At 33.7% G+C, this 144,179-nt stretch overlaps 3 protein-coding genes across 4 annotated transcripts in view; 1 reads left to right on the forward strand and 2 right to left on the reverse strand.

The window, feature by feature from the left end:
• Positions 1-50,936: 50,936 nt before the first annotated feature.
• Positions 50,937-94,352, reverse strand: LOC145291290 (sperm-associated antigen 7-like). 2 transcript variants are annotated; one of them, XM_080136954.1, is made up of 7 exons: positions 93,716-94,047; positions 76,563-76,630; positions 70,597-70,685; positions 64,643-64,727; positions 58,665-58,757; positions 53,281-53,437; positions 50,937-51,592 (listed from the first exon to the last, which is right to left on the reverse strand). In XM_080136954.1, the coding sequence occupies exons 1-7, from the start codon at positions 93,795-93,797 to the stop codon at positions 51,438-51,440; spliced, it is 729 nt and encodes a 242-aa protein (XP_079993080.1). In that variant the 5' UTR covers positions 93,798-94,047; the 3' UTR covers positions 50,937-51,437. The 2 variants fall into 2 exon arrangements, with proteins under 2 accessions (XP_079993080.1, XP_079993090.1); XM_080136964.1 differs by lacking the exon at positions 93,716-94,047 and adding an exon at positions 94,201-94,352 and having other exon boundaries at positions 51,116-51,592.
• Positions 94,056-104,874, forward strand: LOC145291295 (quercetin 2,3-dioxygenase-like). Its single transcript, XM_080136977.1, has 2 exons — positions 94,056-94,255; positions 104,353-104,874. Exon 2 carries the CDS (start codon positions 104,353-104,355, stop codon positions 104,680-104,682), a length of 330 nt encoding a protein of 109 aa, XP_079993103.1. The 5' UTR covers positions 94,056-94,255; the 3' UTR covers positions 104,683-104,874.
• A 27,588-nt stretch (positions 104,875-132,462) lies between these two features.
• LOC145291301 (flotillin-2-like) overlaps positions 132,463-144,179 on the reverse strand; it is a 113,807-nt gene continuing 102,090 nt past the window's right edge. The window contains exons 8-9 of the mRNA XM_080136992.1: positions 142,743-142,886; positions 132,463-134,569 (exon numbers count right to left, since the gene is read on the reverse strand). Of these exons, the coding sequence (XP_079993118.1) occupies positions 134,528-134,569; positions 142,743-142,886 (186 nt within the window). The 3' untranslated portion in view covers positions 132,463-134,527. The remainder of the gene's footprint in view (positions 134,570-142,742; positions 142,887-144,179) is intronic.

A 144,179-nucleotide genomic window follows, 5' to 3' on the forward strand; every position in this document is an offset into this window, starting at 1 on the left:
TTGAAACGAAAGTGGAATGTTAGCCGATATCACAAATGACTATGACTGAGTATGTGTGGAGAATGTGATGGAGGAGGGGGCATTAATAGCTTTCCTATACGGTGTGACGAAGGGCAGATAACACTTGTCGCTTTTCAAGGGAGAAAAAAGTGAAATACATTGCAAGTGACAGGCGAAGATTCTTAACACTTTATAAACGCCATCAACCAAATTCTTCATCTGTGATATTCCAATGATCTCTTGAAAAGTGTACGAATCAAAGCGAAAATTAAATTTAAAAAAATCATTCAATGAAGAAAAGTCAATACTTTACGTATTTCTTTGGTGTTAGCTTAGCCACCAGCTGACTAGTCTTGTTAATTTAAGATTTTAATTCAAATGCATGCTATGCAGTCCTCCTGGGCGGGTTCAACTAACTTCCTCGGATATAGGTAATATAAACTACCTATTTTTATTATTTTTTAGTAGAAACTACCTATACCTGAGGAAGCTAGTTGAACCTGCCCAGGAGGACTGGGTAGCACGCGTTTGAATTAAAATCTTGAATTAACAAGATTAGTCAGTTAGAGAAGATACAATTCACAAACGACTTTTCGATCGATACCTCCGTCCGGTCTCGAAAGACAAAGGATATCCCTGTAGGGGCAGTTGCGCGTGTAATTGTGAGACAAGGGTCGCGCAATCCCTAACCACACCTCTCCTGAATTGACACTGTTTTGGTCCAGTGGTAAGGAGAAGACCAGGACGACTGGAAATAATGTCAAGATAAGCGGAGAGCACATACAGCACCTGGAAATCCCAAATGGTCACCCATTTAGTACTGACCAGGTTCAACGTTGCTTAACTTCGGTGATCCAGCAGGAACCGGTGTGTCAATGTGATTATGCCATATAAACGACTTTTAAAAACTGCAAAAATCAACGTCGTTAAAATTATCTCCTCTAAGCGGAATACATTAGCGAAACGACTTTTAGTCGCTAATGTATTCCGCTTAGAGGAAATAATTTTAACGACGTTGATTTTTGCAGTTTTTATTTTATTAAGTATCGCAGTCCTTCTATTAGCAATTTGGTATTGACCAGGCTTCAGTGATCGAACGAAAACTGCTGGATCAATGTGAATATTCCATTGTACTCAGAGTAGACTGGGAATCGAATTAAAACTGAGAAAATATCAGAAATCAGTTTATTATTTTATTCTAGAGTTCTGGCTTCGTTTCGTTTGATTTGGCTTTGGTTATGGCAAATCAACCCTTTTTATTCCAGTCTTGTCATATCGATCTTTCTATTCTAGCTGATGTAGAAGCAGAATACGGTTAATTGTATGCAATTAATTGAACACAAGTTTGTATTGTACTCGTAGGTAGAGGGAAATTGAGGGTTCATATCTTTCCAAAATGGCATTACTGTGTAGATGACATCAATAGATGGATATGTGTGTAATTGGTCAAATGTATACAGTCGTGGACTTTGGTATCGACAATACCGAATTCAAATCTCATCAAAGATAATGTAGTCTTTTACACACTAAGAGTGCTGGTAAAGGCAAAAACACTCATTCCCGCTCAACTTTAGATAAAATAATTTCTATTTACAATGAATCATTTAAGTAGATTTTGCGTTTCGACATTAAATAATCTTAAACGGTTGATTTATTGTAAAACAAAACAAACCGCGATCATTTTCCTCCGCTATACCTTATATATACAACTAAGGATTTACTGTACGTTAATCTTAATTCCTTCTAAAAAAAAAAGCATTGAACAAGTATATTTGTAAATGTCTATGATCTGAAAATGTTAGTCCTATGTGATATTAATAATAATAATAAGAAGAAGAATAAGAAGAAGAAGAAGAATGTATTATTAATAAATGATTAATTTACTTTAATTTTCTGAAATCGCAACGTGTATGTCTGAATTAATAAGAAATAATTTAAAATTGCACAAACATATATGCAATATTATTTAAACAAAACTTATACATGTATAAATTTATATATTTTAATTAAATTTAAATAAATAAAAAATATACAATATTATAAAATAAATAATTATGTAAATACGTATAAATAAATAAAAATAATCAAACGAGTGATACGTAGTATAATGGATTCGTCCGAATTCTATAAAATACATTAGTTTTGTAAATACTTTTTTCTTGGGCAAATACAAACAACCTAGGTAAAGAAAACATTTTTTAATAAAATGAATAGCAAAAATATTAATCTGTAGCAAACAAAAAACTAGATCCAATAACCGGAACGTTTTGTTCTTTATATATATATATATATATATATATATATATATATATATATATATATATATATATATATATATATATATATATATTAAGTAATGTGATCTATAATTTAAAAGTTTTAAAAAATTTTTAAATTTAAAAATCAAAATTTAATTAAATTAAAAATCAGTTTCATAAGAAGGAACAACAACAAAGTCAATTATCTGTACGATCGTTTCGGAAATCCGTGCTTTTTATTTGTGGTATACATGAAGTCACGTAGAACAATTATACATAGTTTTTTTGGTAAGCACGGTCTCCTCATCAGCAAATTTAGGAGGATTTCTATTGAATTGAAAAGACACCAAAAATAAACCTAGCATTAACAGTAAGGCAGATGAATCTGAAAAATTGAAGTAAAAGGTTTGGATTTAAAATTTATAAGAAAATTAATAAGAAAATTGGTATAGGTTAGAGATAGAAATGAGTAGAAAAAATATATATATTTTGAATTTACATAATAAATTTGATTTAAAAATATATAGATATATAATTACATATATATATATAAAAAAAAATATATAGATATATAATTACATATTTATATATAAAAATATATAGATATATAATTACCTTTTGGTTTTTCTTTTTTTGAAATCAGGAACTGTATTTATATATATATATATATATATATATATATATATATATATATATATATATATATATATATATATATATATATATATATTTGTTATTGTTGTTGTTTTGTCTTTTTTTAGGGAGGTGGTTTTTGATCAACACTGCTGTAGAGCTATGAGATAAAATACTGTTTTTGTTTTGACTTTTTTCTTAATCTCTAAAATAGTTTTTCATCGTAAACAACTGATAATCCCTACGATATTATTAAGATTAAATTATTGCAAACAAACTAATTGTCTTACAAGCAAAAGAGTTTTCCGATGGGAATTGGAGATAAAAAAAATTGAGGGGGGGGGTCTGATAATCATAAACACAACTTTAGTGGCATGTCATACTTTACCGGCATCTGAGCCAAGGTAACTATTGTATCAGTAAGCGCTGAGTTCCTTCCACTAATCCTGTGATACGTCCCTATAACATCAAGCACGTGTATTTTAAGAAACTGTTAATATCATAAAAAATAACTGTTAGATTGTGGGATTTGAGTTTTAGAAACATGAAGGCATTAGATAGAGCAAATTCCGATTAGTGATTCGAAGTTACAGTTGCTATTTTTCTTGCTGCTCGACACAAAAAGATGTGACACAAGGCTGGAAGGTGAAGAAAAAAATGCTCTTCAAGTGGAGTCCTATACTCGGAAACAAAAATCTATCCTGTCGATATTCCTCGGTAGAAACGAATCAAGCGGTTGACAATAAACTTCCACCTCTTAAAGGAGGGGTAATGTCTGGTAGTGTGCAGAGCCGGACTACACTTTATTCTGATAAATAAATGTCTGACGGTCCAAGCCATCTACTACGTTGCCAAAATGATGTGAGGGCCGAACGCGGCCGACATGACAACTATCTGGAATCAGTTGGCTGCCTCGGCAACTACAGGAGTCGCCAATAGCTATATAATTTTATTGCAGCGTAATATAACATGGACATGTAACGTGTGCACATAATGTAATAATCGTAAATAAAAATTGAAGTGAAATTAAGAAGCCAATAAAACGCAGAATTTTTTAAATAAATATTTATTTTAAAATTTATTTCGGTTTCGACGAAAAATTTGTCTCGGTTTCGACGATATACGACTTCATCGGGCGTAGAATCAGTTTGCGTTTTGTTTTTTGTTTTGTCCCCCCCCTTGAGCAGGTCGTCACTAGAAAAGCAAAGTCTGTATGATTTAAAACGGTGATTTTTTTTTTCAAATGTTCAAATCAAGAGGATCGCATGTGACTCGCGTAAAATAAATTAGAGATATTTTATGCAAAAAAAAATTAAAAACATTCTGTATTGTATAGGTTTCCTAATTCAAATTTACAGTGCGCTCGCATCGATGAAAAAATTTCTAATTTATATTAAAATGTTTATGAAATGAAAATATATGAATTTCTGTTTTCGAAGAATACATGTAATAGAAGAAACACTTAAGTATCAACAAACTTATAGAAAGAAAATAAATACTACTTACGGTAGACCTTGTATTTAAATCAGAGAATTATACTTTGGTGCACAGCTTCAACGGCACTTGAGCAATGGCAGCTCAGATTTTTTCTTTAAGATCATTGGTGTATAAAAATATACGATTTCCGCTTTCAAATGACGTATAAAATAGGAAGAAATACTTAAGAACAAAGTTACGAAAATATATAGTGAGTTATCGCAGAATCATGTACAATTTGAACAATGTACACGGACATGTTATGCTAGAGAAATTCAAAACGTGCCCCGACTTCTTTCTGTGTTTTGACTTGATTGTTTGTTTTTTTTAATATTAATGCATAATAATACGGGTTAATAGTTGTTTTCCCAATTCTAGATTATCTATCATTCATGGTTACATCATTGTTACGTCTTTAGAATTCCTCCACACCTTCATCTTGTCAACAGATGCTGCTTGTTTGAAATTATTTGGAGTTAAGAGAACAAAACCCGTTTCCACTGGTTAATTTGAATCTTTGATTCCTGTTTGAAGTGACGGACCCATGTTTTATCTTGATTTACTCATCTGTTGTACAGATTCTTAGTATTAGTCTGAAATTAAACATGTCGTGGGAGTGTCAACCATTTTTAGCTTGTGTTCTGGCGTAATTGGTCTGTTTTTATACGGCAGTGTCGATTCAGGAGAGGTGTTGTGATTGCTCAACTCTTGCTTCACAATTATACTCAAAGACACCTTCATAGGGGATATCCATCGTCTTTCGAGACGGAACGGAGGCCATGAATGGTGTGTTCTTTAATCTTCATCGTGCGTACACTTCAATGACAAAACTCTCAGGTCGTATTTCTGTAGTCAAAATGATGTGGCATGCGATGCCTCCATCTTTCTTGTCTGATAACTGAAATTATGTTAAATATAATAAAAGAAAACTAAACAGTCCTACACTTAGTTATATTTCAGGCAGTTTACACATCTAAAAAAAACTGTTAAATCTCCCTTTTTAGCCTAATGGAAACCAGTATATTCAGACTATTTAAACATTGAACTCGTTTATTTCTGATAGATTTGCATTTAAATTTCTAAATGTCATATTAGGTCTTATATGTTTAAGGCCAAATATTTTAATTGCCAAAAAAATAGTAAATCGTATACGCAAATAGCTTAATATTTTTAATTTCCAAAACATGCCACATCTGTATAAGGTTAAATCGTTTTAATTGTCAATATATTAGGCCTTATCTGTATGAAGCCTAAGATTTATTAATTTATAAAATATTAGCTCTCATACGTATGTCTTAGTATTTTAATTGCAAAAATACATTAGAACTTACTTGTGTAAGACTTAATCTTTACTTTCATATAAAAGGCTATATGAATGTGTGTGTGGGTGTGTAAGTTCGTTTCCTATAAAAAAAAACGGCTGGGCTGATATTTTTGTAAATTTCACACAAATGTAGGTTTTGTATTGGAATACCTCCGATAAGTATCGATAATAGAAAAATACTATTAAAGAAAGAACAATCCATATTGGATCAAAGTTAACATCCTTATACAGCCTAAGATTACAAAAGGCTGGCATGGATGCCATCAGAAATCACATCAGAGATAGCCCATGTGGAAATATATTTTCTCTTTCTACTGAACAGTGCGCAAATGCGACCACTGAATGACTCAAAGTGGCAATTGAAGCACATGTTCTCACATGGATTTCTATAGAAAACCCCACTCTCCTTAATGGTTTACTTCTACTTGTGCAACTGACATTACTCAAAGGCAACATGCTTACTGCAGATTTATCCGACATAAGTCCAGTACAAACAGACAAAAGTTTACAGACGCTAGAAGTAATTGCAAGAAAGAAATAGCGACAGCTAAAAAAAGAATATACCGAAATCACAAGAAAACGCACCGGAGCGCAGAAATTAGCAATTCTTTATTTCTGAAAAATCTACAACAGTGTAGTAAATAATAAGCAATCAACAATTCCCCCACTATCCAACAACCACGAGATTGTTTGCACGGCAATCGAGAAAGCTAACATGCTTGACCGTCGGTTTGCCTCAAACTCTACATTGGACCCAGCAAACCACCCCCTCCCTGATTTTCCCTTGCGAACAGAAACCACACTAGATGATCTAAAAATCACTCCTTCTCAAGTTCATGATATCATTAAAAAAAAAAAAAAAAACCTAGACACCGAAAAAACATGTGGGCGATCTCATTCCCGTTGTACTATTAAAAAATTCTCCGCTGAAGTTGCTCCAGTTCTCTCCAAACTTTTCAACAAATTTCTTAACGAATCTTGCTTCCCTGACTGTTCTAAAACTGTTTCTGTGGTACCAGTTTACAAGAATTCTGGCGAAAGGACTGAACCACTAAATTATCGCTCTGTTAGCCTACTCTCTTTCTTCGCCAAGATATTTGAGTCCATAATTAATCAAGCTTTAGTTCACCGCCTTACAGTTGCTCAACTTCTGTCAGACCATCAATATGGATTTAGGCAATTGGGGAAGTTTACTGCAGATATTCTAACTGTAATCTCTGAACGTATATGCACTGGATAAAGCAGGTGGAAGTAGTAGCCCTAGATACATCTAAGGCTTTTGGCAGGATATAGCACGATGGTCTTCTCATGAAAATCAGATCATATGTTATTAATGAACGAATACTTAATTAAATCCTTATTTAATAAGAGAATAATCCATGTTATCCTATAGAGTCGTACGTCACAACAATATGATATAAATGCGGGTGTACCTTAGGGGTCGACCCTTGGACCTTTATTATTCCTGATATTCATAAATGACCTCTCTGATAAAATTCTCTCTAAGATGGGCATATTTGCTGACGACACCACGCTCTATGAGGAAAACGAATGAGCACATATCCAAGGCAATGGCGGAAACCCTAGAGGAAAACCTCCAGTCTGTAGTGGAATAGAAACAAAAATGGATAGTAATGTTCAATGCTGCCAAGACTAAGTTTCCTTTAATAATTACAAGAAACCTTCTCAACCACCAATAGCTATGGCTAAAGTTACATTACCTGAAAGTACTTCGATCAAACTCCTCGGCTTAACGTTCACAGAGAACATGAGTTGGAACTAATATAGCGAGAGCATTGCCGTGGCTGCTAAGAGGAAGGTGGGATTTCTACCGTGCAAGAAAATTACTTACATCTGAACGTATCCAGTACCTCTACAAGGCCACCATTCGCCCATGGATGAAGTATTGTTGTCACATTTTGGCTGGTGCATTTGCTACTAGTCTCTCACTCCTGGACAGGGTTCAAAAGAGAGTCGCCAACCTAATAGATCCCGAACTGTCAACCAGGCGCCAGCCTCTCTCCCATCGATGAAATGTTGCATCCTTCTGCCTGTTTTACAAGTATTTTAATGGTAGATTCTTCGATGAACTACAAGCTCTTATAAATACCCTCGACAAACCCAACAAGCAGCAAAGTCCCGCCCTTACGCAGTAGAGATCTCCAGATGTTAGAAACCCTTCTACTCTAATGGTTTCTTCCACAAAACTGCTAAACTTTGGAATTCCATTCCGGGTTCCTGCTTACCCAAATGTGCTGACATGCAGAAGTTCAAGTGTAATGTAAACAGACATCTTGCTGCTCAACTCCCTACATAGTATATTTGCAACTTATGTCCCAGAAAGTAGCCACCTATATCGAAGTGGCACTGTATCTTGTTTGGGGTGAAAATGTAATAAAAAGGTAGATTTGATAAATTTTATCAACGGACAAGCAGAAAGGCTCAGGTGTAGAATCTTTTATTAGACAGGGCCGTGTTCGAAATGAATGTTTCTTTTTAGAGCACAACTGAACCATAATATTTAACTTTTCCACGTTTTAAACTTTAATTCAAGCCATTATATAAAATTATTTTATAAAATTAACTTGAAATTTTCTACATTGCAATGTATTGTTGACTAAATCACTGCGGAAATGTATGTGAAGCTTCTTCTTGGTGCACCATGGCGAGTCCCTGACTAGAGTAGGAAATCACTCAATTTTATTGAAAAATGGGTAATTTCACAGATTTCGATGACAAAAGTATTATAAGTGTGGAACATACGTTTATCCTAATTCAATTCCGGGTAACGTCGGGTTTCTCTGGTAGTACTTTATAACTGCCAAATCGCATGAATTACAAAAGCACTCAGTGGTTAATGACACAGACTGACAACCTGGATGTGCCCAGTTCGAATCCAGGTCGTTTTACAGAAACACTTTTACTTAGGGATGTTGGCAATCTTCACGTTTTTCTTTCCATAAGTTCCTGATATTCTTCTAGAAAGAATGTTTGATTGAAAAATATCGGGGAAACAAATGCCAACAACAATCATCATGCTTTACAAAAGAAGTAGACAATGTAAATCTTACGTAATGTATTCAAATACAATTTATTTTAATAAACAAAAATTATTTTCTCTATTTTTAATGGCATTGCTTATGCTATATGTCATTGAAGTTTAATGCAGGAATCTTTTAATTGTTCAATAAGTGCGACATTAGAAAAGAAATTAAAGCTTTCGAAACGACGCTTCAAAATAATTTGGCTTGAAATTACGTATAAGTTTAAAGGCAAAAGTCGAGTTCTTATATCTAGTGCAGTATTTTCCGACCGCGCCACTATTGTAAAATTGAACCAACCAGTGGTACTCGTGTGAAACAGACAAGTGCCTTAGGCGGAAACTATTCGCTCTCTCTTGACCTGTTCGCACTTCTCTTGCTCTCCAGCTGTTATTTATTGAACAGCTGAACATTCTAGAAAATAAAAAAAAGCTGGCATGGATGAAGAGTGGGTGAATAGGAGTGACGGGGGAGGGGGCAGACGGTTCGGCTTGAACGATTGTGACGATTTCCAATGGAACAAAAATGCCTTTCCAAAGCAGCAAAAAAAAGGGGAAGCACGTTTCAGTTTGAGGAGGGGAAGGCAGGGGCTTATTGGAAAGTCAAGCAGAAATTTTGGCCAAGATTTCTCTTCACTATTCATAGACATGATCCTCGGCATCATCATCATAATAATCATCAACAATAACAACAGCATCATCAGCATCAATATCATCAGTAGTATGTAAGTAAAGGAGATCATAGAAGTACTGGCTCAGATTAGTTCGAATGAATTGAACAAAATGTATAAGTAAAAAGGAAATAACAAATAAGAGATGGAATGAGGAGATGCGAATAAAAATAACCAGCATCCTTAAGAAGCGCCCGTTTAATTAGTGAGTTTAGCGATGAAAGTGTAATTTTAAACTTAAGCGTTACAGGCCGAGAAAAAACCGTTATGGACCAAAAAAAAAAGATAGAAAAGCGTTACAGATCAATAAAAAATGTGTTACAGAAACACTTTTGATTGGTGTGGAACTAAATATTTTTTGTTTGTATTATTGGTTATTCGGACTACTGTACGGGGCGTTTTTTCACAACGTTTCGATCGTTGTAACCTCCGATCTTCTTCAGATGTATCTTATTGAACTTTGGAATCTTTCTATCAAACACGGTAATCTGCACAGAATTTCGAACGGAACCCTTTATTTAATCTACACGGGTAGCATGCTCTCGTTCTGTCAGTCATGACTGGGTAGAGGTCTAATTAATTCGCAATTGTATTTTGAGTGCTGTCCGCACTGAGGATTGAACCTTAATCCCCCAGAAAAGATTTACCAAGTACTTTAACCACTACGCCACGGGTCCGCAAGTTGTTGTAGTAGATAAAAAAGGTTACATCGACCAAAATGTTACGAAAATAACATGAGAACCATAGTCAAAACAATCCAAACAATACAAATAAGCAATCCTTATCTCAAACCTTAGAAACAAAAAAACCTTGTGTAACGTTTCTGAATTTTTTCAGATTATGATTAGTTTTTCGTATTATTTGGATTAATCAAACTACTGTTCTTATCTTGAGTGTCATTTTCATAAATGTTTCGGTCGATATAACCTCCGACCTCCTTCGTGTGTATCTTGTGAAACTCGAGAATTTGGACGGAATTTTGAGCAGACCCCTTTATTTACTTCACGTGGGTAGCGTTCTCTTGTTCCGTCAGCCATGTCTAGATAGAGATCCTAAGTAATTGGCAATTGTATTTTTCGGTCGCCCACACTTCAACCTTCGGGAGAATATCACTTCTTACAATTGATTTTATCAAGTACACTAACCACTGCGGCACAGGTCTTTGCGGACAATTCTAGTACGAATTTTAACAGTCTTAAAGCTATTTTATTTTTAGTTGTAAATATCACTATTTATTGCTAATATCACTATTTATTACTAATTACACTGTGCAACACTAAAAAAAAAAGTACAGGATATCTGCAGCAATTTTTGTATACCTAGTAACGTGGAAATTTTATTTCTGGCTTTCTTTTTGTTGAATTAGGTATAATTTGTGCAAAATTGCCACAGTCATAAATTTCAGTAAAAACGTCAAAAATGGGTTACTGACGACTTTGCAGTCACATATTATGTGTATTAAATTATAAATCTTAAGAGAAAAACACAGTTTAATATACACATATTATGTACATTATTTGTTAAATCATTTATTTGAATCATTTATTTGCTAAAGTCAGCCGAAATGAGCTATTTTTCCAGATTTAAGAGAGCTAGATGACAGAACTAGCTTGGTTAGCATAATATTTTCTAGACCAAGGGCTAATTTTCTCAAAAGTAAAAACATAATGCTGTAGCACATGGTTTGATGTTCACCACCTTCCGAAAAGCCATGGTATTCGTCAAGAAAGGCATTTTTTAATGTAGGCTAAAAAAATCAAGGAAAAGAAGCTAAAACCTGCCTCAGAACCTTATTTGTAGGGCACGGGAAAAATCTGAGGGTTAAAAATAGATATCCATTTAATAAAGTATTTTTTAACTAAAAACTACAATAAAGATTATTGTGTATTTTAATGTTTTAAACATAAAGGGGCATTTTATACATTCTTTTCTGAAAGTTTACTAAATTAAATGCAAAAAATAGGAATGAAATTTTATCAACCCCTTATTTTATGTACGAAAGAATCTAATACCTTGCTAGTGGGCGTTTATAATGGCTTAACATGTTCACATTATGGAATCCTTATTTTTCTTTATAAAACAATTTACTTTTCTTCTTGTCTTTATTCTTTAGAAGCAGTATAGGCTTTGACGATGACTTCAAGACAGTGCAAAAATGATCCAAGCAAATTCTGCTACATATGTGGCGAATTAACATTTGCTAAAGAAAGGCGCAGCATTACCAGCCATATCAAGAAATTGTACAGGGCGTACTTTCATTTTGATATAGGAGATCAAGACAAGTCAGGGGCTCCTCATGCCTGTTGCCTTACATGTGTGAAAACATTGAGCGCATGGTATGCAAAAAAGAATGTTCACATGAAGTTTGGTGTGCCAATGATTTGGCGAAAGCAGAAAGATCATTCTAATGATTGCTATTTTTGTCAGCAAGACTATACGGGCTGTACAACAGCAAAAAAAAAAAGAAACACATTATTTACCCAAATTTGCAATCAGCAATGCGCCCAGTTGAGCACTCAAAAGAATTACCTGTACCAAAACCCCCTGATCAGGAAATGTGGAGTTCAAGCAGTGGGGATGAACATTACAGTGATGAAACAGTAGAATTTTCTAATTCAGAAAGCAATAATAAACCAATACTATTTTCTTAAGATGCTCTAAATGACTTATGCAGAGATCTTTATTTAACCAAAGACAAAAGTGAACTTCTTGCATCAAGGCTTAAAGAACGAAATCTTCTTAGAAAAGGGGTGAAAATAACATTGTACAGAAAACGTGCACAAAACTTGCATGTTTTGTTCACTTTGACAGATGATTTATGCTTCTGCAATGACATTGTTGGATTTTTTGAACAGCTGGAAATACAATATGATAACACCAACTGGCGACTTTTCTTAGATGCATCCAAGGAAAGCATAAAAGCTGTTTTGCTTCACAATGGGAACACCCTGCCATCTGTTCCTATAGCTTACAGCACAACCATGAAAGAATCATATGAAAATTTAAAAACAATTTTAGTAAGCATGCATTATGAAGTCCATAAATGGCATGTTTGTGCAGATTGAGGTTATAGCCATGCTCACTGGCCTTCAGCCAGGCTATACTAAATTTTGTTGCTTCTTGTGCTTATGGGACTCTAGAGCAAGAGCTGAACACTATGTACGCAAGCACTGGCCTGCTAGAGATGAAATTGAGCAAGGAAAACATAACATCAAACACAAACCACTTCTGCAAAGTGATAGAATCCATTTACCACCTTTGCATATTAAACTCGGTTTGTTCAAGCAGTTTGTGAAAGCACTAGACAAGGATTCCTTGGCATTTGCATATCTTGCAGAAAAGTTCCCTTCATTAAGTTGAGCTAAAATAAAAGAAGGTATCTTCATAGGTCCCCAAATTCGAAAAATTGTTCTTGATGAAACTTTTAACACACATCTCACGAGAAAAGAAAAATGTGCCTTTGAGTCATTCAAGAAAGTTTGTGATAACTTCCTGGGAAAACATCGTTCAGAAGACTATGTGCAAGTTGTGAATGATCTATTGCATCATTTTCATGATATGGGATGTAACATGTCTCTAAAAGTTCATGTGCTCCACTGTCATTTGGATTTTTTTGCTGAGAATCTTGGCCATGTGAGTGATGAACATGGCGAAAGGTTCCATCAAGATATTTCATTAATAGAAAAACGTTTTAAAGGAAAATGGAACACTGGTATGTTGGCAGACTACTGCTGGAATTTAAAAAAGGATGATGACACTCTACACAAGAGAGTTAAGAGGACAAATGTTGTTTAAACTGGTGAATTCGGTGGGGTTTTTTTTTTTCAAAATAATTAATAATAAAGTACATGAAAACTTACACCGAAACAGGTCTTATATGTCTTGTACTTTTTTTTCAATTCAAATTTGTTGCACAGTGTTATTACTATATATACACACACACACACACACACACACACACATATATATATATATATATATATATATATATATATATATATATATATATATATAGAGAGAGAGAGAGAGAGAGAGAGAGAGAGAGAGAGAGAGAATCCCACGTAAATGTGGAAAACTATACAAAGGTAAAACGTGTCGTCGACTGAAAGTACGGTTAGAATAACATCAAAAAGCCGTAGTATGTGGAGAGACTGAAAAGTCGGGTATAGCTGACCATATCTGGAAGAAAAAGGGAAACCACTATCGGGCGAAGTAAAGATTATAGACAGAGAGGAACGGTAGAGAGTAAGACGACTGAAAGCAGCACATATACTGGTGGAATAACCAATTACTAAGTCGACCTATATAGAATTTAATACGATATGGGAACTAGTAATTAGAAACAATAGATAATATATACAAGTAATAAGTAAAAACATTTATATATGCATATGCATACATATATTCTAGTTGTAAATTTCACTATTTATTACTAATTATTACTATATATATATATATATATATATATATATATATATATATATATATAATTAGTAATAAATAGTGATATTTACAACTAGAAATAAAATAGGTTTAAGGCTCCTAAAATTCGTACTAGAATTGTCCGCAAGGACCCGTGGCGCTTTGGTTAGAGTACTTGGAAAATCAATTGTAAGAAGTGATATTCTCCTGAAGCTTGAATTACTTAGGACCTCTATACAGTCATGGCTAACAAGAGCACGCTACCCCAGTGAAGTAAATAAAGCGTTCCGCTCAAAATTCCGTCCAAATTCCCGAGTCCGACAGAAACATTCCCGAGTTCGGCAAGATACACCTAAAGAAGGTCGGGGGTTATATCGACCGAAACGTTGTGAAAATCACACTCAAGATGAGAACAGTAGTCCGATAATTCAAATAACACGAAAAATATTTTTTGTATTTATTGGTTTTACCTGAAAGCCAATTTCATAGATATCAATTTAAACCACAATGTTTTTTAAAAAAAACTGGAAAAACCAACAAAGCCATTCGCGGATAAAACAATTGTTTAAGCAACGCTTGAATTGTTTTGTAAAGATATAATAAAGTTTTGATAGCAGATTTATATGGACAATGACTGGAATGTTTTCAGGACCAGTTGCCTTACTGACATATATTCTTTATAAGTTTGGAAACGTCCTGGACAGATTTATGTATAGCAGATGTTTAGAATTGAAAGTTCTGCTCAGCAACTCTAGATGCAACAGGTTTAGACTCTTTCGCATTTTCAGTAGATAGAAATTGAAATTCAGCAGAAACAAATAACAGCTCGCTGTTTAGTCTCTGTTGGGATTTTAGAGAGTATAATACTCTCCATACCAACGATTTACCAATTGGATATATCAAAGGAGATACGGGATACATTCATTTATGACAATGGAATACAAAGGAATTTTATAAATAAAAGCGTTAATTCTATCTATCTATCTATCTCGAGTATCGATACACTCGCTATAGAATAGGACATTGGATGTAACTTAAATTTTTATTTTATTTTAATGGAGACGACCGAGTGATCGAAACGTACTAAACGAGATAGAACAGTAGACATGCGCTATTTAGGAAAAGTCTAGAGGGCTTACAAAATGCCTCTCAGCGTCAGTGTGCTAGTGGATTTATTAAACATCGAAGTCAGCTCATAGACAAGAGAATTCATGACAAAATCTTCCTTCGTTATCAGTCTTGTTGAACTAAACTAACCATTTTATATCGCTAACATTAAATCCGCCCACGATATGAATATTAGTAAAATAATAAACAAACTAGATTTTGTAAAATTTTATAGATTCCTTGAATGATAGTAACTCCATCGTTGTAAGAATAATAAAGAGAAAAGCGCAACACATGAAGTTCAACTCAGGGTCTTGATTTGAGACATTCCTGTCATATGGAAAACCGTCCTTGGAATAAACACAAATTTCATGCTCATGGCGATCGTGTATAGAGGTCATATTAGAATGATTTGAAATCTTGTTGAATTTATCGCTGGAAAAATACAAGAAAATGCTAGTTTCAGACAAAATTTACAAATTTTTGTTTGTTTTATTTCTTTGGGTTTTGTGTTGGGGTTTTTTGTGTTTTTTTTTTTTAGTTTTTTTGTTTTTTGTTGCATTTTCACCCCAGACAAGGCACACTGCCACTTTGATGTAGAGAGCTACTATTTGGAACATAATTGCAGAGATACTATGAGTTTCGCAGAACGATGTCTGTTTACATTACACTTGAACTTCTGCATGTCAGTACAGTCGGGAAACGAGGAAACCGGAAGGGAATTCCAAAGTTTAGCAGTTCTGGGGAAACTATTAGAACAGAAGGCTTTCTGGTATCTGGGGATCTCTTCTGTATAGGGGTGGGATTTTTTGTTTGTCAGGTTTGTCGGAGACATTTACATCGAGAGGATACCAGGGCTTGTAGTTCATCGGAGCATCTACCATTAAAATGCTTGTAAAACGGGCAGAGGGATGCAACATTCCGTCGATGGGAGAGAGGCTGATGCCTGGCTGACAGTTCGGGATCTATTAGATTGGCGACTCTCTTTTGAACCCTGTCCAGGAGTGAGAGACTAGTAGCAAATGCACCAGCCAAAATGTGACAACAACACTTCATCCATGGTCGAATAGTGGCCTTGTAGAGGTACAGGATACTTTCACATGTAAGAGAAATCCCACCTCCCTCGTAGCAGCCTTGGCAATGCCCTCGATGTATCTGCTTCAATTCATGTTCCCTGTGAATGTTAAGCTGAGGAGTTTGAACGAAGTACTTTCAGGTAAAGTATCTTTAGTCATAGCTATGAGTGGTCTAGGTTTTTTTGTAATTATTAAAGGACGCAAGCTTAGTCTTGAGAGTATTCAATGTCACCATCCATTTTTGTCCCATTCAAATATTGACTGGAAGTATTCCTCTAGGTTTTCCGCCATTGCCTTAGATATGTGTTCATTCGTTTTCCACGCGTGTCTGTTATAGAGCGTGGTTTCGTCAGCAAATATACGCATTTTAGAGACAATTTTATCAGGGAGGTCATTTATGAATATCAGGAATAATAGAGGTCCAAGGATCGACCCCTAAAGTACACCCGCATTTATATCATGTTGTTTTGATCTACGATCATCGAGGACAACCTGGATTCTTCTCTTATTTAAGAAGGATTTAATTGTTAATATTCCTCCATTAATACCATATTATCTGATTTTCCTGGGAATATCATCGTGCTATACCTTGACAAAAGCCTAATATATATCTAGGGCCACTGCCCTACTTCTATCTGCTTTACCCAGTGCATTGTATATACGTCCAGACATTACAGTTAGGATATCTGCAGTAAAACGGGCTTGCCTAAGTCCATATTGATGGTCGGACAAAAGTTGAGCAATTTTAGGGCAATGGACTAGAGCTTGATTAATTATGGACTCAAATATCTTAGCGAAGAAAGAGAGTAGGCTAACTGGGTGATAATTTAGTGGGTCAGTCTTTCGCCAGAATTCTTATAAACCGGTACCACAGAAGAAGTTTTACAACAGTTAGGGAAGCAAGATTCGTTAAGGCATTTGTTGAAAAGTTTGGAGAGAACTGGAGCAACTTCAGCGGAGAATTTTTAATAGTACATCGGGAATGAGATCAAGTCCACATGCTTTTGAGGTGTTTAGGTTTTTTATGATATCATGAACTTGAGAAGGGGTGATTTTTAGATTATCTAGTGTGGTTTCTGTCCGGAAGGGAAAGTCAGGGAGGTAGTGGTTTGCTGGGTCCAATGTCGAGTTTGAGGCAAATCGACGGTCAAGCATGTTAGCTTTCTCGATTGCCGTGCAAACAATCTCGTGGTTGTTGGATAGTGGGGGAATTGTTGATTGCCCATTATTTACTATACTGTTGTAGATTTTCCAGAAATCAGGATTTCCTAATTTCTGCGCTCCAGTGCGTTTTCTTGTGGTTTCCATAAATTCTCGCTTAGCTGCCACTATTTCTTCCTTACAGTTACTTCTAACTTCTAAATACTTCAGTTTGGTTGTTCTGGACTTATGTCGGATAAATCTGCAGTATGCATGCTGCCTTGGAGTAATGACAGCTGCACAAGTAGAAGTAAACCATTGAGGAGAGTGGGATTTTCTAAAGAACTTCCATGTGGGAACATGTGCTTCAATTGCCGCTATGGTCTAGTTTGCACACAGTTCTGCAGGAAGGGGCATCTCTGATGAGGTCCCTGGTGGTTTCCTAGTCAGCCTTCTTATAGTAGCCTTGTCGTATTGGACAATGGCTCTTCAGTTTTGGGTCGCGAGTTTAAAGTGATTTCTATCATTATCACAGCGTGATCAGTATTTCCGAGTGGGCTACGGGTATTCGTTACACAATCATCGGGAACTGTGCTCAGAAATAGATTTAGAAGTAAGGTTTGTTGTTCTTGTCGATCTGCTAGACAGGCTGGAAACGTAACTCTCCGTAATAGGGAATGAGATATAAAGAAGCTATGTGTTATGCTGCCAGCTGCGTCTGTGTAAGTAGAGAAACCAAGCCAGTTACTGTGGTGGACATTAAAGTCACCAAATGCATGTACTTGCGCGCTAGTATCAATGTAGAGTGCTATATCTATGCTGTCAGAGACTTTGTTGATTAGGGTACAGTCCTAGGTCGAGGGAGATCTGTAGAGAAAATAGTTAACGCTATGTTTATACTAAATATCTCTGCATTTTTCAGTCATTTCGTTTGACACGAGAAGAGGACCACTGATGATCTTAACTGGATTAATATTACCATTCTTTACCTGTGATTCTTTACGATTTAACACTTTTAATGATTGGATTGATCTTGCCAATTTTCGCTTGGGACAACTACATTTTATATTCGCGATTGGATTTTTCTTTTCTACAATAGTTATTTATTTTTCTATTATTATCTATCCTTTTTCTTTTCTTTTGTTTTTTTATCATTTTTATTTTAATTAAAACGATGTCTCTAGTATATTCAAGAGGTGATGCGCCCATAAATCGCCTTTACTTTGGTGGATATGAAGCAAAATTCGAATTGTGGCAGATGAAATTGTTAAGATATTTAAGAGTACAGAAACGACACAAAATTATCTAGTCGCCACGCGAGAATATTTGAAAAATCTCAGGAGAGAACTTAAAAGTAGAACACATAGAGAATGATTAAACACACTATCTTTGTAAACTATTGAAGAAAGAAATGTTGTAAAAGTTTCTGTTAATACGGTATCAACAGGCCCCACAGGAAAGTACTGCATGGTCGAGAGTATGTTTAACAAATGACAATATAACAGCCCTGGAATTATATGTCCGCTGATAGGACAGCCTGTTTGGGAGTTATTTCACAGTGCGAGTTCATGAACTATCAGACGGATAATGTCAATCGAAGTAATATATTTATCTCCAGCACCCTGATTAGTGATACGTTAATGGGGAAAGAAACATAATCAAAGAATCTTCACAAACTGCTCATGAGTAATCAATAGTTAATCGAATTTCAATTTCGTTTTGCCATAAAAATGGTCCATGAAGTGTGAAAACTAAAGGATAAAGTAGAGGAACTGAATTACGAGACTGCCGGAAGTACAGCTATTCCATGAAATGCTATTTCAAGTGTAAACCTTATAGGCTAAGACAAGATAGCATTTTCCAAATAATTTAAAACCTCTTCGGTCAACACAAACTGCTGTTCAGGCGCATATTCACGACTGTGGTCAAAATTGACTTACAATTAATTAACAGGCCAAAACAAGCCTCGTTAAGAAATGCGATGACGAATGTCAAAGTATAACAGTAAAAGGAAACTAGTAAAGAACATATGGTTTGGGATAGATCTAATAAGCAAATAGACAAAAACAAGGAAAGCGTTATATCGTATAAAGTACGTAGAAAGAAAGAAATGAGTTATTTTAGGAAATATAAAAGTGCAAAAAGAATGCATCCAATTTATAAAATTAAGTCGTCGATTTCTCAATCAATTTTTATTTGCATCTAACAAATCGATATTTGATTCTGCCTAACCAGTTCTTTGCCTTCTTCCATTAAGTTCTTTGTAAGAAAATAATGCATTTCGATTAACTTTCTTAATATACTTTTCCAGTTAGGAAAATTGTTAAAATTGAGATTTTAGGTAATTTTTTTTTTAAATCAACATTATTCTGTCTTTCACATATTTCGAATAAATGATTTCATCCGCTCGGGTTAAACATTAAATTATTATTTCTTAATATGACTTACATATCATGATAAATGGTACAATATTTGGAATGTTGTCAATTTATAAAAATGAAACATTTATTATAACTAGGAAGATTGTTACAGTAGAGACTTTTAGCTGGTGATAAGTAACTAAGTCATTAATTTTTTTTTTAATCGACATATTTTCATATTTGACATATTTCTGGGCTCAAAAGAGAGTCGCCAACCTGATAAGTTTCTTCCCTAGAACTGCTAGACTTTGGAATTCTTTTCTCGATTCCTGCTTTCTCAACTGTAATGACAGTTCAAGTATAATGCTGCTCAACTCCCTACATAGTATCCCCGAAAGTGGCCCCCTACATCAAAGTGGTGCTGTACCTTGTTTGGGGTGAAAATGGAATTTAAAAAAGTCTTGTATATCATAAAACGTTGTACAATAACTAACTTTTGAGATATTTAGAATGTTATTGTTACATTATTATTAATATAAAGGCAAAATCTACATTGCTCTCTTATTATTATGACTAGGAAGATTGTACCAGTAGAGACTTTGCGCATGTTTTAGATAAATGATTACACTTCTTACTTAAATATTAAAGTATTTTACTCTTGCTTCTTGGCATATTATAATAGACACTATGATACGGAGAAAAAGAAAATAAGTAAGCGATAAAGAAGAAGAACAGCAACAATAACAAGACGAAGATGAAGATGAAGTTGACTATTCGCATGCAACATCGAACATGCAACACTAAACATGCAGTCTAGTGCATGTTTACAAAAATTATATTTTATTTATATGGATGGATATGTGGACATTGGAATAGAGAGAAAAAGAGAGAGACAGGGGGAGGAAGGAAGAGAGAGAGAGAATACCGACTAAATTGTTTCAAATAACAAGCGCCTTCGGGACAAGATCAAAGTGTAGTATCTGTTCTTTAGATGCTGCACTTCAATTTCTTGTTCTCTGTCAGTGGAGGAGAAATCCTTCACGACTGAGACAATTTTTATTTTTGTTCCTTTTCTCCACGTTAAAACACGACCCTGGTGTCTAATTCTGTTCCGTGGGGAGGAATTGTAAATAGGAACAAGCATAATGAAGTTATGTTTCCTTTTTATTTTGAATTGGAATACGGTTCTTGTGTTTTATCAATATACATTTTTTTCGTTATGTGTTGAGATTTTAGTTATTTTTATTTCTCGTTATGAGTTGCGAAACGCGCGTAAAACTGTAAAGAAAATATAGGTATTCGCCGAAATAAAAAATAAACAAAAATTATGATTGTTACGTGATTCTTCTCTTTGGTTACTGTGATGCAACTAACCCGTACATTTATATAATACTAGCAGATGTATCTGGCGTTGCTCGGTATTAAACGTAACGTTAAATTTCTTTAAAAAAATGAAGTAAAAACGGAAAGAAACTGAGACATTTGCATGCGAGTATTATGTTCTTTTTCTAAACTGTTCACTTCTTGTAAGTAAAAATAAATACTCGAGTTGAGATCGAAACTAAAACCTTAAGATAGTTAGTCACGTATGATAACCATTAGACCAGCTTGCCGCGATATTTAAAAAGTGTTTTCAAACCTACTTATTCTTAACATAAAGAAGCTGTCATGTGAACGCTTTGCGCTTGCGAAGTCGTGAAACAGTTGACAAACAGATAAAAATCCGATGACACCCCAATTTTTCAGTTTTTACCCCTTAGCACCACTTTTTTCAGATTAAAAATCTTCCATATAACTGAATACCTATTATACCAAATTTCAAGTCTGTGGATCAAAAATTCGTTGAATATATAAGTTGAGAGTTGTTCTCACACACACACACACACACACACACACACACACATTTTCATTTTTATAGATATACTAGAAGATATACCCAGCGTTGCTCGGTATTAAACCTAACGTAAAACTTTTTTTTTAAATGAAAAAAAAAAAATTGAAACATGGTCATGCAAGTATTTTGTTTTCTACACAGTTCACTTTTTGTAAGTAAAATAATACTCGAGCGAGTGAGCTCGAAACCGAAACCTAAAGACAGTGAATCAAGTGCGATAACCATTACGCCAGCTTGACACGATCTTTAGAAAAATTTTCAAAATTACTTATTCTTAACATAATGCAAAGGATTCGCGCATGCGCAGTCGTGAAACAGTAACCAGGTAAAAATCCGATAACTCCCCAAGTACTAATTTTTTTCAACTTTGACCCCTTAGCAGTCATTTTTTTTCGGATGAAAATCGACTAAAAAGTTTTCCACGTTACTGAATACCCTATATATCAAATTTCAAATCTGTAGATCAAAAATTTGTTGAGTATATAGGTTGAGAGTTGTCCTCACTCACACGCACACATTCTCACTTTTATAGATATATGGATAGATTTTGTTAAAAAACTAAATATAAAGAAGATACGAAATAATATATAAGAAAAAACGAACGATTTCGCCGTTGTCTATAAACTATGTATCATTCGGAAGTAAATATGCGGTAAACATTTCGTAAAGAGAAAAGTATTTTAATTCTTTTTAGAAAAACACAAGATAAAATTATGTCCAAAACTAAACTGCAGTTTTCACTTTTGTGGATTTTGTGTGTTTGGTTTATTTTTTTTTTTTTTTTTTGGTGGGGGGGGTAGCTGCAAATGCCTGATGTATTTCTGTCTACGATAATTAAGTCAGACAAATGTTCACTGTTTTGTAGAAACAATATGATTACCGTAACAGGTGGCATGTCACGCTCGATTGATAGTCGGCTGTCTGCGTTAAGCCTTCCATTTTGATCCTCGAAACAGAACAGGCCATTTGCTAACGCACATAGAAATGAAAGCATGCAAGCAGAAATGGGCGCAAACATTATCGTAAATTGGCTGGATATCCTAAAAGGAATTATGGATAGAACACTTGTTGGTTTCGTTTACGATTAGAACAGCAGATATGCCAAAAAAAAAAAACAACTGGAAAAAGGAACCATTTTCAAACAATTCCTAAAGATAAGGTGCTATCATGTGACGGAATCAAAAAAGGGAAGCTGTCATATATATATATATATATATATATATATATATATATATATATATATATATATATATATATATATATATATATATATATTAATAAAAATTACAATAAGTTTACCAAGGTAATCAAAATGGTAAACTTAAAATATATTATAAATATTAAAGAGTTAATATTTACAAGTAAAATAAACTCAGCCAGATGTAAAAGCTCAATAAAACCGAAAAGGAAATAGAGCTTATAATATGAACAAATGATTAGTAAAACATGTTAAAAGACATCTTGAAAAAGAGTTAAAAACATATTTAATTTTAAAAAAGGAAGCACAAGATAAGTGGATAGTCCTTAATCCGCGGAGTTTCGAAGAAATATATATATATAATTCAAATTATATATAATTCAATTTAGGCAAACAAAATTACCATAGGTCGCTCCAATAAATCTATTGTTTCAGTCTAAAAAGACATCGCCAGGCAACGATAAACCTTTGGTCTTATTCGAGACCAATCATTTAATGAAAGTGAAAGCCAAGTGAGCTGTGGGCATTCGTTATACAATCATCAGAACTGTGGTCAGAAACAGATCTAGAAGTAATGCATGTTGTTCTTGCTGGTCTGGGAAACGGGTTGGAAACGTAATCATCGGTGATAGGGAATGAGATATAGAGAAGCTATGTGTTTTACTACCATCTGCGTCTGTGTAAGTCTAAAGCACATAAAGGCCTGGTCGTCTGAGTCTAGTTTTGTTTCTCTAGTCAAGAGGAGAGTGTTTCGAATATATACTCCAAGTCCGTGCATATATCTGTCAGAGTCCTTATGGCAGAGTGGGAGATATCCAGGCATGTTAAAGTAGTTATAGGGGATGGGGGAATGTAGGTTAGTCTCACTTAGTGCTAAGATATCCGGGGTGTTTACTTGAAGAAATGATTCAACATCATCTAAATTAGTTCTAAGCCTCAAGGGAGAAGGCAAGTTGGTTTTGTTTGAGTTTAAGCCTGGTTTAATCGTAATTTTTTATTGTAGTCATTTTGCTTTCTTTTTCTTTTCTTCTTTTTTTTTTTGAGTTTCAGTTTAGGTAAGAGGGGTTTAACAAGCGGTTATGCAGTAGACCATCAGTTGACCTTTCAACTACTAGGATTGTGGCCTCAGGAAAGCCCACTGAGGATGAGTGCAGGGTCCCTTTCCATGCGCGACATAGCCTTACAAACATCTCGATATATATATATTATTTTAATTTTAATTAATTATTGAGATGAGTATTATTCATATTAATTTATTTATTGCGGACTATTATTCTCATCTTTATTAGTTGTTGCTTCACAACGTTTCGACCAACTATTCCTCTGGCTTTTGGTAACCACGGCGGATAGGAACTTTGAATCTCCTAACTGCATTAGAAACGTAGTGAGACAACAACAACTACGAATGGCAGTGATTGCTGAGAATGCAGTTAGGAGATTCAAAGTTCCTACCCATCGCGGTTACCACTTGACGAAGGCCAGAGGAATAGTTGGGCGAAACGTCGTGAAATAACAACTAATAAAGATGAGAATAATAGTCCACAATAAATTAATTAATATAAACATCTCGATATTATACAACTGTTGATGGAGCAGCCGCTCTAAGCGTTACCAAAAAGTTAGGGTACTGTACTACCAGTCGGAAAATCTGATTTTATTTTTCTAATTTTTTTATGGCTTCTGTGTTACAAGAAAAGGTTCTCCTTTTCTTGTAAGTAAGAAAAACATTAGATAAGTGAAAATGAGATTAGGATAGACCGAGATTTGAATTTTGTAAGCAAGGTTCAGAAATGGAATTTCGCATTGTTCAGTGTCACATAAAATAGTTTAGATATGTTTGTTTGCAAAAAATGAATTTAATTGTTCAATTGTTTTTATAAAAACTGAATTAAAATAAGGTCAGCTAGAGAAGAACGAACAACAGCAATTTAAAAACATATTGAAAAATAAGTTAGATCGAAAAATAGGTTAGTGAAAATTCTTTGTCTGCAGAAATGGTTTGGAAACCACGTATGTTTAGGCCACATGGGTCGATCACGTTTACCGACACACTTATGACGTCATGGCAGAAATGAGTTCTCGATATAGGAGCTAGAGTCGAAGATCTGTTAGACAGAGGGAGACGAAGATCAGGGGCAGTAGAGTCCGGATCGAAGTCAGCACAGTCAGCCGGACAGAGTTGACATGAGGAGGGCCCCCTTTTAGAAGCGAAGGGTTAGAACATTAAACATCTAGAAACGACTTTGAATTTCTGGATGCCATGATCATTTCGACCGGTCAAATAGAATAAAAGAACATCAACATATTTTTGTAACTGTCGTCTTCGTGTCGTCATTCCGCAAATTAAAGGTAATGTGTAATCATCTTATATGAACATTGTTCCCACTCATCGTTATTAATGAACTTTGTATAACCCTTCCAAGTAATGTGTCCCCCCTCTCTATCATAAGTAATGTCTCTCTCCATCATAAGTAATAATTGTCCCCCACTCTTGTGTTATAAGAATTGATCACTCCTCCCCTCTCTCTCTCTCTCTCTCTCTCTCTCTCTCTCTCTCTCTCTCTCTCTCTCTCTCTCTCTCTCTCTCTCTCTCCTCCTACGATATATGTTATAAGAAACCACAGATTGTAAAATGTATAAATGTCTCTCTCTCTCTCATCACCATCGTATGAATGTCCCTATCCTATCTCTTTAAAAGACCCCCACCCCTATGCAACACCAGTTTGGAAAATCCGATTTTATCGAAAAATGGATAAAATTTGTTAACCGAAATAATTTAGTTCTTCGCATCAAACACGTTGAGGATAAACATATTTTGAAAGGAAAAGGAAACAAAATGAATTGAAATAAACAACCAATCCCAACAATACATTCATAACAAATAATAAAACCATCTCTTTTGCTGACTGAAAAAGATTTTAGAAACCCCCCAAAGTAACGACGGATTGATAAAGATGAATTAAAGATTTTCTTTCAACTGACATTATAACGGATTTTTACCCAATTTACTGTGAAATGTTGTCTATCTGGTTTTGAATTTCCAAAACATGAAGATTATATTCCAATTTATAGAATAGTCTTTGACCTTGAAACACATTTTCCGGTAGTATCACTTAACATAATATTGAGTTGATTGCGAGAAAAAATATGTGTAAGCATCAAAAATGTTTTTATGCCAACTACTAGCAGGACACCCGGCGTTGCCCAGTCGTCAAATACGCATAAATATTATATTTTAATTCATACAGAAATTGAGATATATGTATGCGAGTATTATATTTTTCTAAACATGTTACTTCTTGTAAGTAAAAAAAATAAATACTTGAGAATGAAACCAAAACCTAAACTGAGTCGAGTACGATAACCATTAGGCCAGCTTGACACGGAAAATGTTTTACAAACCTACTTATTCTAAGCATGAGGTATTTGTCATGTGAACCATTCACGCATGCGCATTCATGAAACAGTTAACAAATGGATAAAAATCCTATGACCCCCCCCCCCATGTACCGATTTTTCAATTTTGACCTATCAGGAGCCCTTTCTCCGGATGAAAACTGATTAAAAAAATTCCACATGTCTGAATACCTTATATACCAAATTTCAAGTCTGTAGATCAAGAATTCGTTGAGTATATAGGTTAAGAGTTGTCCTCACATACACACACACACATTATCACTTTTATAGATATATAGATTATTATTAATGATGAGTAATTTCGAGTTAATATTTATTTTATTTTAAACATCTAAACACAAGAAATACACAGTTTGAATGTGTAAACATTGTTTAAAAACTTACATGGCCGTCTTTTAAACACTTCATATCGGCCATATTAGTTTTTAAGCAATGTTGACATGAAAATATTATTTTATGCCGATACGGATTTTTTTCTCAAAATCAACTCAATGTTAGATTAAGTGACATTACCCACTTTTCATCTAGAAGGAATGTATTCGTATTGATCGAAACTTTCATGTCCAGCTCCAAGGCAATGGAAACCCTAAACTATTACCAAAATGGTTTATATATGGAATTTCTTTCTTTTTTTATTTTTTACATGGAGTTTACCACTTATCAATGGCCACTCAGGGATAAGGGTTATTGTGTGTACAGTAATCAAAGGGATAGTGTAGCAATAGTATTGAAGAATTGGTAAGGTGTCATTACTTAAGGGTGGGCGGTTCATCAGGAATTTGTTTTGGTTAGACTTGAAGACATCCAGTCGGGAGGGAACCAGGCAAGTGGAACAGAGTTCCACAGGCATGCAGTTCTAAGAAAGAAGCTTTGTTCATGGTATCTACGTTTTGATTTAGGCACAGATAGGGAGTGGGGAAAATTATTGACGTTGGTTTCAGCTAGTCGGGTGTTTTTTGAGAAAGATTGGTGAGGGGGGACCAGAGAATGAAGCTCAGACGAGCACCTGCCATGGAAATAATGATAGAACAATAACAGGCTCGCTACATCTCTGCTGTGGGAAAGAGGTTGCAGGGTAGAGAAAAGGGCATCCCCCACCAAGCCACGGAGTCTAATTTGTGCTCCGTCAAGGCAGGATAGGCTGTTTTTGCAGCCCCCGCCCAGATGTGGCAGCAGTTCTCCATCTTTGGACGTATTTGGCTCTTATATAGATAGAGAATTGCATCATTAGTGAGATATCTTCTGGAGCGGTAGAAAGATCCCACCATTTTCCCAGCGACCTTGGCCACAGACTTGATGTATGTGTTCCATTTAAGATCAGGTGTAAAGGTCAAACCCAGGAGCTTATCAAATCCTGGGGCCTCCCTTAGACGAAAGCCATCAATTTCAATTGATGCCAGATGGGGGATCAGAGCGTTTAAGATGTAGAGATAGGGGCTTGGTCTTAGATGCATTAAAGGTAACCAGCCACCTCTTCCCCCACTGTACCACGCGCTCAAGATCAGAGGAGAAAGAATAAGAGAGAACATCATCATTTACGGTCTTTGATATGTTGCCATAGATGGTCGTGTCATCAGCATAGATGCCAACGAAAGATTTTAGTATATGTTTTGGGAGATCATTGATGTAGATCAGGAAGAGAGTTGGGCTCAGTATGGACCCCTGAGGGACTCCAGCATTAATACTGTGGGCCTCTGATTTCTGCCCATCAACAACTACTCTTATGAGCCTATCTGAGAGAAATGACTTAATGATAGAGAAAACATTTCCAGTTATACCGTAGCTGGAAATCTTGTGTAGTAGGCCTTTATGCCAAACCTTATCAAAGGCCTTTGATATGTCGAGAGCAATTGCCCTAGAAATTAAGCCTTTGTCGAGAGATTCGCTAATCCTATGAGGTATGACCGTTAGCACATCTTGCGTGTCACTAAGAAGGTTATTTCTGCTGAGGTGGTTGACTACTTCTCTATTTATTGTGGATTCCAGCAAAATACTCATGACACACAGGAGACTTATTGGTCTGTACTGAGAGGGGGATGACTTATCACCTGAATTCTTAAATACAAGGCATACTGATGAGGTTTTCCAGGGTGTTGAAAAGCACTTCTCCTTAAGGCAACACTTAAACAGTTTGGAAAGTATGGGGGCAAGTTCTGGTTGTAATTTTTTTAACACTATAATTGGAATATCGTCGGGACCAGTTGCTTTACTGGAATCTAGGTTCTTTATTAGCTTGGCTACCTCATGCACAGATATTTGTATGTTGCATAGCATGTTGTCTGTTATAGGAGGGAATATGGGGAGTTGATGGCCTTCGTCACACAGGGTAGAATTTGCCGCAAAGTTCTTGGCAAATAGTTTGGCCTTGTTGGATGCTGTCGAGATGACACTTGTCCATTAATAATGGTTGGGATAGAGCGCTCGTTTCTGTTCAAGATCCTATTTGCTATTTGCCAGAACTGGTGGGAACCAAGCCGCTGCTCAGCTACTTTGGACTTAACGGATTGCGCATATAGTTCTCTTGCATTTTTTATTACTCTTTTACAGTGGTTGCTGGCGGTTCTGAAAGCAGCTTCAGTTTCAGTGCATCTATTACGTTGGTAGCTATGGAAAAAGTGATTTCTGTGTGAGATGGCAGCAGCACATTCGGGGGAGAACCATGGCTGGCTGTTAGGTTTTTGTTGGAATTTTTTGGATGGCATGAATTGGTCTATGCCTACAAGTAACCATTCGGTCAGGTCTAATACTATAGAGGACACATCCTTTTTAAACATGGAATGGAGAGGGAGATCAGATATGAATGTACGGAAGCTATCCCAGTCTGCCATAGAGTATCGGTATACAGTACGGTGGAGAGGTACGTCTGTAGATTTATTATATTTCATTTTTATCTTAACTGATACGACACAGTGGTCAGAGGATCCCAGAGGAGATAGAACGGAACATGAGCATAGTTCAGGGGAAGTGGATAGAAAAAGGTCTAGGAGGCTTGTGAACTGACCAGTACTATCGAGCTCACGGGTGGGCTCGCGGACAATCTGAGTGTGGTCATAGGCAATGGCAAAATCATGACAGAACCTCCCCTCTTCATCAGTCTTATTTGAGTGGGTCAGCCATTCCACATTATGGACATTGAAGTCACCGCAAATGTGAATGTTAGCCGAGGGATGAGCAGACAGGATGTTTTTTTTTTTTTTTTTACATTTTCACCCCAAACAAGGCAAATTACCACTTTGGTGTAGGAGGCTACTATCAGGGGCAATAATTACTGGGGTACTATGTAGGGATTTGGGCAGCAAGGTGTCAGTTCACGTTACACTTGAACTTCTGCACATCAGTACTGTTGGGAAAGCAGGGACCTGGAATGGAATTCCAGAGTCTAGCGGTTCTGGGGAAGAAACTATTGGAGTAAAAAGATCTTTTACATCTAGGGATCTCTACAGTGTGGGGGTGGGATTTAGCAGCCTGTCGGGTTTGTCAAGGGTGCTCACGTCGTGGGGGCACAAGTGATTGCAGTTCATCAGAGCATTCACCACTAAAATACTTGTAGAAAAGGCAGAGGGATGCAACATTTCGTCGATGGGACAGAGGCTGAAGCTTAGATGCCAGTTCAGGGCCCATCAGGTTTGCGACTCTCTTTTGAACCTTGTCAAGGAGCGAGAGACTAGTAGCAGATGCACCAGCCCAGATGTGGCAGCAATACTCCATACATGGGCGAATGGTGGCCTTATAGAGGTACAGGATACTTTCGGGTATTAGCAGTTTTCTAGCACGGTAGAGAGTCCACCTTTCTTGCAGCGGCCCTGGCAATGCCTTCAATGTAATTGTTCCAACTCATGTTTCCTGTGAACGTTAGGCCAAGGAGTTTGAAAGATGGACTCTCAGATAAAGAGTCGTTGGCCATTGCTATGGGTGGTAGAGAGGGTTTCTTGTAATTATTGAATGAAACTAGTTTAGTCTTGGCAGCATTGAACGCGACCAACCACTTTTGACCCCATTCCACTACAGATTGGAGGTCTTCCTCTAGTGTTTCTGCCATTTCTTTAGAAATGTGATCATTCGTCTTCCTATCGTGCCTGCCATAGAGTGTAGTGTCATCAGCATATATACCCATCTCAGAGGCAATGTTGTCGGGGAGGTCATTTATGAATATCAGGAACAATAGAGGTCCAAGGATAGAACCCTGGGGCACCCCCGCATTTATATCATATTGTTTAGATGTACGACCGTCGAGGACAACCTGGATTTTTCTCTTATTTAAGAAGGATTTAATGATGTTAAGTATTCTACCAGTGATACCGTATGATCTGATTTTACTGAGGAGACCCTCATGCCATACCCTGTCAAAAGCCTTAGATATATCTAGAGCTACCTCTCTGCCCTCCCCCGCTTTGTCCAGTGAATGGTATATACGTTCAGAGATCACAGTTAGGATGTCTGCTGTGGAACGGGCTTGTCTAAATCCATATTGTTTGTCAGTCAGTAGTTTAGCATCTGTAAGATGATGGACTAGAGCATGGTTAATTATGGTCTCAAATATTTTGGCAAAAAGTGGGAGGAGGCTAATAGGGCGATAATTTGATGGGTCTGTCCTTTCGCCAGAATTCTTAAATACTGGTACAACAGAAGCAGTTTTCCAACAGCCCGGAAAGCAAGCTTCATTAAGGCATTTGTTGTAGAGTTTGGAGAGAACTGGAGCTACTTCAGCTGAGCACTTTTTTAATAGCACATGGGATAAGATCGGGTCCACATGCTTTTGAGGTGTCAAGGTTTTTTATGATAGCATGCACCTGAGCAGGGGTGGTTTTCAGATCGTCTAGTGTGGCGTCTGTCCGCATAGGAAAGTCAGGTAGGGGGTGGTTGGAGGGGTCCAGTGTGGAGTTTCAGGCAAACCGACTGGCAAGCATGTTAGCCTTGTCGGTTGCTGAGGAGACAACCTCGTGATCAATTTTTTCTGATATACTCTTAAAGACAGTAACTCCACTGTTGTGGGGGCGATAGAGGGCAAATATAAATGCGGTGGTATAAGCAAGTGCAACCCGGAAGCACATATAAGGTAGATTAGGGTCTTCTCTGGAGATATCCCTGCCACATGGGAAGCCATCTTTAATGTAGGCACATATTCCATGCCCGTGGCGATCTTGGGGGTCAGATTTAGATGTTAGGTTAGAGTATCCTTTAATTATGAACTCATCTAGGGAGGTGGTCGGCCCTATTCCAGTTTCGCTTAGAAAGAATATGTCAGGTTTCGTCTCCTGTAATTAGGTTTCAACCTCTGGAAGGTTAGAACGTAGACCCATGATGTTGGAGAAGGAGATATGGTAGTAGCGGTCTACGTAGGAGGATGGGGTTCTAGGATTATTCGTGTTTTCTTTTTTGAGATATTTCATGTTGAGGATTTTGGGGTTTGTGGAACAGGTCAGCATACTTGGTTAGAGCAGAACAGAGAGGGAAAGTAAGAGAGGAAAGACAGGAATTTTTTTTTTTTGTAGCACATGATAAGGTAAAGCCGTAACAATTACTTATTAGTATGGCATCGAGAGGCCCCACCAGAGACTACTACATGGTCCAGAATCCATTCACCAAATGGAAATACAGCACCCCCAGTACTTTGCACCTGCTGATAGGACAGCCTCCTTAGTGGTTATTCCAAGGTTCGGGTCCCTGACTATCAGGCGGTTAACGTCAGCCCAGATGAAAACGTTTACCTCCAGCACCCTTAAGAGTGACATGGCCGCAAGGACAGACAAGGACAGACATAAAGACAGAAAATTTCCGACATCTCAGACTACTGTTTACGAAGTACTACCAACCTGGGAAGCAGCTTTTTCTTCACCCTCTGTCAGAAACATCACTCATTAGAAATGAGGACTGAGGGACAAAAAAGGAGAAGCGAGAGTTACTGGAGCTGCCGATAACACATCTACTGCATTATCTACTCTCCATTAAAAAAAAAAAAAAGAGAAACGGTAAGAGGGACTTATTTATATCTACTTAGTATAAGTCCTTTGCCCATTCCCAGTTTAGAATAGAATTTGAGGATAATCTCCCCTGCCATATTAATCAGTGGAGGTTTTTTTTTTTTTGCTTTTGGTTCCTAGCGATAGAACCTTCGAGATTAAACTTATAATTACGTTTCAATAATGCAACTTGTGAGGTCAGCTTATGTTTTTGATTGGGGGCATCTTATTTAAAGGCTAGTTTAATTTATTTATAATTTATAAACTTATAAAATGTAGCATGTAAGAAAATTTTCCAACCTACATCAAAGAAAAGCCATACTTGATCTTAAACAAAAGTCGTCCTCAATTTTCTGCAAACCTAATATGTTATGCCTTACTAGTGCACAATACATCAAGGCAAACTCATAAATTACTTCTGGAGAAATTTCGATTACCATCTTTTTTCTTTATTTGAAAAAATTCAAAGAGGTGGTGTGGTAAAATCATGCTTGGAAAAGGTAATCTTTCTAAGGACTGTGTTTTATTAGTTGATGAAATGTACTTTCAAAAAAGAACACACTTCTATGGTTGGAAGTATATTGGTGCAAATAAAAATGGCAATCTTTATAAAGTAATATTAGTATTCATGATTACTTATCTAAAAAATTGTTACCAATTGTTAAAGTATGTCCTGAAATGATGAGTGGCTTTGTCATGATATACTAAAATGTATTTTTCAACTGATAAATTCTGGATTTTTTATCAGACCTGTTGTTGCAGACAATTCAGACATTTTAATATTTTACTTCTTTTTTTTAATCAATTTTTCACCCAAGACACAGTGCCACTTGAAAGTATAGCATAAAGGTTTACTTCTCAAGATCTCCAGCTACGGTATAGCTGGAAATGTCTTCTCAATTATTAAATCATTTCTCTCTGATAGGTTCGTAAGAGTAGTTGTTGATGGGCAGAAATCAGAAGCTCACAGTATTAATGCTGGAGTCCCTCAGGAGTCCATCCTGGGCCCAACTCTTTTCCTGATCTACATTAATGATCTTCCAAATTACATCCTTACATCATTCGTAGACATTTATGCCGATGATACTACTATCTATAGTAGCACATTTAAGGCCGTAAATGACCAAGTTCTCTCTGATTCACTTTTAATGCATCTAAAACCAAGCTTTTATCTTTACATCATCAACGCTCTGATCCCCATCTGGCATCAATTGAAATGAATGGTTCTCGTCTTGGGGAGGCTTCATGTTTTGACAAGCTTCTGGGCTTGACCTTTACTCCTGATCTTAAATGGAACACATACATTAAATCCGTTCCAAGGCCACTGGAAAAATGGTGGGATCCTTCTATCGATCCAGTAGATATCTCACTGCTGGTGCAATTCTCTATCTATATAAGACCCAGGTATGTCCAAGGATGGAGTACTGTTCCCACATCTGGGCAGGAGCTGCTAGAAAGGACTTATCCTGCCTTGATAGTGTTCAAAATAGACTTTGTAGCCTCATAGGGCATGTCCTTTTCTCTTCCCTGCAACCTTTTTCTCATAGAAGAGATGCTGCGAGCTTTATCATTATTTTCAAGGTAAGTGCTCAGCTGAACCCCAATCTATGGTCCCCTCCTCGCCAGACTTTCACAAGAAAAACTCGTCTAGCAGAAAACACTATCACTAATTTCCCCCACTCTTTATCTGTGCCTAAACCTAAACATAGATTCCATGAACAAAGCTTCTTAGAACTGCACGCCTGTGCAATTATCTTCCGTTTTCCTGCTTTTCAGCTGACTACAATATGGTTGTCTTCAAGTCTAACGTAAACAAGTTCTTGATGAACCATTCCATATGAGTTAACAAATTTACCGAATTTCTATTATTAACGATTACTATATTATCCAATTTCTACTGTACACTCTTTAACCCTTATCCTTGAGTGGCCTCTTGGCCTTGATAAGTGGTGATGCCTATGTAAAAAAAAGAGAGAGAAATAGTGACAGTTAAGACAGAATACACTGAAACCACCAGAAAACGTATCAAAGCACAGAAATTAGGAACCCATGATTTTTGGAAAATCTACAACAGTGTAGTCAACGATTCCCCTACTACCAAACAATCATGAGGTTGCTTGCACAGCAACTGACAAGACTAACTTACTTGCCAGTCAGTTTGCCTCAAACTCCACACTGGACCCGGCACACCACTACCTCCCTGACTTTCCTTTGCAGACAGACGCCAGACTAGGCGATTTGAAAATCACCCCTTCTCAGGTACATGGTATTATAAAAGACCTAGACACCTCAAAAGCATGTGGACCAGATCTCATCCCGGCTGTGCTATTAAAAAAATGCTCTGCTGAGGTTTATCCAGTTCTCTCCAAACTTTACAATAAATGCCTTAACGAATCTTGCTTTCCCGACTGCTGGAAAACCACTTCTGTGATACCAGTCTTCAAGAATTCTGGTGAAAGAACTGACCCACTAAATTATCGCCCCATTAGCCTTCTCCCGCTTTTTGCCAAAATATTTCAGTCCTTAGTTAATTAAGCCCTAGTCCAACGCCTAACAGCTGCTAAACTCCTGACTGACAAACAATATGGATTTAGGCAAGCACATTCAACAGTAGATATCTTAACTGTAATCTCTGAACATATATACCGTTCACTGGACAAAACAGGGGAGAGTAGAGCAATAGCCCTCGATATATCTAAGGCTTTTGACAGGGTATGGCACGATGGTCTTCTAAGGAAAATTAGATCATATGGTATCACTGGAAGAATACACAATGTAATTAAATCCTTCTTAAGTAAGAGAAAAATCCTAGTTGTCCTCGACGGTCGTACATTTAAACAATATGATATAAATGCAGGAGTACCTCAGGAGTCTATCCTTGGATTCCACTTTCCTGATATTCATAAATTACCTCCCTGATAAAATTGTTTTGGAGATGGGTATATTTGCTGATGATACCACTCTCTATAACAGGCACGAGAGGGAAAAATGAACACATATCTAAGGAAATAGCAGAAACACTAGAAGATAACCTCCAATCTGTAGTGGAATGGGGGCAAAAATGGATCGTCACATTCAATGCTGCCAAGACTAAGCTTGTTTCCTTCAATAACTACAAGAAACCTTCTCTACCACCAATAGCAATGGCCAAGAACACATTACCTGAAAGTACTTCCTTTAAACTCCTCGGCCTAACGTTTACAGGGAACATGAACGAATAGATACATTGAGAGCATTGCCAAGGCTGCTCCAAAGAAGGTGGGATCTCTCTACAAAGTATCGTGTACCTCTATAAGGCCACCATTCGCCCATATATGGAGTACTGTTGTCACATTTGGGCTGGTGCATCTGCTGCTTGTCTCTCACTCCTGGACAGGGTTCAAAAGAGAGTCTCCAACCTGATAGGCCCTGAACTGTCATCTAAGCTTCAGCCTCTGTCCCATCGACGAAATGTTGCATCCCTCTGCGTGTTCTACAAATACTTTAATGGTGAATGCTCTAACGAACTACAAGCACTTGTACCTTCTCGATGTGACTACCCTCGACAAACCCGACAAGCAACTAAGTCCAATCCCTTTACAGTAGAGATCGCTAGGTGTAGGAAAGCCTTTTACTCCAATAGTTTCTTCCTCTGAACTGCAAAACTTTGGAACTCCCTTCTGGGATTCTGCTTTCCCAACTGTACTGATATGCAGAAGTTCAAGTGTAATGTGAACAAACATCTTGCTACTCGTCTCCCTTCATAATGCCCCTGCAACTTATGTCCCCGATAGTAGCCCCCTACTTCAAAGTGGCACTGTGCCTTGTTTGGGGTGAAAATTGATTTTAAAAAAAATAGATGTAGACCCTAATGTACAATATACTAGTGTTGACTCAACGGGTCACTTGTTATCAAGTGGGTGATAAATCCGCGGTTATTGTAATTACTTGTCCTCTGTGAAGGTCTTTCAATATTTAGCTTTTTATGATGTTTGTTTAAAGTAAAGATCTTCTTTGGAGACAATTCATTAAAAATGAACTATTTGTACCCTAACCCGACATTGCCCGAGAGTTTATACATTTGCTTGATATTTTATTGCTTACTTTTTTAAATACGTTTCTTATTATTTCCGTACAGAGAAGAAATGATTAAGTTGGTGATTAACACCAGTTTGCGTTCACTTATTGTACTGTTATTCTTTTTGTTATTTAATAAAATAACATTTTGTTTGCTTTTTAAGATTACACTTTATTATAACATTGTGGGTTGGCCGGCCTCCTCAGCTAAGATATAATACGAAAAAGACCGTGGTTTGCACCAGTTGCAAGTGTAGTTCTAGGTGGTTCAGTTTAAACGCCCACAGAAATCCAATGGTGCAGTCTCAGGGTTGATATGACGCTGCAAGCTGGATGCCAGATGCAGTAGGTCGGCGATCCTCTCTCTTGCTGGCTTTTTTGGAAAAAAAGATCACTTACATATGGTTTCATGCCTTTGTAGTTATTCACAAGTTAACAAACGATGAATAATCGACTATGACGCAAGTTTTCGTTTTCGTTGTAATGCTTAATTATTAATAATTCTGAGTACAAACAGAAAATGATAATTATGTACATGATAATTGTTATCAACAGGAAAAAAATAAAATACAAAATATATTATATTTTTTTGTTCTGGCAGTCACTCGATAGTCATTCAAACGGGTCCTTTTTTGCTTCAATTACCGATTTTTCCTTGCTTATCAGACGATCAACGAATGGGTGTTTTTATTTATACGGTGAGGGGTGGATGATGACTGCGGTTTTTAACGACGACTCTGGGCCAACGAAAAACAACTCCCAACTGATTTTTCCCTTCTCTGAAATACCTTTTAAATGGAGCCGTTGGTGGAGTCTGGCTAAACTGGGTTTCGCATCCAACCAATCCTTGTTCACTGCATCATACTCTGATTCGCCTTGGTTGGCTAATTGGTCATCTCACTTATGCATATTAATTAGGTAATTTTCCGTCAGCAACAAACATTTCCATCATTGGTTCTCACATACCGACCAACTTTTCAGCAGTGAACTTTTAAGATCACTCCTTAGACAAAACATTGTTAGAAACTCAAAACAACCATATTCACAAACAATATTAAATTTCTCAAAATTGCTTTTTCTTTCACTTCGTATATTTTTTATCAGCGATCAAACCAGTTTCTCTTTTTTTCAACTAGCAGGGTTGTCTGGGGATATTCTGAGATCGCCACATAAATAATAATAAAAAACTCTAATTCAGCTCTCCTTAGTCCCCTAATGGGGCAATTTCCGACCATCATAGCTGATTGGGTCACATCAGTGGTGGACGGATTTAATGCAACACTGTTTGATCCGTGATTTGTTATTTATTATTTATTCTTATATTGTTTTATTAAGCTGTGTCTTGTCGGACAATGTACTTCTCCACCCCCTGTCTCTCTCTCTCTCTCTCTCTCTCTCTCTCTCTCTTTCTCTCTCTCTCTCTCTCTCTTTCTCTCTCTCTCTCTCTCTCTCTCTCTCTTTATCTATCTATTTATCTTCTTAAACGTGTGGTTTCTGACTACACCCTCTTTCTGTCTCTCTTTCCCCATTGCTCTCTCTCTCTCCCTCTCTCTCCCTCTCTCTCCCTCTGATGATAAAAAAAGCAGACCAACCATTTATGTAATCGTGAAGAGGATGACTCCCTAACTGAATGGCACAATGCCATCAATCAAAAGGAGGAGAGGGAAACAGATAGAAAAAATATTCCAATCCAAATGGAATTAAATGAATGAGTTTGTGACGAAATAAATCAAATCCATATAAAACATTCTTGGGAAGTATGAGGCCTTATGCCTTATGAGTAAATCTGGTCCACAACATAAAATCAGTTCAACTGGGTTTTTGTTTCAAAGAAAATAAAAATCTGGTTGGGAGTTGCGTTTATCAGTTTAGGTTGCCACAAATTCATTTCTTTAATTCCATTCAGATTGAAATATTTTTTCTGTCTCTCTCCCTCCTCCTTTTGTGTTCTCAGTACCCCCAGTTGATGGCCTTGTACCATTCAGTTACAGAGACATACTCTTCACGATTACATAAATGGTTGTTCTGTTTTTCCTTCCTTTTAATCATCAGACTATGTGGAGTTTGCCTTTTTCAGTTCAGATGCGGACGATTCTCCGCCCATCTTATGACGTTCGATCAAAGCGTCTCTCAGAAAACACTCGCCGTTGTCCATGTGTGGGTGTCGTTCACCCACACATGTCAATCAAACAAAATAATGGGTCGCTGATTGGCTAACCCCAATGGCATGTTTCATTTCCCTTTTGGCTTACGTGCCACGACTGCCTTGTCTTATGGCGACGCTGTATTTTCTGGTATCTCGCATTGCCCGCCTATCAGGATCATCACACTACCACCGACCTTAATTCTAACACACATACATGAACTCTTTTCTCCTCCCACAGGACTACCTCACTTTTCATCTCCATTCATATATATGGTCTCATTCTATAACTAACCCTTTTTTATAGTTGTTACATGGAAGGAACAGACCCCAGTAATTAAAAGAACAAACTAGATAAGTTTGAAAATGAATTTGGAAAAGATTAGAATCGAACCCAGTAAACATAAGTTAAAAGATAATAAATATCGAAATCCTAGGAATGCAGAACGAGTGTCATTGTTCTTAGAAATAAGAAAATAATAATTATGTCAGAGTTAGATATGAACAATACAATTTAGAAACAATGATAAACAAATAGGTTAGGTATGGAACAATTCAGTTTAAGAATTTCTTTGTTTGCTAAAAGCGTGTTTGGACATACATATGTGGAATCCACGTGAATGGATCACATGGTGAGGCACGCCATATGACGTCATAAAGAAAAAGAATTCCCAATATATTGAGACAGGGTTTGAAGTTAGGAGGAGACAGGTAAGCGACACTCAGAGAGTCAATTAGACTGGGAGTCAGAGACCCTCTTGGAGGCGATGGAGGGAGGAGATATGACAATGTAGATCAGAAAGGTTTTAAATCCCTGACTACCTACTCTGGGTGAAGAATAAACAGATTCATACATGTTGGAAACATAGTCTTCGTTTGTCGTCATTTCGCAAAAATTCCGTAAATGTATTTTGTCTATTATCTTCAAAGTATTAACCGTCTGTCCCCTTCACCATCATCGATAATGATTCTCCCCTCTGTGTTAAAAATAACTCTATTACACATTCCTCTCAGCCTCCTAGTGGGGCAGGTTACCTCAATATAAGAATCTTTCACTTAGTAATGCAAGCACCAAGTGAATAATTGTTTCAGCAATCTGCCCCACCATCCGTTAAATATGTATCAATACGTACCCAGCTACACAACATAATCTTACTAACGAAGATAATCAATAAATTTGGGGTTTTTTAATGTTATGAATGGACGTTTGTCGTCACTTATTCTACAATGGAGATATTTATTTATCACTTAGTTTCATATTAGTCCGGGAAATGCCAAGATGCTACCCAGGTTGCCCTATAAATATGGTCTCTATCACAGTAGCCTTTTATGCTTACTAGGGAAACTGATATTTCAAACATAAACTTGATGCATATAGACAAAATTTCATCTTACTTCAATGCCTTTTTTTAATCTTCACGTTTAATGATGACAATGCTATTTCTAATTTAAGCGGACTGGCGGACAAACGAACGATGCGGTATTTACCTTAGGCGGGTTGAACCTGCTTCCTTCCAGGCAACACCAGTTTCACAAGCGATCCCAAGTCGCATGTATATTCCAATCAGAGATGATAAACTTTGGGGGGTTTTGTTTGTTTGTTTGTTTGTTTGTTTGTTTGTTTGTTTTTTGAGGTGGGTTTCTCTTTTTTTCTTTTTTTTTTTTTTTTCAGTTTCTGCAGGGCGTTGTCAACGTCCTCCTATATACAGTGCCTAATATTCCCAAGCGGTCGCCCATCTGGTACTGACCAGACTCAATGTCGTTTAGCTTCACTGATTTAACGAGTATCATTGTGATGATGCTGTATACCGACGGACAAAGTCTCTAATTAAAAAGACGAGGACGAAAAAAAACTTTGAATCTCTTTGTTTACGATTATATAGATGATCTCAGAAAACTTAAAACTATATCTGACTTATTAAGGTCAGGTATGTATCAATGCGGCGTTTTGTTGTACGTCCGCCTTTTAAATCCTTCAAAAATAGATATACAAAACAATATCTTAAATATTCATGAAGCTCCTGTGAATTGTAAAGATCTAAAGTGCTACTTGTTTATACTTGGCAGTATTTATCTCCGGTGTTCGTAATGTTGTTGCTAGTTTTACTCCCACCCAACGTTCAAATCAAGCAAACCAGGATTGGCGCTGGAGCTGTTTAATCACTCAGCCATGATGGGCTCTTTTTTAGCTTACCTCATCTGATAGTATTAACGGTTAGCCATCTAAGTACTGACCAGGCTCAAGAGTTTTATTCTTTGGCGTAACGTCATTGGCGTTACACCATTGACGTTACACCACACACCGGCAAGATGGAAACGTGGCGGGAAGCAGCTAGAATTTTGAATTTAAATGCTAAAGTCAAAAATAAAAATAGTTGTAGTCCATTATTATCAGAAGGGTGGATAAGTGTGTGTGTGCGTGTGTGTGTTGGGAGGACATTCCAGACCAAACAATACACAAGAAAAGAAGAAAAAGAATAAAGGTGAGGAGGAGTAGGAGAAGGATGAGGAGGGTGGAAGAGGTTAGAGATAAATATCCTTGTCTTTGTAGTTGTTAATGTCTGAACAAAAAAAAAAGTACAGCATAAAAACATCAGAAGATCGACGTTCAAATAGTGTTTAGGGCACATTTCAACACCCGTCACTCACCGAGATATGCGAATGTTATGGCCTTTCCTGTTTTGACGAGAGTTTGTTTATTCGCTTCTCATCTTGCCTTAATAATCATTTCTTACCTCCCTTTAGCCCTCGCTTCTTTCAAGTGCCGTTTGTTTCCGGTGATTGGGGAGGGGTTATATCTTTAGTTCAAATACTTGCTAACCTCGTTCTTCCAGATCATTGGTATCTTTGATTTTAGGGTGTATTTTTTTTTATTTTTTTTTTTTGTAGACTTTGTTTATCGCTTGACGTTGTCACCTGTAACTTCATTTTGTTTTTATTTGATTTGTTTTGTTGTTGTAATTGTTGCTATCGTTATTTGTTTTGTTTTTTGTTTTTGTTTTTTGTTGTTTTTGGGGGGGTTTTCAAAACGGACTTTGATGGCAGTGAATTTCTTACACAATGTTTACTTGCTTAAAATAGAAACAATGGAGACATTTGAACAAAGGTATTTTTTGCTCTTCTCTGACAGGTATGTCAAGACTGCTAGTCATCTATCTACGTCGTTCGTAGATAGAATACCCCTTGAGTAAGAAATTGGAACGCCACAAAACAGGACATGAAAATAAACTGCTGAACATTACTGACGCTAAAACACTTATATAAAATAAATATAAAAGTTACAAATAATTAATCGACAGACAAAAACTAATATATATATATATATATATATATATATATATATATATATATATATATATATATATATATATATATAAGCCTTTTACTCCAATAGTTTCTTCCCCAGAACTGCAAGTTTTCGGAACTCCCTTCCGGTATATTGCTTTCCCAACTGTACTGATATGCAGAAGTTCAAGTGTAATGTGAACAAACATCATTTTACTCATCTCCCTTCATAATGTCCCCACAAATTGTCCCCGATAGTAACCCCCTACTTCAAAGTGGCACTTGCCTTGTTTGGGGGTGAAGATTGAATAATATATATAATATATATATATATATATATATATATATATATATATATATATATATATATATATATATATATATATATATATATATTAGGTTGTCCGGAAAATAATGGCCATTTCAGGAAGTCTGTTTTGAAATTGGATTTTATCATAGGATTTTTATTATATTTCAGGTAAACATCAACATGATTATTGATTTATATGTGCTCTTTAATAATTTCTTACTTTTTTCTTTCAGAAAACGTTTTATGGGCGAATGAGCCCATAATTTGGAATATGAGAAAAGAAGACTTACGATTACTTTTCCTGCATGAGTTTAAGCTTCTCAAACAACTGCAAATATCAATAGGGCATGGGGAGAAGATATCACAAGTGATAGAACAGTACGAAGGTGGTTTTAGAAATTTCGTAGTGGTGATGAGAACCTTAAAGATGAAGAAGGTAGAGGACGGCCATCTAATCTTGACAATGAAAATTTGAGAGCCATTGTTGAGCAAAACCCACGGCAAAGTGTCAGGGAAATGTCTCGGGAACTTGGTGTCAGCAGTTCAACAGTGTCGGACCATCTGAAGCAAATTGGCAAGGTGAAAAAGCTCGACAAATGGGTCCCACATGAGCTCAATGAAAATCAACAAGCTCGACGTTTTGAAGTGTGTTCGATGCTCTTTTTGCGAAACATTAATGATCCATTTCTTGACCGAATAGTCATCTGTGACGAAAAGTGGATCCTTTATGATAATCGGAAACGATCAGGTCAATGGCTTGATTGTGATGAACCACCCAAACATTTTCCATTAGCCGCTTTTTTAAGCAACAAAACTTTCAGATCTAATGCAGAGGTTGCATCTTTTTCAAAGATTTCTTAGCATCTAATCCAAAGAATTTTTATTAACGAGGCATAAATTATCTAGTTGATAGATGGCAAAAATGCATGGCTGTTCAAGGATCATACTTTGACTAATTTCAATGTCTAGTGTCACCTATTTGATGAATAAATCCTTTTTCTCTACAATTGGCCATTATTTTCCGGACAACCTAATATATATATATATATATATGGTAAGTGTTAACTTACGCTACAACAGAACACTCACCACTCTAATTTGTTTTTTTAAGGTATTTGAGGTCGCTGACAACGAATCTGATAATCAAACCCGCCACAAAGGGAGGGGGAAGGGAAGAAGGGGACCAGCTCCCGAGAGGTGGGAAATGGGAGCTGGTTAAAGGTCAGGCATGTAGGGTTGCCCCCACATCTGGTCTTTGCTAGTCATAGCTGGTCTGTGCTAGTCATAGCTTGCAGTATCTGTCGGAACAGATACTACACTTTGATCTTGTCACCCGGGGGCACGCGGGCCAGTCTGGCTTTTGGCCAGTGATTAGAGTCGAGTTTCGCTTTTTGTTTATACCGAAAACCGAATGTAACACGTGCCGATGCGGGAAATGTCGAATAATTAACGTTTGAAAGTCAATAAAATTAAATAGACAGGCGAGCTCCATGGTTAACTGCAAGATATTACAATTTATAGATGATACAAAAAGTTTTTAGAAGTTGTGAACCGAGCGAGCCTTTTGTGGATATCGAGGAAAAGCGTACATACATACATACATTACATTTTCACTTTTATATATATAGATAAGAAAATCAAATTTCATGACTAAACGATGAGCAAGAATCTCATGACACCATCTTGAAAACGGTCTGAAGAAAGAAGAGAGATAACTCTAAATAATTCAGACTTTTGCAGGATTTTAGAAAACCATTCTTAACATGGAAGAGGGATGGGGGGGGGCATTGACAAAACTCAAATTCACTTAAAAATAGTTTTCTTTATAAAAAAACTATTTGATCAATTTATATGATTTTTGGTGTACGATATTTTATTTCCGTCATAGGCACATACATCACACAGATTTGGGGGGGGGGGGGGGTTTCATGGAGGGTGAGAGTTTGGGACAAGTGTCAACATTATTTGTTCTTATTTTTCTCACCAATTTAAACGCTGCAACGAAATAGAAAAAAAAATCCTCCACTATACTAAGGACTAATGTGTATCTACTTGCATAAAAATAAATATAAGTAGTTCCAATTTGTCATGTAAAAGCTAGCAAGTAAAATATGTCACTTTTTGTCTGGTTCACGGATAAAACGATTTGAAGTGGTGAAGGGAAGCAAGAAATCAAATAGTAAGTATAAAAACTACCTCAGACTTATCCAACCACCAGAAATGAATTCAAAAAGAAATCTTCCGCTCTGTAATAAAAAGTCAACAGTGGATGTTTTTACAGGGTGGAATGATAAATTTGTCGCCCTAAAGAAAAAAAATCCATTCAGGTAACTTGGTTATGTAGTGGAGCTGACGTTTATTCACAAAGCCACCTTCAGGCTTTAATCACCACCTCGATACGGGTCCGGAACTGGAAGCATGCCTTTTCCACAATCAAGCTGGTGTTGGTGTTGTGGGAGGTCATATTGGTGATGTTCTCGATATATGACCAAAAAATTGTCAAGCGGGTTCAGGTCGGAGGATGAGCCAAGTGGGAAGCCAGTGAAGCAAAACCTAGGTCTCTTTTGACTTGTGAGCCAGTATCGAGTTCTGCTGCCACACCCAGAGTTTGCCAGCGGCCACCTGATTACACCAGGGGATCACCACACTCTTCAGCATATCCAGGTACACTTTGGTGTTGACTTTCAAGCTGACTTAAAGATGTGAGGTGGCATGATGTGGCTCTCACTTGAAACTACACTAAAGATCATAACCGTAGCTGGAAACTTCATTGAGCTGTGCCCTCAAGTGTTGAACCGTCCAGATTTGCATTTTGATGATGCTGGCAATGGTCCTGTTGTCATAACTTGGATAGGTAGAGAGCATGAGTTGTACAATGGCACATCTCCAATCTCGCTGAACATTGTATTACTTTCAGACATGATAGAAGATGGTCTGCAACAAAAAAGAAAACTGGTATTCCTCAATGGAAATGGAATCATATTGTCTTTTCTAAGGCGACAATTTTATTGTTCCACTCGGTATTTCTTTAAGTAATCAAAAATTATACATAAAAAAAATTAAACGATTGATGCAATTCAGGATTTTTTTAATGAATATTTTAGAAATACATCAAGATAAATAGTGTGTGCGAACACTGGTGAAGCATTTCTGTTTTAACTGAGGATGAACACTAGTCAGAAAATAAACGCTCTCATAGCTTTTTTTCTTTCTTTCTTTCTTTTTAAATTCGGCATTTGCAAAAATGAGGACCATGCTATTGCAAGAATTTTCTGAGCAATTTACATAAATATTGAAAGGTGCCAAAATGATAAACCAATGAAATCACAACAGCCAACGTCATTTAAGAAAACATTTATTTGCTATTATTGGTTTATCATATTAAAAATAAATAAAGAAATAAAATAAGTATTTATCTTAATTTGAACAAAATTCATAAAGGATAAAATCATTAAAAAAAAAAAAAAAAAAAAAAAAGATTTTTTACTATCAGTTATTTGTTGTTCAAAAATAAATATTTATTTATAAAACTTACAATGATTGCTTTTTCTTAGTTGGAAGTTTAATTTTCTTAAAATTCTATAAAAATTATCCAATAATTATTCATTGTATTTTCTTTGTAACAACAAAAAGAAATTAGTTTTCATTTTTCAATTAATTTTCTATTGAATTATCTTTGTAATAATAGAAATGATATAATTTTCAGTACTGGTGCACTTATTGAACTGTGCTAAAATAATATTATTTAGAGAGCTATTCTTAACATGGGGAGAGGAGAGGGTTTTGTAACTATTCTATACTTTCACTTAATAATTCAATTAAAAAGAAAAAAAAGATATCTTATAACTTTAACTTTAAAATACTATTTAAAAATGGTGCGGTTCAGTAAGTTACAAGCACCTAATTTTCATTGCAAAAAATTAGTCACCTTTTGTGCAGTAAAAAAAAATATCACAAAACTTTCATTTGACACCTGATATTTTGCATAAACTGCCTCAAAAAATTCTGACAATATCATAGTTCTTATTTTGCATAAGTACTATTTATTTTTCTTATTTATCTGTCATAATAATGTATCATGTCATTGCCTTATCTATAGAATAATGATGTTAGCCAAGTCTTAGCCAGAATACAAAGGACGAAGCAACTAAACTTTACAGTGTCTGTTCATGGTGTCATCACACAAGAGCATTTAAGGCTTTTATTTATTTTGCTTCAGTAAGTTTTAAGAAATCAAGGGGCTCCCTCCTGGAGTTAACACTTAATTTTGTTATGATTTAAACAACATGGTCACTTTTCTGTTTGATGTTATCGGTGGTGGTCCATTTTCCCAGATGTTCATCAATTAGTGTGCATTTTAATAGGTATCTTTAATTGGCCCACTTTCATTTTTTGTTATTTTTTTAATTTATTTATTTTTTTTTTTTTTTAGAGTTTTCCAGTCCTTTCTACTACAGGTTAGTTCACCGAAAAAAATTTCATTTTGGCTGGGAAGGGTCTCGTCAGGGGTGGTAAGCATTTTCCGGTTACCTTTCCAAAGTTTTGCAAATAAGCTTTAATGATAAATTCATAACCTTAAAAACTATATATATATATATATATATATATATATATATACAGGGTGTCCGTAAAGTTACTATACAGTCTTATTGTTTTATTGTATTATATTTGTATTAATAGCGTATTTTCTGAGATTTTTATAAACATAAAGGTGTTATGTCTTTATTTCTTTTGTTACAAATAAATATTTTAATACAATATCTTACTGTACTTTAGTTTTTTTTTTAGTTTTTTTTTTTTATTTCGGACTATTAGTCTCATCTTATCTTTTTATTGGTGCACAACGTTTCGGCCAACTTCCTCTGGCCTTCGTCAGGTGGTAACCGCGACGGATAGGAACTTCGAATCTCCTAACTGCATTCTCAGCCATCACTGCCATCCGTAGTTGTTGTCGTCTCACCACATTTTTGACCAATTACCTCTGGTACGCTTTGGGTGGGATTGAAACCGCTATCTTCAGACAATGTTCATCTGGAACCGTAGAGATTCAACGTTTCTATCAACTGCGCCACGGGCCCCGAAGGGCGATCAAGGTTGGATTCTTTGATCTTATAAATCCACATTTATTTATTATCTGATCTTCCATAGTCGGGTCCGTACCGATTGGTATATATATATTATTCCTTATTGGAATTTTTTATTTTTGAGATGAGCAGTGTATGTTAGTTTTTTTTTGTTTTTTTTTTTATTTGCACCAATAAAAAGATAAGATGAGACTAATAGTCCGAAATAAAATAAAAAATTAAAAAAAAAAAAAAAAACTAACATACACTGCTCATCTCAAAAATAAAAAATTCCAATAAGGAATAATATATATATATCTTACTGTACTGTTAATATATTACAGGGTGTCTGTATAGTAACTTTACGGACACCCTGTATGTGTATATATATATATATATATATATATATATATATATATGTGTGTGTGTGTATATATATATATATATATATATAAAATAAATTTTGCTTGACAGATTTGATTTATATTCTTTAGATATTACTAGAATATTACAAGTTTTACATAATGATGCTTCACAGGGAGCAATATTAAAATTATTTTTTGGTCAAACAAGTCCCATTTGCCATTTTGAAAGAAGGAGTTCCTTCTTCTGTATTACTAATGAGACACACACACATAAATAAATTAAGCAAGAAAACAAAATGGAGTGGAGATGTTAAACAAAATGTATTTAGTTTTTATTCAATGTGAAATGTTGCAAATAGTAATACCATAAAACAACAAGAAAAGTTTCACTTATTAATTTATTAACTGAAAATATGAAATCAGGTGTTTTAATGTGATAAGAACTGTTCTTTAGATTTTGGATCTGTTATCACCAGCTGATATCTGGTCAGAGTAGATCACAAGTAGCTAAAAAATTTTCATTATAATTGCTGATTGGTAGCCGGTCCTCAACTTACAAGGCCACTAGGGTCAGATTTTACAGACAGAACCTAGTATTCCCAAATGATCATCCCACTAAATGCTGACAAGACTTGTTATAGTCAAGATTTTCTGCTCTTTTTGATTTCTGATTTCTGCTGACTATTTGGTTAGATAATTAGACAAGGTCAACAAGCCGTTCTTATCAGGAGGAAAGATGAAGGTTTTTACATGATTTGTGATGAAAATAATCATTAATCAAAAGGGATCATATCTTGCTTGTCATCGTCGTCTTGTCTGAAGCAGATACCAGAATTCAAAAGTAGCAGACAATTTTGATTATAACCATCAAACTCAACATTGTTTAACTTCAATGAGCTTAGGGGAAACGGTGGGCTCAACATGATTATAGTCATACTTTGATACATTAATTTTTATATAAACACGACAAATCACAGCAATTTCTTTATTCCATCTCGACTGAACAAATCAAAACAATGACAAAATGTGAAATATAAAACAAACTGAACCATTTTTTTTATACAACATAAGAAAATTAATTTAAAAACGTTGTTAAAAATAAAGAGAACTTATTGCTAAAAACTCAGTTCAATGTTATCTAATCAGATAACATTGAACTGAGGTTTTAGCAATAAGTTCTCTTTATATAAAAAATGCTTTCTATGAACAAGAAACTAAAATATCTACAAGAAAGATTATAAAGACATTTGCATCAAGTGTTAAAAACAATAATGGTATGTTGGCGAAAGAGAATTTTGTTTGATTTGTCTGGTAATACTCAAGAGAAATACAAGTAAAAATTCCCCAATTAATTTTGGTGGTCCAAAAACAATGATAAACCTTAAGTTTAATGTCTTCCTAATAAAGTCACTTCATATGGATTAGACTGGGTGTTTTTTGTCCAAGTCTTAGCAAAGATGATATAAAAAGAAAAAAAGGAAGATGGTAACTAAAGATTAATTTTGGAGATTCAGGGTGATGGGTAAGTTTGGAACGCGGAGTGAAAGAAGAGTAACAAAGTCAAGATGAATAAATCAGAAAAAAATAAAGAAATATAAAAAAAAAAAATGGTATATATATCATATAATTACATGCTGATTAGCCAGCTGCTCCAGTGGTTTCTAGGACAGACAACTTTTCAGAGGTTATCCATTCACCAGTAGAAATAGGCCCATTTCTGCTAAAAACCGTCAACATAAATGTTTAATCAGTGCATAATTACATATTAAAAATACAAAAATATATTATGCTCTTATTAACGTAATTGAGCATTGAATTATTTCTTCACACACATACGCATATCTCAGGTTCTCCCATAATTTCTGTTTAGATTTTAATTCTCTGAAATTTAATAAAAAGTGGGAATTCTAATAAAATTAAATATTTATATATCAGACAACTATGGACACGTTTAATTAATAAAATTTTATTTTACAGGAAAAAATTAATTAAAATGTCACTGTTAAAACAAGATCACTTCTAAGGAACATTTGAGGTACTTCAATAATGTTTTAAGAATTTTTAACAAAAAGATAACTTTGCAATTGAAGCGATTCAAAATATTTACTTAACTTATGGAGAAGAATGTCTGAATGAAAGATTGTGCAGAAAATGGTTTGCAAATTCACGAAGTTTTTTTTTCCTTTGAGGATTAATATTGATCAGGAAGTCTAGTTGAATTTCATTAAGACTTTCTTATAGAAGGGGATCGTAAAAATACAAATAGCTGATAACCAATTTCTTGGAAGAAAAAGAGATAAAGAAAAGAATTTCTGAAGAAAGAGGGAGAAAAAAAGAGAAAAAGATGAGAAGAGAAAGGGGTGATATCAGAGAGCTGGAGGGAGAAATAGCCGACTTCATAAAAACCAGGTGCACAGCAAAATCAGCAGCTTTTCTCTCTGGTCTGCTAAAAGATACAGGTCTCTGCCTTGTAAAGAGAAGGCTTGAGAGCTATCCCCCGAAATTTCTAAGTGGAAGAAAGTTATTCAAAAGAATTTGGTTCAGTTAAAAAAATCTTGCATAGCATCCAGAAAACAATTTGTTTTGTTCAAGTCTAGAGAAGCTCCAAATTATTTAATCTCTTTTTTTTCCTTTGTATGAACTATATATTGATTTTATGCAAATAATTATTTTTTGATAAGGAAATGACCTCCAATGCTTAGGTAATTATTGATTGTGGATTTGAAAATGACTCAGTTGTTTCCAGACCTGTCTTGATACTCAATGCGCTAGCGGCAGTGGAGAGAAGTGACATATTAATACTGAAACATCTACAGAGGAAGAATTCAACCACAACATTTGACAACAAATGGCCAACCAAGAGACCAGTCTGATAGGATCACAGATCAACTAGCATATTGAAGATATTGCCACATGGACTTAGGGTCATTGCGTTTTGTGCGCCTAGCACATTAGAGTGGTAAATTCCAGTGACCAGTGAGTGTCTAGTTACGTTTTAAGGGGGATACGCACTAAACAAATCTAAAAGTGTTGCCACTGGGACTTAGAGTTAGTGCACATCTTGTATGCATGTTCATATCCAGTGGATTACATAATTGCCTGACACCAATTTTCTATAAATGATGATTCCAGACAAAAAATAAGACTATTCAAGATTAATATCTTAATGATTTTTGCCAGCAAGCAAGACTTGACTGCAAAGCAGCAGTGTTTTACAAAACAAACAAGAAAGGCTTTAGAACATTTTGAATTACTTATTTGATTCAAGATATATGTTCAATTTCTTCAGTAGCCTCTTTTCTCTTAGTCAAATATTTCTCACCTGCAGCAAACCTTATTTGTATGCACGGCAAACATGCAACCCACTAAACATGCAGCTTTCTAGTGCATGTTTACATATATTTGAGGCACATAATGCTTTAAAGATTAAAAAGGTAACTCTTAAATGACTTTAAAGCTGTTTGTAGCATCAGTCACAGAAAACCCTGCACTATCAATGGCAATGAAGCTTTCCCAAAATGATACAACGGTTCATCATCAACAAATACAAAAATAGGTATCGCAAGAATTGTCTACAGATTTCAATTCGCAATTTACAGTCATTTTCAGATAATTCAAATGCCCCTAACTCTTAACATTATCTTATTTAAATAGTTTTTTTTAACAGTGAAATTTTATTTTTGCTGTAAAATAAATTTGTATAAACTTAAATGTGTCTAAATCCATAAACAAGTAGGATATATAAATAGCATTTATTCGGCAACAGATTAATCAGGGGCACAAAACTCCATCGTCTCTTAAGACAGACAGATGCTAACCACTGCACATTCTCAGTAGTTTAGAGAATTAAAATCCGAACAGAACTTATGATAACCTGGAATATCTAGAAAAGAAAAAAAAATACACACAAAGAAATATGAATAATAAAACAATTTTAAAAAGGATTTGGCCAAGATTTTGATAAAACTAGTCAAAGCCAAGTTTTCTAAAATAATTTTTTGTTCTTTTGTTTTTTTTTTAACTTCCTCTTTTTACAAATGTTTCAACATCAATTTTTTTTTTAATCCTGATCTCAAAATAGGAAGATGGAATTAAAAATCTCCCACCTTTCGTCTCTACCCGTGTTTGTGTTGAATGGTTCCTTTATTCTGTGTGCATTTTTATTTCGAATACTTTAAGAATATAACATTTTTTTTTTCCATCTATTTTTATTTTTTTAATCGACTAATGATGAAGTAGTTAAACATTTTCTGAAGTTTTCTGATTCAAAGAGTCTGGTGAATTTTGTGCATCTGTTGGCACTGCAGCATCATCAGATTTTTTCTGCTTCTTGGCTCTGGAATCTGCTAAGACCTGCTCGATCGTCCGAGCATCACGTTTGTTTTCACTTGGAACTGATAGAGAAAATAAACAAAATAAAAAAACAGCTTATTAAATTTGAATAAATAGAAATAGTGCTTTTCTAAACAAGTTTGACACTAACTTCAGAAAGATGGCAATAAGCATACAAATCATTAATAGTGCTGTAATAGTAACACCTGGTTTGGTTACAGCATATCAACCATGGATTATTTACTGCCAATAAAGTTGTCAAATATAATTTTATAGATGAGAATTATTTTATATTCTTAGAATTAACTTTCTCTTAGAATATATTGCTCAGTAGCACATGGTAAAAATGAAAGAGGAGAGTCCAAATAGTGAGCGTTTTGTGTTTATTTTGCAAGTACACAACTCCTGCTTTCCTTATTTTGTCCTTTAGTCCTCACATTCTATGGATAATATTTCTGATAAAAAGAGAAGACTTTGTTTTCTGGGTTAAAATCGATCCATTCTTTATTTTTGCCTCATGCTACCATTGCAAGGAAAACTATTCACCTCAAACTTGCCTTTTAATGTAAATCACAATTATTGTTACAATAACGCATCTTTGAATAAATTTGGTGCAAATGGTATATGCTCCCTTTAAAAAAAAAAAAAAAAAATTACTCATTGGCACACTGGGCTACTATTGGGACATAAGTTGCAGGGATATTATGAAGAAACAAATGGGGAGGAGGGTAAGAAAATAAAAGGGAAGAAAAAATGGAAAAGGAAAAATGCTGGTCCATGTTAAAAACTAAAATTTTCATTGAAAAATGTGAACCTATTATCAACCATTTGAAGGTAATAATTTATTTATTTTTATTTTTATGAATAATGAAACATTATCTTAACAATGTTCCAAATTTTATTAAAGACTTTTTTTTGGAAGTAATTCATAGTGGTGCTTGTATAGAATCCCACCCAGGAAAAAAAAAAATCTGTATAATGGATGTACCCATGGCAGAAAGAAAAGATTGTACACCAAATATCAAGCAAATTGATCAAATAGATTTATTTACATAAAGAATTTTGCAAAAGTTTAAATTATTTGGACTTATCTCTCTTCTTCCTTCAGACCGTTTTCAAGATGGCATTGCAAGATTGTCATTCATCCTTTAGCCATAAAATTTGATCTTCTTTTAATATAAAGAAAACTACTTGATCAATTTATGTGATTTTTTGATGTACAATATTTTCTTTCTATCACAGGCATATACATCATACAGATTTTCTTTACTTTTGCTTTTGTGGGGGTGGGAGACAAGCATCTTCATAGTCGATATTTATTTTATAGAAATGAGATTAACAGATTTTTTTTAGAACAAATTAGCAGAAATTTCCAGAAACATCATAACAAAATAGAAGATTTTAAAAAAAATCTAATTTGTATAACATCTTTCTTTTAAATTTTCTCTCTTTCTCTCTCAGTTGGTTCAATATAAAAAAAAAAAAAAAAAGAAAACTGCAGTCTTGTTTTTGAAACAATAACCAATAAGAATGAAAAAGTTTTTTTATACACACATACAGATTAATTTTGTCCCTGATGACCCCAAGGGAATGAATACTACAATATCATTTTTTTTTGTTTTTGGACTGCAGGTGAGGCTTACACTGAATCCAATGATACAAGGGTTGTAGGTTTATCTTGTATTTTTTTTTTTTACTTTAATGCAACTAAAATAAGAATTTATAAAATAAAGAATGGAATGTTCCTCACCAAAACCATATGATTTGTTGGCCATTGTCTGTTTAGCAGCATCTTTGGCAGCGTCTTCTCCAATCAAGTGCTTATATTTCTCTTTATAATTATGTGAAGGACCAACTTCAGATAATTTTCGCTTCAAGTACTTACTTTCAGTCTCTGAGTCAATCTCCTGGATTAAAATAAAAAATAAAAAACAAACATTTCTTTTTATTATGTTTTTTTAAATAAAAAGATTGCAAGCAATTAACCATATCCCAGATACACCCTCCTCATCAGAGATCATTTATTTAGTATTGTCAGTGAAAACACTTCTCTATAAGATTTGAATATATCTGACGAACAAAGGAATAAAAATAACGACTACCCTAAGTAATAGTAGAAATAGCTTTGCTTATAGAATTTACTGCTAAACTAAGAACTATTCATTCTTCTTATCAATTTTATTATTATTATTATTTTTTTGTTATGTTTTCTTGTACATAAACACTAGAGATATATATATAGATAGAGAAAATACTAATGTTGCAAAATGGACTAGTAAAGTGAGATTTTGTTTTCTTACCTTGATAACATAATTCTGACAAACACTCAAGTTGTCAGAAGTATAATTATCAACTTAAAAATAAAACACAAAATATGGGACATAACTCTTCACAATCCTGAAGCAGAATCATATCCCTTGCTTTATCCACCATAATCTTCTTCTATCTATCTATCTTCTATCTATATAAATAAAATGAAGCCATTTTTCCCCTCCGACTTTGACCTTAATAGGATTAAAAAACATGACATAACATGCAAATGTGACACGTACAAACAGTAGCACATTATCTGAGGTGTACTATAGGCCTATTACCTCTACAGTTCCTCGACAATGGTATATTCCTATATTTTTTCCGGTGAGCTTCCACTGCCAAAATCGATTAGATTCAATGGAAGTTGCAACATCTTTTCTCCCTATTAGATTCCTCCTTTCCCCGCTCCTCATTTACACCACAGTGGATGCGTTCACAAGGAACAGTACGAGGAAACACCGGTTTGGAATCGTACAAGGTTATTTATGTCATATTTTTTTTTCTTCCCCTGACTTATGCTTTCTGTTTTTCTTATAATAACATACAAATAAACAAAAAATTAAAAAAATAATGTGAAAACGTGATTATTATTATTATTGCTTTCTTTCTGCTTTTTTTTTAGTTAGTATAAGACGCAACCTGCCGGACTAACCGGTTTTTACTTCCAGTTTTAACGACTCCAACCATGAACTCTATCTATGACCTTTATTTATTAGTGCTTTCAACTCAACATTTATTTTTACACAATGAATTCATTCTTTACTATTTATTATTACAACGCAACGATATCATGAATTCACTTGCATTACACTTAAATTAAAATTAAAACAAATAAATTCATTTAGAATTCGAGTGTTATGTGGGACTACTGAAACTAAACCAAAACAAACTTCACTGCGGAATTGATATTTGACCTAATTCACATTTTAGTTAATTCATCACGTTTTTTTTTTTTGGCACTTTCGCCTTAATGATTCGAGTTCGAGCCCCCTCAAACTTTTGGGGGATTTTTCAAACACCCGAGCACCGCCAGACCGTTCGTATTGTATCATCACGTTCATTTTTTTAATTGTTTTTTTTTTTTCACAATTTTTTTTTAAATAGTTTTAACATTGTTTGTTTTTATAATATTTAAACAGGCTTATTACTTTGCTTTGTTTACATTTAACCCCCAACCACACACACCTCTAAAAACCAGGGCAATGCTGGGTACCCCCTGCTAGTATTAAATAAGATGCATTGCTCAAAATAACAACTATAAACACACAGCTCAAGTTCACATACTAATTCTTAATCCACACTTAATGTATTTATATATTATAAATTCTAATACGCACTGAATTTTGTTTGTTTAAACACAGAATTTTCACTTTAATTTAAATAATTTGATTCAAGATGAAACACTTCTTCAGAAATAATTCATCTGGAAAATAGATTTTTTATTTCAAACTCAAGATGTTAGGATTAAAAGAGAAAATTTCAATATAAAATTAGAATATTTTTTTCTAACATATAAAGTTGTCTTGCTGGATTTTTAAAGTTAGACTCAAATAGCATTCAAACTGACAAATCAAACTTTGGGCAATAGTGCCTTATACGAGGGGCATTCCAAAAGTAATGCTTTTATGTTTTTATTCCATCCAAATGGATCAGAAGGGATTGCAAATTGAATTGTTATGATGATTGAACTTATGCATTCATGACCTGAAAGTTTCATTTTTCTGTTGCAGATATTGACCAAATGAAACTAAGAAAGTAACTCCAGTCATAAGTGTGCATCAGAAGCAGAGATGCATCACTGAATTCCTGGCAAAAATGCATTGAAAATGGTGATGAATATGTACAAAAATAAATTCTGGAGCACAAAAGGTCATTCATTCTAATGGTATCACTTCTGTCTTCATAGTTCTTCAACTTTTTTAGTTAAAAAATAAATAGAAGGCTTTACTTTTGAAATGACCTTTGCACTTAACAAAAAAGGAGGTGAAATACCATAAATAACTTTTACCAAATGCAAAAAAAATTCATGCGCTATCAATCCGTGTAGCTTTTCAGTTTTAGAACTTATTTTTAAGTGTTTTTAATAACAGAATTTATATCACAGCCTCAGGGGCTTGTAAAAACAATATGGACGACCATGTGAGGCCGAAAGATTTAGTATAGTGCAAACTAATTTGAAATCCAGAACTTAAAAACAGTTTTAGTAAGTTAAAAATATACAGATTGGTCGAAAATTACATTTTTTAATCACCAATTGGTGACAGCCCTTAGTAGTATTTTTGTTTAATTTCCGATTTTTCATTTGTTAATCCCCACAATTAGGATCACTGAAGATTTAGCACAAGGATAGCCAGACAGTATCAAACCTCTTTTTGAAAGGGTGAGAGATACAAAAACAAAAAAACAAAATTCGAAAACTGAAAATTATGCAGGTCGATAGATTAAAATTTTCTTGTGTTTGATGAAAATTGTTTGTTGCAAATTTATGTACTTTTTTTTTTATGTGGTTAACTATAATGTACGTTTGCCAAATTTTGCTTCTGAGTAGCAAATTTTTATTTATTATTGTTGTACTATGTTACTGGCAATAATTCACTACAATTTACTTTTTAAATTACTTGGTTTTCTCTCAAACAACTGATAATATAAAACATTCTAACTAAACCTCTAAAAATAAAAAAAACAATAAGAGCAAAATTGTATCTCTTTTTCTGCATAAGTTTAAAAAATGTGCTACCCTCATAGATTAAAAAAAGGCTACCATTCGAAATTCCTTACAGACCCAGAGTTCAACATGATACATCTGAAGAAGGTTGGACGTTACATCGGCCAAAATGTTGTGAAAATAACACCCAAGATGAGAATAGTAGTCCAAATAATCCATACTATAAATTATCAATCCTTATCTCAAAATTCAGAAACATAATTTAGTAAGAAGTATGGCGTAGTTTGCTTGAAGCATTGTTAGAGAATAAAATTTATTTTTAGAAGGCTAGAACAATGCAGGAATGTACAGCCATTATGAGGAGATAAATATATGAATAATAAATAATTCAATATTTTTTTTATTATTTGTTTTTTTTTTGTTTTTTTTTATATATTTATTCATTTATCTACCTGAATTTTAACTGTGTGGTATTTAATTCTAAAGGTCCTTTTGGGTAATAACCCATCATCAGTTGAAAAATAAATCCTCTCTCTAGGATGTAAATTGCAAAATGGCTGGGTTTTTTTTTAGATTTAAATCCAAACGCTCAAAGATTAATTAATGACGTTAAATGTCCAGGGAAAATAATAAATAAAAAAAAAAAAATATTGAATTATTTATTATTCATATATTTATTTATCTCCTCAAAAACGACTGCATTGTTCTAGCCTTCTAAAAATACTTTTTACATAATTTAATGTTGAACTTTATTTATCTAATTGGATCCACTTCCTTGAGAAATGCTTCTGGATATCTTTTTAGGAGTGTAAAATGCCCCTATCCTTACTGCACATGAGATCGAGTCTCTCTAATTTTAAACTGCCTGAAGATTTTTATAGCTGGCAGTAGTTAGGTAAAAATAAAAAAATAAAAAAAATAGAAAGGGAAAAAACTCTTAATAGGGAAGCAGAATTATGGCCCTTGCTATATTCCATTTATTATATACTGAGAGATTTCTCTTTCAAATATTTATCTAGTTAGCCTATTATACAGATTGACCCTAACCTTTGACTTTTATCTACCAAAAACATTTTCTAAATTTTACATAAAAAATTTTTTAATTTACAAATTTTAAACCAATCTCTCTCTCTCTTTCCCCCCCTCCAAGAAACAATACTCTAATCATAAAAAAACAAGTTTCTTTTCTTTTTACAATAGCTTGTGAGCGTGCATATATAAGGGTAATACCATCACACACCCATGCAAAAAAAGAAAAAAAATTTGCACCTACCATATAAAATTCACAATCCCTTTTGCAATAAAATAATATATGGTACAAATAAACTTCAGTTTATACACGATTTGTCCACCAAAGTTCAATGATTAATGTTCATGATCATTATTTATCACCATTCAATAATATGCAAGGATATTTTCATGATAATCTTATCAGTAGAAGACGTGATTCTTAATGCAAACCACAACTCGCTAGATTTTTATTCATAGGGTTATCTAAACAATGTTTACCCAAACAATCTCCAGACTATTCCTGAACAAAAAAGGATCATCACAGCCGAAATAAGTTGTATCCAGATATGCTTGCAATGCAGGGATGCATTTCTGCTGTATATCATTGAATAGCAATAAAAGAAAAACAGTTGAACATTTATGACTCATGTTTGGTGAACAAGTCAGGCATAGATTGTGAATTTTATAAACAATTCTATTAAGTGGATGGCATTTTAATAGATATAAGTCCCGACACCAAGAGGAACAAAATACTTTAGATAAAAAAATAAAAGAAACTTCCCTTATTAAATCAAAATTCATAGAAAAGTGTATTTTTACCAAAACAAATATGATCATAGAAACAGAAATAAAATCTATGAATTCAATTATACAAATCATAAACAGTACAAATCATTTGTAATAGAAAAACAAGTATTTGCAGTTCAAACTTTTTAAGATGTCCCCTTTTTTTTTCAGAAGCCCGGTTTTTAATATGTGTGAAATCCAGCTATCTAGAAAGGATTAGAAAAAAAACTAAATTGCCCCAGACTACCAAGTACAGAAAAGATGAAGTGTAGTATCAGACCAGATACTACACTTTGTTCCTAGTCAAAAGGCTATTACTTATGATAAAGATTTCTGTTGAGTAATCTTTTTATACAAACCTTTTGTTTAGCAGCAAGTTCTTTAGCCTTCTCTGGGTCCCACACTTCACCTCGTCTGTAAGCCAACAATTCCTCATCTGAAGGTGCAAATTCCTACAAAAGAAAAAAAGGACCACATTTAAACATCACACTTTATTAATCACTGTCAGTTGAGTCTTAGACTTCCACTGGTACCATGTAATCCAGTTCTAGCTGCCTCATGGTCGGGTCGTCGGCGATTAAACCGGCTCCCCCGCCCGGAGTAACCTGGGTGAGGAGGGTGTGGGGACACGCAGCAGGATCAAAAACAAGACCTATCAAAGGTCCGATGAGCTTCTTATGAGCCAACGGCCATCTCCTGCAGCTAGAGTTGGTACAAAAATATTGACCTTGTCTTTCCTTGGGTTCTACCGGCTCTGGTCACGCTCCACTCGTGCCACTTGGGCAACGCACAAGTTTCTTCGCCCAGGCTCTTGCAACGGTGGAAGATAGTTACGAGTCAATAGTCTGGTCAAATTGACGTCGCGACCAAGCACTTCGAATCCTCCGCAACGGTAGGAGGGGCTATTTAGCCCCAGTGAGTGGCTACCGCCTGCCTCAAACCAGGCAGCTCCTGGTCAGTAAGGTGCTATCCCGTCACGTCCGCTGCTTCGATGGGGTGGTCAGGCAATCACGGACGTAAATCATTCACCTGTTACAAATCACAATTCAAAGACTACTCTCCAACTCAGAAGTTGGAACATTCGTACACTGTGCCCCGGATCTCAACTTTCGTGCACAAGGTCTGCCTCATAAGACTGCATTACTAAACCGTGAACTTGCCTAGCTGTCTGTCGACATTGTCACTCTACAGGAGACCAGATTGGCTGGAACTGGCTCCATTTCGGAACAAAACTACACTTTCTTCTGGCCTGGCAAAGCAGAAGAGGAACATCGCATCCATGAAGTACGTTTTACAGTGACAAACAAATTACTCAGAGAACACGTAGTCGACACTCCGGTCAGCATTTCAGAGAGAATTATGACACTGAAGATCTACTGCGCCGATACACCAGTACACCTCATCAGCGTCTATGCGCCAACACTGCCTAGCGAAGATCATGTGAAGGATGAATTCTATGACTGTCTCAATGAAATACTGAGCAGGATCCCAGCCAGTGATCAGCTGCTAGTATTTGGAGACTTCACCGCCAGAATCGGTGCAAACCATACTGCCTGGCCTGACATCATTGGTCACTTCGGTACTGGTAAAATAAATGAAAATGGTCAAAGAACTCTGGAGCTCTGTAGTCAACAGGGACTCTGTATTGCAAACACCTGGTTCAAACAGAAAATGTGTCATCATGTCTCTTGGAGACACCCTCATTCCAAACATTCACCCCAATTGGATCTTGCATTGTGTAGAAAAAGAGACATCTGTTCTATCAAACGGTCAAGAACCTACCATTCCATCGATGGTGATACCGACCACTCACTCGTGCTGATACAACTCGATCTCCCGAACAAGAAACCTGCACCACGTAAGCCAAGACCACGTTGTAGTCTCAACATGGCTGCAATGAAGAACAACGACAACATCAGTGCATTTCGCACTGCACTCGAAAATAAGCCGAGAGATTTTACACCAGGTGAAGCAGTGAACCTGGATAAATCCTGGGAAATCCTACAAACTGCGATGCATGACGCTGCAGTCACATCCTTTGGAACCAAGCGGCCATTTTGCGAAAACTGGATGGCTGAGAATGCACAAATCTTAGAACCTCTACTACTGTCCAAAAACGATGCTCACAAGAACTATGTGAGCAGGCCGACATGCAACACCCTGTCCAAGCTGAAAGCTGCTCGGCACTGTGCAAACAACTATTGGAACAATCTGTGCGACGAAATTCAGACTGCTGCTGACTGCGGTAAACTACGTGTGATGTATCGTGGACTTCGCAAGGCAACTGGACCGAGCGCAAAGTAAGTTTGCCTTTTAAAATCTACTACAGGGGAGCTCATCACTGATCCTACAAAGCAGCTTGAATGCTGTACTATATGGCAAACCACGCAACATCACAGTCACAGCTTTAAATTTCACTCCGAACTTCGACACCCTAGTCAAACTGGACAAAATTCCAACTATGTCAGAACTCAAAGTAGCTCTCCAACACACAAATGTAGGGAAGGCCCCAGGTACCGACGAGATTCCAGCAGACCTGCTCAAGTGCGACAAGTTCCTGCTCCCGCACTTGTACGACCTCCTCTGTACTAGTTGGCGCAACAGAAAATTTCCAACAGCTATTAAAGATGCTAAAATTGTCACTTTATTCAAAGGAGACTGGGATAACTACCGTGGTATATCTTTACTCAGTGTCACCAGCAAAGTCTTTGCCAGAGTGCTCCTTTCAAGGCTCCAGCAGATTGCAAACCGTGTTTATCCAGAATCGCAATGCGGCTTCCGCAGCGGGCACTCAACCACGGACATGATATTTTTAGCGTATCAAATCCAGGAAAAATGCAGAGAACAATGTAGACCTCTCCATATCACATTTGTGGACCTCATGAAAGCTTTTGACATGGTCAGTAGAGATGGTCTGTTTGCCATCCTACAAAATTTGGGCTGTTCACCAACTCTTCTTAGTTTGATAAGATCGCTCCATGATAACATGATAGCCGCAGTCTTCTTCGAGGGTGACATGTCTGACAACTTCCCCGTGTGCAGTGGAATCAAGCAAGGTTGTGTGTTGGCTCCCACACTGTTTGGCATCTTCTTCTCAGTTCTTCTGTACCATGCTTCTGGAAATCACGAGGACGAAGACAGTGTGTTCCTTCATACTCACTCTGACGGAGAACTTTTTAACTTAGCTTGCCTACGCACCAAAACCAAGATTCAAAGAGTCCTAATACTTGAGCTGCTGTTTGCAGACGATGCTGCATTGGTCTCGCATTCCACAAGTGGACTCCAGTGGCTGCTTGACAAATTGAACGCAGCTTGTGCGGAGTTCACACTAGTAATCAGTATGAAGAAGACAGTCGTGATGCACCAGGGTGATGCATCACCAATCACCAAATGGTCACAAACTAGAGACTGTCGAGAACTTTGCATATCTTGGATCCAACATCAACAAGGGAGTATCCATTGAACAGGAGCTACAAATGTATATAGGTAGAACAGCGTCTACTTTCAACCGACTACGTGAAAGAGCATGGTTCAATAAATACCTCACTTCTTGCACAAAATGCCGCATCTAGGAATGCTGTGTTCTGAGTACCCTACTGTATGGAGCAGAGACTTGGACCACGTATGCTCATCACAAGAAAAGACTGAACGTCTACCATCTCTGATGCTTGCAACATATGGGCATCAATTGGTGGGATAGAATCACCAACGAAGAAGTGCTAAGACGTGGCAGCAGCCGCTCCTTGTTCCAGACATTCAAAATCCGACGATCGAGTTGGCTTGGACATCTGCGCAGAATGCCCGATGGCCGTCTCCCTAAGAATATCCTCTACAGCGAACTGGCAAATGGAACAAGCCGCGGTCACCCGGTGCTGCGCTTTAAAGACGTGGCCAAACAGGATCTGATCGCTCTTGGCATCGATGTGAATGTGAGAAAGGAGCTAGCCGAAGATAGACCAGCATGGAGGTGTGCCTTGAGTAAGGTTGACGAAGGACTTGAGAACTTTTGGTTCGAGAGGTTGGCGCAGAGAAGACAAAACTAGTGACTACATTTACTGTTGCTTGCATTAATCTTTCGTAGATTGCTTGCCATTATTATTAAGCATTTTCTTAAAAACACATTTTATTGCCATAGATAAAATTATGTCCCACATTCTTGTAAGCAAAAAACAAACAAAAAATTGTTTGAAAAAGGGATGACAGGTGAATTATATATATATATATATATATATATATATAAATTCACCTGTCATCCCTTTTTTTAAGAGATGGAATCCCCCAATCTCGAAGACAAGATGCAAGCAAGGTCCACAGAGTTTTATGATTATATCTATAAAAGTGAAAATGCGTGTGTGTGTGTGTGTGTGTATCTGTGTACATTTCCCTACCAAATAACTGTCAATTTTCGGCGGTCTAGATACTTGAGATTTGACATAAGAAGTATTGAGATTTGGAAAAATCTTTTTAATTGTTTTTCGGACAGAAATTTAGCTGTCAAGAGGCCCAAGTTCAACGATTTGACCTTTGAAAATCTACCAAACTCCTCCGCCAATTTTTGGTCTAAACACTTGAAATTTTAAATGTGGGTTACTTGAATTTGGATCAAACTTAATAATTTGATTGGAGTCCCAAAAAATGAATGTTAAGGGATCAAAATTGGGGTCAAAGTTTTAAAAAATTTTACCTCTGCAGTCTCTACCAAATTAAATTTTTAAAAATAAAAAAGGTATAACAACACATTTTGGAGAATAAGTTTTTTTAGCTAACCTTATCGATAGTATTATTTTTTTTGTTTCATTCTACAAGATGGTGACGGCCATCTTGGTGTTTTACCAATTCCAAAGGTGCATACATTTTGCCTTTTCTGCACAAACAAAATCATAGAACCTGGAAAATTTGTTTTTAATTGAAGTTTTAGAATTTTTTAATTTTAAGTCTTCTGCTTGGAACGATATCAAATTTGAAAAATGATAATTGAAAATGCTGCTTATTTGAGTTTGTGTTGGTTTTTATTGCAACTCCGGCTAGAGAATTTTATGCTGAAATCAGATTCTATTTCAGTCAGAGATGGTACCCTGATAAAAATGATCATTCCAGAATGGACCAGAGAGTAATAATAACAAAACACACTTCTCAGTCTTAAATTGGAATCTCACCAACAAATACAGTTTTTATGTCATACATAAGACAATTTCTAGTTTACTCCTAGATGGAACTGACAAATACTATTATTTCAAGAAAGTAGACTTGGCAGTTATCACAATTAAGCATGATTACTCACTTCCCAAAGTCACTATTGGAAAGCTCATATTATTTTTCAAATAAAACCATTATAAATGCGCTGACTTTTAATTTGGAAACTATGACTGCTTTTAGAAGAAATAAAAAAATTGTTACAATTTACATGTTTAAAACATTGTCAATCTTTTTAGTTACATAATCAAATATGCTTTCATATTGGACTACAGTGGTGAAGCCAGCACAATCAATGGCCTATTGAAGAAATGTCAAATGTTATCAGCCAAAAAAATATTGAATGTTCAAGGATATTGAGATTACACTCAAGGGAAATATGGGTTCTTGTCCAAAACTGCCCCTATATTAAAAAAACAAAAATAAGGAAAGATCTGTATGATGTAGATACCCATGACAAAACAGAAAATATCATATTCCAAAAATTATGTATATTGATCAAGTTTTATTTTTATAAATAAAATCATTTTGAAGTAATTAATGAGGATTTGTAGGCATTACAATATAAATCTCGCAAGTTTGAATTATCGAGTTATCTTCGTTTTGTTTTTTGTTTTTTTTAGTTTGTTTTCAAAATGGTGGGCAGGACAACTGTTTTTCAGTTACTCATAAAATTTAACTTTCTTATTCAAAAATAAAACGTCTTCATCAACTCATATGATTTTTTAAATATATTTTCGTTTTGTCACCACCAGTAAGTACATCATACAATCATTTATTTTGGTTTTTTAATATAGGAGAAATTCTGGACAAAAGCTGAAAAATATATTGAAAGATGCACTGAAGTATTGAAAGCAAATGATCTTTGTATTGTATAGTGAGCATAGTGATCAAAACAAGCTGGCTATCAGAATTTTATCATGTCCTTAGATTTGCTTAATAAACTATTCCTACAGAAAAGCTTGAAATAAAATTGTTGGTAGTATCATCATCATCGTGTTAACCAAATTAAAAAATATGCAATGATGATGATGTAATGTAAAATCATTTTGTTTTTTTTTGCAGATTTTGTGTACGAGATGATGCAAGGGAGATAATCGTGCAAGAGAAAAGGAAATTCTGTAGAGAAAAAAAAAATGTTTACCTTTTTCCACAACATCACATAACGATCATCTTCTTCTTGACCAAAAGAGAAAGACGTTAAACCTGCAACATCAGCAACCTCATGGCTGAAAAGACAACAAAAAAACATGTCAACTATATTATGCACTACTAAAAGTGTTCGTGTTAGAATACAGTAATATTAAAAAGAGACGTCCGTCCGTCTTTGTGTTTTTTGGGGGTTTTTTCACCTCAAACAAGGTACAGCGCCACTTTAACATAAGAGGTTACTATTTGGGACGGAATTTACAGGGATGCTATGTAGGGAATTGAGATGTCTGTTCACATACTTGAATTTATCCATGTCAGTACAGTCAGGAAATCAAGAACCCGAGAGGGGATTCCAAAGTCTAGAAGTTTGGGGGGAGAACTATTTGAGTAGTAACATTCCCTGGATCTAGGAGTGACATTAAAATTTATGTAAAATTACGTATCACGAAATTATAGGAGATCTGTAAAGTTTAGACATATAGCATAATTAGATATTTTTCATTTAATCAAATGAAATACAAAATTCAATATTTTTAACTGATTAGAAAAGAGATTGGTTAAAACGTCAGCTTTTCTAAATGATTTGAAAACTTAGTCATGTGGAGCGATCTCCTTGTTCATCAGACCTTAGCAATCTTTATCTTACTTTTTGGGGGGATATGCTACAGAAAAGCATACTTAAAAAAAAATCAATACACTTAAACGCAACAAATAAGTAAGTTCGCTAAAATTGACAGCAATGTAGATTTATTGCAAACACCAGCATGTAAAAGAGGCATTAAGTCGAATTGTTGCATATTGGCACTCAAATTATCTGAGCAAGTGGATCATCATTATTATCGTGTAGATTGAATTAGATTTGTTTTAAAGAGAAAAATGCAAGTCAAAGATAAATATGGTTAAATGACGTTTTAGGAATTTAACTTCACTAGATTCTATAAACAATAACAAGGAATTTTAGATAAATAAAAACATTTAGGTTTTGAGAGAAAGGAATGTGTGTTAACAATAATAATACCTAGATATGTGATACAGATGTCAGCTGATAAGATTCTTTGTGGACGTGCAAATGATGTAATCACAAAGAAATAGTTTTAATATATACACGGACCTTAGACGAGAAGTCAGGGAGGAGGCACTGTGGAAACCAGTGAAGTTAAGATCAAAAATGTGAAGTCAAAGCATTGTAATCACATAAATTCATGGTGTGTGAATAAATATTATATGAAATATAACTGTGGTGTCATCTTTCGAAGAAACAGGTATGTGAATTCGTCCTGGTTGTTACTGTCATATTAAATGTTTATGGAGCTCTTAAATGTTTACAAACTGTCTATTATATAGACTGTTGCTGTTATATACACTCCTCTTCTTCAAAGAACATCCATGAATCATTTGAAGCCCACGTGTATACAAGTATTTGTTATCCCCTAAAAATAACAGGTCAATATGTCCATGTTATCGTTTTAGTCCAGCTCAAGTAAAACATTATTCATTGATGATTTGATACCCGCTATATAACAATGATGATTTAATTGATTAAAATTATATTTGATTAAAACTTGTATTTTTATTTGTGTCCAGGCTTTATAGGCACTTTGTATATTTGCTGAAATGTTTGGAAATAAATTATTTCTTTACACAACGAATTTTATTTTAAAAAAAATGTAAAGAACTTAAAAAAACTAAGTGCGACCTGATAGAAAAAAAAAAAATACCAAAAAAAAAAAAAAAAAAAAAAAAAAACATAAGATTTCGGTTCTTCTTCATTACAATAGCAAAATTACAAAATTCGAAATATTGAATTTCAGAACAAATAATATATACTTAATTGTCATGTCACAATAATGAAAACATCCAAAATTATGAAAAAGCAATAAGATAGAAAATTAATTATTAATGAAAACAGTTTTCAAAGACCATTAGCAGAAAATTAAGTTTTTCGAAATTGACCTAAGATTTTTCGGTTTTCAGAAAATATTTACCTCCCTTCGTTATGATTCAAACTCTCCGGGTTTTTTTTTTTTTTTTTTGCAAAACTCAATTTTCAATAATTGTCAACAGAGGCACCGTTGCTTGTGCAAATCATGTTTTGCATTACTTTTGCTACATCCTCTCCTAATGTCATCATCACAAATAGTGCAGCTATGTGTGGGTCTTTCAGAGTAGGGGAGAAGCAATTTCCTCTATGGAAGAATTACATTCAAGACTGTTGTCAGATGATCTATCATCATCATCGTCATCAGTTTCTGAGCTACTAGTGTCAGAGGTATCATTTATTGATGTCGACCTTGGCCTGTTCAGTTGTTCACTTTCTTCTGATAAGCCACTGGTGATATTGAATAGTATACAAACTCCTGGACAAGGGCACAAATTCTTTACATGATAACGGATTCCATCAACGATCACCAAGTGCGGACTGTTGATTCCAGTCATTAGATCTATCCTAGACTTGCTCATATACCTGCTGCGAGGAATTTTGACCCAAACAGCGTCTCCTACTTGGTATCATCCCCTAGGCATTTTGGCCATAGAGTCAACACCATGTATGTGGACACTGTAGGTGTATATGGTGTTGGACGGCATCATGAATGTTGAAATACTGTCTTATGGCATGACATTATATCAGTAAATGGTTTTTACACTTCTTTGATTTCTCTCAACCACATCATTTCCTCCTGGTTCATAGGCACATAATCCATAATTGGAGCCACACACGCCAGTCTTGCAGGAACTACTAAAAGTGTTGGCTGGTAAATGTGGTGCCATTGTCCATTACTATTTCAACTGGTGGGGCTCGCTAGTAAAATATGGACTTCAACTGGCATACAATGCTTGGTGATTCTTGCCAACATAGAGACTGCAATATAGCAAATCGCAAAGGATCACAGTCAGTGAGTGTGATCACTGCTGTAATGAGTGATGTTTACACCCAATCTGTTCCAATTATCCCTCATATCAAATCTTTTGCACTAGTATAGAGTTGCAGGATCGATTGACTGTCACAGCTCACGTTTTAACCACCATTCATACATCAGCTTTCAACACAGTTGGATTCTTTTGTTTAGCAAAGTATAACAGAATATCCACTCTGATGATGGATGTGTGTGATTAGCTTTTCAACTGATGTGCAGTAGTTGTGCAGGTACATTAGATGGGCTCAACTTCAGTTTTTACTTTGCTGAACCATTGTTGTGGTACTCTCCTGTCGCCTAACTTAACTAGTGCTACACCTATTAGCCAATACTCTTTAACCAAGATCATCACCATGCTGAGCCGTCTTCATAGCATTCTGCTGGTTGCCTTGGTGGTTAGTCATAACTTCCGTCAGGTGTCTGCTCTGAAAACACAGACTGAATCTGTCCTGATATGTAATATCTTCTCTTGCCACTGGAGTGCCAGTTAACTCTTTAACACTGAATCCAATTCTGCCAGGTTAATGTTGCAAATTATTCTGAGTGCAACCAGTTTACATCCTCGATTGCTGATCCGTCGATCTCTAGTGCAATGTCAGTAGCAAGTGAGCTTGTATCCACCCAAACTGTAAACTCACTTCCGTTCACACAGTAATCATCACGTACAGGATCGTCAGATATATCTTGCTTAGCGTTTTCATCAGCATACTCCTGAGGGGAAAGTCATTCACTTCATCATTCCAGCCACTGGTAACTTTGTTAGTGTGATGTTTTATGTACGCTGTAGTTACATGGCGCCATCCGCAAACATGAAAACGACCAACCAGTTTTCTGCATACTGAAAAGATTGTTTGACATGTCATGACTGGTGGAGATTCTGGAGTATCTTCTCCCTGTATCCATCGTATCTACCACTATAGCTGTGAACATGCAATTAAAGCATTCATGCTCCTTCTTGAAGTAACTAAGGAGACTTACAGGTCAATCCAAATTTTGCCAAATGTTCCTTCACTCAGTCTGCAGAGGGGAGACATAAATTGACAAAAACATGTCGATCTATGGCTCATTGTATCAATGTATCCTGCGATGTTACTGTGTTCATAATGGATTGTATTATTATTGGCGCAATGTTCAGGCCAAACCTGAGTTGTATGAAGCAATAACTTTGCTACTTCAACAACATTGTATGAAAGAGCCACAGTAAAGCTTTCTTTTGACCCAATATGGCAACATCAGAGCCTTCATGTACCCATTCCTGCAACTTGTATTTTGTTGGCATATACATTCACATATTCAACTTTACATTAGCAGAGAATGCTCAATCCACATATACCTCCTTTACAATTAGGTCGATCTTCATCTGATGACCTTCATTCATCTTCAGATGAGTGTCTTTCTCTAAATATAATAGTAAAAGGTTTGCCACATCATCTATTTCCTGTAGTTTTGTAACAAGTCACTTTTTTTTTAGCCAGATCACCACATTTCCATAGAAGGGCTTTATTATATCACTGTTAAGCTTTACTTTTGCCTTTTTGAGAAACTCAAAAACAAAAAAGATTTCTTTAAAAGTAGCAGACTGAAATAGTTTGAGTAAAAAATAAAAAAAAAAAACTTTTTTGTACGTAAATATTTCTTCAAACTCCTTACCATCTTCTATATGCGGCATAATCACGTTGACACATAAGTTAAGCAACGTTGAGCCTGGTTATTACTAAAATGGGTGACCAATTTGGGAAGTCCAGGTGCCGTATGTAGGAGGACGTCGATACCTCCCTGCAAAAAGTTGCAAAGATCTAACGTCGTCATCTCCCCTAACGGGGATATACATGCGACTGAGGACTGCTTGTGAATTTCATACTCCCATGAAAATTCCTCCTTCGGAGGAAGCCAGTTAAACCCTGAATAGGTTTGGTGCTGACTGCACACTTACCATCTTCTGCCTTCAACTGTAATTTTCACTGTTTGTTCTCTTTCAACTGTCAAAAACTTAATCTGTGCTTTCCAACTCTCCCTTTTCGCATTCATTACTAACTTCATATGCAGATTAATGCCATATTTATATTAATAAGCCAACTAAAAAACAAAACGTTTTCCTTTCCTCCCTTGAATCCATCACCTGCTTGTACAAATCACCTTCTACATTACCTTCATCATATTTGTGCTTCCTACATCTCAACATATCATTTATGATACTGAATGTTGGTTAGGAGAAAAGTGTAGTATCTGTTTTGATACATCTTTTCTGTTCTTGATCAGTGAAGAAAAAAAATCTTCTAGATTAAAGCAATTTTTATTTTTGTCCCAATCTAGAATGACCCTTTTTGAGAAGCTGGATTTTTACCAAACTAAAACCAACTTGTGTCTAACTCAGTCCCCATGGGGAGGCAAGTAAATAAGAACAAGAAATTTAAGAAATTAAGAGAAATAACTTAAATTTATCTCTGATCTAATTAAAATTGAAGTTTATACATTAAAAAATAAGAATAAACATGGTAATATAGAAGATCAAAAAGCGCAGAGGGTTTCTTATTCATTTCAAGGCAATACCGGATAGTTTGACTAGTGTATTATAAACAGAATAATATTTCAATAAAACATAATTAGTTTTTAATTAGTTGAAAAATGGGATAGAAAAAAAAATAATCGGTTCATTAAATGTGTTCATTTAATCGGAACATTTAGTGATAAAATGACATTTAAAGCATAAGCGTGAAAAAGGAAAAATGCATTTCTTTTTTTAAATGACTTCAAAACTATTTAGACACAAATTCATGGCTATTGTCACAAGCGCTGTTTTCATAAATTTAATGTTTTCTTTGTTTTTTTTTTATATACATTACAATTGGAAAAAAATAAAGTTTAGTTAAAAAAAAAAAAAAAAAAGCTTCTGTAAGGATGCATGTTAATTTTTTTTTTTTTTGATTAGTAAAAATCTTTAAAATTCAAACAGACAAGATCTAATCCAATATTTGCTGTGTGTCATAAATGTTTAATTGTATCATATTGAAAGGAAGCCATTTCTACTTACACAATTGCTCTGTAGACTTTATCCATTGGTTCAATCTTGTACTTCTGCTGCGTTCCATCCGTGATGAAACTATGAATTCGTTTCTGCATCTAAAAACAAAGTTATAAACGAAACATTAGATTTTTTTTTTTTTACAACATAATACGATATGATTTATTATTTTAAAATTTTAAACCATAAAAATATTTTGACACATTTTGTTAAAAAAAAAAAAAAAAAAAAAAAAAAAAAGACATCATATCTTGGCTAATAATAATCAATATATTCTCATAGTTTAAATTTATTAAATGATCTTTTGCTGAATACAGCTCACTCCAAAAAGCCACTGAGTCTCCATTATGATTTCCAAGTCAGACCTGGAGCATGGAGCCTTCATGATGTCTTTTGCCAGATGCTAAACAAGAGTTTAATTCTAGTAATTAGCTTGTTATTGGTGTTGCATGCAGTACAGTTGGTGTCTTTCTTAATTCCACATCACAGATAATAGTTGCAATGAGACAAGTTCAACATACCAGGACTAATGAAATCATTGAAACTATCAGTCATGTCTGGGTTTTCCCCAAAGATGTGACACAAAGTCAAATCCTGCTTCCACGCAACACCTTGCAATGATCATCCTGTCCAACCAATGCTTGACAACAATTCAATATTGCTATTCAAATTGAATTTAAGTTCCTTTCAAAAATATGAGGTAGCATGACATGGCCATTGCTGGAAACACAACCCAAAAGATTGGTCTCTAATATGCGCAGGATTTTGTGTGAACTGTAGATTAACCACCTGTTGCTCTGTGCAATTGATCCTAGCAGAAGTTCTTCTCATCCAATAAAAATCTGAGCATCTTCAGCTCAACTGGGAGTTTGATCTTTAGGGGTTTCTTGGTTTTTGAAAGGCGATTCTCTTGGGCCTTGGAAGTAAATACTTGACCTCTGTGACTCTTGTATGAGGAATAGCAAAGATCTTTGTTTGGCACTTTTATCGTAGTTGCTCAGATGCTCATCTCTTGCTTTGTCTGGATCTTGCTGTACTTTTTTTTGCAGATTCAATAAATTTTATTGCTTGAAAATTCAGAATGATCCTTTCTGCAAGCCACAGTTTCCACGCTTTTTAATCAGTTTGGGTCAAAAATTTTTAGTTACCAATATATAAATGTATGTTTGCATGTCTGCCTAAAACTTTTGGCATAAGCGACGGATTTTACTAAGATCAGTATTATTTTAAAGTCCAACTTTCAGACGACAAATATCGAAAAATTAGCTAAAAACCTTAATATCTTCACCTTCAACTGGGCACTTTTCTACAGGGGGAGGTCACTTTTTTTGCCAATATTTTTGAAAGTCATCCTCTCCTTTCGAATGTCTAGCCTTAATTTAAAAAAATGTCACTTCTGGTTTGGAAGTGGTCGTTACAGTATAGACATCAGGTTTTTTTCCCCGTTCTTCTCCTCCTCCGTGGTACGGGTTCGAGCCTGCCTTCCTACTACCACTTGTTTTTTTTTTTTTGCTCAACATCACATCCAAACACCCGGGCAAAACCGGGCTGAAATGCTAGTATATATATATATATATATATATATATATTATATATAGGCAAATTGTATTTCATGTTCGGTTCACAACCACCTACTACGGTTTGAGGGTAATTCTGAAACTACATTATCCATAGTAATATTTTGATGAATATATTTCTTGATCAAAATGGGGCTACAATAATATTGCAAAGTCTGTATTTATGCCAGACACCTATAAAAAGGAATTGTGACTTGTTCCTTTATTTGAGTTGCAACTTGAAAGTTATAGAAATTAAAAACTAAGAATAAAAATAGTAATATGTGATCAAAAGCTTTGAGTAAGACTACACAGGGGAAATCTTTATCCTCGAGTGGCCTCCAAGCCTTGATAAGTGGTGACTCCTTTGTTTAAAAAAAAAAAAGGCAATATTGTGTTATAGGCTGGGGACAGGTGGACATAGCGTTCCTCATTCAATCCCATCTCTTCCATATAAAGAAAAATTTTAAAAAAAAGAAACAGGGAAGACAAAGGAATTAAAAAAGAGAGACAGGGAAGACAAAGGAATTAAAAAAGAGAGACAGGGAAGACAAAGGAATTAAAAAAGAGAGACAGGGAAGACAAAGGAAATAAATTTACCGGAGAATTAATTTTTACTGTTTATTTTTTAAGATGGCCAAAATGATGAAGCACAGAAGCACTAGCATAAAAATGCAAGACAAATAACTCTTGTTATAAAACCTAAGAACTTGAAATTTTGTAGAAATGATTAATCTGCACTTTGTCATAAGGAAGTACATTTATATTTTTCTCATAAAAGCCCCCCCCCCCCCAACAAGGTAGCATGAATCTCCATCTGAATTTCATTTTTGCTTGTGATTTTCATAGATTTAAATCATAGTTAAATTATACAAAATTACACAGATTCTGAAAATTGGTGCAAAGTTCGACACATTTAAAATATTCTTGTGAACCTTTCAAATTTCATCTCAATCATGTAAGCTTTATTTACAGTCTTCAGTATATTTCTGATTAGAAATATTTAGGGGTACAATCTGTTGAGGGATTTCTGAGGGAGTATGAAGATCAATTCATTGTCACACTGAAAATATTTTACCGTTAAAAGACACAAAATGTCTATTCACAAATCTGAATAAATTTTGCTTAATATGTATTCCTTAATAGGTATTAACTTTTTGGTCCCCCAACAAAAGTGTGGACCTGTAACTTTACCCTTGTCCATTCGTCTGTCCGCACTTCTCAATAACTATACCTTGGAATTTTTTAAAATTTTGCAAACATTAAACATGATACGAGTAAAAAAGTAACAGAACGGATTTTCTGGGAAAACTCCAGTTGCCCCCCTAGGGGTGCCTTTCGAGTTAAAATGGCTAAAATCGATGCCTTGGATTTTTATATAATTTTCTGAAAAGTTCTAACTGATTTCTATATAATTTTGTTCTTCTATACTTCGCGATAACTCTTGGGTGTGCCCCAGTGGCTCTTTTAGAGCTAACTAGCATTTCAGCCCGGCATTGCCCGGGTGTTTGGATGTGTCTGTTGAGCAAGAAAAAAAAAAAAAGTGGTAGTAGGAAGGCAGGCTCAAACTCGTACCGCTAAGGAGGAAAAGAACGGGGAAAAAATCTGGCGTCTTTGCTGTTACGACCACCGCCAAACTGGAAGTGACGTAGATTTAAATTAAGGCTAGACAATCGAAAGCAGAGGATGACTTTAAAAAATATCGGTGAAAAAAGTGACCCCCCCCCCTGTTGAAAAGTGCCCAGTTGAAGGTGAAGATATTAAGGTTTTTAGCCAATTTTTCGATATTTGTCGTCTGAAAGTCGGACTTTAAAACGATACTGATCTTGGTAAAATCTGTCGCCTCTGCCAAAAGTTTTAGGCAGACATGCAAACATACATACATACATACATTTATATATTGGTAACTAAAAATTTTCGACCCAAACTGATTAAAAAGCGTGCCCTATCTCTGAATACCCTTTATTTAAAATTTCAAATGTTTAGACCAGAAATTGCCTGAATAATTTGGTAGAGACTGCAGAGGTCAATGTTTTTTTTTAATTTGACCCCTATCATGACCCCTTAACATTTATTGTTTTGGGCTCAAATCAAGTTATTAAGTAAGATCCATGTCCAAGGAACCCATATCTAAAATTTCAAGTGTTTAGACCCAAAATTGTTGGAGGAGTTTGGTAGAGTTCTCAAAGGTCAAATCGTTGAACTTTGACCTCTTAACAGACAAATTTCTGGCCAAAAACCAATCCCAAAGATTTTCCCAAATCTCAGTACCCTGTACATCAAATTTCGAGTTTGTAGACTTAAAACTGAGAGTTATTGCATAGGGAAATGTACACATACAGACACATTCACTTTTATAGATATACAGATAAAAACACTCAATTTTTGGGACTATTTTACTATATTTGTCAAAAATTTTCTGTGAATGTCTATTTAGCAGTTTTGCATGGTGCTGATCTCAAATTTAAATATGTTAAGGCCTTGGGACTTAGTCATTTCTTTTTTTGCATGGTGCAGAACACAAATTTACATATGTTAAGGCCTTAAACTGTACCGATTGTTCATTTTCACCAAGATTTGACATCGCCTGGGGACTTTGGGGGAATAAATTCGGGGGGGGGGGCTGAACTTAGACATTTTTTATTATGCCTCGCTCACTGTGCACTCATGGGAGACAATGTATGCTTCCTTTTCTTTTTTTTAAATTAATCTTTTCCTAAACCTATAACTTCAGTTGTGTAAGGTGTATATTTTTTTACGGGTTTTCATCCTTGCATTTATATTTTTCATGACTTTGAAGTATTGGGGGAGGTTAAATTTCTTGTTTTTATTATTAAAATGTACCTCAAAATTGAATAAATGGCATAATGTCATTCCAGTTCTTGTTAGATCATCGAAGTTAAGCAACATTGAGCCTGGTTAGTACTAGATGGATGACTATTTGAGAATACCAGGCGCTGTATGAAGGAGGATGTCGACACCTCCCTGTAAAAACTGCAAAAACCTAAGTTCGTCATTTCCCCTGACCTGAATATGCATGCAACCGAAGACTGCTTATGTTTGTTAGTCTACCAGAAAACACCAGGAACTGTTAAAATGGTTGATTATTTTGATGAAATTATAATAGTTGATTATTATGATCATTGTAATAGTTGAAAAATAGAATATTATGCTCACAAAATAAATATTTACAGAGAAAATTGTTTATGTTAACATGTTAGTAAATTAAGGAACATGGAACATAAACAACAATTTAAAATAGATTGACCTTTAGAGTCTGACGACTCTTATGTAGAGGTCATTTTAAAGTGACGTGGACTTTAGTGAGAGTTTTGAAAAAAAGATACAATGATTTAAGGAGAGGGCAGACGCAGAAGGATCAGGAGTGAGAAAGAGCGGATTCAGTCGGAGAGTGATGGCTTCCAGTAGAGGGGATCAGAATGTGTTAGTCTAAGACCAGCGACAGCTTTCCAATGGGGAAACATCAGAAATAGAAGTTGCAGAAAAGACAACCTGAGATTTGTTAATTCATTGGGATGAGTCTTCTTTGCAGCTGTTCTCAAAGATTCATCAAACACAATCAGGAGTCAACCAGGTATGTTTCTCTGATTGGCCCGATGTTACAAGCCCAGAGAACTGTTATTTATCCCTTTTCTTACATTGTTAAATGTATCTGTTGTCATAATTTTTATACCACTAGCCATTACACGAGTTAGACATACGTGCGTAATATATATGTTATACAGAACGAATATGTAATATTCATTCTGGTGTATCCGTAGCATAGTACCGTATACACACAGTCATATAGATCCCTCTACGACGTAACACCTGGACACTTCCTCCTTTGAAGGATGCTAGTTTAACCCACCTAGAGTGAATGCTGCTGGCATGCATACATACATATGTAAAAGAGCATATATGAAAATAGCAGCAGTAGCAAAGGATGGATGGTAAGCGATTGCATTAGCAGCAGGAACAACGTTTGAATGCATATGCAAATTAGGGAGTGTGCACGAGATGGTGCAAAAAGAAAAAGATTTTAAAAAAAAAAGGGACACCACATGGTTGAGAAGAAACTAAGTCAGAGCCAAAGGAGATGGACGTGTAAAAGAAAGAGTGTGGTTGAAAAAGATGGACGTATAGGAAATGGCTGTCTATGGCTGGCATGTAATGGAGCAGAAGCAAGAGATTTGTAAAAAAGAAAAAAAAATGCAGAGTGGGATTTATTTTTGTTTGTTTGTTCTTTTTCGACGGTGCCGGACGGCGTGGGGGTTTGAGAGAGGTCTGAACTGTAACAAACAAGGTTAGAGCTTAACGGCCACATTACACATGCATGCATATCGCAAAATTGTAAAACCCTCAGGAAATGGACAGAGAAAGCCATGCAATTTTTACAAAATAATGAAAATTACTCACCTTGACTCTAAAATTCTCCAACCTTGTCTTATCCTCTTCTTGTTTTTTCTCTAACAAAGCACTTTGTTCTGTAAAAAAAAAAAAAAAATAAGTTAATCGTCAGTTTAATGTCAGCTCTACATGATCAAATTAACTTCTAAGCTAACCCATCACTGGCCAGATCCTTATTTATCTTTCTAAAATCCATCATTATCACTTCCTCTCATATTTTTCTTGGCCTTCTTCTGTCAACTGACCCACATTTACTAATACAAGAATTCTCATTCATTCTTTCCAACAAAGTATTCCTTTCCATATACTGACCAGATGTAACCTTTCTCTCTCTTTCCACAGACTAAGCAAGGAAACTTTCCTCTTTCTGAGGATTTTTTAACACTACAACCACTAATTATTTGGATCTTGGTGATATTCACTCTCGGATTTTTATTTTTCATAGCATTCCTCAAAGTCTTTTAACTTAACAAGTAAACCTTCCATTGCGAATTTTCCTTCCTTTTGTTTCACAGAGTTTGAGATTCCTTGTTTAAACATTTTACACTGCTTCTTAATATAACAATAACAATTATTCTAATTCTATCTTATGCTGACTTGTTTTTATGTAGAAACATAATGTTTCAAGTTTTAAAGAAAAGTCATTTTTATCTTTAAGATTTTCATAATGTTATGGAGGCTTAGTTCATCTTCCCTAAATATAGAGAAAGGTTTTATCTGCCATTTCAGAAAGATTTTCTTTTACAAAAATCTACAATTACAGAGAAAAAGAAATAGAAAGATTTAGAAAAATCCAGAACCTCCAGAAAAAAAGATTGAGAGGGTTCTAGAAAATTCTAATACTGAGTACTGCTCTCTGTAAGAGAGGTTTTCACACTAATTCGGTTTGTCTCTACATAGTTGAGTTAAACCAGCCAAAAGAATCCTCTTTAAAACCTTCAGTAAATTTTCAGATTAGGTCCATCTTCACAATTTTCTTTTAAATGACGACTTTTAAAGGTTTTCGGCCATGCTGAATACGAAAATCGCCTTGAGATTTTGCAGAAATAATAAGTTATCGAGATATAAAAAGTTGTATTATGCATTGTATTCTTTGGCGGCCATCTTTGTTACGCGTGTAGATTTGTTTATGGAGCGCGCATACGCGCGTAAAAACAATGGCCGCCAAAGAATACAATGTATGATAAAACTTTTTATATCTCGATAACTACTTATTTCTGCAAAATTTCAATGCGATTTCCGTATTCAACATAGCAGAAAACTTATAAAAGTCGTCATTTAAAAGAAAATTGCGGAGGTGGACCTAATCTAAAAAAATACCAAACCTTCAGTTAGCAAAAGATCTTATTTTGAAATATTTCTCTGATTAAAGATACCATGAATTTAAAATTTTGAGATTTATGTGAATTAAACTACTTGACCTAATACCTTATCCACTTCTTTGCTACTAGGTATAGTCTTTATCAGCGGTTTAAGTAAAAAATTTTCTTTTTGTCTTACGTTTATGTTAAACGTTTTTGCGTTAAGTGACGATTATATTTAAATTAATCTCCCTATTGTTCTCATCCATTTTATGTTGTCACACTTAACCATGTAATGATAGTTCGTGAATCCAAGCTGGTAGAGCACCATTTTGAAGACTTGACCAAAAGTTATATTTTATTGCAAATTAATACTTGAATGTGTCTTTCCTCTCATCTAGATATTCAAAAATGTAAAAATCTTTTAAAAAAATAAATAAAAATACTTTCTTGCTAACACAAAAATTTTAAATACAGAGTGTTACAGAGTCTTGAACAAATTTCATCTACTGAATTATATATTTTAAATGAAAGTGACATGATTTTAAAGCTAAATTTATCAAATTCAACTTTAATATTAACTAGCAGGGGTGCCCGGCGTTGCTCGGGATGTATGGAGGTGTGTGTTGAGAGAAAAAAAAAAAGTGTTAGTAGGCAGGCAGGTAGGCTCAAACCTGTAATGCAAAGGCAGAAAAGAAAGTGAAAGAAAACCTGACGTCTTACCTCTATGCTATGACGCCACAAAAATTGAAAAGTGTTCAAATCTAGCAATGCCAATCAAAAAGTTGTCAACTCAATGATAATTAAGTTGAGAATCCTAGGAGTTTGCACAGAAATAAAAATGTTCTTTAAACCTGGCCTAGGGCCAATGAAGCTTTCTGCTTTCTCTCATGGTATTTGTTTCCCCATGAGGCCGTTCCCTGGAAAAAGGGGGGAACTCTGGCAGTATCAATGTTAAGTTTTGAGACATTGTGTTGAACAAAGATGGCAGCATAGTTCAGATCAGTAACCAAGATGGCGGCCAAGAATTAAATGCGGTCCGTGACATAGTTAACCTCTTAAGTTCTGAGATATTGTGTTGAACAAAGATGGCGGCGTAGTTCAGATCAGTAACCAAGATGGCGGCGTAGTTCAGATCAGTAACCAAGATGGCGGCGTAGTTCAGATCAGTAACCAAGATGGTGGCCAAGAATTAAATGCAGTCTGTGACGTAGTAAACGGAGAACTGATTGAATCTAAAATTCGACGATTTTTATAGTAATTTTGGAATGTTTTCATTGGTTGTTTAGCACAGCCATTGGTTATAAAAATGATTGGTGAATCCATTCGTCTCATACCCCCATTAGGAGTCAAAAACATTTTACACACATCCTTTTTTGATATAATGGAAAAATTCTTTCGGATTCAATTTTGGTTTCACTTGAGAAAAAAGAAAGAAAAATAAATAAAAAAAAATAAATGAACAAAGAAAAATAAACCAATAAAATAATTGTTTTTTTGTTGTTGTTTTTTTTTCTTCTTCTGGTTCTGGAGGAATTTGTCTTTATTCTCATTGGTCAAAAAGAATTATTAATATGTTGGTATAATGTGTGCAAAAAGAAGCCATTTTTTTTTTTTTTGATACATATAAAAATAAACACTTTTCAAATATATATAAAAACATACGAATAGAATACTTTTCAAATACATAAAAACATATGCACAAAAATTCACAAATATACATTTTTTGTTTTGTTTTAACAAATGTTTGCAAAAAAAAAAAAAAAAAAAAAAAAAGAAGTATTTGACAAATCGGAAGTTTACAAAAGGGTTTTAACAAGTGGCTTTTTTTTTGTAACAAAAACTGGAAACATTATGTTAGGTATTAGTTGGTTAATTTGGTTAGTAAGGTAGAAATGGTCGCAGTTTAACGTCGTGCCGGGGACAATTTACAAATTTTTTTTTTTTTGGTGTGATTTTGACTGTTCATGCTTCTCCTTTTGGGTTTCTGAAAAGAGATTTATTTATAATTAGATTCCAAAAAATTTGGTTATAAAATGTCTTAATTCTATTCTTTTTATAGGTTTAGTGAAAATGTCGGCTATATTATTCTCAGACGTAACATAAGTAAGAGTAATAGATTTTTTCCTTATCTCATCCCTTATAAAATGATATCTGATATCAATATGCTTTGACCTTTGATGAATCATAGAATTATTTGCTAATAAGATACTGCTCTGATTATCACAATGAATTACTATAGGTTTTTTACTTTTATCTGGTTTTAAAATAGATTTTGGAAGGGTGTTCAGAAAAATTGCCTCCTGCGCGGAAGGAGTAAGAGCCACATATTCTGCTTCACAAGTAGAAAGGGCAACAATTTCTTGCTTTTTAGTTTTCCAAGAGATCATAGGTCCAGTCTTTGACAGTCTAAAACAATAACCCACTATACTCCTTCTATCCTCAGAGTTAGCCCAATCTGAATCCGAAAATCCTTCTAAATTTAGAGGATATGTAGATTTTTTAAATCTTAAAGATTGTTCCTCGTTCCTTTTAGGTAACGAAGGGTTTGTTTTGCACGATTAAAGTCTTTAATTGTCAGTTTCGATAAGTTTTGAGATAGCTTTGTTACAGTGTAACATATGTCAGGCCTTGTTGCGGTCATCAAGTAGAGGAGGCTCCCTACTATTTCCCTGTATATTCGGTTATCTATGAATTTTGTTTCGGTCCCTATATTTTTATTTATGTCCATTTCGACGGGAGTTGAACGCGGCTTACAATCTTGCATTCGGAACTTGAGCAGAATTTTTTCGATGTATCATGATTGGTTCATAGTTATAGTTTCATTTTCACAAGTAAATTTTATACAGAGGAACCATGACAGTCGTCCAAGATCGGCCATTTTAATTTTTTTATTTAATTCATTTTTAACATCTTTTAAAGTGTTGTCACAGTTTGAGGCGATTAATATATCGTCAACCCAAAAAACCAAAATCAACAATTTATTACCTATATTTTTGGTATACATGCATGCGTCTACGGGACATTGTTTGATCTTGTGAAAATCTGTTGCCTCTGTTGAAAGTTTTAGGCAAACATACATACATACATTGAAACAGATTTTTGCCCTTTATATTATAGACTAGCGGGGGTGCCCAGCATTGCCCAGGTGTTTGGAGGCGTTGAGAAAAAAAAAGTGATAGTGGGCAGGCAGGCTCGAACCTGAAGGGAGAAAACAAAGTGAAAAAAAAAACGAGGCATTTTACTACTCGGCCACAAAAGGAAGGGATTGAAAAGCATTCTAATTCAGCAATCAAATAGTTGACATGCAGAAAATGAAAGTTCAGTGGATTAGTTCAGTCAGGCGAAGAAATGAAATCACGCACTTAAGTTTGGCTGTAAGCCAGTTAAACTTTCAGCACCCCCCAGAGTGCAGGGGGAGGGGGCTCTAGCAGTGTCTTTAAGAAAAGCAATTGTCTGATATGAAGGTTATCCCCCACAGTGATCAAAGCTGATTTCTTTCAAGATGTGCTGGCCACGAAGGCCAGCGAACTGCTTTGATTTTCGATTTAGTTTAACTTTTATACGAAAAACACCAACAAACATGCGACAGAAGGGAATAGCGTGAATTTTATAAAAGTCAATCAAAATAAATCTAGAGATGACGTCCTTTGCAAATCATAGATATTATGATCTAGGGGGTATATAAAAAGTTCTAATACATAGTAACCCCCCCCCCCGAGAACCCTTCTAAAAAAAGCCTTTGTTGGACATACAAAAACGCGCGCGCCTGTTTTGTCTTATATATATATATATATATATTGATGAACATATCTAGGCTCAAACAAAAATTTATTGATTGAAATAAGCACCACCAGAGTCAACACACTTTTGCCAATGCAAAACAAGTGTATTTATGCCAGTAACATAAAAATCTTATGTTCTGATGGCAATGAAGTCACTGAAGGCGCTTTTTATATCGCTTAGGCTTTTGAAGCATTTCTCATGCAGAAAGTTATCAAGATGCTTGAAAAAGTGGTAGTCGGTAGGTGGGAGGTCTGAAGAGTATGGCAGATGAGGCAGAGTTTCATAGCTCAATTCGTTCAACTTCTGCAGGGTCGGTTTAGCAATGTGTGGTTGGGCATTGTCATAGAGAAGAATTGGCCTTTTCTATTAACTAATGCTGAGTGTTGTTAAAGTTTCTGATGCATTTTATCCATTTGTTGACAGTACTTGTCTGCCATAATGAGACTGGTCGTAGATGACCAAACAGTCAGCATGACCTCCTTAGCGCAACTCTGGCTTCAAGAAGTGCCGTGGAGTTTTGCGTGGATTGGCTTCGACCAAGGCTCTTAATTTACCATTGTCTACATCCGATGGTCAACCACTACGCTCATCATCAAGTCTTTTCACCACCACAAAATTTCTTAAACCACCATTGTGCTGGTCGTTTAGTAGTGGTTCCTGGGCCAAACAATTCATTATTAGTCTGAGGAGTATTGAGAAGTGTAAAAATTTGAGATTTGTTTATGATTGACCAGTTTCATTTAAAATACGCACCTTCATACGCTGTCACGGTCTATAAACAAGCAAAATATGAGATTTTTAAGGATCCCTATTCTACAAATTAACCTAGTATCGACTTACCAAATAAACTCATTGAACTTTGCTAAAAACAATATCATTTGGAGGAAAAGAAAAAAATACTAAAGAGAAAACTTGAGTCAATTGTTATTTTGTTGTGTTTCGAAATTATGATTTGAAAAGAAATAAAAACTAATTTAAACAGTATTACAAAAAAGTCTTGCATTTTTTTTTTTTTCTTCACTAAATAAACTTGTGCTAGTGTGCAAATAAGATATTTACGGTTGAGTTGGGTTGATGACAGGAAACAATGAAATAAGCATACAAAAAATTTTATTTGATAGAGAAAAAAAACAGACCATTATATTTAGTTTATTGTATGCTAGCAGACAGCTTCCATGGCTCGTGATTGGAGGAGGTTCATGAATAATAAGATAAAAGAATTAAAAACGTGTGCATAACATTTTTATTTTAAAACTTCTCTCTTCTACAACTCCTTTCTCAATCATGTTATTTTTTGAACATGCCCCTCTCCATCTCAACTGCCTCATACTTTCACCCACTCTTTGGCAACTGATTCAATAGAAAATTAAAATAAAATATTAATAATAAAAAATATTCATCGACAACTGACTGACAGTTTCAGTGTTGTTTTGTGAACAGCTACTAGTATGAACGATAGGAAGTTATTTTTTTCTGACAAACCCCATCAATCCACCCCATGCACTAATTTGGTCCCTAATGACTTCCAGAAAAATATTATAGCAATTTTTTTTTTTAAACAGCTAGGAGTTATACAAAATCTGATGATGTAAAGTTTATATGTGCATGGTTGATAATTTCTGACTTTTAACCACACACACGATTTTTCTACCATATAATGCCAGTGCTTTCGCAAAACATGTTAACGCTGTATGTGCTGATTGTGAAAGATTTGTTAAGGAAATTTTTGTTTATCTTCCTATTAGAACTGTAGACAGAAAAAAAAATCAAAATTACTTTATTATATATAAAAAATGAAACTAATGCAATTAAGTCCAAATCCATAAAGAGAATTTGCAAGAATGAGAATAGGGATGGGATATGATCATTGCTTGATTATCTTCCCCTTAGTCAGGCTGTACACTTGTTGACCGAGTCATGTTCCCAATTCCATCTCAGTGATTCACTCCAAGAATGCAATACGTTACACAATTTCATTAACATTTATCAGCCAATATGATACCACTCACACTCACTTTCTCTGTTGGCTCAACTAGTCAAGAAACCCTAACAATAATATGTCCTTGTGTACAACTATGTAGGAGTGATTGGATTGTAATAAGTGAAATGAATTAAAAAAAAATTTTACAACAAAAAGGGCAAACAAAAATTCAACACAAAAACTGAAAACGAGAACTTTTTAAAGCCAAACCAGCATCTACAGGATTCTCGACCGATAGCCGAGAAACATGAGCCAACAGTGGTAGCATTGACGAAACCAACAAAGATGCACAAGTGTATGATGTTATACACCAATCAGCAACAATATGAGAATATTTAACTATGAAATATATTTTTATAACAGCTGCTGTAGGTAGACTATTTTTCTTTAATCAAATTTTAATGAAATTTATTTGAATTCTTTATATTTTATGATCATTTCATTAATTTAATAAAATTGTTTAAAAACTGATAAAATATTTTTTAAAAAAGTGCATTTAAAAAGTTACACATGTCAATTATGAAGACATTAATATTTTAAATTATAAAGTGGTTTTAAAGTTTCAAACAGAATTTAAAAATAATCTCTGGCTAGAATTAATAGTCGAGTATCATGGTCTATTTGTGTTGATCAACCAAAAGACAAACAAAACAAAAAACAACAAAAAAGAACAAGCATAAAAACAAAAAAAAATAATATTGTTTTTTTTTTTTCTGCACACTATCAATAAACTGAAAATATTGTTTGTTGTAATATATTTTATATTTAGAATTATTCAAGAATGTGCCTTTTTTTTTTAATTTTTCTATTGCATTCTCACCACAAACAAGGCACAGTGTCACTTTGATATAAGGGGCTATTCTCCAAGAGATAATCTGCAGAGATACTATATAGGGAGTTGAGCAGTAAGATGTCTGGTTACATTACACTTGAACTTCTACATGCTGGTACAGTCAGGAAAGCAGGAACCAAGAAGGGAATTCCAAAATCTAGCAGTCCTAGGGAAGAAACTATTAGAGTAGAAGGCTTTTTATCATCTGAAGATCTCTACTGTCTAGGGGTGGGATTTTTCTGCTTGTCAGGTTTGTTGGGGGGTTGATATTTATGTCAAAGGCGGAGAAGGACTTGTAGTTCATCAGAGCATCTACCATTACAATAATTGTAAAACACACAGAGGGATGCAACATTTTGTCGATAGGACAAAGGTAGAAGCCTAGCTGACAATGTGGGACCTATTAGGTTAGCAGCTCTCTTTTGAACCCTGTCTAAGAGGGAGAGATTAGTAGCAGATGCACCAACCCAAATGTAGCAACAATACTCCATAAATGGGTGAATGGTAGCCTTGTAGAGTTACAGGATACTCTCAGGCATAAGTAACTTTCTAGCACTGTAGAGAGAGCTCACTTTCTTTGCAATGGCAATGTGACTGTCCCAACTCATGTTTCCTGTGAATGTTAAGCCAAGAAGTTTGAAAAAAGTACTTCCAGGTAATGTATCATTAGCCATGGCTATTAGTGATTAAGAAGGTTTCTTGTAATTATTAAAGGAAAGAAACTTAATCTTGGCAGCATTGAATGTAACTATCCATGTTTGTCCCCATTCCACTACATACTGGAGGTCTTCCTTTAGGGTTTCCGCCATTGCCTTGGATATGTGTTCATTCATTTTCCCTTTTACAGATAAGCCTATTCTCTACAAGGCCAACTAACATTACTTATTCATAAGATAATCTGTAATTCTAAAGTTTACTAATTAAAAGATTACCTATGAATTAAATGTTAAACATTATGAATAATCTAAGAATCTCTTTCAATTTTTATTTTTACACCTGCTACTTTTTTTTTTAATAGTTATACAAATTATGTATAGAGTAAAGTGATATTTTTTTCCTGTACTGTTGACCGGAATAGCTTTCTATCCAGCAGCTAGAAAAAAGAAAATTTTTATTCATATTATTTGGACTACTGTTCTTATCTCAAGTGTTAATCACACAATGTTTGAGTCAATGTAACCTCCAACTTCCTTTAGGTATATCTTGTCGAATTTGGGAATCTGCATAGAATTTCTAATGGGACCTTTTATTTCATTCACAGGGGTAGCATATTCTCATTCCGTTATTCCGTTAGCTATGACTGAGTAAAAGTCCTAAGTAATTCACAATTGTATTTTGAGAATTAAACCATGAACTCCAGAAGAGTAAATTACAACTGAATTTTACCAAATACTTTATCCAGCATGCCACGGGTCATTGCCAATTATCAATCTTCATCTCAAAAATTCAGAAATATAAAATGTTTAGTAAGTAAGATAGAGCAAATATTGGTTTGTGTTCTAAAAACTTTTCAATTGATTTTTAACTGTTTATATTTAATCTGATCAACAATTTTCTTTTGATTATTAATGTCATCATAGTCCTCTATAATCCTCACTGGCAAGTCCTCTCCCTGCAACCTAAATAACTGTTTATTAATTTTATAACAAATAATTCTTCCTATATTCACCATTTGGACATCATACAGATGCTCATTTCCATAATAACCTTACATATTTTTACACTAATGAGTTAATTTTTTTATAATTCCATAACTCAAAGCAAATACAGAAAATTTTAGTCTTAATTTTAAAATTAGCTTTATAACAAGTACAGACACATGTAAACTATAGATTTACAATCAAGAGATAACATTACAATTATTCTTATGCTTACATGCATTCATACATTTTCAGCATTCATGCTGCTTCAATATTTGACCAAAATGTAATAGAGAATTATTTTCTAAGATAAACCCTTCCAAAAAACATCGCTTGAGTTGTAATCAATACTAGTCTACCTTAGGGTAAGATGAAAAAATGTCCAAAATAAAGTGATTTTTGAGATTATTTTGTCTTAAGAAAACATTTTTTTAAGTGATGAGTGAAAAAAAAAAAATAAAACTCAGGAAGCCTCCAGAGCACTACTGCAAGTATTAATTAAAATTAAGGAGACACTACTAAAACCAAGCTTATACTTCCCCCCTCCTTGAAGAGAAAATATTTTTTTAAGGTCTGAAAAAAAATAATCGTCAGAATTCACAGAAGTACTACTAAAAACAGTAAATATGATTATAGTTATATAACTATAACCATATTGTATTGTATATTTAAATCGTTTTTTTTTTTTTTTTTTTTTTTAAACTCAACAAGGTTAAATTACATTTATTTTTAAGTTATGTTAAAATAAGTTAAAACAAAAAAATATTGTGTATGCTTTGAATAGCAGCAGTGGCTTTTAATATTGGACTTAAAACAGGGCAGCCATGATATAGGTAAGCAGACAAATTTTTTTGAACCGGAAGTCACAAGCCAGATGGACGGTTTAAATGCCCAAGCAAGCAAGCTGATCTGAGTTTTATAATTATAGAAACTATTTCAGACTTTGATAGTTTATTTCTCTTGTTTTTGCAAGATGTGCTTTCTCTCTACCTTAAAGCAAGTGACTTTACTTGTGAGCGGGTCAGGTAGGAGTAGCACTGTGAATGCACTTGACAAGAGTGAAGTAAAATCTGAACAAACCTGATCTGCAGATACAAATATATGGAATGAGGATAAAAACAAAAGCAGCCATCATTGATCACATTATCAATGAGATCAATATTGTAATCAGAATGGACGTGATCAATAAGTTGAGGTGCATAACCATTAAAAAATGAAAGAATAAAGTTTGCAGACGTAAACTGTGCTGCAACTGCTTAGGTGCTAATCTTTTGCAAAATTGTTTGGTCGTTTGGTTTTACAGCATATCAACACTTTTTCAGGTTATTTAATGTCAAATCCGGTAATTTTGGAAAAGGTTTTCATGCTTCAAGTTCTTTATCTTCAAATATTTATTCACTGTGCTTGGTTTAGTTGTTTTGTAGAGGAAAATTGTTTTTGCTTTTGATTGCAGAACAGGAAAGGAAAAAACAATAGCATCAATATTTCGTACATTTTAGCAGGAAGCCAGTATCTTCAGACAGCCTGATCTGGTAGCACCAAGTATTATAAAATGGATGATAAGGACTTCAAAGTAGAGTTTGTCAGAAAGTAATGGAAAGTAGATTGAATTCTGATGGTAAATCTCTGGCATTAAAAAAAAAAAAAAAAAACAAGATATAAGTTCTATAAGAATTTCCTGAAAAAAAAAAAAAAATTGTTAAAGAGGTGGAAAGATGGATTGTCAAGATTATTCTCTTCTCATAGAAGGGTGAAGTGCAAGGGTTACAAAATGAAAAGTCACACGAGTAATAGACGTTTGAGAATTTAACCACGATGCGGAATGACACAATAGATATGTGAAATGTGACAAGAAAGCAGACACAGAAAGACGACCGTAAACCATGTCAGCCCAACTGCAGTTATATATTACAGAGAAACTATGGCAGTATATGCTGGTATACTAGAACTTTAAGATTTACTGCCCAACTCAGTATGGGCTCAAACTCAATGCTACACCAAAAACCATGGCAGCAGTCTTAAAAAGCATGTTGATGAAGGTTAATAAGACTTGAGACAAAAGTAAGAACAGAGGAAGTAATGGATCATCTTAAAATATTTGAGATTTAAAGCGAAGCCACCAGGACCATTCTAAGGAGAAGTAGGGCTAAGCTTCAAACTACAGAAAGAAATGCAAGTACATTAGTATTTGGAATCTGCAATGATGTACGATCAGTAAGTGTTATCAGCATGCAGCTTTTTGAAAAGAAGAGCAAGTGGAATAGAATGGAAAGTTAAAGTCAATGTTAAAGAGAGGTAAAAAGAGAGGATCCTATGACTGGGAGTTGACCTGTTTCTAAATGAAAAGCAAGAGTGGTGCAGTGTGATGTTACAAATGTAGGCATAAATAGCAATGATTCGGTGGTTTTCTTCAGCAATGAACAAATGCAGTTTTCTTATTCGCTCCTTTTTGCTTTCTTGAATAATAAAAATATGTTATGCCTCAATCTAGTACATATGTACATCTCACTTTTCTTAAAACAAATTCCCTTTCTTCAAATGGTTTCCTTCTATGCAGCCTAGGATCATCTAATCTGCATCTGAACAGTGAGAATTTGCATTAATTTGTGTGACTATTGAGGATAAAATTAAGTCCGTCTCACAATTTTGATTTTTCTAGTAATAAGCAACTGAACCTTACAAAATGCACAGACACATGGGCGTTTCTGGGGTAAGTAATTTCTGCACTCACTACAGGTTTGATGGCAGAAAAAATTCAGTTTAACTGAGAAAAAAATGGATGATGATAACCATGCATTGTTTCCGAATTAGATGCTGTGCTAAATGCGTTTAATTCAGATTTGAAAGCAATGAAGATTAAGACTGATTAAGCCACATTACCAAGTTGGATGAACTCTATAGTTACAGGGGGAAAAATATGAATATAAAAAAAAAAAAAATAGTGAAATGGAGATTAGGAATATGTGAATATATACAAATTGGATTATCAATGAAAACAGCATTTGTGTCTTTGGAAAAAAAAAAATGGCATATGTGCTAAAATGAATCATAAAATCGTGGTTGGCTCCTAAAATAAGAAGTTACAATATGTTGTTTCAGGAACAAATAACTAAAATACCGTAATAAACAGATATATTCTAACAATGCACTAACGAGATTACTTAGATAATGAACACATATCTAAGGAAATGGGAGAAACAATAGAGAAAGACATGCAATCTGTAGTGGAATGAGGGCAAGAATCGATGGTCACATTCAATGCTGCCATGACTAGCTTGTTTCCTTTAATAATTACAAGAAACCTACTCAACCATTAATAGCTATGAATAAAGATACATTATCTGAAAGTACTTCTTTTAAACTCCTTGGCTTAACATTCACAGGGAACATGAGTTGGGACAGATACAATGAGAGAATTGCCAGGGCCGCTGCAAGGAAAGTGGGCTCTCTCTACCCTGCTAGAAAGTTACTTATGCCTGAAAGTATCCTATACCTCTACAAGACCACCATTCACCCATGTATGGAGTATTCTTGTCACATTTGGGCTGGTGCATCTGCTACTCGTCTCTCGCTTCTGGACTGGTTCAAAAGAGAGTCGCCAACCTGATAGGTCCCAAACCGTACTCCAAGCTTCAATCTCTATCCTATCAATGAAATGTTGCATCGCTCTGCCTGTTCTACAAGTATTTTAATAGTGAATGCTCTGATGAACTACAAGCCCTTGTACCCCCTCAACGTAAATACCCCCGACAAACCCGACCATCAGCAAAATCCCACTCCTATACTGTAGAGATCCCTAGATGTAAAGCCTTCTACTCTAATAGTTCCTTCCCCAGAACTTCTAGGCACTGGAACTCCCTTCCGGGTTCCTGTTTTCCCAACTGTACTAACATGCAGAAGTTAAAGTGTAATGTGAACAGACATCTTGTTGCTCAACTCCCTTTCATAGTATACCTGCAACTTATGATGTCCCAATAGTAGCCCTCTACATCAAAGTGGCATTATGTCTTGTTGGGGGGGGGGGGTGAAAATGGAATAAAAAAAATATAAATAAAAAAACAAAAGGGCTAGAACAATGTCGCAGCGTCTCTATTCACACTGAACATCTACAGAATGCCCAGCAGCAATATATTACAAATGAAAGATGCCACTATGGAATTTCCACAGATCCCACTAATATAAATAACTAGCAGGACCTGTTAACTGGCGTAGCCCAATGGTAGCATGGTAGAATATTTACAAAAGACACTCCCCTCGATAATCAAATGAACCGAATATTATCCCATGCCTCCCTAGAAATATTATCGCGGTATCTTTATTAATAAAATAAAAGGTTAATTTAAATTAATTGTTAACCATATGTTAACATGTGAAATAATAGCATGATTTAATTTTAGCCATTTATAGTTTGTGAAGCAGTTATAATGTAAACAAACGTGAAAACTTTTTTTAAAATTGAATCGGCAACGCTGAGACAAAATGTTTTTCTCAAGCATCCCTAATAATCGTTTGGTACAAATTAATTACTTTTTCATTATCTTTATTACTAAAATGAAATATGATTAACAATTATTTGTCACTATCAATGAAATAAAAGTAAACAGAAATGAAAATAGAAAACTCCAATTTCCATTTGTTAAAATAACACGACAATAAGCAATAAAACAACTAATATGTTTCATAGTGATAAGGAAGGTATTAATTATAATGAAGTGTGATTCATTTTTTTTTTTTTTTTTTGAGATTACAAAGTTTGTAATCGGGGTATTTAATATGTAATGATTCTACTCAGGGGAGCCATGTTTGTGCTAATCTTTGTGGCGTTCCTTTTTCAATGATGATTCAGTCAATCTGGAATGTCCGAATATGTAGACATCAACCAATGAGTTTATGAAGAATGGAGGAGGGAGAAATTATTATTCGAATAGTGGTAAAGTGTTAAGAGTATGTGATGTGTAAGAAATTACTAGTCAGTTAATGACGGCTTAGACCCTGGAAAGTAGGAAAAAGTATAAATGCACGCAGTGTAGAATCGAGTTGTAAGAGGATTTATCAAAGAGGGGGAAAAATTTGAGCTACTACCTCTGTAGGTTAGGACAATGATGACGATGGTGCTCCTAGGAATAAATTTAATGTTTTAATATTCCGGAATGATGTGTATGAAATGGCGTTCTATAGTTAAATAAGGTATTGGCTAATAGCGTAAATATAAACTTATGTAAAATCTATTGTCGTAAACCTACCATATTTTGGTCCAAAGGGGAAAAACTGCACCTCTTTTATTATATACAAGATTATATATTATATTTAAAGTTTACTTTAAACTTTGAATGAATTTGTTTGTTTTGCCTTTACCTACAAAGTTGACCAACTGTGTGTTTAAGTATTAAATTAAATGGTTCATAAAATCTGCCATATCTCCATGAATACGGATTTATTAAGTACTGAAATTTTCTGGACAACCATTCTTTACAAAGTCCTTTTAATTAATAAAAGGAAAAGAAATTTAGTATTTATTCAGTTTATGATCCAATCTCCAGCAACTTCGTCTCGGCAGGTTCAGTAAGCAGCCAGAAGATGCTGAAGCCATTAGCTAATCAGCATAAAAATCACTAAATCAAGAATTTTTTTATTTTTTTTTTTTTTAATCGAAAATGACTTTCAATACAACGTGACATACTCCTTTTCTCCATATTAAGAATGGCTTTCTAAAAAGAAAGCCATTCTTAACATGGAGAAAGAGGACCCTTCATTTCCAATTATTTGGGTAAAATTTAACTAAGCCCCATTACACGTTCATGTAGAAAAATATATATTTTTTTGTAGATTTCGGTGTGCTAAAAACGAATCTGCTAACCGTTTCCATCGCATGGAAATAGTTTTTATTAGATATGAAGAAATTACTTTTTTAAATAAAAAGTGGGTGATCACTTTTCCATGTAAATTTTACTTAAAATGAGCACCCACTTTATGGCCAACTAGTGGGGGGGATTTTTTGTTTGTTTATTGGCTATTTTGTTTGTTTTTTCTGCTTTCATCTTTCAATAAAGACGAGGTAACTGAAAAATAAGGAATCGTGTAATTCCTTATGTTATCAGTGGTGACCATTTCTGTGTGCGTAAGTTCGTGCATTTTTTTTTTTCTGCAAACAAGTAGCTTTCCGGATATTAAGCAACAGAAAATAGTCCTAGGGTTAAGGAGTTAATACCATGCCAACGGTAAATTTGCAATCATATTCTGTTAAAGCACACTGAAATCTACAAAAAAAAAAAATCAAATAAAACTTTTTTTCTATACGAACGTATTAAAATTTAAAGTAAAATAATACCATCGCTTCTTGGCAGTTTCCGCTTCTATATTTCCGGCTACTTACGTAACCTGCCGGAAGATACCGAAGTGAGCGGTCGTAAATTAAATAAAGTACCAGTATTTTTAAATTTAAAAAGTAATAATAATAATAATAAATAAAAAGAAGGTACTTGAGCATCTATGTTACCACGCTGAAATAATAACGTTACTTAGAAACTCATTCTTAACATGGGGAGGGGAAGGTGTTTAATTTCAACTAACAATTTAATAAACAAATACATAGTAAAAATTGAATTTAACTTGAAAATACTATTTAAAAAAATAAATAAATAACGGCAGTAACAGATGCATAAGCACCTAAAAAATCTTTATTATCGTTATCTTGTTTTGGGAGGAAGAGGAAGCCGCCATTGATATCTTTACTTGCATTTAGTATTAGTATCAATATATATAATAATAAAAAAAATAAAATAAAAAAAAACATTGATCTTAGAGTTATCAAACCCTTATACAAAAAGAAAAACAAACACACACACAAAGTAGCAGCGTTGATCGAGATTAACCGGAAAACTTTAAGTTCTTTTTGCGCCCTACTCATAATAACCACATCTTTTTTTTTTTTTAATTCTTATTTTTTACATTTTATTATATTCAGTTTTGTGGGTACAGGTTGAAGGATATATTCAGCAAGGATGGTGCAAGTACAGTCACGTTATAATGGTCACTAAATGTATATTCTTTAACCACTTTAAGGCGCACACAATGTTTCCTAGCATTCATACTCCAATCCCTGAACCTCTTAACATTTATTTACTTTTATATTCATCTCATAAAATATTTCCGGTACTTGTGTAGTTTACGGACCGTGCTGAAATAATATTATTTCGAAAGCCGTTCTGGTGAAAGTGCGCTGGTTGACTATTCTTAATATGGGGGGGGGGGGCTTTTTAACTATTCTGTCCTTTCACCTAACAATTTAATCAGCAAAATATATGTAAAAATAGAATTTAATTTGGAAATTCTATATAAAAAGAAAAAGCAACGGCCACACACTGCACAAATATATTTCCTTTTGGTGGATATCAAGCGTGAACGTAGGTTATTCCATTTTTTATCAAAATGAAACATCCAAGTACTTCGGGCAATGTAGTTTTATAGTAAAACATTAGTCTATCTCACAAACCTTAGGACAAATTTGTGAACACACAGTATAAGATCCTAGAAGTTAGTGAACAATACAATACAATAACTACAACTTCATGATAGATTGACATTTAGATATATAAACAAGAATTTGTGTAAAATATCCTCACCTTTAGCTCGTTTTTTAGCTTTTTCGTCTCCGATTGACGGAGGTTTCTCCATCGAACCAAGGATAGAACCTAACAGATCCATAATTATTTGTTTACTTGTACTTTTTTAATGTATGGATCTAAATAAAATTAAACGGTGAGTGAATGCTTAATATTAAACCATGAATTGCAGATTATAGTTTGTTTAAACTCTTTTGTCGATATATAAAATAGGAGTTAAAAAAAAAAAATAATTCTGAACCGGCCTTTCAATCGGGTCGACCCTGCACACGAAGGACGGATTTTGCTCTTTAAAAAAAGTGTTTCTTGTTATCTCCCTTGACAAAAGAGTTACCTGGTCAACTAGAGTTATCTCCCGTTTAATAAATTACCAGGGTTTGTTTTGTCGCACCTGTCCTGCGATTTTGGTTTAGGTAGAGAGAGAGAGGAGAAGAAGAATCCGTCCCTTAAAATTGACACGCTCATCTTTTATACGCAGCTCTTACCTGTGTAACTCGTTCTTTTTTCGCTTTTTCCTTTCTCCTTCATCCTCTAAAAACGGTGAGTTTTCTTCTTCTGTCTGTCTCTGTTTTCTAAGTAAAATTTCAGATCGATATCCTAAATATCGGGAATCAATAATGAATCCACACGCACGTTTTTCGATCAATGCATCACAACACGTTCACTGAAATTGACACTTAACCAGGCGACTTGATTGATATTTCGACAAAAACTTATGAAATCACAAATTTAAAAAAAAAAAAAAAAGTGTAACTGGTATATTTTTATTTTTGGTAGTATCATGTATGTAATTATAGTTTTGGCGGACCTGAACGAGAACCCACCCCCTCTATAATTTTAACCGGTATTCTGCCATTGGTATTTTTTTACATAGCGTAGTATAAACACCCCAACCTCTCCATGTTAAGAACAGCTTTCGGAATAAACACTCCAACCTCGAAAACTATGCTACATACTAAAACATGCTATAAAAATTATATGGGGCGGAGTGTCGTGATTCTCGTTCAGGTCCGCTGTATTTTTTTTTTTTTTTTTTTTTTTTTTTTTTTGCTATTTGTTTAATCAATAATTATAGATTTAAGAACAAAGATATAAAAATAAAAACGCTAATGAATCTTTTGTCGGAAATTTCGCCTTCGATCGGAATGCTAGCGGGAAAGGGGTGTTCGTTGTTCGTTTACGTTTAGGTTTGTTGGTTTGCGAAACTCTATTCATTTGTTAATTCGTCCCCACCCTTTCATAATAGAAAGAAAAATTTTTTTAAATTAGAAAAAGAATTAGGTTACCAAAATTTTTTTAAAAATAGATTCGTTTCTAGTGGTGCACTGCACCACCACTAGAAACGAGTGCACCAGTGCAGTAGTGCACCACTACACTCGTCGTACAGTGGAGTGAGTGCACTCGACATATACCGTCTGTCTTTAGCTTAAAATTAAAAAAATGAATAAATAAATAAAACACCATACTGGCTTTGATCTATAACTATAAACTTAAATCCTAGCCAAAAATCACTTTCGAATTTCCAACGATCGCAGAGAAAACTCCGTGAAGATTTTTCATTTTTTTTTTTTTTTTTTTTTTTTTTTATCGAATGAGAAAAAAAGGGCTTGCACAATGTTTATCTTTTGGCATTCGCAAGTGATTTTGTAAGCTTTCAAATTGTCAGATAGAAAGTCATTTAGAAGTTAGTGCGGTTGCGGTACTAGTGCAATCCGCGCTGAAATAATAACGTTATTATTTAGAAAGCCATTTTCTTAACATGGGGAAGGGAGGGTGTTTTTGCGCCTATTCTGTACTTTAACCAACAATAAAAACAGATATCATGAAACTTCAATCAAACTTGAAAATACGATTTAAAAAGTAGCGCGGATGCTGGGTTAAACAAAATTGAGAGGGAAAATATAACAAAAGGTCTTATGTACGACATGAAAAGAAACTGGAATCTTAGGAAGATTTCCATCATTCCAGTAATTTTAGGAATAACCGGACTCATGAAAAAGAATTTCAAATACTACCTGGAAAATGTACTCGGTGAACCAAGTGCAAGAGAGGCGCAAAACAATTGCACTTAAATGGATATTTAGAATCTTAAAAAGATATCTCGGTAGGAATATGAGATAGCAGGTGAATGGTATCTGATAGGATGCCCCAGCCTTAGCTTCAAAAATAAAAAAAGAAGTTTTTTAAGTTAAAATTAAAGTTTATATACAAAAGCAAGTATTATGGTTCAGTTGTGCAGTGTGCACATAAATCAAAGATAAATAATATTTCTAGAAAATAATTGAAAAAAAAAAGTTAAAATTAATTTAATACGTTGCTATGGGTACCACTAGGCTACAAAACCTTATTTCATGTATTTTCTTTTTTCTTTTTTTCTTCTACTGGCAGACTTAATTGCATTTGGTGTCCTGGCCTGACAATATTCAGCAGCAACGTTCATCTTATTGTTACCCTTATCTTTTTATTTTGCAAAAATAAACACTAAATAATTTTAATTTCTGCATTTTGTTTTCCTCGCTCGTTTCTATTTGTTAGTTTTTAAATAAATAAATAAAACTTCAAATCTCATCCTTTTAAATCTTTACGGTCGACAACATTTGTCTTTTCGCACGCAGTAGTGTTAGGTTTTAAAATCACTGTAATATATGCCATTAATTCACTGGTATTAATAGAATCAGCATTGCGTATCGATCGATGCAAGTTAGTGTGCATTCTCTCTGCCAACGCCAAATCGAATACTGTTGTTCTGTCGCGTCCCAAAACTACTCCGTTTACAAAGGAAGTCTTTTATTTTTCTTCTTTTTTTAGTTCGCGTTTCTTCTTCTTCTTCTTCTTCTTCTTCTTCTTCTTCTTCTTCTTCTTCTTCTTTTTTAGTTCGCGTTTCTTCTTCTTATTATTATTATTCTTTTTCTTTCCTTTTTCTTCTTCTTCAAAGTCAGCACTCACAAATAATGTTATATTCACATGACGTAATTCTGTTTAATATAGGGATAACCACTCACCCCTCAAATGCACATTTTTGTAATGACTAGCAGAAAAAAAAAAAAAAACGCTAACTCAAATATTTTTTTTAGATTTCTAGGAATAATCAGATTTAAATTAAATTTTCAGAAATTGCTGATTAATTAGTGTACACTTGCCATCAAAAATGACAGCGGGGTGGAGAGTCACCAATGTTCGCACTAATATAAAATAACATAATTACGTCAGTAATTCAATTTTTCCTATGTAAATTATCCTTACTGATGACATAAAGAACTAAAGAAGTAGAACCCCACCCCCCGATGACTTTTTATTTAGAATAAAGGATTCCTTTTTGAATTCCTTTCAGGCGACGGGGGGTGTCTTACTTGCTATTTACATTCTCGTTTACGTTCACCACTCGAAATGTTTTCGTCCTGCATGTTTTCACTCACTAACTTTTGTGTGACGAGACAGATTTATATTTATTTACATACAAATAAATAGACATCAGTATTTATTATAGAGTAGAAAATATTCAGTTATTTACAATGTTTCCTTCGGCATCTTATTTTAATTGATAACTTCAAGTTAACTAAAAAATATATCACAAATATATCATATTAGCAATAAGACTCAGCGTTGCCGGAGATTAAATGGGAAAAAAACTGTTCTTCTGTGCCTAACCTATCACATCATATTATCTTATTATTTTTTTAACGTTGAGATCGAACTAATATAAAGTAAAACATTGTATTTTATTTTTATTATTGAAATCCTTTTGGGATGAGTTATATATCCAAGTTTTTTTGTTCTTCTTTGGTCTTCTATCATCGGGTCCGTTCCAAATGGGGTGTTATTTTTATTATTGGAATGAGACGGCAACAACTACGGAAGGTAGTAATTACTGAGGATACAGTTAAGACATTCAACATTTCTATCTCGACGCAGTTTACCACCTGACGAAGGCCAGAGGGATTATTGGCTGAAACGTCATGACACAACAACTAGAAGATGAGGAGAATAGGCCGCAAATAAATAAATAACTACACTACATACATCTATAAAACATTGCATTTCCGGTTCTGGGCCCGATCTTAAAAGACATTCAGTGATGAGTCCATTTAGAGGCTGTGGGGAATATGGATTTGTTCTTAGTTATCATTGCTCCCAGGTCCACTGTGTCCTGGACTGGTAAAACTTGTTGGGGCATCTGGTGCTACCTGTTCAGACTGTCTAAAGATACTGACTTCCTGACCTAAAATGCACCAAACATTGATGTTATTGTTTTTTGGGTTTTTTTTCATTTCTCTTTTCAAAACTCAATCATGTTCTGCAAAGTCAAAAACAAAAACATTTTTTTCAATAAAACAAACCAAATATCATGAATAAATATTTGAATATATAAAGAACTTAAAGAATAATTTTTTTTTTTTTTTTTTCAAAATTACCAGATTCAGCATTAAATAATCTAAATGGTTGATATACCATAAAACAAAACAACCAAAGTTGTATTTCCTTTTTAAGAATATCAAGTACGAACGCAGACCCCATGATAATGTTGTACACCCTTGGATCAAAAATAAATATATTGATTCAAGTATCCTGTAGTACTAATGTAGTTGAAGAATATATATGCTTTCATGAATAAGCATACAGGAACTACAACTTTATTATAGTATACTAATTTTACCTACCTAGTGTTGCCTGGAAATCCTTATTTTCATTTTTGTTTTGTTTTGTTTTGTTTTTTTGTTGTTGTTAATTATGTATTAAAGGGTTACCGCTTATCAAGATAAAAAGGTCACTCATAAATAAGAGTTAATAAGTTCGTCGGATAGACGATGGTTCAAACTGGACAGAATTTGGTTATCTAAGAGGATGACTCAACAAGATTTCTTAACATTGGACTTGAAAATGATCATATTGTAGTGAGCTGGGAAACAGCCCTGTAGTAGTCTTCTACAGATGGATAGTTCTTGGTAAGAAACTTTGCTCATGGAAGTTATGTTTAGTTTTAGGTATACAAAGAAAGGAAATTTATTTACTGTGGTTGTAGGTAAATGAATGTTTATTCGGAATGTTTTACAAAAGGGGTGGGGCATAAATCAGGGCTCAGTCGAGCACCTACCACGAAAATAACAATAGAGTAGAGAGAGACTAGCAACATCTCTTTTGTGAGAAAGAGGTTGTAAGGAAGAGATGAGGATATCGCCCACTAGATTTCGAAGTCGGTTTTCTACACTGTCAATGCAGGAAAGTGTGCTCTGAATGGCACCTCTCCAGATGTGGCAACAGTTCTCCATCTTATGCTTTTTGAAATGGTAGAATGATCTAACTATTTTCCCAACAACCGATTTGATATAAGTCTTACATTTTAAATGTGGAGTTTGTTTGAAGTCAAAACAATTGATTGCCTACTCTAGTCAGGGATCCACCGTGGTGTACCAGGAAGAAGCTTCACATGTTTCTCCGTAGTGACTTTGTCCACAATACATTGTAAAGTACATTGCACTGTAAAGAACCTACAGTTGATTTCATAAAATTATCTTTATATAATGTCATGAATTGAAGTTTAAAATGTAAAAGTCAAGTATCATGGTTCCATTATCCTCTCAACAGAAACATTCATTTTGAACGTGCTTATGTCTTTACCGTGCCATAATAATAATAATAAATAATTAATAATATGTAATAAATTTTTGTGACCATTTCTCATGCTTGTTTATGTTTCTTAATTATACATGACTTACACATTATTATTTTTATTCTTATATTATTAGCAAATGTAATAAAGAAAGAGGTATCATAAATAATAATGATAATAATCTAATATATAAAGGAAAGTCAGTCGGATTCTTGAAATTAGACTGCTTTAGTCATTGAATTACAGAATTTATCAGTCTGTGTTTTCTTAAATAAAAAAGACATTCTAATCGATTTCATCAATTACATATTCTAACTGACCTAATAATTCTTTCAATGACAGACACTTCATAGGAATGACTATTTTTTCCACTTGACAATCAACAGATTGGTTTTCAATAAAAACAACACGGCATATTAATGTTGACATACTAGTTCTCTTAGATCACCAAATTTAAGTAACGTTGAGCACTGTATGTATGATGACCTCTACACTTCCCTGCAAGAACTGTAAAGACATGGTCATATCTTTCAATACTAAAAAAAAGCTTTTATACATATACTAGCAGGCCACCCATTATCTGACCAGGATATACATGCAACTGGGAACCACTCATGACTTTAATATTCCCATAATATTCCTATAATGCTTCCTCGTTTAGAAAAAGCTGGTTTAATCCGCATAGGGTGAATGCTGTATCTTGTCTTTATCTGATAAAAGCATTGTTTCAATGTAAAATAAAACAAAATGTAATCTATATCTATATAAAAGTGACCTTGTTTACCTGTCTGAGGAATGGTTTCTACCAAACTACTCTGTCAATTTTTGGTCTACAGACTTGAAAATTGATATGTAGGAGATTTGGACCTGTTGAATAAATTCTGTTTGGTTTTTAGCCAGTAAAATAGTTGCTAAGGGGTCAAAATTGAAAATAATTAGAATTTGATAGGCGTAAGTCGAATAAACGTGTTTGTTTGTTTTTTTGTCTTTTTTTGCGCATGTGCAAATATACATTTATATCTCTAACAACGTTATTTTGATTAAGTTTTTATATGATATGGATTTAGATCAGGCAGTACAAATAACTTTAGTGAGCTATATGTTTTAATTTCGATTCTGACTGATGGCACCCAAGTTTTTTTTTTACTTTAGAATTCGCTACTATATATTGAGTATAATATAATAACCAATAGAGTATCGACTGTATAATAAAAAATATGAAATATGCATAAATTAAAATATCATATTTAAGCGCATTTTACAACCAGGCAACACTGGGTGGCTTGCTAGTATATGTATAAAAGCTTTTTTTTTAGTATTGAAAGACAATGCATATTCCATGTAAGGGTTCCTGCAGGGAGAATATAATGAAGCAAGGATTGTGCAGTCACCAACTACACTTGATAACTGAACTGATATTGTTTGAGCCCAGCTACAAATAAACTTGTTTGTCTATGATTTATCTAAATAATGAATTTATTTTTCTTTTGTTTTAACTTTTGTTGTAACTTTTTAATTAAAAAATTATTCCATTAAAGTTAAACATTTTTTACCTCTGTCAAGGAGGTTATGCTTTAGGTGGAGTCTGTCACGATGCTACTCATACAGAGTCCAACATCCACATCGCTTGACCGATCATCACTGAACTTAGTACAAATATCGGATATGATGTAAATTAAAATTTATTTCATTGTTGGATATCTAAGGCAAGGTCATAAAATGGTGAAAGTAACACTTTTAATGATAACTTTGATTCTTTTGATTATAGATACTCACTACTTGGCCTATATTGTAACCAATGACGTTCCACATCTATATATATAAAAGCGAAAATGGGTGTTTGTATGTATGTATGTGTGTTTGTTTGTTTGTATGTATGTATGTGTGTTTGCATGTCTCGCAAAAACTTTCGACATGGGTCACGGATTTTCGCCAGATCGGTATCATTTTAAACTTCCAACCTTCGCCCGACAAATATCGAAAAATTGGCCAAAAACCTTAATTCCTTCACCCTGAAATCAATAGTTTTCTACAAAGGAGGGGTCAGCAAAAACCGTCCTCTCATGACGAGTTCGCTTTTACGCACGCGTCATACGATGTCGTAACCTGATTTACTTTAAATATTTGAAAAAACGACACAATTTCGGCGATGTCGTCTTAGCTCAGTTGCTTAGAGCGCGGCCTCATTATCTAAACGTTTTGGGTTTGAATCGTGGTGTGAGATGTCTTTTTTTTTTTCGATTTTTTAAATTTTAATATTGAAGCAGTGTTATTTAAGCCATTTTTCACGTGTTTTTTTTTGGGGGGGGGTATTTTTCACATTCGTTTTTTTGTTTTTTTTACATTGCTTATTCTTAGGTTTTCATTTACACCCCCCACCTCCGCCCAACCACACACACACCCAAAAACACCCGGGCAACGCTGGGTACCCCTCGCTAGTCTTATATAAACTTGACATGATGTCTTGCATCTTATATTACTTTAACTTTGAAAAGTTTGGTCATTGTTGAAATTTTGATAGAATTTCAACTTCCAATTTTGTCAAATTCCATGTATGGATCTGATGCTATTTGGTAACAGTAACCAAGTCAAGATGTGAACTTGATCAGATAAATAGTTTTTGAGTTATGAACGTTTTCATGTTATAACTTTGAGAATACTTAATACAATAGGGAGAAGTAAGGCTCAGGTAAGATTTATGCTCATCCTTACAGTGTCAGGTTGAAGTATGCAGTCACATGACTAACTTATGTTTTTAGTTTACATTTTGTTATTTCTTTTTCTCTATAAATGTCAGTTTTAGAGATTGACACAGAAATTTTACATATTTGATTTTTAATTCAGAAGTTTAAACTTGAACAGAGATCAAACTGAACGGATAGTGCGAGAGGGAAGGGTGAAATTAACTTGATATTTTCCTTCTTTTACGGTATGGGAGTATCTTGTGTACATATTGTTTTTGTTAAAATAAACAAAGTAGAGAGAAGTGAGAGGAGGAGGCCATTCCATTTTGATTTGCGCTGTTTGCTCTCTGTGCAGTACTCTTTAAAGAAACAACATAAACGATATCGATTAATAATTATACGAGATCGATAATAATAATAATAATTCTTGTCGTCTACCCCGCCCCCTTTTTTGTACTAATGTCAAAGATGAGGAGGGCGGGAGGAGAGATCACGAAACGCTGATTTTTGTTTTTGTTAGATTTATTTTACAGATTTATTTTACTTTGTTTTTTCGTTTCATTTTATTTATTGTTTTGTTTGTTTTGCCAGGAAATAAATGATTGATTTTTGCAAATATTGAATTTCAAATAATTATCGTCTGAACTGACAGTCTGTATTTTACCATAGTCTTAATTACATTATTTAATTATTTATTCATTCATTCATTTATTCATTCTCTCTCTCTCTCTCTCTCTCTCTCTCTCTCTCTCTCTCTCTCTCTCTCTCTCTCTCTCTCTCTCTCTCTCTCTCTCTCTCATTTGTGCCGGTCAGGCTGTTACACATAATTTTGTTTTGTTTTTTTTGATAAATCTTAATATTTAAAAACTGAAAAATATTGTTGATTGTGACAATAGATCTGAAAATGCCTCTTAAAAGTTTGGGTTGAATTTACTCCAAACTTGTGAAATTATTTCAAACAATTTTCTTTCGTCTATCACCGTCAAGTTTAATTTTTAAATAGCATTTTCATCAGTCTGTCATACCAAATTTTAAAAAAGGGATTTTGTATAATTATTAACAGAAATAGGTTTTGAATACTGTATCCTTGTAGATTGAGGCAAATTTTATTTTCTTCAGAGAGCATGATTTTCCCTAAATTATATTAAAATAGTGTTTAAATGCTTTATTTTTGTAAATAGTTTCATAGCATTTTTGTAAATAGAAACGAAATAAAAGAAACCAAACAATGCAATGTCTTTTTTTAGTTTCATCGTTAACAAAATGCGTTATTTTTTCACCATCAAAAATGTATTTATGCATGAAAGCAGGTGCTGGCATGTGTGACTTGATGCATCACATCTGTTCATTAAAGCATAAACCAGAATGTATAAGTAACAGGTATTCCAAATGGCCAAATGATATTTCCTTAACCCATGAAAGGGAATGATTGTTATTTAAATTTAAAAGTTATTATATTATGTAGACAATATAAGGAAAGATAATTTAGGTGATTTCACCTAAAATTTGAAATAGCATTTTCATCAGTTTTCTTTAAGATTATCAATATGATACAGAACCACTGGAAACTTTGCCTGTTGGGCTAAAGATACCAAGTGTGACCATTCCTCAATAGATGTTAACTGTGAACTCATATCGAGCACCATCTACTTGGAGCTACTGGTTTTAAGACTCTGTGTCATGATAAGCCAGTCAAGTCTTTAATGCCATTATCATTGTCAACAGAAGAGGACACTTAATTATTAATAAGCTACATGAGTTCTAGGTGGAAATGATTCTGGAACAATTTTTAACATTTTGGTCTACACAGCAATTGGATAACAATCATAATTCTAAAACAACTAAGCAATCCTATTAGAATCTAAATCAAATAAAAACAATTTAAAAATCATAAACCATTGTTTAACCATTAAAAAAAAACGAGTTTAAAATCGTTTTATATATAGGACTGACTGTCTCAAATATTTTGGGGCTAGGCTCAAGTATCAGTTTTCTAGCTCTCAGTGAATTGAAAGTGTATATTTCCTGAGCTTTCAATTGGTTGAAATAAAATTTCTGCATTAAGATTTTTATTCAGTCAACAGTTGATATTTTTACAAAAATATTCGTTTGTTGTTTCTGCTTGAACAGGGTTTCCGTTCAAAATTTTGTGCACTCAAAATGAGAAAAATAGTCCGAGTAATCCAAATAATTAAAATTATCAATCCTTATCTCAAAAACTTCAGAAACCTTACACATTATCAGTTTGTATGTTTTATTTGTGCAACAGGGTTTAATTTTTTATATTTTTTCCATTTATATGCTGTAAATATCCTCTTGATGCTAAATTCAATTTGATCTTGCAGATGGCTACCAAAGGAAAGATCAATGTTGAAAAATGGGATCTGAATACCGATGGCGAGCTCACTGAAGCTAACATGAGGAAGAAGTTAAAAAGAAAAGGCTATAATTGCATTTTGTACGAGTTTCAGCCAGGTCAAATATTTCCTGACCACACCCATGGCCACGCTAAAAGGGATGCTATCCTAAGTGGTCAGTTTGAGATGTTCATGTATGGTCAAAAGGTTATTCTTCAACCAGGCGACATGATAGATGTTCCCGCAAACACTATCCACAGTGCAGGAGTCGTTGGAAATAAACCTGCAATCTTTTTGGAAGCCAGTGTCATTTATTAATAGCCTTCACCATATTTATGTAAAGGCCATTTTTCTCTTCTTCTTTTTCAACTTTGGGATATTCCTCCCTCCATTTTTGTTACACACATAGATTTAGATGGATGCTCATCAATTTACAGTTTAACAATTTTTTTTTCTGGAAATCGCTCCAGACAAGTCATGAAGCCACTTGATGTATGGACCGAAAAGAAATATTTCAAAATCAAAAAGTAGCCAATGATTAGTGTTAGGTGGATAGAATCCAATTCATAAAACAGCCATTCTTTCTCCCTTGTTAGGATCATTGCTCACAGAATGTGAAAACTAAGGACAAAATAAGGGAAGTGAGATATATATATATACACACACACACACACACACGTTTTATTTTTTTTTACATAAGCATAAATATGTCGCTACACATTCATAAGCATGTTTTGGTCAGCCAGTTACAATTAACTAGAGACTTCTTCAATGCCTGAAGAGGTCTCTAGTTACTTGTAACTGGTTGCCCAAAATATGCTTATGAATGTGTAACAACATATTAATGCTTCTGTAAAACAAATAAAAAGTATATCTTGCATATATATACATATACATATGAGTTATTTTATTTAAATATTATGTATTATGATGTCTGTTAAAAGTACTCCAAGATAAATATTAAATTGGACAATTTAATCTCTACCTCAGAGTGTCAAACATCCAACAGGACTGATGAATCTTTCCGGAATAGAATTTAACCATAATCTTGAAGTAATCAGTGCCCAATAAAACCAATGATTCATTTTTGGAGTAGAAATTAACCAATCTAGATTTTTTAATAAATCTAGGACAACACCAATGAGCAGAATAGTATATAGTATTTAACTGAAATAATTCATATAGGCTCTTATAAATCCTACAATCAATTATTGTGATGTTTTTTCTACTAACTTGTATATATATATATTTAAATCCCCAAAACAGTGTTTCATGGTAAACAACTGATGATCCCTTAAAAAATAAATTATTAGTACTATAGTAAATTCGAGAGCGAGTTGATGCAGTGATTGCAGATGATTAAATGACTTACTGACTAGATGCTTTTCTAATGAATGATAAATTTTTTTGTATAGTTTTAAAGGTTAAAAACTTCAAAGACTATATATATATATATATATATATATATATATATATATATATATGAACAAATGATTAATAAAGTTTACCATTTTGATTACCTTGGTAAACTTATTGTAATTTTTATTTTTTATTTTTATATATATATATAAACGGTCGGGTTTCAATCGTGGCTTGAGGTAGTTGCCTGTCTAGCCGCACTGATGAGCTGTGAAACAGCGAAACAGTACTGTATGTGGATGACTATATATATATATATATATATATATATATATATCTAGCATGTATTACAATTTAGTAGAAAAATGTCAATGTCCAATCATGTGTGTATATATATATATATATATATATATATATATATATATATATCATTCAAGTTTAACATTTTTTCTTCCTGAAGAACAACCGTATGATACAGTTTTAAAATTATTATATCAGTATTAATAAATCCTATCAGTATTATTGAAAATTACTTTCTAAAATTGAAGGAACATTTTAGAAAAGTTTTTTTTTTCTCTTTTTAAAAATACAAGGGAAAATTTACTTCTATTTCTGTAGTTTTTATTGATTTCGTATAACTTGTGACTTGATCAAATTTTAAATCTATATGATATCATGATTTTAATATTTGGCATACAAGTCATCAATTGCAATTCATATAAACTATAAATAGTTTTCAGTTGTTAGAAATTACTGCTCCATTTTTTTTATAACTACAATAAGACCAATTATTGATGAAGATTTTCAATTATGCTTTTATAGTATTTTGTTACTTTGACAACAAATAATACTTTTTAATGTAATTTAAAATTTGTCAAAACTAATTTAAATTAGTTGACACCCAAAAGATTCTTTTTGATAATCTAATACTTAAAAGAACACTTATATTTTGATCACACTCATGCTTTTCTCTTGGGATAAGATATAGATGCAGCTCTTGTTCAAAAGTTTTCAATTATTTGAAACATTTTACACTGGAAAATACACAAGTGTTGGAAGGAAAAGTTATAAGCTGTGATTTGCAACAATGAGAATATATTGATATTCCACTTCTGACAATATAGTAAGAGTATTGTAGTAGATCAAAAGAACAAGAAAGATAAAATATGAGTTTAATCCAAAATGGATAGTCCGGAAGTCCTATTTCACAGTTCTACACTAACAACTTCCGGTTATAACTCTGCAGTTAATAACAATTATACAATTAATACAAAATCAATTAATATTCTTTTTATTCATTCCCGAAATAAAAACAATTACTAATAATACTAAATGCTTCCGACGATCTTCGGGGTATAATTCCCTGAACATTTTCAATGTGATATTTCAGAAAACATTTTTTTTATCATTTTACTTTTTTTTTTTTACATGATACAAATTTACAAAAAAATTTGTAAATTTCATTAATAAATACCAATCCACCCAAGGTCGGACTTTCATATACTGAGGTCCTAAGCAATTTGAAATCTGAAGTCTTTCTCAAAAAACAATTTACTTTAACAAAAATTGATAATTATACATGTATGATATTAATTATATTGTTAGTTATAATTAGTTACAAACTTTTCCTTTTAACTAATTGGTTTATTTCGTTTACCATTTAGAAAATATTTACTGCCCTTAACAACCATTGAATAATATCATTACTTGCTGAGTGATGTGATAACTGTCAGTGCTCAACCAACAAAAATGGGGGCAGAAGAGAAGTTTATGTTTGTATATTAAACTGAATTTAGAAGCTAGTTTTGTATTTGAAGCTTTCAGCTTTTTATCAGAATGTTTTTTGGTTTTAGTTTAGTTTATTTAGCATAGTGGCTGTAATATAATTTGTATATATATATATATATATATATATATATATATATATATATATCAGAGCAAGAAACTTACTAATATGTAGATTTATTTGTCTACATTTATGGAGATGCACTAAAGAAGGCACCGGCAGTTGATGTGCAAGTGTAAAGTGCAGTTTTCTCTTGATATTCTCAAGTGTGATTAATGCATTCATGTCCTTAGAAAATCATTGTGTCTAAAAATATTATAATTTTCCAAATACACGGGCGCGCGTACACACTTATTAAAAATTGAATTTTAAAAAAAAAAAAAAATTTGTATGTCATTCCAGTAGTTTGACCCTGATTTTATCTGTTTTAATCTACAAAAAATGTTTTTTAATTGTTCAATAAAATATAATGAAGAGGAATTTTTTAATGAAAAAGAAATTTCTATTTCCATTATTAAAGAAATGAATAAATAATATAATATAAATACATATGCATAAATGTACATTTGTAACCATACATACACCCACATGCAAACGCAATATGTCTGTATATGTGGAAATATAAACACACATGCATACACCTTCCAGTGGTTCGTTATTTTCACTTTATGTCAGCTTCTATGAAAAACATGCATTTTCAGTGGACAAAAACCAAGTTCATTATTAAATAATTTTGTCAGCTATTCATATTAAAAATATTAATTGATTTTGTTCAATTATTTTGTTTAATTCATTATCGTTTCATCTCCAAGACAATCCTGGGTATTAAGTTGTCATATTTTTCGTAAATCTATTAATGTTTCCATGGAAAGTTGATGAACTTCCTAAAATCAAAAACCGAAATTAATTCTTCTTTTTTAAATCTAAACATGGGGAATATTCCCTTATCGAATGAATTTCTAAAGAGGTGAATCCTAACCTAACACATGTCCGACAGATGTAAAACTGATTTATGATGATTGAAAATTTCAGTATTTGTGAATTTTTTTTTTTTTGTCACTCTTAGAATTAGTACTGTGATAAACTTCACATTGAAAAGTCTCCTTCTTCTGTAAATCACAGGTCATGACTGTAAATGACGTGGGCATATTATATCAATGCAACCAACATGCAAACATGAAAACTAAAGTAATTTTGGTCTTCGTTTCCAATTTAATTTTTGTTTTTAAATGCAGTTTACAAAAAAATTCCATATTGTACCACAATCTTACACACGCATACACCATTTTTTAAAACCAATGAAGTGGTATTTTTTTTTTTTTTTTTCATATTTCACCACACATAGACACACACATAATTTTTTTAAATTTCACAATGGGAACAGAAAAATTACATTTTAAAAAAAGAACGAAATTATATTTATCTAAATGATGTTCTGTAAGGTGTTTAATGTTATACATTAAAAAATACATAACGATCGCTGGTACAATTGTTAAAGCTACTTTCCACAAGGATGAACAGAAATATTATATCATCTTCTCACATATGAAACGTCCTGAATTATTTGTGCCAAAATAATTCTGTTACAATAATTAAAATAAAAAGTAAACTACAACAAAACCAACATCTGGTGATTGTCTCTTAGCAGCATGAAACCCAGTGTGATGTTGAGAGATGTTTAAGTTGTAACTTTAAGAATTATATTCTTTATATATGCAGTTTTCTTGATTGCTTGTGACAGAATTTATTCTGCTTGGGTTGAACCGGTTTCATCCTTGATATGAATTACATGTGGAATCATAGCAGGTCACGGGAAATGTTGTATGAAATGGCTAGCCACTCATGATTCCATCATTGAAGATTAACCATTTGTATCCAAAGAGTGTTCCAGCTTACCATTGACACATCTGTGTCAATCACAGGTATAGGTGAAGTATATCACAGATAAGTTCCCTACCTGCATCCAAATCAGTGGAGAAAATGCCTTAAATAGCAAGAACCTGAAATTTAGTGGTTTGCAAAGAGGTCTACTTGCGGTCATACATGTTGTTTGTTACATAGCGATTATTTACTTACTGTTGTAACATTGCAACTTAAACTCATCGCCTGAGTAAAATGCAAATGCTACTTCTGCGATGATTCTCCATGGATTTCTTAATTCCTTTTGTCTAGCAAAACACGGAAAGAGGTGGAAAGTGAGTTAAAGCTAAAGTTTAGCTGATGTATCTCCTCAAATGTTTTGCTGTTCTCCTTCTGGATCTTTGTGTATCACTTTATATAAATATGAGTCCTTTGTTCTATCAGCTCAGTGTATGGATAACCTCAGTCCACATCAACTTTGTATGCATGTTGGTCATTCATTCAATAACCAATCTCAATTACCAGCCAGGCTTCCAAGACTAAATACACTTAGGACGATCACAGTGTAGTGCTCATATCACTGTGCACTGTTCACATATTGATAATAAGATTTCAGTAAATAATAATTTTGTATTCAATCGTCTGCCCACAAATTGGTTGAATGGCAATCAAACAAAAGACAGAAGAATAGCAAAACATGTTTGAATATGCATGAAGTGTGCAAAGATCTATATGGGAGTACACAAATAATTAACAAGCAAAGAAATTGCTAATAAAGAAAAGTCGGCCAATATTTATTGATTTCTGCTGACTCTTGTCATCTTACTTAAATAAATAGATTATTTAGATAAATAAACACACACACACACTGATTTATATTCATTTTATTTGTTTTTTAAAAGTGTCATAAACATCAAATTTCTCCTATCCAGCAATACGGCATTATCACATTGACACACCAGTTCTCATTAGATCACCAAAGTTAAGCAATGTTGAGCCTGATTAGTACTAGATGGGTGACTATTTAGAAATACCAGACACTGTATGTAGGAGGACATTGACGCCTTCCTGCAAGAACTGCAAAAACCTAACATAATCTCCCCTGACTCATATGCATGCAACTGAGAACCACATGTGAATGTTATTTTCCTTAGAAAATCCCTCCTTCAGAGGAAGTCTGTTCAATCTACTTAGGGTGAATACCACTACTTTTTTTTTTACATTTCTCAAAAACAGTTTCTAAGACATTTTGGAGCATCTTGTACTGAGAGTTTTAAGGTGAAATCATGTTGCCACATTGGAAGTCAAGCTTAATGTACCTTGGTTGGTACTTAGATATGAGGTGACCGTTTGTGATGACCAAGTGATGTAAGCAAATCATTCTATTCATGTTTATAAATAGATACCGGCTTTATAAATAGGTATATCCAGAAACAGACTAGTACTTTTTCACAAGAATGGTTCATGACATCTGTTCCACTTAATGTTATCAAAACTGGAGTTAATGATCGATTCTATGAACGTTTAAGAATCTTTACTTCATGATTTCTTGTTGAAATCAAGCTTAAAACAACAGAGAAGAAAATAACATTTTCATAATTAAATTTCAAACAGAATAAGCTTAAAGCTTAAATTAAGTTTACGCTGTCGATTTGAAACATCCATTTGAAGGACTCACAAGGTCATTAAACAAAACCAAATAAAGTACAGAATCATTAACACTTGAGAAATTGTAAACCTAAATAAAAACAATGCATAATGCATATAAAATGCATTAGAATGAAATTCTTTACTGCATCCACCAAGTTTTAATATTAAAATTAGATGGATTCCACCAGTTTTTTTGGGTGGGAAAGTGAGATTTCGAGTGTTAACTATTCTTTATGTTTATTGTTTTAAAAAAATCTTACCAATCGGCAAGGTTAGGTTAGGAATTCTATTCTAATGCAGTTTATATAAATTATATGTTGTTGCTGTCGTTTGTTTTGTTTTACAAATTTGTGAATGTTAACCATTGTATACTTGTATGCAAAAACCATATTTGCTTATATAATCTCATATATAAGTAGATAAGCCAGTGTTACATGTAAATGGAACCAATTTCTTTTGACTATTTGAATAATTTTTTTATAAATGATGAAGCCTAATTATGTGATTCAAGTGGGTTTATTTGAAAAAAATATATATTATTGGTCTTTCTCTAAACAGTACAGTGAAAGTATAAACTTGGGTTTAAACTTGTTCAAGGTCACAATTAGTTCTCAAATACATGCACACAATATCAAATGGATTGACAATACAATTCTGTTTGGTAACTTAAAAATAATGCAAGATATGCAAAACACATTATAGTCTATGCACATTTTTTTTAATGTGATTTAGTCTTTTGTCTTTATTATTTTTGTTATAATATTCTACCCAAATCAACATATGAGCCATCAACAGTTCTTTCACAATTGCTCTTCCAATTTTATGTGAGACATCATACATTTTTTTATGTACACCCCAACTCCAGCTCTAAGGAAATCAACTATTTAATGCTACCTAAATTAATTTCAACAATTTATAGCTGACTTTTCTATTTCCAGGAAAATTGAAGTTTTAATAACTAATCAGGTGAACGATTGAATTTGAAAGGTCATTTTCGTTTTACTTGAGTGACAAGCCAAATAAACCAACCAAAAATAGAGAAAAATTAAATAAAAAGACTATAAATAGAGATGTATTAAATATTTCTACTTATTTTGAATATTGAACATAGAATAATAATAAAAAATGTATTAAATGTAAATCTTGGTTCTGAAATGTTTATTTTATACAGTTAAACATAAAAATAATTCACTTTTATTCTATCAATATACTAATAATAAGGTACATAAATTGATATAATTATAGCTAGATATATCCATTTAAAAATTTATAAGTATACCTAATTATAAAATATAAGCAGATTGTAAACGTGTAAAATACACTAAAATATTTTGTTAAAAAGCAGGGTTCATATCAGCATCTATACAATGAATTAAAATCATCTGATATTTTGAAATTCATAAAAAATATTAACATTTTTATAGGTTTTTAATTAAAATATTATTTTTAAAACGTTTTAACATTAATAATATTTTGAATCCTCATGTCAGGCCCGTTCATATTACTGGGACACTATTGAACCCTGTAATGAGTAGAAAGAGTTGCTCACTTTCAAATACTTCAATGCAATTCTTTTTTTTTAATATGGCTATGGAGCAAATTGAATGAAAGTAGAACTTGCACAACTTAATTGAGAAAAATGTTGTATGTTTAAGAGTATTAAAATGGAAATATTTGTTAATTTTCAAAATCAAAACAATCTTTTATAATTTAACTATGGTTCAAATATTCAAAGGTAAAAAAAATCAGTGGGGGTTTTGTAAATAAGTTTGAAACTACTTTCATTCCTTGTGAAAAATTACATTTGATTTGCTACATTTTACACATTAGTTACTTCAGCCATATTTATATAGGGGAAATACTTCCCCCTAATATGTATTTATAAATCCAAAGGCTTTCATATGTTGTACATGTTTTTAAGTTGGAGTCGTTTCTCCTTAGACAAAGTATACAAAGAAATGTGATATATATTTATCTTATCTAAGAGTCATGAGAATGAATAACATATCTAAAAGCATAGTCAAGTGAAAGTTCTTACATGCAATTGGTAAAAAAGATGGACAATTAATTCATCAATGGATTTATGAATATAGAATCAAACTGAAATATATATTGGAATTTATTTCTGATAGTATATTATTTATGCTACTTTTTTTTTTTAATTTTGTATGCATAATACATGAACTAAATTCACCATTTATTTAATAGTATTATCTATGCAAACATGAGTGTCAAAAAGCAGTGTGATGCATTAGACATATATTAAATGTTTGGTTATCTTTATTTTTATTCTTGCTATTCGTTAAGCTCTCCTACTTAAGATTTTCTATGGAAGTTACTCTACTTTTATAGACATTATGTATATATTAACTGAAAGATGAGGAATAAAGGTTACATATAATGTTATCATAATATATATATATATATATATATATATATATATATATATATATATATATATGCAAAATGTACCTATTTAACTGTAAGTTAATATCTGATTATTTGTTTTATGTATGTCAAGAATAATACTTAGGCCAACGTTTCTTTGTTCATTTTGCAAGATTTTTTCAAATTTATTTTTATTTTATATATTCAATATTTAAAATAAAACAAGAGATGTTTTTTATACAATTCGTTTTTAAAATATTTTGTAACAATTTATTTTTATTGATTTTAATATATTTGTGTACAAAAAAAAAATCCAAAGGTTGTAATGTTTTATATTTTCATAAATTGGTATTAAGGCTTTAATCCTTGGTTGTGACTGGAGACTTTCATATGGTTCTTGTCTCCACAGTAATATTGATTGACTTGTTGTTTTAACTATAAAAATATTAAAATGAATATTTAGGAAATAAAGCTCCCATCTTTTTCTATGGTTGTCTTTTGCTCTAATTTGACTAGTTTTCAATTTACAGAAGAGATGTGAATTAAAAATTGGTAATTTCCAAGTTTACAGCTATTAAGTCCGGATTGCTGTTCGTTTAGGACAACTTATTTTTTAATAAAATCATGATTTATGCATTTATTTGTGTTGCATATGATTTTTTTCCAATTAAAAATTGAAAACTTCCAAACCATTTTCTTATAATATTATAGAAAAAAATTGAACAAAACAAAATGATCATTAAAATAGGAATGAGGTTAAAAAATATGTATCTGTTAATATTAGGTGTTGATTTTAATTCAGTATTAAATAAAAACAATGCGTAACTTAACAAATGCATAAACCCTTATTTTATTAAAAACTACTTGTACCTACCTGGCGTTGTCTGAGATGAAATGAATGAAATCAGTTTTTGTTTGTTTACACATTTTAAAACTTATACAATTATTATATTCTACAATCAAAAATGAGTTATCCTCCTTGCTATTTTTTTTTTTTTTTTTGCATTAATATTTAAAAATGTTGCATATTACCAGTTGTCTGGACTGGACTTGCTAACTTTCAAATTAAATTGTAACGAGGGTCATTATTATATTGCCAATAAAATGGTACAGTAATAACAAATGAAAATTGGCTCATTAGAAAAAAATTTTGATTTGTCAGCTGAAATGCTATTTGGGTCTGACTTTGAAAAATCACCAAGATAGCTTTTCTATGTTATATAAGTTGTTTTGAACTAGTGCTGAATATCAATCACTTATTCGGATATAATATCTGCAAACTAGGAAATTACTCTATTTATCTCACAACCACTTGTCCATGATTGGGAAACTTCCAATGCAATTTTTAAATAATGTTTACTGAACAAACAAAAACAAAATAATTACAACAATTTTTAAAGGTTTTTATAAAAAGTTAAGTTGTTTTTTTCTCTATCGAGTGACAATTTTTTTTCTCTGGAACAATTTATAAATTAATTCTTTTTTTTTTTTTTTTACTGTAAAGAAAAAATGAAGTTTCAAATTTGAGATTAATCTGTTTTGTGTCTAAGCAAATTGTTTACACTTTCCTCTTTAATACGTGAGAAGTATTATTGATTGTTATAAAAGAAATTTAGTTTTTTTTTTATGCCGGCAACAATTCTGGTTCACATTGTTATCCAATGTATTTTGTTGATGAATAACCATTTTGTTTATTGCTGTAAATATTGTTCTTTCAGATGTTCAAAATATTTATTTAAAAAATGAAAAGCGTTTGTTTTTTTTTTGATTAAAAAATTTATTCTGACTGTTTTTTATCTAAATAACTTTGGCAATCAATGCATTCAGAAAACACTATCCCTTTATCTTTTCTATATTCTGTATTTCACTTGCGTTCAAGATAGACTCGCAATAAAATTACTTTCTTTTTTAAACTCATAAAACTTTTCTTGTGAAACATTTTCATGACATACAATTTTCAAACTTGATTTTCTTATATGTCAGTACCACCACTTTGTTTCATTCAATATAATGAAGATGGTATAATATTTTAATTGGAAAACTACTACACATATTTTACAATTTTAACGATTAAATACTATAAAGTATTCTTCTGTTAGATATGTAAAATTCTTCTATATTTTAGCTTAATATGTCGCAATTGTTTCTTTTTATCCGTACATATGGACTCACAGATCACATTATGATGAGAGGATGAACCATTCATTGATTTTTTTTTTTCTTATAAAAGGCGTGACTCTTAAGTTCCTTTCCTCTTTTTTTTCTTTTTCGTTATATTGTCGAAACGGTAAACCTTATTTGTCTACATGTACTCTTCAAACTTGATTTTCTTACACGTCAGTTCCACTATTTTATTTCATTCAATCTAATAAGGATGACATATCTTAATTGAACGTATTCTACATTTTTAATGAAGGCAATGCATTAATTAGTCTTCTACATTTTAGTTTAGTATGTTGCAATTGCTTTTTTGCGCACGATGATGAGGCAGTGAACCATTGATTGGTATGACTCAGAAGTTTCTTTCCTATTTTCCCCTTTTTGGTTTTATCATCAACCTTATTTGACTACACCGCCTATTTTGTCCTGATAAGTTTTGTGATGTGCTCAGTTTCCTCACCAAACATACCAGCTCTGTTGATATCATTTTTACATATATGTGGTAAATCCGTCTTTCCATGCATTATTAAAGTTGACTTGTGCATATTTAGTGTATTACTTGCAAGCCTAAATAAATCCTGTTATATTTTTTATAAGTAAGGTTTTCAGTTCTTTTTTGCTTATGTGTAAGAACACTTAAGAAAACAGATCTTATAATAAGTACAATTGTCATCATCATTTGTATATGAATTTGTTACATTTTAGATATAAAGTCGAGTCTATCTTGCGTTGCAGATCATTCGCACAGTATTATTGCAGGGCATACAAAACTGATTTATTTTGCAAATTATTGTTATTATTACTATTGTTACTTGAATATTTATTTAATCACAAGTTCATATTTGTTAGAAAAGATAAATGTTTTTATCTTTTCTCAAAAAATTGTAGTTATCTTAAATAAACTTTTCCTTTTTCTTTTTTTACATTGTTATATTTTTTCTTGCTGGCAAAAATATAAGCATTTATCTTGGCGTAGTGGATAAACTTCAATTGTAAGTGATACTCTTCTAGAAGTTAAAGGGTCAACCCTCAATTGTATTCTGAGTGATACTCAGAATACAACTGCAAATTACTTAGGACTTCTACCTGGTCATGACTGAAGGAACGAGAGAATGCTATACCTGTGAATTAAATAAAATGTTCATTTGAAATTCCGTGCAGACTCCCGAGTTCAACAGAAAGATTCCTGAGTTTGACAAGATACATCTGAAAAAAAGTTGAAGGTTACATCGGCTGAAACATTGCAAAAATAACACTCAAGATGAGAACAGTAGTCTGAATAATCTAAATAATATGAATTATCAATCCTCATCTCAAAAATTCAGAAACAGCATATGATTTATTCAAAATGTCATTCATCATAACACAAAAACAAGGGAAATAACTCCCATAATCTCAGTAATGCATTTTACCATATACAACAAAGGCTGTTTTAAGTTCTAATTTCTACAAAGTGTGTGGAAAGTAACACTATATTATTAAGGGCTCATAATTTAATACTGAAATATGATTCCTATTAGAAATGAATATAAGAAAGTATATAACATGTTTTTTTTATTTAGAATTCAATATGGGCACCAGCATTTGCTACGAGCTTCTTAAAATACCTTGGAACTGCATCAACTTAGAGGAAGATTAAATCTGGAAAGTATAGATATGTGTGCAAAAGTAAATTTTGATAGTATGATCACATTGAAAGAACGGATGTGAGTTCTTGGATTAGTAGATGTAGAACAGTTGTGGTAGCAGGTTCAGTTCACAGGAAAAAGCCAAGGAGTAAGTGACAAAAATGGGGTTGAGGAAAAAGGGATAAATCTATTACATAAAGTACAATTGTTTGTGTGTATGTTTGTATGTCCAGTTAGTATTAAAAAAAAAAAGCAAAACAACATAAAATTGGTATTTTCTTGTTTGATGTTGCCTCAGATGAATAATATCTGAAGTTTAGAAAAATTTATTCATTCTCTGGGGATCAACAGTCCAGTTATCATCAGGAAGGTTTTTCAATGTTATTATGCAGTAATTGGGAAAGAAAATGCTAATTCCATGAGGAATCAATTATATAAAGGAGAGTTATCTGCATGTGCGTGTGTCCAGCTAGAGAGGAGGGGATTAAATGTGAGAGAAAAATTGGTTTGAGGAAAGAGAAAGATAAAGAGATAAAGAGAAGTGGAGAAAAGTTTTAATAAAAATATGTTACACTTTTGTCCCAGGAAATGCCAGGTAGCCCTGCTAGTAAATCATAAAGAAGTAAGAAAGGTTAGTTTTTAAAGTTAATTTCTTAAACCTGTCTAAACGCATGTCAACATGTAAAATGGATGTTAAACTGAATGTGGTAATAATAAGGCGATAGGATGCAGTGCATGAATTCGATTTGGTTTGTCTTGTTAATGGTGTATCAACTCTTTCAGAGGTATTCTAAAACAACCTTAGACCAATTGTTGAATACAGGTTGCTATTTTACCCATGGCTGGATTTCATGATTCTCCTAAAGGCATGAGTTCACAACTTGATCACAATAGACTTAATAAGATTTGAACTCTGTACAGCCAATTCCATTGATTTCCAATCCATTGCATCAACGCTGTATTCCCCGGTGGTCAGACTGAAAAATCAAGTTGTCACAATAGAAATTTTTCTTTCATCCATTTTTAATGACCTCTTTTCATAACATATCATAAAATGGTTGAATCCAGACAGGTTTTTTTTTCTATCAGCATCAAAGTCAACAGACTCCAGGCCATTGTTGAGATGGCTTCTTCCCAGTTGACTGATGTATGTCTCTAGTCCTGTGCAGTTCTAGGAGGTTCACCCTCACAAGCGTTGAAAAGTGCTCTTCCTCTAGAGCACCGGCTTTTCGCATCCCATTTTCAGATCCTTGCGTCCCATCATCCCACTGTGGGAAGAGTTTAAAACTATTTTTTTTTTTTTTTATTACATTTTCACCCCAAACAAGGCAAATTGCCACTTTGGTGTAGGGGGCTACTATCAGGGGCAACAACTACTGGGGTACTATGTAGGGATTTGGGCAGCAAGGTGTCGGTTCACGTTACACTTGAACTTCTGCACGTCAGTACTGTTGGGGAAGCAGGGACCTGGAATGGAATTCCAGAGTCTAGCGGTTCTGGGGAAGAAACTATTGGAGTAAAAAGATCTTTTACATCTAGGGATCTCTACAGTGTGGGGGTGGGATTTAGCAGCCTGTCGGGTTTGTCGAGGGTGCACACGTCGTGGGGGCACAAGTGATTGCAGTTCGTCAGAGCATTCACCACTAAAATACTTGTAGAAAAGGCAGAGAGATGCAACATTTCGTCGATGGGACAGAGGCTGAAGCTTAGATGCCAGTTCAGGGCCTATCAGGTTTGCGACTCTCTTTTGAACCTTGTCAAGGAGCGAGAGACTAGTAGCAGATGCACCAGCCCAGATGTGGCAGCAATACTCCATACATGGGCGAATGGTGGCCTTATAGAGGTACAGGATACTTTCGGGTATTAGTAGTTTTCTAGCACGATAGAGAGAGCCCACCTTTCTTGCAGCGGCTCTGGCAATGCCTTCAATGTAATTGTTCCAACTCATGTTTCCTGTGAACGTTAGGCCAAGGAGTTTGAAAGATGGACTCTCAGATAAAGAGTCGTTGGCCATTGCTATGGGTGGTAGAGAGGGTTTCTTGTAATTATTGAATGAAACTAGTTTAGTCTTGGCAGCATTGAACGCGACCAACCACTTTTGTCCCCATTCCACTACAGATTGGAGGTCTTCCTCTAGTGTTTCTGCCATTTCTTTAGAAATGTGTTCATTCGTCTTCCTGTCGTGCCTGCCATAGAGTGTAGTGTCATCAGCATATATACCCATCTCAGAGGCAATGTTGTCGGAGAGGTCATTTATGAATATCAGGAACAATAGAGGTCCAAGGATAGAACCCTGGGGCACCCCCGCATTTATATCATATTGTTTAGATGTACGACCGTCGAGGACAACCTGGATTTTTCTCTTATCTAAGAAGGATTTAATTATGTTAAGTATTCTACCAGTGATACCGTATGATCTGATTTTACTGAGAAGACCCTCATGCCATACCCTGTCAAAAGCCTTAGATATATCTAGAGCTACCGCTCTGCCCTCCCCCGCGTTGTCCAGTGAATGGTATATACGTTCAGAGATCACAGTTAGGATGTCTGCTGTGGAACGGGCTTGTCTAAATCCATATTGTTTGTCAGTCAGTAGTTTAGCATCTGTAAGATGATGGACTAGAGCATGGTTAATTATGGTCTCAAATATTTTGGCAAAAAGTGGGAGGAGGCTAATGGGGCGATAATTTGATGGGTCTGTCCTTTCGTCAGAATTCTTGAATACTGGTACAACAGAAGCAGTTTTCCAACAGACCGGAAAGCAAGCTTCATTAAGGCATTTGTTGTAGAGTTTGGAGAGAACTGAAGCTACTTCGGCTGAGCACTTTTTTAATAGCACAGCTGGGATAAGATCGGGTCCACATGCTTTTGAGGTATCAAGGTTTTTTATGATAGCATGCACCTGAGCAGGGGTGGTTTTCAGATCGTCTAGTGTGGCGTCTGTCCGCATAGGAAAGTCAGGTAGGGGGTGGTTGGAAGGGTCCAGTGTGGAGTTTGAGGCAAACCGACTGGCAAGCATGTTAGCCTTGTCGGTTGCTGAGGAGACAACCTCGTGATTGTTGGTTAGTGGGGGAATTGTTGATTGCCCATTATTTACTACACTGTTGTAGATTTTCCAGAAGTCTCGAGTTCCTAGTTTTTGTGCTTCGATGCGCTTTTTAGTGGTTTCCGTAAATTCTCTCTTAGCTGTCGCTATTTCTTTCTTAACGTTATTTCTAGCTTCTATATACTTCAGTCTGTTTGAACTGGACTTATGTCGGTTAAACCTACGGTATGCATGCTGCTTTTGAGTAATGGCAGTTGCACAAGTCGACGTAAACCATTGGGGGGAGTGGGGCTTACTATAAAATTTCCGCATGGGAACATGCGCTTCGATTGCAGTTTTGAACCAGTCAGTGGTCTCGTTTGCACACTGTTCAGCAGGGAGAGAGAAAATATTTATAAAGGCTTGATCATCTGTTTCTAGGTTTGTTTCTCTAGTCAAGGGAAGGGTATTACGAATGTAAACTCCAAGTCCGTGCATATGTCTGTCAGAGTCCTTACAGCAGAGTGGGAGATATCCAGGCATGTTAAAGTGGTTAGAGGGAATGGAGGAGTGTAGGTTAGTCTCACTTAGTGCTAAGATATCCGGGGTATTTGTTAAGAGAAATGCTTCAACATCAGCTAAGTTAGTTCTAAGCCCACGGATATTTGTGAATGAGAGCCTCAAGGGAGGAGGCAAGTTGAATTTGTTTGTCCCTAATCCTGGTTTAAGCTTATTTTTAGATTGTACTGTCGTCATATTTTTTTATAAGAGTTTCGGTAAGGGGGAGCTAAACAAGAGGTTATGCGGAGCTTCAGACATACATCACAAGTAGACCATCAGCTGACCTTTCTCCAATTAGGATTGTGGCCTCAGGAAAGCCCACCGGGGATGAGTGCAGGGTCCCTTTCCATGCGCGTCATGGCACTACAAACAACCCGATATTATTCAACTGTTGATGGAGCAGCCGCTCTAAGCGCTACCAAAGAGTTAGGGCGCCTGTACTACCAGTCGGGAACAGCAGCTAGGAACTGTCAATCCGGTACCCTCAACCCTTTAGAAGAAGGTCAACCCAATCTAATCGCTCAGGCATATCTTATACTCCAGCACTCCCAAATGTTCAGTTTTAGGGGTGGGGCGTGCTGGGAATGGGGAAGAACGGCGTTCATTGCCCTAGCCAGGAAACAAGATCTACCGCTGGGTGTTTCTGTCAAATCACTGAGATAGTGTCTCTGCGCTTGACTAATAGGCAAAGAAGGAGTATGGAAGCCGGGCGATAGACAGAGCCTATCTACTCCTTAAGCAATTTAGGTTTGCAAACCGGTGAATTTATTTGAGTCACCAGCTCTCGGAAGGTTGTCATCCAAGACTGAAGAGGCCTCTCTCCCCTTTGGTTTAGTTTCAGAGTTTTCCTTCTCCTAGACGGATGATCTGGGAAGACCTACTGGGTCCGTCAGCCCCGAGAGGGTTTTCTCCGCGCCTAGGTTCTAATCCAGGTATTTCTGCGACCCCGCGTGGTTAGTGTTACTGGGTTAGTTTGTGGGGGATTATATCTCTACTGATTAGTTACACTCCTCAAAGTGATTTAGGGACATGCTATTTACTTGTTAATGGATAAAGGGGGTGGGTGAAGTTCATGCAGTGTAAGCGTCTATGATTGTAAGAGGGCTTGTTAGGGAGGAGATAATGTGATTTTAGTCTTACCCTTTTTTTATTATTTTATTTATGTTAGCTTAGGTCTAGGATAATGTTACAGTATGAGTAGGTATTAAGAATTGAGTACCTGCCTCTGTGTGCATAGGCTGTTAAATCCCTTACTGGATAGGAATGAGCTGTAATGCATGCCTTAGAGGTAGAAATGTATAGATGTTTAGTGATGGCTATTAAAACAGTTTGCATGTGAGGGATTAGTGGCTGGAAGTTAGCGATTCCACTACAGATGCGGGGCAATGTGGGAGTTTAGTGGCGGATAGGTTAGAAGGAGTAGATTGTTAGCGTTCAAGAGAAGAGGGGTTATTTATTTACAGATAGATTTCCATTAGGATTTTTGAGTTTCAGGTAAGGTTTAGTTTGAAGAAGGGGGGAACTTTTTTTTTTTTTTTTTTTTTTTGCATGCAGGTAAGACAAACGCAATCGTCTTGGAGGTAAAATGTATAAGATTTCGTAGCTAGCTATTAGGTTTTTTTCTCCCAGTTATAGGAACAGCTAGTTCGTTGGGATTTGGAATTGTAGTCATTAAGGTCAGGCGCAGAGTGTTGCATCTACTTAGAAAATTAGCCCTAGTATCACAGCTGGGATTATGTATATTGCAGTTACAAATATAGTGACAGTTAAATTTTGAGCCACGTGCAGTGGTTGGGTAAAGTATGGGTATCATGGAGGACACTTTAATACAAGCAAGCGTACGGTGATTGCATATATTAAGTATACTACTTAAATAAAGTTCTTCTGTCTTCTATAGTATAAAGAAAGGTATTCCTAGCTCTGTTCTGTATTTTTGTATAGACTATACGTTTCTGAGTAAGTTCTGTTCACAAAACGGTTCGCATGGAACTAAAATGTTAAAGACCATTTCTACGCATATGTAATTAGAATGCATTAAATAAATAAATTTAAAGAGAAGGTATAAACAGTTGGTTAAAGCTAAAAGAGGAAAAAAAAATAAATAAATAAATAAAAAAAAATAAAAACAATAAAAAATAATAGAAACAGCTCGCATGGAAGCAAAGAGTTAAAGACAATATATGCGCATATAGTTAAAATACATTAGTCAAATTTTAAAAAAAGCAGTTGCCATTTTGGTAATATTAGGATTTATTAAATTCACTTATCTGTGTTTGCCCATTTTCAAAATTGTCGCGTCTGTCAGCGAGCGTAACCATGTTCTTAGTGTGAACGGTAGGTGGGGGCTTCACTTCCTTTCCGCGGATTTTGTATCTATTTATAGTGCGCACATGTGTATGGTAATTTTACTTTTTTATTTTTTTTTTAACTGAACTAAAAGGTTTCTTTTTAACAGATGTTTTTAAGTTTCTGAATTTTTCTCAGATGAGGATTAATAATTATTTGAATTATTCAAACTACTGTTCTCATCTTGAGTGCTAATTACAACTGAATTTTACCTTGCAGGTCTGTGGCATAGTGGATAAAGTATTTGGTATAATCAGTTGTAAGTTGCAGTTCTGGAGGTAGATGGTTCGATCCTCAGTGCAGGCAACACAAAAATACAATTGTGAATTACTTAGGAATTCTATCCAATCATAGCTGATGGATTGAGAGCATATTACCTCAGTGAATTAAAAATAAAGGGTTTCGGTTGAAATTTTGTGCAGATTCCAAAGTTTGACAAGATATACCCGAAGAAGGTCGGAGGTTATAAACGTTGTGTGAATAAAACTCGAATCATTCAAATAATAATATGAGATGTTTTTAACTGTTTCTCATAAATTTTCTATGGAATTCAAATCTTACAAGTTGTCATCATGAGACAATTGAGGAGATGAATGAAGCTGTGATGAGGATCACTGATACGCTCACAAAAGAGGTCTTCAATGGGGCCTTCCAGAAGTTGTTGGAACGATACAAGTGCATTGCAGCCAGAGGAGATTACTTTGAAGGGGACTAGAGTTTCATGTGTGTATTATCAATAAAAGTGCCTCTACAAAAAGTCTAGAAACATTGAAGACACCTCATACATATGTATTTTTCAGTTTTTCTTGACGAAGCTCCAAATATTTAGAATCTTTCATTATTAACTTGTGGACGCGCGCGAGTGTGTTTTCTGCACTGGTCATAATTAATCATTTGTTGTCTGTCAAAGTTTGGGTTACTCGATTTCATCATTAGTCATAATGTCAGTTGTATGTTCTCTGTCAACATAAGAAAAGGATTCTCCTTCCAAAGAAAATCTGATGAGTAGAGCCTACAAACTGCACGACAGCTAAGGAGAAAATCACAAGTCTTCCAGATTCTTTTCTCCATTTAAAATATACGGACATCAATTGTCAGTTATATTTGACCACCCAATAAGTCCACTTGAACCTCATTGGCTATCAATTGCTATAAATAAGAATTATCTTCTATGAATCCATTGGGTAAAGTGAGCATAAATTCTCTGAATTGTGGATTGCTTTTACCTCCAAATGCAGCCTCATTCTTGAGAGGTAATTACTTTTTTTTTTCAAAATGATTAATCAAATCTTTGGGTGGTCAAATCTTGAGGCAGATATTTTTCATGTCACAAGTCTGGTATTTTTTGTTTACATGCATCTATGCACCATTGCTAAACATGCATCAGGGTTAGAATTACAAATTGATTGAAAGAAGTAGTTCTTGTCCACTGAAAATGTAGGTCAGAGAACAGCGTGGTTGTACAGATGATCGTATTTTTGATAACAGATAAGCACCGGGTCCCAGTTAGTGGAGAACTATGGCAAGATGAAGTCTTCACAAAATACTTGTCCCTTCGGAGGGGTTAGTATTAGAAAGAGTATCCAACCATAAAATTTTTATGTCAAACAAATTGTTGTTCTGGCAGACCCATGTGATTACAACTGTCTACAACTGAATAATCAGTTGAGCCTTGTGACTTTGTTCAGTTAATTTTGTCTTGTTGCCTTTGTTCAGAATTGAACACAGAATCTCACACTTTAACGTCCTTGTCTTCTCGGCCATTCCATAGCAGTTCCAGAGTTTGACAGGTTATCTGAAGAAGGCAGAAAGTTATGGATTGGATAGTCCTGCTTATATAGCACGATGCCAACCCCTATTGTTACAGTTTTCCAGCAACTACTATCTGGATCCAGGGACATACTTGAACTCTTACTTGAAGTATCCTTCTTTATGGAGTTTGAGATAGAGGGTCACCCGCAGTGATGACCACCTCTCGCAAACATCATGATGTGCACCGGCAACTTTGTATTCATGACTTTCAGTTCTACAAGTTGATTCTGACAAGAGTCTTTATGTGAAAAGAATCACTAGATTTGCTGCAAGTTTCTTCAACTTGTCCATATTCTGCGACAAGAATTAGTTCATTCTTATCTTTTAGGGGTAGAAACTGATGTCGTTGTGCACTGTTTGATGAGAAACTGATACCTTGTCATTGATTATTTACATGAGTAAATTTACGATTAGCAATACAGTGAGTAATATGGACACATTATTTTTGTTGTTGTAAACCCTTATCCCTGAGTGGCTTCCGCGCCTTGATAAGTGGTGACCACCGTGTAAAAAAAAAAAACAAAACTTTACCATTTTTTTAGCAAGAGGGACCACACGGCCTACTAAAACCTTTCACTCTATCTCAAAAATTTTTAAAGTAAGTTAGATATAAAAAATTTCACTTCCTCAATTGTTGAGTTATATTAAGCAATAAATTTTTAAAAGGATGAATGCATGCATATGAGTGTCAATGTGAATGGTATATATTTTAGGTAACAAGGTGATCAGCATAGCCATATTATCTTTCTTTCTTTTTTTTTTTGCCAATTTTACCATTTAGGGAAGGTGCCATCAAAAACCTACCGTACCCTTAAAAGAAAGAAAAATCCTTCAAATTTTAAACCAATGCTATTTTTTATTCCTTATATGCATCCTAGGACACTAATAAACCATCTATCACTAGTCCCTTGCTCTAAAACAGGGTCCCAAAAAGAGTCTCCAATTTAATAGGTCCCACATTATTAATCAAATTCAAACCTGTCCCATCATTGCAATGTTGCATCCCTTTGTTTTACAAGTACTTTGATAGAATGTGTTCTGACAAACTTGTGCCCCTTCACCAAAAATATCCCAAACTAACCTGACAAGCAGCAAAATCCCACCTCTTCCATGTAAAGGTCCCTGGAAAGCGTTCTACTATAATAGTTTCTTCTTAAACTACTAGACTTTGGAATTTTCTGTTTCCCTGATTGTACTAACATGTTAAAATTTAAATGTTATGCAAACAGGCATCTTGCTTATCAACTCTCTACATAGTACCATTGTAGACATGGCCACAAATAGTGATCTCTTATGTTCAAGTGGTAACATGCTTTAGTTGGGATGAATGAGAATTAAAAAAAAAAAGAAAAAAAAAGATAACTTAAAATGGACTCATCTCAACACCCTACTGCAAGTCCGATTGTTAAAAGTGCACTTCATCCAACATGCCCATATACACCTGAATACAAGCTTAAACTAGTCAGAGCTGAATTTCAATGTATGTGTGTGTGCGTATATATACACACACACACACACACTAGCACACCACCCGGCACTGCCCAGTCATAAAATATGCTTAAATACGATATTTTAATTTATTATAGAGCCAACTATATTTTACTCAATATATACTAGTTATATCAAAAATAAAAAATATATGACTTCAATGCCATCAGTTAGAATTGAAACCAAAACATTTAGCTCTCTAGCAGTATTCACTATTATATAACTTAAGGACAAATAGATATCAAAACTTTAAAAATTAATGCACTTTAACATATAAATGTATATTTGTGCATACATAGGAGAATTTTAAGTCAACAAGTTCCAATTTTGACTCCTTAGTAGCTATTTTTACTAGCTAAAAAAACAAATTGAATTTGTTCCACAGGTCTAAATCTTCTATATATCAAGTTTCAAGTCTGTAGACCAAAAACTTCCAAATTTTCCACTGTAAACAGAAAAGACACTTGATCTGATCATCCTATGTCCAAGATATAAAAAAACCTTTATACTATGTGGGCATGATCTTATTCCTGCTATAGTAATAAAGAAATGATCTGTTTGAGCTAGCTCCTCTCATATCCAACAAATGTCTTACCAAATCTTATTTCTCCGATAGCTGGCAAATTGCCTCTGTGCAACAAGTGTTCAAGAATTATGGTTAAAGAAGTGACCCAACAAATTATCGCTTACATCAGACTCCTGCTGAAAATGTTTGAATCATTCATCGTTTTAGCAATAGTCTACCACCTTGTTAATGCTAAATTCTTTCTGACCAACAGTATACATTTAAGCAAACTCATTTTTCAGTAGATATCCTAACAGTTATCTCTGAATGCATATATATGGACAAGACAGGTCAAGCTAGGGCAGTAGTACTTGATATATCCAAAGCCTGTGACAAGGTCTGGCATATGAAAGTCTTCTCATGAAAGTTAATTTGTATAGTATTACTAAACTGATATTTAATATAATCAAATTCTTCTTAGCCAAAAATAAAGATCCAGGTTGTCCTTGATGGATGTACATCCAAACATTAACGCAGGTGTTCTTCAGTGGGAGAGGGAACTGGGGTGGGGGGATCCTTGAACTTTTACTATTCCTGATTTTCATAAACGAACTCCTTGATGCAATTGTGTCAGAAATAAGTATATTTGCTGATGACACCACTATTCTCGACAAAACATATGTACACATATCCAAGGTAATAGCTGAATCCTAATAAAAAAATTAAAAAAGACCTGTCTGTGGTGGAATGGGGCCAAAATGGATGATTACATTTAATGCTACTAAGACAAAACTCCTTTCCTTCAACAATTATAAGAAAATTTTTTAACTAGATTGCCAGCATTCAAACTCTTTGGTCTAATGTGAACTGGAAATACATAGGCTACTGTTAAGACTGCTTCAAAGAAAGTGGGCTCTCTACAGTACTAGAAAACTTCTTACACCTGCCAGTATCCTATGTCTCTACAAAGCCACTATTAGCCCATGCATAGAGTACTGTTGCTATATCAGGAGCATCAACCAATAGTCTCTCCCTCTTAGTGTTTAAAAATAATAAATAAATAAAAATAATAATAAAATAAAGTCTCTAATCTAATAGGTCCCACAGTCTACCAAGTTTCAACCTGATCACAACATTGCATGCCTGTGCTTGTTTTGCATGGAATGTGCTCCAATGAACTTGCTGTACTGGTGCCACCTTGACATAATTACCTCCGATCAACCTGACAATCAGCTAAATCCCACCCTTTCACGGTAGTGATCCACAGATTCTGGAATACTTTCTACTCTAATAGCTTATTTCCTCAAACTGCTTGCATTTGTAATTCCCCTCCTACCCCTTGTTTCACTGACTGTACCAACATGCTAAACTACTTTAAATGTAATATGAATAAACATTTTGCTGCACTCTCCACTTTGGGTGCTGCTATAACTATAGCCTATAATTCACAATAACCCCTTACATTCTCACTGGTAATGTGTTGTTTGGGTGTAAAAAAAAAAAAAAAAAAAATGTGTCCTTTTAGTTTTTTTCTTGAATAAAAAAGAAAATATCAAAGTCAGCAGTTTTCAATAAGAAAGCTTTATTGACAAATAACATGCAAAATGGAAAGTTAACAACAAAAGTTGAAATTTAAATTTTTTTTACTTACATAGAAATGAAAATTACTAAAATGTTCACGTTTTTATTTTGCTTATTCTTTAATAATTCATATTATTCATATATTTCCATGCTTATATATATATATATATATATATATATATATATCAACTTATGATAAACAAAAAAAAAAAAAAAAAAAAGAAAAGCAACATTAGAAAAGGCACCGGAGACCATATAGGAAATCTCATTGAATCTGATGTCGAAAGTCTATTTGTGTGCATGGGAGTAGATTTTTTTTTTCTATCATTAATTTAAACTAATAGAATTTTAAGATATTTTATTACATATTTCTATTCTGTCTAGAAAGAATCAATTTTAATATTCAATGAATATCAGAAATTAACCAGAATACTGGAAGCACATTGAGTGTCTTGATATCTAAATAGAATAAAATCATAACTTTTGTTGATAGCTTTTCTAGGGAGGCTTTTAGTCCAATAGAATCATCATTACATGATTATATATATGAGTAATGGACACAAAAGCCAATTAAATGAAGTTTGTGTAAATGAAGGAATGGATTTTGATATATTCCATTGTTCAAGAGTGATAATACAATATTTATAAAATGCACATGAATTATATATGCCAAACAAATATTTTATTTGAAGGGAGAAAAAAGAAAAAAGGACTTGAAAAGTCCACTAATCTTGACAACAAAATAAAAATGAGCTGAAATTATGGAAACAAGTTTATTATTATATAAATGTTGTTTAATAGAATAATTTCAAAACTGATTTTGTCAAAGTCTGCAGCTTTCTGAGCGATATTTCAGACCACATAAATATTTGTTCAGTCAGCTTAATACATTTTGTCAAGAAATATAATGCATCATAACAAATGGATTATGCCTTTCAATAACTTAATGAAGGACTACAAAATAAAACAAAAAGAGTTTTAACAATTTCTTTTCTATTAAATGAACAAAGGATATTTTGATCATTCTGTTAGAAAAGACTCAGCCATTTTGTTAATAAATTTTAAGTATATTTTCTTCAAAGAATTTACAAATTAAAATACAATAAACAAAATAAAATATAAAAAAAACAAAGTTGACAAAAAATAAAATAAAAATAAACTGACCATATATTTCTAAAAAACTAGGAATATTGAAGAGACAATAACCGAATAAAATAAGGTTTTTAAATTTTAGAAAATTCATTAAAACTTTATTAAATTTCCATAATAAAAAGAATGTCTATCTACATCACCGAGTCTACAAACAAGTTTTTCTTCTCAAAAAATTTTTAGAGGGTGAGAGGGTTCATACTGAATTGTTTAATTTAATGAAATGTTACAATTAATAAGAATCTGAATGTTATGTCAACATGTAATGCTTTTTTTAATTTCCAGAAATGCAAAGGAATTTTACCACCATGGTTTTTAAGGGTGATAATATAAAAATGCAGAAACAACCACAAGCAGTGACTAAAAGAGACAAATAAAATTTTCTGAAATGTATGGAAGGCCAGAAAATAATATTTTAATGAGAACAGATACAAAAGGGAGTTTCAGAAAATCCCCTTTCAAGGATTTATTTTTTATTTTTTTAAACTTTGAAAGTCAGTCAATTAAGCAAAATTATTGCAAATAAACTGAAAAATTATACTGACAAGTTAAAGTTACAAAAAAAATTAAAAAAATTTTTTTTTTTGTTTTTTTGTTTTTTTGTTTTTTTTTTTTTTACTTAATGTGAAGCTGGAAAGAAATGCTCCCTTTTTTTCTCTCAAGAAATTTCCTTCTTTTAGAAGAGTTGCCAGACTCACCAAAACGAAATACATGAAACCTTGCTTGGAATTAAATGAAAATCATTTCAAATATTTTAGTTTATTATTATGCCATTACTTACATTATAGATTTGTTCCTATGTTAGTACAACCATATGTTCCCTTATTTAGAATTATGGACTTGCACAAATCACAAAGTAAAATTGATTTAATTAATTTAGGTAGCTTAAATTTTCATTTTTCAACTGAATATTTTAGAAAATTAATATTTTTTTTAAAATATCTAATATTCTTTTCCATCAAATAGAGCAACATCTATACATGAAAATTATAAAGCTTCACAAAAAAGAGGGAGCTTAAAAGCAAAACAAATGAAAACTAAATAAAAATACTGTGTAATTTAGACATGTCTAGCTATTATTTGATCTCAATTCAAGGAGGTCATCAGCTTCTATTTCTATTTGGCAAATCAACCAACTAATCTTATGCGTATTCAGTAAAAGAAAAAAAAAACAAATAATATATTTGTATGTGCACATACTATTATCATACATACATCAATATATTAAATAATAAATTGATAGTAGTATATCTTCATTTAGCCCTGCTTGCTTCTTGCATTCTAAATTTCTCTTGAATCAGGCCAACATTACCTTTAGGAGAATTAAAAAAAAAAAAAACACTCAGCAATATTTCAAGACACCTTATCACATTAAAAAAAAAAAAAAAAAAAAAAAAATATCACTAAATTCAATGAATGATTTTTTTTTTTTTTTGTAGTTAAAAAAAAAATTTTTTTTCAAGTTTTATTTCATTTAATAATAAAAATAATTACCATGGCTGCTCACACTAGTTGGAGACAATTCGAGATAGCCCCCTATTGTTTACACTTTGCTTTTCCAAACAGTTTAAATATAGCTATTCTCTGCTGGGCAAGGTGGAATTTGGAAACAATGAATTTTTTTCCCCCCAAAATAATTTTATTTGTCTGCAAATTTATTTATTCAGAGAAAAAAAAAAAATCTTTGATCTATAATGCATCACTTGGCAGAGAACGGCTTTTTTATTTTTGTTTATGTCTATTTTTTTAGGATTCCCTTAAAGTTAAAAGTAACCTTAATTCATCACTCTTAACCATAACCCTTCACACCTAATACTGAATGAAAGAGTACAAATATTCGAATATATTTAAAAAGGCAAAAAGATGTGTTAATATAATTGAGCAATACATATGGTAAGGTAGATAATGTAAAGCCTCCAGCAATTTCATCTGGAAAGTTAATGATATTTCTATTTGTTCTTGTAAAAGCGTTAATGCATACAGTCACATACTTATGATCTAACAGAATGAAAATGTACAATCCTCGGTAGACTCAATTTAATATACATATAAACAAGCATTTAGATAAACCGACTTGAGCAGAAACAAACTTCTTGTATATCCAAGGACCGGACGGATTACCGGTATTGTCCTCTTCTTTAAAAAAAAAAAAAAAAAAAAAAACGAAAAGTTAAAACTTTTATATAAACCTTTTTTTTTTTTTCAATTTTTTTGGTTAGTCAACGATTTATTTAGTATTTTACTCTTTTTTTTTTTTTTTTTTTTTTTAGTTTTTAAAATAAAAATAATTTCAGGAAGGAAAAAATAAATTAATAAAAGAAATATAAGGCCATGCTATGTTTAAAAATGTACAAGGAACTATCCATGTAGATCATCTAAATTTAATAATATATAAATGTTGAATATAAAGTAACAATGGGGGAGATTTTATAAACATTGAAGAAAATAACACCAACAAAACAATAATCGTAACTATGTCCTCAGACATATGCTGATATATGGAGGCATCTGTATTATAAGTAGAAAGTTAGCGAGAGAGAGAGAGAGAAAAGTAGAATCTGAGAAAGAATATTAATTTTCTTTTAATTTCTCACTTCACATTTAATGAATATTTCTCATTTGTTTTCATTTTAAATGGGGAGGAGGAAAAAGGATAAACATCTTTGCTTAGAAAAAAAAAACATTTATTTTGAGAAACTAAATTTATTAAGGAAAATGAAATTAGAAAAAGAAAACAGGTTGCTTTACTTTAAAGTGTGAAAAGGTTTTAAAAGAAAAACTAACTTTTCTAAATTTAATCTTTTCTTTGTTTTTGTGGAGGCAGTGTTCAGTTTGCAATTGGCAATCTTTTAAAATTGGTAAAGAACCATATAGAAATTGATAAGGGAAGATAATTTAGAAATTTGTCGGGGAACAGATAGGAATCAGCAGGGAGACATGAAAGACAAAAATTAATAAAATTGGTTACCATAATTAACCTAAAATAATTTTCAAAAAAAAAAAAAAAGCACCGATAATGAAAAACATTGACCCGCAAGTCCTTTTGAACACTCACGCATACATGCCGACCAGAATCACTTCATAATTGAGCAGCAACATTAGCAGGTGACACATAAGTCGCAAGATTCAAAGACACTCATTCGAATATGTAGAAGATAACCAACAGCAATGAATTAGCATTTTTTTTCTTTTCTTTTTATTAAGACTACAAATATCAATCAAAGATTTGTGAGTGTCTATTCTTTATAGTTTAGTCTGGTTTAAAATCGAACAACTAATACAGAGAAAAAGAAAATCTTTTCTAAATCAAATACAGAATTGCATTTACAAAAACATTAAAAAAAAATCTAAGTTTATTTTTTTTAGGTTTCCATTTTATTTTAAACCAAATTTAGAAAGTTACATTAGCCATGAAAGAAATCAGAAAATTCCAAGTCGATCAGAGATCCTTACCATTTTATAAGAAAAAATAAAATTCACTGCTCATGAATAATACTGAAAACGAAGCCGATATATGTACGCGCACATTTAAAAGCTATTGATTTGATAAAGTGAAACTGCTGATCAACAAGGCTAAAAATCCTAATACCTCACAAATGGTAAACAGTAATTACTAATGAAACCGGCAACACATGCACACATCAAGTGCTCGACAACATTACATACTTATGCAGATATACAGTGTAAGCCAAACGTAGGTTGAGAGTAAGTTGAATAGGGTTTATATATGCAAACAATATAAGAAACACTGATCCAACCAAGTGTCCACCTACTTTTGGTTCACCTTATATAATAAGTATTTGTTGACATTAAAAGTGGGCAACACATATTGCTGTTACAGTCCCCTTATGGGTAGAGGTACTTGTTGTAGGAGTCCATTTCAATCGGTTTCCTTTTAAGAAACGTTTGGTGTTTTTATTTATGAATGGACAATTCATAACATTTGGGAGGATAAGGGAGTTATAAAAGTATATAAGTTTGTGGAAAGGAATCATCTATTTCATTAGTGAATAGGGGAAGTATGCAAGGGGGGAGGGGGGATGTTAGAGTGAAAAATTTAACACCTACATGCATAAAATTAGAGAGGGGTGGGTGGGGGATTAACAACTAATTCATACAATAAAAAGTAGAGAAAAACGGTTTCAAATTAAAAATTTCCATTACAGATACCAAAGTGGTTTTAGTTCTGAGGGAAAGAACATTTTTTTTTTTTAAATTTATTTTTAATTTTAAGCAAAGTGAACGGTTTAAACAAACTAACCATCATATACTCTATAGAACAAAGAAAAAACAAAACAAAAGTAACAAGTTATATATATTACAAAAATGCATTCAGTGAGAATAACAATAATGATGATACCTGGTTGTGAGTCAATAAGTCAGACAAAAATATTTACTTGATATACCACCTATGATACTTACATTCTTCTCTTCATGCTTATACTCATATACATGCACGCACGCACACAAAAAAAAAATAAATAAAAAAAAAATAAACGTCACCTGGAGTTAGTTAAAAGAAAAGATAAGAAACAAGTATTCCTATGTCAAACTGAAGCAGCTAAAATCTGAATATGAGAGCTCTACCCAAGAATGAGTGATGGTTGTGGGGAGAAGGACAACAGAGGCAAACAAGTAGCAAGAAGAAATGCAAGAGAAAGAGAGCGAAGAGAAGGCAACAAGGTTGGTACGGGTTGACAGGTTTTGTTACACAGTAGTTATTTCGCTCAAACGCCAAAAATGTATTGATTTTTCATCTTGTGCCTTTTCTCCGAAATACGTAGACCTTTTGTTTCTTTTTTTTTTTTTAGCTGAGGCTTTGATGATCATCTTTTGTTGCTGCTGCGAAGTGAGACGGGGAGAAATTATGCTTGAGTTGGCTGGGCACCAGGAATTTTTGTTAATACCTTGAAGAAAAAAGAAAAAAAAAACAATAGTTACCAGATAATCACTTCAAATCTGATCTCTTGTTCTTTACAGCCATCAACAAAATACAAATCTATAATTTTACACGTGTTCTTTGTATTTTTCTTAGAAACTTTACCCATCAGTCCACTGAATGTGCAAATTGAATCAAGGAATCTTATTTTAGGTCAGATATTATTATCTTTCTTTAGAATGCCTCTTCCTTTTTAATCATTTTCTCGATTCAAATAATGATAATTATATATATTTACCCATCACATCAAGTCCTGAGCCTGGTACCACTAATAAAAAAATCCATGTAATTTTTATAAAGTACTAATCTTCAACTGGCATGTCAAAATTAGCCCAGTTGGATTATTAGCTTAAGTGAAACTGTTACAAATTTTCAAAATAATGAACAAATCTGAATTCTGTATATTGATAAAACATTGCTTCCTGATGGGAAAAAAAAACACTGTTCAAGAAATGGCTTAATAAGTATCATTAAGACTCTGCACTATAAAAAACAACAGTTAAGAGATGGTATGCTAACTTTAAATGCAATCATACAGACATGAATAATGCTAGATGCTCAGGTCACCCAAATTTAGCAGTTGTTTCGGAAAACATGCAACCCCCCCCCTCCAAAAAAAAAAAACCTGGAGGTACACGAGATAAGAGGAAAGCAAAGTATTCAGATTGAAAATTTGTCAATGAGAATGTTGCGTTCAAAATAACTACAGTATTTGCCCACAGTCGATCAAAAGCAACAATGCATCAATAATTCAAAGTGTTGTTTGCAGCTGCTTTAACACAAAGTTTTTACACAATATGTGATGATGGATGAAACATGGATGCACCATTTAATTCTAAAGTCAAATTGGCAATCAACTGAGTGGACAACAGCAGTTGAAATCCATCCAAAGTAACCAAAGATGCTAACATCAGCAGGCAAGGTTTTGGCTTCTGTATTTTAAGATGTGCAAGGAATTTTCTTCATCGATTATTTTGAGAAAGGAAGAGCCATCAATAGCGATTTATTTATTAGTGCTTTTGAAGAAATAAATTTTTCAAAAGAGCTACCAAAATAATGCACACAGTAATAAGTTCATCACAACGGAAAAAAATTAATGAATTGCACTTCTAATTGTATTTACAATCACCCTATCCCTATCCTCCAAATCTGTCCCCAAGAATACTTCAGATTAAGAAATTGAGCTCCAATGAAGATTTAGTATCAAAAACCACAGAGTATTTTAAGACCATAGACAAATAGTTCTGTACAAAAGGTATTGTATGGTTAGAAAAGGGTCAGAATCAGTGTACCACCCTAGAAAGAGACTATGTGGATGAAGGGGGTCTAATTTTGTCTAAAAGTTGTTTTAATAGTTCAGCTCAAGACTAAGTTATACTGGATTGTTTTGCCAATTTGCTATCATTTCAAAGTTTTCTATTCAAAATACTTTGAATAAAGCATTTAAATTAACATTACATTGGGGTAAACAAGACAAACATTTTTATTCATATCAACAGATAGACATAAAAATTTTGTTAATTTTGATACCAATTTATTTTCAAAATATGACTGAAAAGAAAAAAAAATCAATTTGCCTAAGTGATAATGAATGTGTGCAAGGCTTGGATTGCAATTTGTTAAAAAAAAAAAAAAAAAAAAAAAAAAAAACTGGTCAGAAAAGAACACAATGCGCACAAAAAAAATTGAATATTTCACAGATTACCACCATGTTATTGTTGTTACTATTGCTGGATTACGGTTGCATACTAGTAATGGAATAGAATTGAAATATTTGTTTTGAGCTTTTGTACAACCAATAATCAGTTGCAAAATGTATTACAAAAAAAAACAAAAAAACGTAACCTTTAATTAGTATTTCAAAATAAAACTTGAAAAATGACAAGTTTCTTTTTTTTAAAGAAATAATTTTATTTTTTCTATCAAGTTCGTGAAAAAATACAAATTTTTTTTTTAGTTTTATTGAATTTCTTTTACAAAGTTTGAAACAAATTTTCAAGATATTTTTGTAATAGAATAACACCACCAGAGACTTGTTTTTATAGAGTTATGAAAAATAAAATGCGTAGTTACAAAATTATGTTTCACTAGTTTACATAAAAGTATAACAAAAACGTTCATTCATTAATGAGTAAATGGTGAAGATTTAATTAAAAGTCAAATGATTCTAATTTTAGGGAAATATTTTAAACGTGTATCAATTTTTGAAGAATTTTTTTTTTAAGTGCAAACATAATTTAGTAACAGTGATATAAAAGCAAAGGAAAGTTAGTTATAGTTAATAACCATTTCATTTGTCCCAATTTTCAGCTCCATATTTAAATAATACATTACTTATTTAAACAAAAAATCATGTTAACACAATTTTTAGGCAATATCCTATTGTGCTCTTAAAATTTCTAGACATTTTTGTTAATGATTTAAAAAGAATTATTTGAACTGTTAATAAAACATGCAAAATTCAAACCAGCTTTTCAACTTAAAGTAAAAAGGAAAAGTTTAACAAGAAAATAAATAAATAAGTAGAATAAAATAAAGGAACTGCTTCTCAGCAATTAACACTACTTTAATCATGTAAACATTGATCACAACTTTTTGGAGGAGGCAAAATATAAATTAAGATGTTTGCATAGAAAGGAAACAAATACAATTTCTACCAAGTTGAGGAGCATATTTTCAGTCTTTTTAAGGATGCAATTTTTATCTAGGGTACCTTTATCAGATTTCTGGACTGAAAGTTTTTATTACTTCTTTGCTAAAAAGTAACAAAAATAGAAGAGCAAGTAATACAACAATAAAAACACATTCCCTGAACTTAATTTAATCCCAATAAAAACAACTAGAAGTAATAAAGTAACATAGACGAACTTGTAATGATTTAGTTTATTCACTTTCATTCAGCAGATTTGTTTAGACACAGCTTTAACTTTTTTTTCTAAGCTTTGCTTTGGTGATTGTGCCTCTATTGTTATGTTTCAATGAAGATGAAACGCTTTTGGACCATCATGTAAATAACCATTAATCCTAATTGTTGATCAATTTTGTGCCAAAACAAATCTAGGGAATTTTTGCAAAACTAAACTGCCATTTTAACACCCTAGGTAAAAAGAAAAGAAAAGAAAAAAAAAAAAAAACATCCCAAAAATGAACAAATTAAAAAAAATCAAAAGACAAATAGAAAGAAACAAACAAAAAAAAAAACATTGGCTGTTCTTTGTGATTAACATCAAAGAAAAAAGTCACTAAAACCAGATAAGTCAAGATGAATAATGAAAAAATATTTTAAAACTTTTCAAGAGAAATTACAATTATCCAATAATTGCTGAATTTATCTTCATTGTATATGAATACTTAAATACAATGAGACAATTTTATGTTTGCATATATGTTATAACCTTTCACCTCTTTTTTAACTCACTCAAAGATGCAACTCCAAGAAAGTAATTTTATAAATTTCATCTGTCACTATTGCAGCAAACATGCAACTTGAACTAAAATACACTTTCTTGCCCTTTAAGCTAAGATCAAAGTACAGTATCTGTTTTGCCCAAAGAATTGAGTTACTCTCACGGTGCCTCTGTTTACACTGGACATCCATAGAATTAAAATACATCACAAACACCCATAGTGGTTTTGGAGATACCCCCCCCCACACACACACACTTTCCATAACAAAATATATTCTGAATTTTCATTAACTAGAATACTGAAATGAGTTTGAAGAAAATGTTACAATAATGTTGTGGTGTCTACATTCGCACTGAACATTAAAAGAATAAAAAAAAAAAAAAAAAAAAAAAAAAGGTAACATGGCAAAGAAAAACGTTTAAAATGATGATCTTATGCAGGTTTTTTTTTTTTTTTTTGTGTAAACTATTATATTTATGAAAAAGCAGGCGTGAAATTTCTGCAGGGTTTCACTAAGATTTAAGTATTGGTGGAAAGAAGGGTGGAGGAGAGTAACTATATTATGCAGATTTTAATCTTGTCAAAGCTAAACATGAGGAAAAAAAAAAAAGCCTATATCTACAGCTGCTTATATTTTCAATTAAAATCTATTCAAATTTTGGTCACACTATTTCCTAACAACCATAACATGGTAAAAACAAAATTTACATTTTTTACAAACTCCCACCACCCTATCATAGTAATAAACCTATAAAATATACACACATCCATCCCAAGCGTTTGCTGAAAAGCTAGAAGTTTGGGAGGGTGTTCAGTATTCTAAACCTGGTTTTCAGGATATTACCAACAATGCTTTTTAAGAATGACTAATGATTAATCCCTGTTTATAGCATTATGTGAAATGAATAGCTTAAACCATCTCTGCAACAAGATGCTAGTGATATTCTCAGCAATTTATACATTTGCTTTATATTTACAGCCAATAGTATTCCTAAATAGTCACTTAACTAAATACGAGAACCAGGCTCAATATAACTTAACTTTAGTGATCTGCTGAGAACCAGCATGTCATCTAATTTAGTCGTAAGCAATATATTGTAGTCTTACATTGGCAAGAATGAGAACAAATAAAAAATTAAAAAAAAAAAAATTAAAATAATCACGACTTGCTGGGAGAGAAGAAAATTCAACCATGTATTTTGGCATGAACCCATATTTTTTTTCAATATTGTCAACATAAAATTCAAGATAAAAAAAATGTGCAGTATTTCTCAATCTGATAACTTCTGAGGTGATCAAGATTAATGACGATGGGAAGAAATCTGCTATCAAAGTGTAGGAGTTTTCTAAAGTGAACAGATATTGTTAGTGAAGAAAAAAAAAGTCTCTTGCATAACATGTTCCAAAGCTTGACATAAATATCAACACATTTTTTTGTATTGTCTTAACATGGCTATAAAAAAGTTGATTCAGATCAAGCTCAAATTATTTGATAATCAAATTAGTTTTTATCAATCAATCAAATTAAAGGAAGGTTCAAACTAGTAAAACGATTAGTTTGAGAAATAGTAAAATTTTGTTTGGAGGTTTTTCTTCAATTTTGGAAAGAATAAGACACAAATATGTATGAACATTTTAAATATAAATACTATATCATTTAAATGGTTGAGTGGGGGAGGTCATTTGACAGTTTCAAACTTTTCAAAATGGCAAATCCTTTTTTTAGTGGAAGTGAGGTTACATCATGAAATAAATCCATGTAAATACTAACAATTCAAAATAAGCCGATAGATTAAAAACTAAGAACACATAAAAATGATGCTGGTAGAGATAGTAAACTATAGCTGCATTTTAAAGCACACTTTCACCCGAAATGTGCATCGTGCAAGTATTCAACTTACCCAATTCGAGATTATGGACATTTTGTTTTTAGTAGGGTTAAAGCTTTTTGCTGAGAAGTGGGGCACGGTCTTGAAACAGACCAAATTTCTGCAGAAAAATCAAGAATTTTCTATTTCATTCGCTTTATTTAAATTGTATTTATATCAGAAAATAACTTGTTTTGAAATAAAAATAATTCAAATAAAGGAATATATACATATATATATATATATATATACACACAACTACACAAGTCCAATAGTCCAATAGTAATTATAATAATTCAAGTGGCTGATCGGTAAACAGGAGCAAATTTTAAATGCGAATATGGCATCTTAAAATGACGGTAGAAAATTTTTCAACTGAAAAAGATTTGAAGTAAAAAAGTTATTATTGGCCTCACAATGAGAAGAACCTCCAGGCACTCATTTTGAATATATGTATTTTTAATTTGCATTTCTATTTCTGACTAATCAACATTTTCTTTCGAGATATATATATATATATATATATATATTAGTATACTGGATCCATGAAGAATGGAGTGTTCTCACTTTTTACCTCATTGCACCACATACTGAAGGTCTGAGGAGAGAGACTTAAAGAAATCTTGGTCGTTTTTCGCTTTTGAAGTGTTGCTATAGATCGTAGTGTTATTTGCAAATATGTCAACGAACAAAGTTAGAATATGATTTGGGATATCATTAATGAAAATAAGGATGAGAGTTGAACCCAGTATGGATCCTTGAGGCACGCCAGCATTGATACTTTAAGCTTCAGACTTTTGCTCATCGACAACTACTTGTATAAACCTATTGGAGAGAAATGATTTAATGGTTTAGAAGATATTTCAAGATATTCAATAGCCGGGAATCTTATTAAGTAGAACTTTATGCCAAACCCTATCAAATGTCTTTGATATGTCAAGAGCTACTGCTCTTGAGAGAAAACCCCTGTCGATAGATTAACTGATCCTATGTGAAATTACAGTTAGTACATTATCTGTAGATCTCGCCAGATGGAAATCATATTGCTTGTCACTAATTAGGTTATTTTTGTTGAGGAGGTTGACAATTTCTCTAACATGGATTCAAGCAATTTACTCATGATATACAGAAGACTAATTGATCTGTACTTAGATGCAGAAGATCGATCTCCACTATTTTTAAATGTTGGGCAAACTAATGAGGTTTTCCAACATGTTGAGAAGCATTTCTCCTTCATGCATCGATTGAACAGCTTTGTAAATTTTAGTTGCAGCCTTTTTGAGTATTATAACTGAAATACTGTCAGGACCAGTTGCTTTGCTGGCATCAAGGTTCTTGATGAGTGTGACAATATTATGAACAGATATGTGGATGTCACTCAGATTATTTTCAGTCTTGGGAGGAAATTCAGGATGTAGGAGACCTTGATTGCATAGGGTTAAGTTGGCTGCAAAATTTTTGACAAAGAGTTTGGTTTTGTCAGACGCTGACAAAATCACCTCGCGCCTGTTGATGATGGATGCAAGGGAACACACATCTGTTCAGGACCTTGTTTGTTATTTGCCAAAACTCATACAAACCAAGCCTCTGTTCTACTTTGTACTTGATGGACTGAGCATTTGACACTCATATTTTTAATAATCTTTCTGCAGTGAATGCTGCAGTTCTATAAGCAACTTTAGTTGGAGCGTATGTAGCTGTCTATGCTAATAGTTAATTAATCAGTTAAGTTGGATGCTATATCAGATGCATTCTTTTTAAACAGAGTGTTGGAGTAGTCCCGATATGAATGTTCAGAAACCATTTCAGTCAGTCATCGAGTATCGGTACACTGTTCGATTGAGAAGGATATTTAGGGTTTTATTAGATCCTAGCAGAGACAGTTTAGAATATTAATATTCGACTTATGTGAATTGTATTTTCCTAAAACAGATTTCAATTGAAAAACTTAATTCAAAAAGCTCATTTATATTAAATATCAATACTAAAAAATATTTAATGTTTCTTTATTGAAATAATAAAATCCAAATAATATTTAAAAAAAAATTAAAATAGAAAAAAATAGAAAAATCTTTGGGATGTACATATCCATCACCGAATGAAGATGCCATATTCCAAAAATCGCAAATTTATCAAATAGTTTTATTTTTTTTAACTAAAACAGAATCAAATTTTATGAGTAAACAAAAAGAGACCGTCTTGCATCATTTTGAAAACACAAGAGAAGATAACTCCTCAATAACTCAAGCGTGAGACCAGGTATGTAATGCTAACGATTTTACATTAATCGTTTAAAAAATCATTTTTTTTATATTAAAAAAACAAAACAAAAAAAACTACTTGATCAATTTATGTGATTTTTAGATTATATTTTCCTTCCGTGACACATTTATTTTTAATTCAGGTTGAACTGTAGACTTGCACCAACTTTATTTTGTTGGAAAATATTGCTTTCATAATTACTCACTTTTATTTCTTTATACTCCTTGTCTATTCCCTCATACCAACCTTTAGCAATGATCTTAAGTATCTCACACCCATAATATCTTGTCTGGTTTACTAGTCACTTACAAAATTTGAAAAATAATTAAAAAAAAAAAAAAAAGGAACAGATAGACTAGCAAAACTCTTAAAATAATTGACAATCACCATCATATACGTTTTTTTTTTACATTTATAAATGCTCACCCTTAATTTTTTCATGTCTTAGAAAGAAAATAAATATTTGTAAAAATAAATTTGAAAAAAAAAAAAAAAAATGTTATAATTATTGTAACTTGTTCATTTTTAACAAAATTACAAACATTTTTTTCAAATAGAAAGAAAACTGATTTTTTTAAAACAGTTTTATTATCACCTACTTACTTTAGACAGATCAACTCCTGTAAGAGCATTTACAGCTGGTGGCAGTTGGCTGATAAGGCGAGTCACTTCTCCAGAAATTTTGTCATCACCCAACATGACAATATCTTCAGTTTTAGACAATGGAGCAGCCACTTCAGCAGCAACCTAAGAACAAGAAATAATACAAAACATAACCGATAAAATAAAATTTTAAAAAATTAAAAAAAAAAAAAAAAAAAATTCCGATTTCAGGCAATATTTGTTATTTAGTTTCATGACTTAACATTTTGGTAACTTCTTTCAAACCATCGCTCCAAAAGATTCATTCCAGGGGAAAATTTTGGTTCAGATTTTCAGATCTTCCTAAATCTTACATGTACATCCCTTTTTTTTTTTGTTAACTGAGGGTCAATCTTGATACATATATATTCAACCCATTATGAGAATTTACACTATATATCTTATATACTTTAACACTTATCTTATAGTCTCTCCATTAATCATTTCAGTTTCATTATTCATAACAATCATAGTAAACAGAGCTGAGAGGGAAAAGATAATGAAATATCAAGGTCTTATATACAACATGAAAAGGAACTGGAATCTTAGGAAGATCGTCATCATTCCAGTAATTAAAGGAGCAACCGAACTCATGAAAAAGAATTCAAAAAATCATTTGGCAAATATACCCAGTGAACCAAGTGCTGTGGTCCTCCCCCACCAAACTTTCATAAAAAACATTCATCTAACTGAAACCACTGTAAATAATTTCCCCCACTCTTTATCTGTGCCTAAACCCAAGCATAGACTCCATGAACAAAGCTTCTTTCTTAGAACTGCATGCCTGTGGAACTCTCTTCCATTTTCCAGCTACGATTTGGTAGTTTTCAAGTCCAACGTAAACAAATTCTTTATGACCCCTTCCTTTAATTAGTCCAATTTACCAAATTTCCACAACTAAAAATTACTACAATACTATCCCAGAAGACTACTGTACAATCAATAACCCTTATCCACGAGTGGTCCCCTGGCCTTGATAAGTGGTGACTCCTATGTATAAAAAAAAAGTCAAACAGTTGCACTTAAGGTGACGGTTAGAATCTTAAAAAGGTCTCTCAGTTAGAATATATTAGATAGCAGAAGAATGTCTGGCATCCAACAGAATGCCCCATCCTCAACTTGAACAAAGACAAAAAAAAGATAAGAATTATTGTCAGATTAATCTAAATTAACAGTGTATTGTTATAAAAGACATAGTATTGAAAAATACCAAAGTATTAACGATTTTGACAACCCTACCTAGTAACCAGACAATGCACAGAGCAATGATTATATCATACACTAACTGTATATACAGAATGTTGCCAAGTGGAAACGCGAGGGCAGAGGGTTTAGTCACACACTATTTAACATACATCGAATATCATAACTTCTTATGATTTTCCTGAAAGTGGATCA

Source organism: Euprymna scolopes, chromosome 2 (genome assembly GCF_053919585.1).
Source record: "Euprymna scolopes isolate OS-2025 chromosome 2, ASM5391958v1, whole genome shotgun sequence".
NCBI lineage: Eukaryota > Metazoa > Mollusca > Cephalopoda > Sepiida > Sepiolidae > Euprymna > Euprymna scolopes.

Excerpts from the sequence above, each read along its gene's own strand:
- LOC145291290 (XM_080136954.1), bottom strand. The coding sequence starts at position 93,797 with ATGGATCTGTTAGGTTCTATCCTTGGTTCGATGGAGAAACCTCCGTCA. Across the intron at positions 76,631-93,715 it reads AGCTAAAAAACGAGCTAAAG|AACAAAGTGCTTTGTTAGAG; the intron begins GTGAGGATATTT and ends TTTTTTTTACAG. Across the intron at positions 53,438-58,664 it reads AACTTGCTGCTAAACAAAAG|GAGATTGACTCAGAGACTGA; the intron begins GTTTGTATAAAA and ends ATTTTAATCCAG.
- LOC145291295 (XM_080136977.1), top strand. The coding sequence starts at position 104,353 with ATGGCTACCAAAGGAAAGATCAATGTTGAAAAATGGGATCTGAATACC.